The 138,823-nt window shown below is 47.1% G+C and overlaps 2 protein-coding genes and 1 long non-coding RNA gene across 4 annotated transcripts; all 3 read left to right on the top strand.

Annotated features, from left to right (window-relative positions):
* Positions 1 to 16,420: 16,420 nt before the first annotated feature.
* Positions 16,421 to 49,235, top strand: LOC114814739. Its single transcript, XR_003762495.2, has 4 exons — positions 16,421 to 16,522; positions 33,491 to 33,725; positions 38,787 to 38,905; positions 48,932 to 49,235. It is a non-coding gene; the product is annotated as an uncharacterized LOC114814739 (long non-coding RNA).
* A 1,314-nt stretch (positions 49,236 to 50,549) lies between these two features.
* On the top strand, positions 50,550 to 61,211 carry CAV2 (caveolin 2). The gene is made up of 3 exons (XM_029074064.2): positions 50,550 to 50,840; positions 52,312 to 52,499; positions 59,267 to 61,211. The coding sequence occupies exons 1-3, from the start codon at positions 50,628 to 50,630 to the stop codon at positions 59,415 to 59,417; spliced, it is 552 nt and encodes a 183-aa protein (XP_028929897.1). The 5' UTR covers positions 50,550 to 50,627; the 3' UTR covers positions 59,418 to 61,211.
* Positions 61,212 to 76,253: 15,042 nt separating this feature from the next.
* CAV1 (caveolin 1) lies at positions 76,254 to 114,492 on the top strand. 2 transcript variants are annotated; one of them, NM_001242731.1, is given in 3 exon segments: positions 76,254 to 76,429; positions 77,487 to 77,651; positions 112,227 to 114,491. In NM_001242731.1, coding segments are annotated over 3 exon segments (537 nt in total). In that variant the 5' UTR covers positions 76,254 to 76,399; the 3' UTR covers positions 112,569 to 114,491.
* The last annotated feature ends 24,331 nt before the right edge of the window (positions 114,493 to 138,823 follow it).

Here is a 138,823-nt window from a genome sequence, read left to right on the forward strand (position 1 = left end):
GTTTGCAACATTTAGTGCTGTTTTATATACATATTCAATCAGTTGTAGTGAAAAGGGATTTCCTTTTCTAGCTGGAGTCTTCCTAATCTTAATGTTTCCCAGCAAGCCTAATGTAACAGGATAAGCCACTGTGAGGAGACAGAGTCGTCTAGTGGAAATTGCAGAAGCCTGGGAAGCAGGAGACCTGGGTCTTAGTCCCAACTCTGGCACTAACCTCATGTGGGTTTCTTAACTTCTCCGGGCCACAGTTTCCTCATCCGTAAAATGGAGATAATGATGTTTGTTTCTTCCTCTCAGCTCTCACTCCTCGTCTGAGTGCTTTGGAAAAATGAAAGGGCTCTGCAAACTTATGGTTGTGTATTATCCTTTGAGTTACAGAAGTGAAACAGAATACTCAGTCACGCCATTAGTGGCTTGGCCTCCCTTGTGCCAAGCACTCAGTAACAGAGCTGTTTCCTTCCCTCGTTTTTCATTGACTGCAGTGCACACAAGGCCAGACTTCGTCTTGGCAGCCCAGAGGCAACAAGACACTGCCCTGAGAGGTAAGCTCACTGCAGGCAGGGAATGTGTCTGCCAACTCTGTTGTATTTTGCTCTCCCAAATGTTTAGTACAGTCCAGCTTAGTCCCCTCTGCACACAGTGAGCATGCAATAAATACCACCGATAACCATGATTATGAGAATTTGTTCCAATCCTGTTGAGGAATAAAAGATATTGCAGCAGTTCATTGCTTTTCCCCCATCATAGACTGCAAACTCCTTGTGGGCAGGAATCGTGTCTACCGACATTACTGTACTGTGCTCTTCCAAGCACTTAGTAAGAGCTCTGTATACTATAAATGCTCAATAAAGAAGCAGCATGGCCTAGTGTCTAGAGCATGGGCAAGTGAGTTAGAAGGACTTGAGTTCTAATCCTGGCTCCACCACTTGCCTGCTGTGTGATCTTGGGCAAATCACTCAACCTCTCTGTGCCTCAGTTACCTCATCTTTAAAATGGAGATGCGTGTGAGCCCCATGTACGAAAGGGACTTTGCCTAACCTGATTAATTTGTACCTACCCCAGTGCTTAGAACACTGCTTGACACATAATCACCACTTAACAAGTACAATAATAATAATATATATGTTCTCAGTTACCAATTTTGACTGCTCTAGTTACAAATATTTTAAAGTTCATCTTCCCTTTTAAAGTCTAAGCTCCCTCTGGACAGGGTACATGCCACTTCTGAACTTTCCAAGTGGCATTCAATAAATGCTGTTGCTTTTGCTACTACTATTAATAATGATGACATTAGTTATTAATAACAATAATAATAATTATGGTACTGTACTAAGCTCTGGAGTGGATACAAGTAAATCTGGTTGGACACAGTCCCTGTCCCACGTGGGGCTCACAGTCTCAATCCCTATTTTACAGATGAGGTCACTGAGTTACAGAGAAGTTATTAATAATAATAGTAATATGCTATTTGTTGAGTACTTACCATGTACCAAGCACTGTTCTAAGCACTGGGGTTGATACAAGGTAATCAGCTTGTCCCACGTGGGTCTCACAGTCTTAATCCCCATTTTACAGATGGGGTAACTGAAGCACAGAGAAGTTAATAATGATAATGTTGGCATTTGTTAAGCGCTTACTATGTGCAGAGCACTGTTCTAAGCACTGGGGTAGATACAGGGGAATCGGGTTGTCCCACGTGAGGCTCACAGTCTTAGTCCCCATTTTACAGATGAGGCAATGGAGGCACAGAGCAGTTAAGTGACTTGCCCACAGTCACACAGCTGACAAGTGTCAGATAGGGATTCGAACCCATAACCTCTGATTCCCAACCCCGTGCTCTTTCCACTGAGCCACACTGCTTCAATAATGTTGGTATTTGTTAAGCGTATACTATGTGCAGAGCACTGTTCTAAGCGCTGGGAGAGATACAGGATAATCAGGTAAGTGACTTGCCCAAGGTCACACAGCAGACAAATGGCAGAGGCTTACTATATGTCAAGCATTGCTCTAAGAGCTGGGGTAGATGTAAGATAATCAGGTTGGACACGGTCCCAGTCCCACATGAGGCTCACAGTCTTAATCCCCATTTTACAGTTGAGCTGAAGCACCGAGAAGTGAAGATAAGTGTCCAAGGTCACACAGCCGACAAGTGGCGAAGCCGGTATGAGAATCCAGATCCTCTGACTCCCAGCTCCATGGTCTATCCACTAGGCTGCTACTAATACAACTCCTACTACTCTAAGATCTACTTTGAACCAAAGAGCCATTTAAACAGCTCAGAGAGATATAAACCATGGAAAGGGAAAATTGTTCCATGGAGCAAGAACTAAGGGAAAGGGTCACAGCTGAAACAGAAACCTCTGGTCAGTTTCAAATAACAGGGAAATCAATAGCAATGCAGGACTACCAAAACAGGACCCCAGAGCAGAAAAGTTTTCTCTGGAAGATGCTGCTGAATTCAATTTTAGGGGCATCCGACTCCTGAAAGTTTGGTCGGCTAGGAGAGATGTAGTGAAGAGCTGCAGAATGGGGATAAAGAACTGATTTATGGGGAAAGATTAATGAGCTATGCGGAACTTGGCCTAAGAACTTAGGGAGGAATACAATTGTATAAACTATTTGCAGCCATGCGAATACCAAGGAAAGAAAGGATAGTTTAGAGTGGTTTGGGGAGTAGGCTGACCCTAGAATACAGGCAAAAAAGAAGGGAAAAGGATATTAAAAAAGATCAAAGCAAAATAAAATTTCTTGTTTTGTTTTGTTCTTGGCCCCAAAAAAGCCAAGAGATGTGGTGGGAAATCATAGCCTGTGGCACAGGTAGAATTTATTCCCGAAGATTCTGATACTTTCTGACCCCAAGAGTTGGCAGGGGACTATATATGTTTAGTGGAGCAGAAATGGCTCATTTCTTTTGTCAAGATGGATTCTCCCGTGGATCCAGAGCACTGGTCTGGTCAAAGTAGCCTCCTCAGGCATGGGTCCCCAGAAGCAGGACATCAACCTAGATTAGGTGACCCTGGCATAAATTAAGCCCCCCACCCTAGAGCTACTTCCCTCATGCAGAACAGAGATTGGAAACAACACTGCACAAAGCCTTGCCCAGTGGTAAAGCCCTTACCAATCCTCCCCATCATAGTCTGGGCAACATTCCTCATCCCTCATCATTTTCTGAACAACTGAGATGAACAACATCATTTTCTGAGACTGGCTGCCACTCATATAATCTGTTTACTTTGGTATTTAGATTTCTCCTTTACAGGATATGTTTTATCTCAGTAGATTTACTAGGAATCCTCCACCCCCTAAAAAGACGACTTATGATCCCCCACAAATTCAGATAATCAGAGTAAGCCTGAGGGTTTTTTTTTTAAAGCTTTCTGTTCCCTGAACACAGACTGGTCCAGGAACTTTGTCATTTGTGAACAAGGTGATCTATTTACCATATCTTTTACACACCAGAGCTACAGTCTCAGCTGACACACCTCAACTGCACACATCTGCGGGATTTATTTCTCTGCTTTGATTATACAAACCAAATTCATGTTCATAAAGGAAACATGCCTTAAGAGCCTAAAATGTATCCTATTAAAGGTACAAATATTTCAGTATTTAATCTGTGTTTTTCTCTAACTTTTCAAAATTGATCGTTTTAGAATATAATCCCAACTTGATTATTCTCACTGACTGAATCCACAGAGGAGCCACCTGAACCTTAGAGAGTTCACTAATGTGACTGGGTGTACACGTGACAAGGAGCAGACTGGGAATCCCTTCTTTCCACAGGCTTGTTCTCCCTTCTGCTTCATGTATGCACTTGCATCTGTGAACTTTGGTCACTTGATATTCGCCCTGCCCATAACCCCACAGAATGTATGTATATTTTAAATGATATATCATAAATTATTTAATCATATTGATGTCTATCTCCCCCTCTATACTGTCAGCTCACTATAGACAGGGAACATGTCTGCTAATTCTGTTTTATTGTACTTTCATAAGTGCCTTGTACAGCGCTCTGCATGTAGTAAGCACTCAATAGACACCATTGATTGACTGATACAGCAGCAGCTGAGGAGACCCCAGACTGCCATTTGATATCAGGAGGAGGGCTGATCTCCTTGAGCAGGGGATTTGGGAAGGTATTATTGAAAATTTGGGAACTTCATGAGCAGAGATTTTGGGAAGATTGGGAAGAGGCTTCCTGAAGATAGGGAAGTTCATGAGCAGAGATTTTGGGAAGATTGGGAAGAGGCTTCCTGAAGATAGGGAAGCTCATGAGCAGAGACCTGGGGAAGATCACAAGGAGGCTACTGGAAGATGGAGAAGTCAGTGAACAGAGACTTGGGGAAGACTGGGAAGATTAAGACCAGGATTTGAAAATGACGACAGGATCTGCAAGTGCAGAAGGGGGCCATGTTTCCATGCTCAAATGCGGAATGGAAAGTCAGGGGCACCCACCTGCAAGGAGAGCCTCTCACCATCTATGGTGCCATCTTCGAACGTGTAAGACAGCTACATAATAATAAAAATAATAATGATAGCATTTATTAAGTCTTCCCGGGTGCCCAAACACTAGGCTAAGCGCTGAGATAGATACGAGATAACCATAACAGGCCTAATTCCTGTCCTACGTGAGTCTTACAGCCCGAGAAGGAGGGAGAGCAGGTATTTTTATCCCCACTTTATGGGTGAAGAAACTGAGGCCTGGAGAGGTGAAGTGACTGGCCCAAGGTCATACTGCAGGCCACCGGAGTCAGAACTAAAACCAGCTGAGTCCCCTGACTTCTAGTCCTGTACTCTTTCCCACTAGACCATGTGACATACATTACACACACCCCTTAACAGTGGCTAGATCAAGATCATGTCTCTCAGTGACCCTGAGGAAGGTTTTCTCCTCAGAACGAGTAGGAAAAGAAAACATGGGAACAAAAAAGCTTGAGCTGAAAAGAAATGCCTTAGGGTCTGAGAGAAGGAGTGGAAGCAAGACCCCAGCAGGGCAGAATGTTTGGAGATCAACATGTTTCCCTGGCTTTTCCCCTCAGACCTCCCTGCTTTCAGTAACTTTCATTGAGTGCCAACGTTCACAGCCAAAAGGTCATACTCAGTACAGGGAATCCTCTTCAAGTGCTCGCAAGCAAAGCCCACCTCGTCACAATTGGAAAAGGGATCTATGGGGAGTTTCTGCTCGTGGCAAGTACTCTCACAGCAAACTACTCCAGGATGTCATATTTGGAAAGTAATTCATCTCTCTGACTTATTGAATTCTAAATCAACAAACAAAACACTCCCCTGAACAAAATCACTGAATTCAAAGGAGACACACCCTTCCTGGAACAACCTCGATTTCAGAGTAGGAGGCTCTGAAAATCCATGACCAAAACAACCATCAGATGAATCTGAGGAAAAAAAACTAATGTTCACCTGCTTTGGAATTCTTTTACTTTTGAGAAATTGTCTCCATAGAAGCAACACCCCAAGGCAGTGAGGACACAATGGTCTAAACTGAACTACTTGATATGTGTCAAAATGTCCGTAGCCTAAAATGTCTGGAAGCCAGTCTATAAGGTCAAGGAAAATCTGTTGGTAGCTCAGTGACATAGGCTAATTTCTGCCTTTCACTTGGCAATTGAGGAGAAGTGTGGCCTAGTGGAAAGAGCAGCGGCCTGGGAGCCAGAGGACCTGGGTTCTAATCCCAGATCTACCACTTGTCTGCTGTGTGACCTTGGACAAGTCACTTAACTTCTCTGTGCCTTGTTTTGTCATCCATAAAATGGATATTCAATATCTGTTATTCAACATCTTGGACTGTTAGCCCCATGTGTAACAGAGACTGTGTCTGGCCTGATTAACTTGTACCTACCCCAGCACTTAAAACAGTGCTTGACACCTAATAAGCATTTAACAAATATAATAATTACTATTATTGGTTTTTGGTATGAAGTAGAGTTGGCTACCAGCAGAGATTGGATCAACGTAGCCCGTGGATGAGGGAAGGGAAGGTTGTAGGGAGAGGTATCAGTTGTGTTAGGCAAAGGTGATTAAGGGGGGTGGGTGGGGTCGCTGAAATATGTTCAACCCCTTCCGGAGGGATGCAGCTGTATCTGACACCAGCTTCCAGGCCCACTATCCTCTTTGATTTCACTGAAGAACTTGTCACCGGAGAGGTACCGAGGAAGAGGAGAGCTGGGGGAATGGAAAGGAGAGAACAAACAAGCAAGACTGGCCCCTGTCTTCCTTTTGTTCTGAATCCTTACCCAGTTTATTCCTCCGCCGATAATGATAATGGTGATTATTAGTAATTACGGTACTTAAAATTGTGGTATCTATTCAGCACTGACTATGTGCCAGGCACTGTACTCAGCTCTGGGGTGGATACAAGCAAATCGGATTAGACACATTCGTTGTCCCATGTAGGGCTCACAGTCTCAATCCCCATTTTACAGATGAGGTAACCGAGGCACGAAGAAGTGAAGATATTTGCCCAAGGTCACACAGCAGACAAGTGGCAGAGCCGCGATTAGAACCTGTGACCTTCTAATTCCCAGGCCTGTGCTCTATCCACTACACACAAGCATTTCCACTACACACAAGCATTTACTATGTGCAAAACACTATTCTAAGCTGGGATAGATGCAAGTTAATCAGGTTGGACACAGTCCCTGCCCCATTTGGGGCTCACAGCCTAGGTAGGAGGGGGGTCTGAAGCCTGAAATCTGATGCCTGAACACTTAAACCAGCAGTCTAATTTCTAATGAACATACTCAAATTACTTTTGACTCCAGAAGAGTGACTTTGCAAGACTATATTACCAGCAGGAAGGTAAGTCCTCCTGAGCAATGACCCTCGGGTTTATTCCTTCCTGGTAGTGTTGGCCTTCTCGCACTGAATTATGGTTTGGGTCTTGATTATTTTTCCATCTGCGACATGTTCCAAGGTTTGCTTACTTTGATTTTGCCCTTGTGGTGTACAGAGACAGGGGCCAAGCCTCTGTTTACGGGCCTCTTCTTTGACCTAAGGACCGTCTCTTGCTGGCTCAGGGCCCTGCTCTTTCAGGATATCTATTCTGAAGATCTCAGGGATCAGTAGAAACGTTTTAAAGGCCTCCGCACACCCCAAGATGCTCCAGGGATACTCACGGCTTACTATGTTCCAGGCACTGTACTAAGCCCTGGGGTAGATACAAGCTGATCAGGTTGGACACAGTCCTTGCACCACTTGGAGCTCGCAGTATTAATCCCCATTTTGCAGATGAGGGAACTGAGGCACAAAGAAGTGAAGTGACTTACCCAAGTTCACACAGCAGACATGTGGCAGAGGTGGGATTCTGACTCCCAGGCCCATGGTCTATCCACTAGCAACATTGCTTCTCCTGTCATTTTGAAAGTGGGCAAATAATAGTATTTATTGAGTGTTCATTATGTACAGTGCACTGCAGTAGAGGGAGAGGTTGTTCCAGGCCAGAAGGACTATGCGGACAAGGGGTCAGTGACAAAATGGAGATTGGTTGGCGGTACAGCGAGGAGTAGGTTGGTGTTAGAGGAGTGAAACGTGCAGCAAATAATCTCAAATGTTTTGAATTCCTCTCTGACCTTCCACAAATGTGGAAGAAATTAATTTCAGAGACAACCCCTTTGCTGTACACAGCACACATAGACTTATTACATCTGCTCATTGTTGTTAAATTTCTTCTGGCCCATTTTGTACCCAGGATCCCCGTGAAGAAGTGAAAGCTCATTTCTTTCCTCTTCCATGGCAGATAGGTGTGATTCGTTGCCAGAAGTCTTGGGAGAAGATGCTACAGCCTCGAGCGCTGATGGGCAGGTTGATTTCCTCTGGCAGGTTGTGCCAACATGTCTCCACTTGCTAAGACAGGTTAGGACTCTGGGATAAGAAGGTAGGCTCCCAAGTAAACCAGGGAGGGTGACTCGTTCAAATCCAGAGCCCACAAGCTGATCCTAAAGACTGTTTCTCCCTTTCTGCCCTTTCCCTTCCGGCAGTTTTGATGTGGATGGCTTTGGCTGGGCTGGGGAATGGGGGGAGAAGTATCCAGCAGGAAGCAGATCAACCAGACTTCCTAAGGATCCGACCCTAATTATTGCTACCCCCTCAGGACAGGCTTGTGTTCATGCTTGCAGGAAGCTCAGCTTTTCCCAGATGGGGCTGGAACAAAAGAGAAAAGGACTACTTTGCTAGAGCAGGGGAGTAGCCAGGACCAGCGGAGGATGGGAACAGGGTGGGGATGGGGTTGAGGAGGGGACATGGTGAGAGTGGGGGTTTCCCTGAGTGGCCCCAACTTGGCACCAAGCCACTCTAAGAAGGGCCGCAACAGAGGGTAGGTGTGGCTGCCTCTCTTTCCAAGAGCATTCTTAGGGTGCTTTCTCTGGGACGGGACATTCCTCTATATTCCCTCAGCATCTCAACATGCCATTCCTCAATCTCCTCAGTCGTAATCATTCAGTGATATTTATTGAGGGCTTACTGGGTGCAGAGCACTGTACTAAGTGCATAACACTCGATTAAGTGCCTCCCCAGAAGCACTTTCTGTCTACTTGTTATTGATTTATTTAAGCTGCACAGCTCACAGGAAACATGCCCTGCAGGTTTTCCAGCATTGACTTGCTCACTCATCTTGCCCACTTTAACTGTGCCCCATCCTTTCTGTCCCAGAAGTTTATAACCTTGGGGTTATTTTGACTCCTCCCGGTTTTTCAATTCCCACTTTCCATCTGCCTCTAAATCCAGCCATTTATTTCCTTCACAAACATTTCCCAGGTCACTTCACCAGTCATTCATTCATTCATTAATTTAGTCAAAGATGTGCAGAGCGCTGTACTAAGCGTTTGGGAGTGTGCACTATAATAATAAATAGATACATTCCCTGCTCCCAGTGAGCACTTTCACCCCAGGGGGTGAATTCTGCATCTCTTGTTAAGTACTTACTATGTGCCAAGCACTGTCCTAGGCACCAGGGTAGATACAAGATCATTAGGTCCCACAGTCTAAGTAGGAAAGAGAATAAGTAATGAACCCCCATTTTGCAGTTGAGAAAACTGAGGCACAGAGAAATGAAACCACTTGCCCAAGGTCATGTGGCAGAGCCAACATTAGAACCCAGATCTTCTGACTCCCAGGCTCGTGGTCTATCTGCTGGGCCATGCTACTGCTCTGTTGCATGGTTGGCGTGCTGCAGATGAGAACCATTTGCTTTTCTTCCTCTGATGAAGTCTTGCCTGTCAGAGAGAATATTCTGGTCTTCTAAAAGAAATGAGTAGTTGGTGAGACTCAAAGCCTTCTCCGTAGACCATCTGCTGGCAGCAAGCCTCGCTTAAACATCCAGAAAACTCCACTTCTGCCACAGAAATGGGCAGTCAGCCGGCAGATTAAGTCTTAACCCCAGTCCCCGTAAAAGGATCGAGAGCCAAAACTAAGGCATGACCTCCCCACCTTCCGTTATCCCGCGACTAATTAATTCCTTTCCTGTCCAGAAATGTCAGGAGCTGTTTGCAGGGGTGAGGAAGCGGGATGCCAGGATTTTGGGAATCAAGGCTGCAAGGGGATGTGGCTGGAGCACAAAGTGGGGAGTCCACAGGGGTGAGCTTTCATCGACACTAGGCCGCAAGCTGCTGCAGGACTTGGAACGGTAGCCACTTCTGCAGGTGGGGGCTCCAGTTTCCCTCTGAAACCAGGGGAGGTGGGGGGGCTGTGTCTGTCAGGAGGCAGAACTCTGCTGGCATCAGACCCAGCTTCCTCAATCTATCCACTCAAAGCACTCGGCACAGCACAGGGATGGGCATTTCGTCAGCACTTAGCCATGGACAGCTGGGAGACGGCAGCAGCAGGCTGACCAATTTGGCGTTAGATTTGGAGAAGCTCTCACACAACTGAGACTTAATCATCATCATCATCATCATCATAACAATGATGGTATTTGTAAAGCACTTATTATGTGTCAAGCGAAAGTGCTGGGGTAAATCCTAGCTAATCAGATTGGACACAGTCCCTGTCTCACATGGGGCTCACAGGCTTAATCCCCATTTTACAGATGAGTGAACTGAGACAGAGAGAAATGAAGGGACTTGACCAAGGTCATATAGCAGACAAACAGAGGAGCCAGGGTTAGAATCCAGGTCCTTCTGACTCCCAGCTCTGGGATCTATCCACTACATCATGCTGCTTCCCATGATCTTCTGAAAGATCATGATCCCTAATTAGAGAAAAGAAAATAGCACCACGCACTGTGAGTAGCAGAGGGAACCATGCGTAACAAATGCAACAGTGCCATAAACTGGGAGCAATAACTGCAACAGAGCAGTGACAAATGCAATTGCATCATGCACAGTGAATAGCAAAAGCAATATCAATCAGTCGGTAAATCAGTGGTATTTATTGAGCGCTCACTGTATGCAGGACACTATCCTAAGTGCTTGGGAGAGTACAGCACAACATTATAATGGACACACTTCCTGCCCACATTGAACATACAGCCATCTCTACCTGCCCATGATGAAGAAGGGAATACCAGTCTCATAGCAATTTTTATTGTAGTATTTGTCAAGTGCTTACTGTGTGTCAAGAAATGTATTAAACACTGGGGTAGATATGAGGTAATCAGGTTGGATACAGCCCCTGCCCCATATAGGCCTCACTTTATTATCCACCACACACAGATACACCCCAAGGATATTCATCCATTCATTCATTCGATTGTACTTATTGAGAGTTTACTGTATGCAAAGCGCTGTACTAAGCGCTTGGGCAAGTATAATATAACAATAAACATACACATTCCCTGCCCACAACGAGCTCACAGTCTTGAAAGTGCTCACAGTCAAGCAGGACATCTGGGTTGATGTCTCCCAGAACCCCACACCCCAACAAAGCCCATTCCCATTTGCCTCAACTCTATGTGGTGGAGATTGAGGTGCAGCTCCACCACAGTCCCATCCCTACATCTCCTTCTGGAGAAGGAGAAGGACGCTCAGCCAACTCCCAGCCTCCCTCTAGACTGTAAGCTAATTATGGGTAAGGAAGGTGTCCACTAATTCTGTTGTACTCTCCCGAGTGTTTAATACAGTGCACTGTACATAGTATGGGCTCAGTGAATACCACTGATTGCCCAGTGCTACCTAACCTTGCTGCTTTGCTACTCCAACCCAGCCCACACACTAAACTCCTCTAATACCAACCTTCTCACTGTACCTCAGTCTCACCGCCGACCTCTCGTCCTTGTCCTGCCTCTGGCCTGGGGCTCCCTCCCTCTTCATATCTGACAGGTGATCAATCTCCATATCTTCCAAGCATTATTAAAGGCACATCTCCTCCAAGCGGCCTTTCCTGACTAAACCCTCATTTCCTCTTTTCCCACTCCCTCTGTGTCTCCCTGATTTGCTCCCTTTATTCACCCCCCCCTCACCCCCACCACTCAGTCCCAAAGCACTTATGTACATATCTGTAATTTCTTTATTTATAGTAATGTCCATTTCCCCCTCATTGTGGGCAGGGAATGTGTCTACCAATTATGTTGCACTGTACTCTCCCAGTGCATATAGTAAACATATAGTAAGTGCTCAATAAATATAATTGATTGTGCCTGCATATAGATAACAGAGTATCAGTGAAGGAATAATGAAGCTGCCTTGATTTTAAAGATCTGAAACATCTAACTGTCCTTAACAGACAGCAGCTGTAAACGTCAGACACAAACCTGTAAAATAAGTGGATGAAACTGCATTTTGAATTTTTTCCCATGGGGTCCTCATTTCTCCTGATTCCCGACCCTCGGATTATTTGATCCAGATGAGGAGGGGAGAAGAGGAACAGAAAAGAAAACCCGGAGAAGTCAGCAACAGAGCTTAAGGTCGGGTGAGGGCTGGAACGTTGATGGTTAGAAATCGTCAGAGGGAGAGCCGCTGGCTTCTGAAGCCTAGGTGAGGGAGGGAAGGAAGGGCAAATGTCTTTTTCCACAAACACTCCTACACCAGGAATTTGTGTGACTAAGAAATGGGGCAGGATGGGAAAATTTGACGCCAGCCAGAAAGCAGTGATTAATGTCCCTGAAATCCTCCTGTGTTTGATTCCCACCTGGTTCCTGCTCCACACTCCTCTGTTAAAAATAATAATTGGGATATTTGTTCAGCTCCTATCATGTGCCAAGCACTGTGCAAAGTGCTGGGGTAGATACAGTACAATCAGATCAGGCACAGTCCCTATCCCACAGAGGGCTCGCAATCTAAGTAGGAAGGAGAACGGGGTTTGAATCCCCATTTTACAGATGAGGAAACTGAGGCACAGAGAAGTTGAGTCACTTACACAAGGTTACACAGCAGGCATGAGGAGGAGCCAGCATTAGAACTCATGTCCTCTGACTCCCTGGCCCAGGGTCTTTCCAGAGCTGCTTCTCTGGTTGAATTGGAAGGACTTGTGGCCTAGTGAGCGCTATAATTTCTCTGGCTCCTAGGGCCCTTCTCACCTGTTGTCAGGTGTCTAGAGTCCAGGGGAAGGCCCCATGACTGTCCTGTCTAGAGTACTGAACAACCCACCCTCCCCCACCCCTCACAGCCCAGAGTGAAAAGGTTCTAAAGGTTTGGACCAAGGATGCCCCTACTGGGTAGGGGAGAATCCCAAAAATTTTTACCTGTTCCTTCCTGGCTGCAAGGGATTAACTTATGATCCATTATTCTTTCCCTTTGTGTCATTTTCTCTTCCATCTCCCATCCTGTCATTCATTCAGTCAGTCAGGTATTATTCATTCTTTCATTCATTATGGATTCATTTATTATGAATTCATTTATTATTTGTTCATTGTTCATTTATTCATTACTCATTCACTCATCATTCATTCATTCAGCCATATTGACAAAGAACCTGCTGGGTTACAGAACACTGTACTCAGCGTGGCTCAGTGGAAAGAGCACGGGCTTTGGAGTCAGAGGGCATGGGTTCAAATCCCGGCTCTGCCACATGTCAGCTGTGTGACTGTGGGCAAGTCATTTAACTTCTCAGTGCCTCAGTTACCTCATCTGTAAAATGGGGATGAAGACTGTGAGCCCCACGTGGGACAACCTGATTCCCCTGTGTCTACCCCAGCGCTTAGAGCAGTGCTCTGCACATAGTAAGCGCTTAACAAATACCAACGTTATTATTACATTATGTACTGGCCGCCTACCAAATGCAAGCCACTGTGCTGTGTGCTTGGGAAAGAGCGCGATGAAACTCAAAGATGCAGACCCTGCATCTATAGTGTAGAAATAATGAATCAATCAGTGATATTCATTGAGCATCTGCTGAGTGTGAAGCATTTGGGAAAGTACAGCAGAAACGAGATAGATGTTCCCTGCACTCAGTGAGCTCACAATCCAATGGGAGAATTTGACAGGCAAAAATAATTTACAAATATTGTGTATAGAAGAAGATAACAGGAAATAGTGTAAGTCTAGATAAAATAAGTAATTGGATATCGCTGTGGGTAAGGAACATGTCTACCGGTTCTGTTATATTGTACTCTCCCAAGAGCTTGGTAGTGTTCTGCATGCTGTAAGCACTCAATACAAAAGATTGATTGATAGATTGAGAACCTAAATGAAAATAAACGTGTTTATATCAGTGCTGAGAAGAGAAATAAAATAAAATGGGTAAAGCTGAAGGTAACTATTCGTTTGACACACCTAGGGTGTTGTAGATTATTGGGAGGGAAGCTTCTGGAAGATGGTGGGATATGGATCTTATGGTGTGGATACGGAGGTGAACATTTCAGGTTGAAGGAGCAGCACCTAAGTAGAGAGGACCCAGTCCTTGTCCCCAGCTATGTTATAACCTATTTTCTAGACGAGGGAATTGAGGTACAGAGAGGTTGACCCACAGGGATAAGCATTCCGTTTCATTCCCAACTATGTATCCTTTACAAATGTTTAGGCTAGTGTTCTACACTCAATCGATTAATCAATGGCATTTATTGATCACTTAATATGTGCAGAACACAGTACTAAGCACCTGGGAGAGTACGATACACAGAATTAGCAGACACATGTCCTGCCCTGAGCAAGCTTGCAGCCTATAGAGGAATATTTAGCACTTACATGGTAAACGCTTAATAATTACTATTAATACCGCTTGCCCAAGGTGACGCAGAGATAAATGGTGGAGCTGGGACTAGAACCCAGGTCTCCTGAAACCCAGTCACAGGCTATTTCCACTAGACCTCCGTGACTGAATTGGAGATCCAGCAGAGCAGCCACCACTGTGGTCCTGGACAGCAACAGTTCTTCAGACCACGAGTCTTTCCCTTCCAGAGTCAGTAGCATCATAGCTGGTAGCCACAGGCTACCGGGAGCTCACTGTTAAACTCAAATTGTGAACTGATATGCCATTAATCACTCATTCAGTGGTATTTAGGGAAGCAGCATGGCATAGTGGATAGAGCACGGGTCTGGGAGTCAGAAGGTCATGGGTTCTATTCCCAGATCCGCCACATGTCTGCTATGTGATCTCGGGCAAGTCCCTTAACTTTTCTGTGCCTCGGTTACCTCATCTGTAAAAAAAAAGTAGGGATTAAGAGTGTGAGCCCAATGTGGGATTGGGACTATGTCCAACCTCATTAACTTGTACTACCCCAGTGCTTAGAACAGTGCTTGGCACATAGTAAGTGCTTAACAAGAACCACCATTATTATTATTATTATTTATTGATTGCTTACTGTGTACTGAGCACTGTACTAAGCACTTTGGAAAGTATTCATTCATTCAATTGTATCCCCTGAGTGCTTACTGCGTGCAAAGCACTGAACTAATTGCTTGAGAGAATACAATATAACAGTAGAAAGTACCATACAACAGGGTTGGTAGATGTGACCCTCAGTGAGTTTACAATCTAGTGGAAGGCAACCTGAATCACGTCCATCCTTGGGAAGTTTTTCAGGTAGTAAATCATCAGAATGGAGTCTTCATTCAGAATGGAATTGAAGAACACCTAGCTGGCACTGAATAAATATCAAAAGTCACCAACATAGGGCAAACCCCCAGGCTGGAGAAAAATCTGCAGAGGGAGAGAAGCAGCATGGAGTAGTTGATGGAGCACTTGCCTGAGTAAGGTCATAAATTCTAATGGAGGCTCTGCATTGGACAAGTCACTTCTCCATGCCTCAATTCCCTCATCCATAAAACTGGGATTGGGAGGGTGAACCCCACGTGGGACAGGGATTGCGTCCAAACCAATTTCCGTGCATCCACTGCAGTGTTTAGTACAGTAACTGGCCCACAGTAGGCTCTTAACAAATACCCTTATAATTATTAGGGAGGGAGGTTTTTAAGAGTCCCTGGAGCCCAGCTGACACCATCAGCTCTCAGTAGTTCAGACCCTCCAACTCGACAGCCTGGCACCATCATAATAGAGGCATTTTAACCTCCACCCCCTACTCCAGCTAAACAAGAACTTGCGAGTTGATTGCTCTGGGACTTTTCTGTAGGATACCGACTCACTGCCCCCAAAACGTGGCCTCCTGAGATTCCCGGGCCGGCCCCGGTGACACCAAGATGAGGTATGCCTATTCCCTTTGGCACACGTGGGCTTCCAGGCCACACAGCTGAGAGGGAATCCCAGGCTGGATCCAGGGCTTTGGGGGGGGGGCGGTTTAAAGGTATTTGTTTAGCACTTACTAGGTGCCAGGAACTGTTCTAAGTGCTGTAGTAGATACAAGGTAATCAGGTTGGACACAGTCCCTATCCCTCATGGGGCTCAAAGTCTTAATCCCCATTTTACATATGAGGTAACTGAGGCACAGAGAAGTGAAGTGACTTGCCTAAGGTCACACAGCAGACATGTGGCATAGGCGGAATTAGAACACAAGTCTTTCTGACTCACAGGCCCATGTTTTAACCACTAAGCCACACTCCTACTCAGGGAGGTCAACTGAGCTCATAGAATGGGCAAGTGAGAGGCCCTCTGCGATGAGATGGCAAGTCCAGAGGCACTGAGATGAACTCTATTGCTGATCCACTCACCTTAATGGTACAAAAGCCTCCATTAATTGATCTTCCAACCTGACCCCCAACGTGCTCCATTTTAGTCATCCTGAGATTGCTTTCTGTCTTTCATTCTTTTCCCCTTATCGCTTAGACACACCTTAAAAATCAGGACGATTCAGGAAAACAGATATTTAAGGGTAAAAGGCACAGGAAGTGCATTCACAGGCAGCTGTTAATTCATTTTTAAAAGACCAGGATAGGAACTGGGATCTCTCCAGGAGAGAGATGGTCAAACTCTTATTTACTCACCCATTCTGACTCTGGAGAAAGAAGCCATTCTTATCTGGAAAAGGAAGCCAGCTTTTTTTTTTTTGCAGAAGGAATGTGTTCTTTTCTATAACTCTTCTGGCTGATTTAGAAAAGGCACTGAGGAAATCCAGTGCTCAGCCAGAGGCTGAGTTGAAGCTGGAGAGTTGAGGCCGTTCTCTAGATTGTTTCAGATTTGGAAAATCTCTTGCCTGAAACAGCCGGGCAAGGAAAGGAAAGGGGCATTTTTGGTCCAGGTAAGTGACTCAATCCTTTCCTTCTCTTCCTTGATGTAGATAAGAGAGATGCTAACATCAAAATGGGATTGGAGACTGGGGAGGTCAGAATGAACATAGGGATAATCCTGTTGTCCCTGAAAGATCATGAAATGCCCCTCCACTCCATCTCCAGGCCTGTATCTTTCCCTATTATCAATCTCCCCTCCCCAAACAATCAAATCAATTCTATTTATTGAGTGCTTACTGTGTGCAGAGCACTGTGCTATATGCTTGGGAGAGTACAAAATAACTGGCAGACATATTCCCTGCCCATAACCTATTGTGTTCCTTCTGGGAAACATCCTTCACTATTTTCCTAAGCTACTGTCCCCTCTCTAGGGCCACAAAAGCAGCTGTTTCCTTGTTCTCATTTCAACAATATTAGCATAACCCCTCCCCTCCCCCCCATACTCCCACACCCACCTTCACTCCTGGGACAGAGGGAAGGTGTTCATAGTCTCCAGAACACAAAAAACATAGGATGTCTAAAAAGGATCTTCAGGAAACAAAAGTGAAATTTTTAATTATTGAAAGGAGAGCTACATCTTTTAATAGTCAATGGGACATAGCTTTGTGGCCCCAGAATAGTAAACTGCTCGCCAAAGCTTTCGGGAGACTATGGCCTGTGACTCTGTTCATTGCGGCACTTCAGTTGATGTAACCAACGCAATCTGTCTATCAAGTAGTGTGAGTGGAACCTTGTCCTCAAGGTTATACAGGGTGCTGTATAAGAATTAAAAAGACACTTTGTCTTTACAAAGTCACCGTTAACAGACCCCAAACCCAAAATAATGTCGTTGGCAAAATTCCATCAAGGACTGACAAATATCCATGAAGATTTTTTTCCAAGGCTATTGTGTGTGAGCAACACAAACACTTGGAAATGCATCAGAGACTGAACAATGTGTTAACCAGCTGCTGGCCTAATGCATCCCATGAGGTAATTAACTATACCCAAGGTGCCATTAGACACGTGGTGAACCACGTAGTAAATCACTCTATGCTCCTTGTGGAGATAAAAAACAGACCCAGATGACAGTATAGCAAAGACTAAAATTTTAGAGATAAATATGTTGCTCATTAATTAATCATTCAAATACCATACAAAGTATAGTGTATGCATATACTATATATACTACGGACACTGTTTTATAATGTATAGTACTATGGTATGCGCATACTATATTGTATGTTATATTCTGTTCTACATAGTATAGTGTGTGTGTACTTTGTATACATAATGTTTATAGTGTATTTGGTATATGACACAAATACACTGTATGTTAAATATGCTATATATAATTATATATGATATTCATTCATCCAGTCGTATTAATTGAGTACTTACTATGTGCAGAGCAGTGTACTAAGCACTTGGAAAGTACAAATCGGCAACAGAGACAATCCCTACCCAACAATGGACTTACAGTCTAGAAGGGGAAGACAGACAAAAAATAAAGCAAGTAGACAGGCATCAGTACCATCATAGTAGATAAATAGAATCATAGATATCTACACAACATCGATAAACTAGAGTAATCAATATGTACAAATATACACAAGTGCTGTGGGGAGGGGAAGAGGATAGAGCGGAGGGAGGGAGTAGGAGCAATGGGGAGGGGAGGAGGAGCAGAGGGGCAGAGGGAAAGGGAGGGCTCAATCTGGAGAGGCCTCCTGGAGGAGATGAGCCCTCAGTAGGGCTTTGAAGAGGGGAAGAGAGTTAGTTTGGCGGATGTGAGGAGGGAGGGCATTCCAGATCAGAGGTAGGACGAGGGCCGGCGGTCGATGGCGCAATAGGTGAGAACAAGACACAGTGAGCAGGTGAGCGGCAGAGGCGGTGGAGTGGACAGAGTGGGCCGTAGATGGAGAGAAGGGAGGTGAGGTAGGAGGGGGCAAGGTGATGGAAAGCTTTGAAGCCAGTAGTGAAGATATGAAATGAGTAGTCTTTGTAATGACTATATTATATATGCTACATACCATAAATGCATTCTTAATGTAGTATTCATGTAGATTCTCAGAGCTTTGTCCAGAGTAAACCCTAAATCAATTAATTGTACAAATATGCATCTGTGTTATTTGTTTCATTTGTTTCATTCAAAAATCAAGATCACCTATGTGTACATATAAGATGATCAGATAAAATAATGGAGAGGTTTTATTCCTAAAACCAGTGTGACTGAAAAAAAAATGCAGGACCAATGACAAAGTTTTGTAGCATTAAAATATTTGTCCCATTCAGGGCCTGTCCCCGTTTTCCTGTATACCTCCTTTCATTTGAATCTTACAGAGGCTTCACTCTAGGAGAGCAGCCCCTACCCTGCTTACTGCCCACTAGGCCCATCAGTCCCCTGCAGTGGCCTCCCAGCAGCAGCTCACTGCTACATCGCACTGTGTTTACCATGTGTTTACATCATTCTTTTTGCTTCCTGGCTTTGCATGCTCTTCTCTCCAGTTCCCCTTACAGCAGCTGCTTAGGAATCCTGCTGTCATCTATTCTCCTCACACGTCCTACACAGCAGAGCTGTAACTGCTGTGATCATTGCCTTTGTCCTGGGTTGCTGACTGGGTTCCAGAACTTGTTGTTGGGAATCCTGTTTGATGTTGGGTATTTGATGTTGAGTCTGATTCATAAGTGATTGCTGATGGAACAGCTCCGGGATCTGGGTGTGTGTTTTGGGACCTTTTTTTATGCCAAGGCAGAGATGTTTTTAGAGGTCCACAAGCTAGTCCCCAGAGACATAGCTGCCATCCTCCTGTTGACTGTCCAACTTTACCCTTCCAGGCTTCATGGGAGTCATGGGAATCATTTGGACAGTCCTTTTCCTAAGGGCTGATTACTGGGGCTCTAGGAAATGTGAATTCCCACTCCCCACTATGGTAGCACCTCTTCAAAGCTCATGAGTTCCCCACACCTAGATTACATTGGCACCATGAGTTATGAACAGATACTCAATAGTTGCTTAAAGAATCATCAGTCAAGCAGTCAATGGTACTGAGCACTTACTGTGTGCAAAGCACTGTACTAAGAGCTTGGGGGAGTAAATGTAACAGAGTTGGTAGCGATTTCCTCCGCTCACAAGGAGCTTACAGTAAAGAGAGCTTACATCAACACGCATTGCACTGGTAGTCTTCCTCCTAAAAGCCACTGTTCAGTTCCGTTTTATGGCGAGTCCTTTAACTAGGTTCCTGAGACAAGCCAGGTAAGCTTTCTCCCCAGTACTTATTCTTGTTCCTCTCCCACTACAACTCAGCCCATAAACTTTACTCCTCACATGCCACCTTTTTAGGGTATTTGTTAAACATTTACTATGTGTCAAACACTGTTCTAAGCACTGGGGTAGATAGAAGTTATTTAAGTTGAACAGTCTTTGACCCGCACCGGGTTCACAGTTTCACTCTCATCTCTCCTACTATTAAAACTCATTACTCATACCCTCTCTCCTGCTTGAAACTCCTATTCCCTTCATAATAATGTTGGTATTTGTTAAGCGCTTACTATGTGCAGAGCACTGTTCTAAGCCCTGGGGTAGACACAGGGGAATCAGGTTGTCCCACGTGGGGCTCACAGTCTTAATCCCCATTTTACAGATGAGGTAACTGAGGCACCGAGAAGTGAAGTGACTTGCCCACGGTCACACAGCTGACAAGTGGCAGAGCTGGGATTCGAACTCATGATCTCTGACTCCAAAGCCCGGGTTCTTTCCACTGAGCCACGCTGCTTCTCCCAGAAGCAGAAGCATATCCCAGAAGCATATCCAGAAGACCACCACTCTCCCCACTTTCAAACTCATACTCAAATCACATCTCCAGGATGCCTTCCCTGATTAATCTCTCTGCTTTTTTTGTCCCCACTGCCACATCATCTATACATTTAATAATAATAATAGTAATAATAATAATAATTGTGGCATTTGTTAAGCACTTGCTGTGTGTCAGGCACTGTCCTAAGTGCTGGAATTGTTACAAGTAAATCAGGTTGGACACAGTCCCTGTCTCACTTGGGGCTCACAGTCTCAATCCCCACTTTACAGATGAGGTAACTGAGGCCCAGAGAAGTGAAGCGACTTGCCTAAGGTCACACAGCAGACAAATGGTGAAGCTGGAATTAGAACCCGTGACCTCTGACTCCCAGGCCTGCGCTCTATCCTCTAAGCTATGTTGCTTCTCTACTATGCCATGCTGTTTGAATCCTCAGCCCCTAAGCACATGACTTTAAGCTGATAGACCACAGGCTTGGGAGTCAGAAGGACCTGGGTTCTAATCCCAGTCCCACCACAAGTCTGCTGTGTGACTTTGGATGAGTCACTTCACTTCGCTGGGCCTCAATTACTTCATCTGTAAAATGGCAATTAAGAATGTGAGCCCCATGGGGGGGAACATAAACTGTGTCCAACCTAATTAGCTTATACCTACTCCAGTTCTTAGAACAGTGCTTGGCACAAAGTAAGCACTTAATAAGTACAATAATTATTATTATTACCTGTAATTAATTTTAGTGTCTGACTTGCCTACTAGATTTCAAACTCCTAGAGGGCAGGTCAGATCTACTAACTCTAGTATCCTCTCCCAAGCACTTAGAATAGCGCTCTGCCAAGACTAAGCACGCAAGAGATAGGATTGATTGATGGATTGATTGGTGTTAGATGACCCTGCTGCTGCTTCAAGGACAATTCCAGGCTGCCTTCTGGAATAGCAAAATGTGCACTGGCTTAATTTTCCAGTAGTGCTTATAGAGTGTGCTGAGCCATCCACACCCTCTTAATTAATCAGTAATATTTACTGAATACTCAGTGTGTGCAGGGGCCTGGATTCCGCACTTGGGAGAGTACAATGGAAGTAAAACACATGATCCCTTCCCTCAGTGACTGGTGAAGGCAAGGATGTAGTCTGACCAGCAGACTTCCAACCTCCTCAAGTGCTTAGTACCCCCAAGTGCTTAGTACTGTGCTCTGCATTCAGTAAGCGCTCAGTAAATACGATTAAATGAATACCTCTGAATGTGCTACATGCCTTTTTCTAACAGCACACGCTCCTGTGTCTCTATCCACTTCACTCATCACCTATGCATTTGAATCCTCAGTCCCCAAAAATTTAGGTACAGGTATTTAAACTCCATTGTTTCCCCCTACCTGTAATTTATTTTAGAGTCTGTCTTCCCCCACTAGATTGTAAACTCCTGGAGGGCAGGGATTAGGTCTGCTAACTCTATTGTTAGCAATAGAGTTACAAATACTTGAGTTCTTCATGACTACCTGGTCGCTGAGAATATTAATGGGTTTAAGTCCATTGTGGCATGGTGGTAGAGTGACAAGGAAATTGATATATTATGGATACTAATGTCTGCTTTGCTCAATCCATCAGTGATATTCAATGAATGTCTACTGAGCATTCTAAACCCTCGGTACTTAGGTGAGTACAACAGACTCCTTCAGTTATGACAACAAAGTTGGAACTTGTCTACACTGCACTTACGTGTGCACTTAAGTACTCTGCACTGCATTTATTAGTGCTCAGCAAATACTCTTGATTGATTGATTGATTTCAAAGATAGAAGATAACCTTAGCTTTCCCCTCAGCCTTCATCATCAACTCCCTATACCTCAGGATCTTGGGGTTTTAGTCAGTGTCTCCCTATGATTTTTGTCTACATGTGGCTATTCATTGCATATCAGTGATGAAAATCATGTCCCGTTGCCCTGCCAATCAGCCTGTCCCACCCATACATACATGTGCCCATATACACACACATGCACACACAAACAGGGCTACCTAAGACAAATACTCTAGTAATAGCAGCAGTAGCATTTATTGAAGGTCCGCTCAGTACTTGACATGGTTCTAAGCCCTTGGAAAGTATAGAATAATAAAGTGACACATTCCCTACCCACAAAGAGTTTGCACTCTAACAGGGAAGGCAAACGAAAAAGCATTACAATTAGAGAGTTTAAAGATTAAAGGATAAAACAGATACATATATTTATATTTATGTGAGTGCTAAAGAGGGCATAAATAAGTTAATAAGTGCTAGAGTTGGCTGAAGGGATGATATGGCTCAGGGTACTGGGAAAGCGATTGGAAAAGGCTTTATTGGAGGAGGTGGGATTTTAGGAAGGATTCGATTCTGCATTTCACCCAATTGTCCGCATGTGTTCAGATTCCCTGCTTGATGATTCAAACCTGTAGATTTGACTTGGCCAAGCTTCCTCACAAACGGTGTAGTTGCATTATTACAATTCCTTTCAATCATCCTTTGTTTGGTGAGCCGCAGTCAGATGAGAAAGGGTGTCACAGGACTTTGAAAACAATCTGCCTCTTATAAAATAATTTGTACCCTAGATAAAATGCTTCCACTAAGCATCCATAGGCTATGTCTTCCTGGAAAGTCAAAGGACTTACTGTATTCGTGTCATTTGAATAATCTAGTTCTCTCAATATCATAACTAAATTTCCATGAGACTATAATATCCCTGTCACCATGACAACTTAGAATCCTAACAGATGACTGTAAGGGAAGAATAAGAGAACAATAAGCTGTGAGGAATAGTTTAGCTAATGAGCACCAGAAAGCATGCACCTCCCCTCCTTCACAGGAAGCGAGTAGAAAGAGAGGAAGTGGGAGATCACCACTGAAGGAAATTCCTCCACGTCCACTCTGGCATGCCTGGTGCTGTGCAATTCATGGTTGGGTGTAGAGCACTGACCGAGAGGGAAATGGATTTAATCCTCAGTCTCTTTGTACCTGGACCATCTACCTCAGTTAAACTCCCCCATAAGTAGGTTCCAGATCAAAATACCTACCCCTAAACAAATGTTTTCTCTTCCTTGGGGTGGTAAGTAGAAAAAAATGCCACTACCTCCAGATGGAGCTTTTTTACTGTATTCCATAAGACCTGCCCCTCCATGGGTGAAGTCAACACTAAATACCCTAAGCCAAACCCCCCTTTAGACTCAAGTATTGCAGATCAACAATAGAATGCTGATGCTGGAACTCTATTTATTTTAAAAAGAAAGGAGAGGAAAAATCAGTCTGGGGTTTACAGGTCCTCTAGACCAACAGTGGGTAATTCTTTGGGCTAGAGGACTTCTAATGAGTTTAGGTAAAGTGATCTGGGCCACAGATATCAAATATTTCATGTGTATAATACCAGCAATAACAGAGTTGTGCGTTTACTGTATAAAGAACACTCCAGGTCATTTCCATGTAAATGCCTACACATAGACATTTTGGTTAGCATGCATGTGGTGTTCTCATGGGCAGCGATGATATTATGAAGGTTTCTGCTTTTGCTGGACAGAGAAAGTCAGTGGTGAGACTGCCAGAAGCCCCCTTGTTAGAAACATGGTATTGTTATTATGGGTGTATTTATTGAGCACTTATGTTGGACTGATAGCTGGGGTAAATGCAAGACAGTCAATTTAGGGAACAATCTCTTTTTAACAAGGTAGAGAACAGCTTAAAAACCAGAAAATAACTAATAATTACGGTTTTTGTTAAGCATTTACTGTGTGCCAGGCACTGTACTAACTGCTGGAGTGGGTACAAGCAAACTGGATTGGACACAGTCCTTGACTTACAAGGGGCTCACAGTCTCAATCCCCATTTTACAGATGAGGTAACTGTGGCACAGAGAAGTTTCACTTGCTCAAGGTCACACAGCAGAGAAGTGGCAGATCCTGGATTAGAATCCATGACCTTCCGACTCCCAGGCCCATGCCCTATCCACTACTCCATGCTGTTTCTCTGTAATACTATGGTTACATCCTAGGTAAAGTTGGAAGAAATGAATGAAGAATATTGGGAAAAAATATGAGTCATTTTTACCTTGTATTTATTACTTCTAATTTAACCTAACATTCTCTGACCTAAGAACTCTTCTACAGCATTAACCCCAATTTGGAATCGATGGCAGGAAGCTTGCCGACATCATTTACATCTGTGTGTATATGCTGCTTAGGTCTGCTATTGTTTGTAACACAGCAAACACAGCAATAACAGAACTGTACCACCAAGTAAACAGGAATGTGTGTTTATGTTGAATTGAGTAACTTGTTCCAAGGGATACTTTGGATTGGGCCTGAAACTTTGGCTCCCCATAGAGCTCAGAAGCAAAAGGAAAGTACATTACGTCCTATCTTATCCTGCAGGACGTGTGATGATATCAAAAAGCAACAGCACGCCAGCAATGTGATAAACAATAAATGAGAAGGGGAAATGGAATCCCACAACCTCCATTTTGGGAGGTTTGAAGGATAGGAAGGAAAGGCTTGGGATTTTTTTTTTCCAACAAGAACCACGTTTCTTCTTACTAAACTTCAAAAGTATCTTCATGGGCTTCCATTGTCCATTTCGAGGACTTTCAAATTCAATAAAGTATTTCTCCTTTGCTTTTCTTTAAAAGGGCATTCGTATGCTAAAAGCCAGAAACAAAAGGTTCTTTGTATATTGAATGATTGGGAACCACTGTGTTTAATTAGTTAGCCATGGCTTCCTTGTGGGAGTCTGTGGCTTCTGTGTCCCAGTACCTCTCTGACAGTAACTGGAAGCTGGGGAGGGGAGGGAGAGGTCTCAGAGATGAGGGAGAAAGTTGAGGCAGGGTCTTCTCCTGTCTACACAGACAAAAGAAGATGTAGTGTGGAAGCAGCTATTCCGATCGACCCCTGAAGGGAGAGAAGACACTCTTCTTACTCTGACATGGCAGAGCCCATCCCACAAAACACCCTCTGAGATTTTCAGGGCACTTGCCTCAGAAAATCGGTGCTTCTGCAGGAAATCTAAACCTCTATGGACACTCAGGTCAGTGAGAGCTCTGAGGTGTCTGCTTCACATGCCACAGAGTTAATTAGTAATTTACGTGGGAATGATGGCCTCCTAGCTTAGCTCTGTTTGCTATCATTGTTTCCTCTAGTGGAGTGTGAGGCGTTGGACCATATGTGTGGCTCCTCCATCTGCAAGTCTCTCTCCCTGACAAGCTTAAAATAAACATCAGATGGGCATTTTTAAATATGTTTGCCTCATGGAGCATTTCTTTAAAATAACTTTGTGAAACTGATCCTGCTAAATGTGCAACATCTTGTTGTTAGACAAAATAATCAGAAGAAAAGTATTTTTCTGACCGAAATCAGATGCTCATTTATAACATTCTATCCTTCCAATAGTTGCATTTCCCTACCAGAAAACTTTGTGAGAGGAAGGATGAGATGGGGAGGGGGGCACTTATACACTGTCTAGGACTCTGTGGGTACAAGAAGAAGCAGAGAAGTAGAAGAAGCAGGAAGGCACAGGGAGAACTAAGTCAGAGTCACCTTTATGGATGCAAGAGAGAGAAAGAGATACAGTGTTGCTTTCTAATAATGTTGGTATTTGCTAAGCGCTTACTATGTGCAGAGCACTATTCTAAGCGCTGGGGTAGACACAGGGGAATCAGGTTGTCCCACGTGGGGCTCACAGTCTTAATCCCCATTTTACAGATGAGGTAACTGAGGCACAGAGAAGTTAAGTAACTTGCCCACAGTCACACAGCTGACAAGTGGCTTTCTAGACTTCTTCCCTGAGGGCCTCCTTTTTCAGGCCTGGTAATGATGCACCTTTCCCTGCACAGGAATAATAACAATAATAATGATAATGATGATGGTATTTGTTAAGTGCTTACTATGTACCCAGCACTATTTTAAGCACTGGGGTAGATACAAGATAATCAGGTTGGACACAGTCCCTGTTCCACGTGGGACTCACAGTCTCAATCCCCATTTTACAGATGAGGTGATGAGGCACAGAGAAGTAAATTGCCTTGCCCCAGGTCACACAGAAGACAAGTGAAGGAACCAGGATTAGAACCCATAACCCAGGAATGAATTGCTTTAGCTTCAGCTGAGACCTCTGGGCCCTAATTATAATTGTGAGCCCCCAAAACAGTGTTTGACACATAGTAAGCCCTTAAGGCACACCATAATTAATAAATTAGTTAATTAAAAGTAACAGCATTTTTTTAAAAAACCGGTATTTGTGAAGTGCTTACTGTGTTCCAGGCATTGTACTAAGTGATGGTAGATTTGAGACAATCAGATTGGACACAGTCCTGTCCCACAGGGAGCTCACAGTCCTTAATCCTCAATTTGCAATTGAGGTAACTGAGGCACAGAGAAGTTAAGTGACTTGCCCAAGATCACATAGCAGAGAAGTGACAGAGCTGGGATTAGCCCTCTGACTCCCAGGCCTGTGTTTTATCCACTAGGCCATGCTGCTTCTCCAGAGGTCTGAGCTGAAAAGACACTGTCACTTCATTCCACATGGCTTTGTATATCTGACTTGCACCTGGATCATGGTACACTCAATTGTACTTATTGAGGTCCTATTGTGTCCAGAACACTGTACTAATCATTTGGAAAACTATAATAGAATTAGAAGACATGAACTCCGCCCTCTTGGGGCCTCCAGTCTAGCTGAGGAGACAGACACAAAACAAATTACAGATAGGTGACTTGCCCAAGGTCACACAGCAGACAAGTGGCAGAGCTGGGATTAGAACCTTCTGACTTCCAGGCCTGTGCTCTATCCACTGCACCATGTTGCTTCCCTATTCCCAAGTGCTTACTACAGTGCTTTGCACATAGTAAGCACTCAATAAATACAAATGACTGACTAGTGGTAGTGGCCGTCACAGTAGTAGGGGTAATATTATTTATTCTGCACTTACTTTGTGAAGAGAACTGAACTAAACTCTGGGAAAAAGTATACACTTGGGAATTAGATATATACAGAAGTGATACTGGTGTTTGTGAGTATTTAAGGGAAGACAGAGGTGGAGTGAAGGGCTGAAGGGAGGTGAGAGGTCAAGGCTAAAAAGATGGACTTGGGTACTCGAAGCCATGGTAGCAGATGAGCTCTCCACGGAAATGAGTGTAGATTGAGGAGAGACGGAGACCCAAATCAGAGATGCAGCATGGTCTAGTGGGCGTGGGCCTGGGTTCTAATCCCACTCTGTCACTTATCTGCTGTCTGAACCTTGGGCATGCCACTTAACTTCTCTGTATCTCTGTTTTCTCATCTGTGAAATGGGGATTCGATACCTGTCCTTAACAAATACTACAGTGATTATTATTAAGCCATACCCACAGAGGGAGTGGGAGGCAGAAGAGGAGCCAGAGAGAGACTAAGAAGTGTCCAAAGAGTCAAGACGACGAGCTTTTCGATACAACCCACAGCAGTTATATATACCGGGTTTTACACAGTGTATGTACACAATGCCTGGTATATTCCTCTTCCCTCCCATTAAAAGACAAGACTGCTTACTGTGAGATTTTGTCAGTGTGCAGGGGCACGGCTGATAAGACCAATGTGTGACTGGCAATTCTTATGGCATAAACTAGTGATTCCCCGTTCCTATGCTGTCCATTTGTTACCCCCTATGGCTGATATTGTTTTCCTTTCTCTCTCTTTGAGTCAGGCTCTTCCCAAAGCCTATGTTCCAAGACCGTCACGATATGCTCTACCCAAAGTGTATCTAATGAATGGATCACGGGCCTGGGAGTCAAAAGGACCTGGAATCTAGTCCTGGCTCTGCCACGTGTCTGCTGTGTAACCTTGGGCAAGTCACTTGACTTCTCTGTGACTCGCTTACCTCATGTGTTAAATGAGGATTAAGAATGTGAGCCTTTGTGAGACAGGGATCATGTCCTACCTGATAACCCAGTACCTACCCCCCAGCACATAGTACAGTGCCTGGTACATACTAAGCACTTAACAGGTACCATAAAAAAATAGAGGCAGGGACTGGGGGCTCATCACCCCCTGCAACTGTGAGAAATGGAGTTTAAGGCCTTGGGCAGCCAGGAGAGCGATCACCTAGTTCCTAGTTCCAATTCTATTGTATTGTATTCTCCCAAGTGCTTCATACAGTGCTTTGCACAGAGCAAACACTCAATAATAATAATAACTATGGTGGTTGTTAAGTATTTACTATGTACCAACCCCTGTACTGAGTGCTGGGCTGGATACAAGACAATCAGATTGGACATAATTCCTGTTCCTCACAGGGTTCACAGTCTAAGGAGCAGAAAGAACAGTTGCTGAATCCTCATTTTATAGATAGGAAACTGAAGTACAGAGAAGGTAAGTGACTGGCCCAAGGTCACAAAGCAGGCAAGTGGCAGGGCGGGAATTAGAATACAGGTCCTCTGGCTTCCAGTCCTGAGGTCTGACTAATAATAATAATAATAATAATAATGATAAATGATTGTGGCATTTGTTAAGTACTTACTATGTACTAGCACTGTTCTAAGTGCTGGGGTAGATCCAAGGTAATTGGGTTGGAAACAATCCCTGTCCCACATGGGGCTCACAATCTTAATCCCCATTTTACAGATGAAGTAACTGAGGCATGGAGAAGTGAAGTGACTTGCCCAGGGTAACACAGTAGATAAGTGGAGGAGCCTGGGTTGGAATCCAGGTCCTCTGACTCCCAGGCCCGTGCTTTATCCACTAGGCCAAGCTGCTTCCCAAAATACCAATATCAATAAATATCACTGATTAATTTATGGATCAAAACAACACACTGAAGGTCCAAAGAACATGTGTTGGAAATAATAATTGTGGCATTCGTTAAGTGCTTACTAGGTGCCAAGCACTGTTCTAAGAGCTGGGGTAGTTATAAGGTAATCAGATTGGTTACAGTCTGTGTACCTCATGGGCTCATAATCCTGATCCCCATTTTACAGTTGAGGTAACTGAGTCACAGAGAAATTGTGTCTTGCCCAAAGTCGCAAGCAGACATGTGGCAGAGCCATGTTCTCTGACTCCTAGGCCCGTGCTCCTTCCACTAGGCAATGCTGCATCCAGCTGAGTAGGTGGTGGAGCTCCTGGGCTCAGCAAGCAGCAGTGCGATTCCCAACAAAGTGTCCTTGACATATAATAAATAAACTGGCTGTATCTTTCTCATCAGAACAGGCGTTCCAGTGCCAATACCGACTTCAGACTTGGAAAACGTCCACAACAAAGGCCACGGTCTGAGTGGTTCACTCTAGATATGGTACCTGGCTAGATCTTGCCCAGCCTGCAGAGTCGAGTGCAAGTCCTTGGCCTGGCCTTGAGTGTGGGGTGAGCCTGGGGACACAGTTGGTCATCTGCAGGTATTCACCAGTGGTCCACAGCAGGGCAGGAACCGAGTCTTCTCCAGCGGAACTCGGAAATGCGACTGTAATATTTGAACAAACATCCAAGGAGATAGTGCTGCCGCTGCTCTCAATCAGAGGAGAAATCCTGGAGAAATCCAGCATTTCTGTAGACCTCCTGGGAACTGAAATTGTCTGCAAAACACGACCAGTTAAAATGCACAGGTCCCCAACTCACAAATGGACATTTTGTCATACTTGAACTTACTGATGAGAAGCAGCATGGCCTAGTGGATAGAGCACGGGCCTAGGAGCCAGAAGGACCTGGGTTCCAATCCTGGCTCCGCCACTTGTCTGCTGTGTGACTTCTCGATGCCTCAGTTACCTCAACCGTAAAAGAGGGATTAAGACTGTGAACCCCACATGCGTCAGGGACTTCTTCTAACCTGATAACCTTTTGTCTAACCCAGTGCTTAGAATAGTGTTTGGCACATAGTAAGCACTTAACAAAATGTCATCATTATTATTAGACTCTGAGCCCCAAGTGAGACGGATATTGTATCTAATTCCCACCTGTGCATTCTCACACAGTATTTGGTACAGTGCTGGGCACAGAGTAAAAGCTTAATAAATTCTATTACTACTACTAATGCAGGGCCTGTGTCCAACCTGATTATCTTGTCTATATCCCAGACAAATTCCATTCCACAATAATAATAATGATTGCTATTATTATTATATAAGCAACCTGTTGCAACTAGAAGTATTGCCCAGGACTGAAAGGCAGAATTGATCCTGAAGGGAATTAGAAAAGAACTGAGGTTGAATTTGGGGAGAGGGGGTGAGTGAGTTCTCCCGCACTCTGTCTCAATCCCAGGAATCTGGCCTATTGGCAGCCCCTGCTGCTGCTGCTGTGGTCATTCATTCATTCATTCATTCAATCGTATTTATTGAGCACTTACTGTGTGCAGAGCACTGTACTAAGGACTTGGAAAGTATAATTCGGAAACAGAGACAATCCCTACCCAACAACTGGCTCCCAGTCTAGGAGGGAGACAGAAAACAAAACAAAACAAGTACAGAGCCGATGGTTCTATCCCATCCTCTCTCCTGCTGCCAACACAGCTGGAGTCTGCCATGAGGGTCTGGAGGGATGGGATGAGAAATCGCCCAAATGCCGCCTGTCAATCAACCAGACGTGCTCATGGGGAAGGACCATATGGAGCTTAACGAGAAGAAACGTTGCCGCCGGCTGAGCAGAACTCTCCATGCAAGCATCAGACTGGTTTCCGACTCGATAAGAACTTTCAAAAATCATCCCTTGCCCCATACAAACCAGGCCACTGGCCAAACAATTCATCCAGTAACTCCTCTAAACTGTAAGTTCTTTGAGGGCAGGGATCATACTCTCCCAAGTGCTTAATAGGATGTTCTGCACACAGTAAGAGCTGAATAAATACCATCGACTCATTGTTAACTGCCGCCTCCCCTCCATACCACGGAGGGTCGTTGTTACCGACTGGCTCCATGGATGCGCTGGCTGCGATTTAACCTGATGACACCCCAACCTGTCAGCCACACTGGCCCCTACCCAGGAAGTGATCCTGGGTCTTCTCTGAGCCAACGAGGAGACACCATCCCAACCCGCTTTCCTCCAAGCTGGAGGGAAAGAGAACAGCACCTGTAGCATGAGGCTTCCACAAACCCTAACAAAGACTGGTGGCTGCTGTAATGGTCTCTGTGGCTATTGGTCTGCCTTGGACTCTGAGCCCTGAGGAGCCTGAATTTCTTCTCCACTAGTCATAGCACCCTGCTGATTTTTGTTTTTATTTTGTGAATTTGTTCTTGTCTTTTATGATGTTTTAGTGTTTTACTGTGTCATTTCGCCTGATGTGATTATCTCTAGTCTCTTCTTACCTTATAGCCTTAGTTCATAAGCCCCTTGAAGGACAGGAACTGGCTCTAATTCCTTTCTGTGGATTCTTTTTTAGGGTTTAGTACAGTGCTCAGCACATAGTAAGTGCTTAGTAAATGCTATTACTACTGCTGCCACCCAGATATTCAAATATGTCCAGTTTGGCCAATGATTCCCTTCTGAGCTCCTGAAGTCACTTCTGTAGCCTTGCTGTCTATCCACAATAAAGCCATTCATTAACAAGGCTAAACGAGGTCATAAAAGTGGGTTTGTCTCTGCGGGCCAAGAGAATTCATTAATGTCTGTGGAAAAATCCTCAAGCCCTGCTCTGGAAGGGGTTAAACTTGTCTAGATTGTTACAAGCGTTTTAACACACTTTCAAAGATTCAGGTTGTCATTGCTGTTACTTCCTTAGGATAGAAATAGACCATTCTTTTTAAAGTGAGAAGTCAGTGTGGTCTAGCTGGGAAGAGCTCAGGAAATCACTGCTGTGTGACCTTGGGCAACTCACTGACGTTCAAGGGGACTCAGTTTCCTCATCTGTAAAATGGGGATTAATAGCTGTTCTTCTTCCCCCTTAGTGAGTCTGCTTTGGTCAGGGACTGAATCCAATCTGATTATTTTGTACCTACCTTAGTCCTTAGTTCAGTGCTTGGCACATAGTAAGTACTTAATAAATGACACAGTTATTATCAGAATTTCAGGCTCCTCATCCCTCAGAGTCCAAAGCACACCAACAGAATTATTAAAGTTTTGTAGATTGACTGATAAATGAAGTTAATTTCCATTTGAAATACCACATGATCTTGTCAAACGCAACCAGGCTTCGGGCATATCTATACTATTCAATCAGTGGTATTTATTGAGCGCTTACTATGTGCAGAGCAATGTACTAAGCACTGGGAGAGTTCAATACAACAGAAGTAGGGGACACAATCCCTGCTCACATCGAGTTTACAGTCTAGAGGGATTGCCCAGAGAGGACCTAGATTTTCAATCTTAGAGCATTCATTACCCTAAAACCATTTGTAGATAAATTAGGAGTAGTAACATTTATTTAGGTCCCACTTGGTGTAGCAAGAGGCTAGAGGCTTGGGAAATACAGAATAGTAAAGTCACACACTCCCTGACTGCAGGAAAGTTGTATTCTAATAGGAGAAGCAAGCCCAAGTGTTGTTTTGGTCATGTCACCTGACTGTGTTGAACGTGCATAGCCAGGAGGTTAAGCAATCTTGGAGAAGAGCAGGAACCTTGGTTGTTGAAAGAACTTGTGATTTTCATCAGATTGATCTTGTCCCATGTAAGTAAAGAAATCTCTGAACAGTTTGAAATATTAGCTGTTTTTTCACCACTGGGCAATCCTACCTCTCCATTTAGCAACCGAATCAATGGCAACCTTACCAAGGAAAACCTTTCTCCCACACAATCAAAGCTGACATCCTAGGGAAAATTACTGTTGGTGCCTCTGGGTTGAAATTAATCTTTTCCCTGACCCTAAGCTGCTGCAGTCTAGCTTCAAAGAATCTGTGCCAACATATTCTCTGTCTCTCTTGGAATCTCTTTGTAACACATTAATAATAATAATAATAATAATAATAATATTTGTTAAGCACTTACTAAGATCCAATCACTGTACTAAGCACTGGGGTAGATACTAGATAATCAGGTTCCACAGGGCCCTTATGGTCTAAGTAGGCACGAGAAGAGGAATCCCCATTTTGCAGATGAGGGAATTGAGACACAGAGAAATTAAGTTGCTTGCCCAGGGTCATGCAGCAAACCAGTGGTGAAGCTGGGACTAGAAGCCAGGTCTCCCGTCTCCCAGGCCTGTGCTTGTTTCACTAGGCCATGCTGTTTCCCGAGAGAGTGCACTGCCGGTCCTGCTCTCTCCTGCTGGACAAATGTGTTTTTTTCCTCACTCACAGGTATGACGCATTTCTTTTGAACATACCTGGTTGAAAATGAGATAGTAAACACCCACCTGGACTGGGTGGGGCTTCTGTGGCACCTTCACTGAGAAACCATTACCTCGAGGGATGATTTGGAAAGAAAACATCACTGTTTCCCGGAAGGCCTGTGCTGGCTTGTCACGACCAGTTGTGGATAGTCACTCCCGACAAAAACCCGCCTGTGTTCTAAAGCCTCGGCCTTCCTACAGCAGTAAGTATGAAACCGTTGCTGCCTCGGTGCTTGCTCTTTGAAATAAGTCTGTGGTTTCAGAATAATTGTTCTTTGTTTAGGAAGATGGGTTTGAGGAAACAGATGCATTGGTCACCATCCATATTTCTTCAAAGGTTCAGAATTCACCTCTGCCAAGAGCATCAGTCACACTTGCAGCAACATCAAAGGTGGCACAGAGTGACGAGGCCATTCCGGAACTGTGGGTCACATCTTTCCGATTGAAACCACTTTCCAAGTTGTGCAGATTAAAACGTCCAACCCCTAGCAACCAAATCCTCAGCACCCCTCACTGTCAGTTGTGTAAAGGGCCTGAGCCCCTTGTGCCTTAAACCAAGAAGTCACGGGATTGCTCACGGCCTGCTGCTGAAAGATGAGAGAGAGGTTGCAAAAAGACGACATTCTCTGGGGAGCTAATCAATCGACCTACCACTTGTATTTACTGAGCACTTACTGTGTGCAGAGCACTGTACAGTACAGTATAACAGAGTTGGTACCTGCCCACAAGGAGCTTACAGTCTAGAGGGAGGATCATACAGTCTAGAGGTTATAAACAGCTATGAGGTTACTTAAGGCTTGAAGGTATCCCCATGCAGCTCCTTCCTTCTCAATCCCTTTTGCAGACTCCTCTTCTACCTCTCACCACCTAGTGTGGGTGCCCCTCAAGAATCTTTTCTGAGTCCCCTTCACTTTTCACTACCCTCCCTTTTGGAGAGCCCATCTACTCTCATGGCTTCGTCTCCTACCCCTATGGAGTGACTCCTAAAACTACCTCTTTAGCCCCAACCTGCCATCTATCATCTATTTGAACCACCTCCTAGGGGTCAACACCCCTGGACACTCCGATTCGCTCTGGAAAGTCTTGCATCTATCAATTAATCAGTGGTGTTTATTGAGCACCACCTGTGTACAGAGCACTGTATGTACTAAGTACTGGGAGAGTACCTGAAAATAGAGTTGGAAGAAATATTCTCTGCCCCCAAGAATCTTACAGTCTAGACGATAAGGAGGTGATTGACAACCTAAGTATCCAGTGAATTAGCCCAAAACCATTGCAAGGCCTCCAGCCCCCATTTCTGAGAACTCATGGAGGCTTGAGGGAATGCCTGCAGAACAGGAAAGAGTGGTTTTATTTTTAAAATGGAAAAGGAAAAGTATATACTTGAAAGCTTAAACAATGTGGAACACCATTGCAAAATCAATGCTCAAACTCTCTGAAGGGAATTATGTAGTAGGGAGATATTTTAACGACAACTCAGTCAACCAATAATTCGGTAATATTTACTAGGAAGCAGCATGGCCTAGTGGAGAGAGCACAGATCTGGTAGTCAGAGGACCTGGTTCCTAATCCTGGTTTTGCCACTTATCTTCTGTGTGACACTGGGCAAGTCCCTTAATGTCTCAGATCCTCGGTTTCCTCATCTGTAAAAGAGGTCATCAAAGTCTGTTCTTCCTCCTAATTAAGACTGTGAACCCCATGTGGGACAGGAACTATATCCACCCTAATTATCTTGTATTTACCTCAGGGCTTAGGGCGGTACTTGGCACATAGTAAGTGTTTAACAATCCTTGTCTTATGCTGTTGAGTTGTTTCCAAACCATAGTGACTTCGTGGACACATCTCTCCCAGAATGCCCCACCTCCATCTGCAATCATTCTGGTAATGTATCCATAGAGTTTTCATGATAAAAGTATAGAAGTGTTTCACCATTGCCTTCTTCCAAACAGTAAACTTGAGTCTCCACCCTCGACTCTCTCCCATGCCACCGCTGCCCAGCACAGGTGAGTTTTGACTTGTAACAGAATGCCTTCCACTCTCTAGGAATGGGATGGGTAGGAATGGAATGGGTAAGCCTATGCGCGACTCTCCCTCCTATAGCCAAGACTGATAGAGTACTGGAAACTCTCCAGGTGTGATCCTGAGAGGGGATTTAACAAGTACCACAATTATAATTATTATTGAGTACCTACTGAGCTCCAGCCACACTGAGAGTACTGTAAAATTAGTAGAGCTGATCCCTGCCCTCAAGGAACTTACAGTGGGACAGCGATGATGATGATGATGGTATTTGTTAAGCACTTACTGTGTTCAGCACTGTTCTAAACGCTGGCGTAGATACAAAAAAATCAGGTTAGATACAGTCCCTGTCCCAGATGGGACTCACAGTCTTAATCCACATTTTACAGGGGAGGTAACTGAGGCACAGAGAGGGGCCATACAACTATTATTCTCATCAATTCTTTCGACAGGTTCTCGGTCTTGAAGTCTTCTGGTCTTGGAGTTTCCAATGAGAAACTCCACCATCATCACTGGGTTCCCCAAATACCATTTCCCACATAATCCAAATCGCAAGAAGGCACACAATTAAATGAATTCTATGTCAAACAACAGTGAGCAGCCTAGAAGGAAAAGAATAGGATAAGGGAAAAGCCCTAAATAGATAGATGTGGGATGGGTCAAATATTCACATTTGGCAGGACCCAGGAAAAGACGTAGTGCTGTCTGCAAAAGTACATATGGCAGTGACCTGAGAAGATTGCAATCCTCCCGCTTTGGCTTCACATGCTTCTGGATGGGCAAAAATACAGAGAGAAGCAGCATATTTTAGTGGAAAAATCAAGGACCTGAGAGTCAGAGGACCTGGGTTCTAATCCCGGCTCTACCACTTGCCAGCTTCGTGACTTTAGGCAAGTCACTTAACTTCTCTGTGCCTCAGGTACTTCATGGGTCAAATGAGGATTAGGATTATGAGCTCTAGGTGGGACAGGGAATGTGTCCAGCCCGATTAGGTTGTTTTTAGCCTAGTTCTTAGTACAGTGCCTGGCAAATAGTAAACACTTAACAGTACCGTTTAAAAAAAAAACAACCTGAGAATTCTTCAGCAGAGTTGGCTATCGCAGGGGCTTTTGGGATTTAAGGCCCAGGCCCCAGGCTCAAGATTGGCCTATAGGGCTTCCGCAGCAGGGTGGCTCAGTGGGATGAGGACGGACCTGGGAGTCACTGGACCTGTGTTCTAATCCTAGCTCCATCACCTGCCTGCTGTATCATCTTGAGCAAGTCACTTAACTACTTTATGCCTCAGTTTCCTCATCTGTAAAATGGAGATTCAACACCTGTTCTCCCTCCCTTAGGAGCCCCATTTTGCAAAGAGACTGTGCCTGACCCACTTATCTGCCCCAACATTTACTAATTATCATCATTATTATTACTAATAATAATGATAATAATGGTATACCAGGCACTGTTCTAGGTGTTGGGGTGGATACACGTTAATCAGGTTAGACACAGTCCCTGTCCCTCATGGGGCTCTCAGATTTAATCCCCATTTTACAGATAAGATAACTGAGGTACAAAGAAGTTAAGTGACTTTCCGAAGGTCATCCAGCAGACAAGTGGCAGAGCCAGGATGAGAACCTGGGTCCTTCTGACTCCAGACCCGTGCTGTATCCACTAGGCCATGCCGCTTCCCCTGTGGTAGTATTAAGCCCCATCCAGCCACTGTTACTTCCTGACTCTAAGCAAATCCCACTAAAACACTGCCCTGAGGGGCACCACTAACAAAAAGCCTTCCTCTGCCACTTCCTCCTCCTCCTAGCATGGTCTATTGCCAGCACTGCCAACTCCCACCCCCTTGTTGCCTCTGTGGGCATCTCCCAATTTCCTGCTGCAGTCACAGTCGACAGGCTGGACCGGGGCTGCGGTCACTAAGAGATCACCAACCGCTGCTGCCACGGCTGCTGCAAAATCTTGTCCCCTACTACCGTGGCCACAGCCAGTCAGTCATTCGGTCAGTCAATCGTATTTATTGAGAGCTTATCACGTGCAGAGCACTGGACTAAGCGCTTGGGAGAGTACCGTACAATATAATGGGCACATTCCCTGCCCACAATGACTTTACATGTGCTTGGGAGAGTACAACAGAATAGACACAGTTCCTGTCTTCACCTTCTTATAAAATATCTATCAGTGAATCATATTTATTGAGCACTTACTTTGTGCAAAGCATAGTCCAAAATGCTCATATATATGTACATATGTACATAGATACACATCACTTTCTTATACTGACACATATATGCATGTGTATATTATAAGAATCAGGCAGATTGGTTAGATAATACAACAATCCTTTGGCCCATTTTTGTTTCTCAGAACCTCCATCTTTATTTGAAAGTCCCAAAAATATAAAACCGTGAGTGATACCAGACCCACAATCCTTCCATTCCGGACTACCAGAATGCTTGGAGGAACTGAGTAATGGTGACACTTCTTAATCCCTGCCCTCATAGCTAGGGATTGACTGTCTCCCAGCCCTAACTTTTTCTCTCTAGGAAAGCTGGACTATACGCAGAATACAGGGAAGTCTGAGTGCCATTTTCACTGGGGAGAAATAGAATAATCATTCTATTTTGGGACCAAACATTTGGCTATTTGTGATCTCCTCCTTCAGAAAATACTTTGTGTACAAAGTAAGACTCTTCGCATCTAAGACATTCGAGTGGCCATGCCCTTTAAAGCAGCATTCTGCAAAATCTTTCATTTCCAAATAAAGTCATATCCATTTTTTTCTGTCCTGCTCTCTTTTACTCCAAAAGCTTCTTTCCAGAGCACTTGTTTATCAGAAAGGCCACAAGAATCATTGCTTCTTTGAATATTTTCTCATAAGAAAATTCTCAAACCTAACAGTAGTGAGAAAGAAGGAAAACTTCATTTTCAGTACGATTTGCATGATTAATTTGGTGTACACTGTCAAAGATGAGAAAGGGGTAGGGTGCACATTTCAAATGATAAATCTTCTCCACTGGAATACAATTCAGTGATCATAAAGGAGTAAAACAACGCGGCCTCCTTCCGTGCATTTTGTTCAGCAATGTTTGCTGGCTGAGCCCAAGTGGGAGCATATAATGTGAGTAGAGATGTTAGGAAAATGTTTGCAAATTTCCATGAAAAGGCTGGTTGTTTCTAGCTGGGGTTAACACTCTGGGAATGTTCTGAATGTGCTAAAGGATTTTGCTCTTTCTTTTTTTTTTTTTTTTGTTAAGATAATGCCAGCGAGCTCAAAGTTTGCCTTGAGAGTAAGATGTTTATCAGATTGTATAACTGCCTATGAATGACCTCACTCAGACCCTCAGGAATGCCAATGGCCCTGTTTATAATCCAGGTATGTACTGTGGCCTATTCCTACTCACTTACCTTAGGGTTCGACCCCCTCTTCATTCCAAACCCAGGACGCTAGCTGAGGCCAGCAAGAGTTCATTCCATAAAAGGATCCCCAAATTACCATGATTCATTACATCCAAGTTAGGCGGGCTTCCCCAGGGCCTTAATTCACTCCCAGAGAAGAGCTACTGCATAGGGAGAAGCACGCAGATTGTGTAGGCACTCCCAGAATGCAACAGACCAATGTGCTTGTGAACAAACTCCCTGGAAACTTGACTCTTTTCCAGATATTCATTGCTGGGAAAAAAAATAACCCTAAAACCCCCTTTGCTTAAACCTTGGCAACTCCTCAGCCTCTCCATCTGCTTAATTTTGATTCCTTTTTCCCTACCTAACACCTGGCCCTCCCAAATAATGAAGATAACCAGAGTTCAGTTGGTTGTGTTGCGCTGACTTCCTAAATAAGGGACATTTAATGAATAATGATGGTATCTGTTAAGCACTTACTCTGTGTTCTAAGCTCTGAGGTAGGTACGAGATCATCATGAGTCAGAGGACCTGGGTTCTAACCTTGGCTCAGCAACTTGTCTGCTGCGTGACATTGGACAAGTCATTTTTCTTTTGTGTGCTTAATCTATAAAATGGGGATAATGACTCTGAACCCTATGTGAGACAGGAACTATGTCCAATCTGATTTCCTTGTATCTACCTCAGTCCTTAGTATGGTGGCGGGCACTTAGCGGCTAAGAAATACCATTTTAAAATAATCCCACGCATTCCCTGTCCCATATGGGGCTCAGAGTCTGAGAGAGAAGGGGTATTAAATTGCCATATGACAGATAAAGAAATTGGGAGAGAAAGAAGATAAGTGACTTGCCCAAGATTACACAGAAGGCAAGTGACAGAGCAGGAATTAGAACTCAGTTCCCCTGACTTCCAGGTCCCTGCTCTTTCCACTATGCCACTGATCAGCTGGACACCACAATGGCTTTATAGCCCTTGAACGTAATTTTGAACGTGATGACGCTTTGTTACTATACTGTTTTTTGTACTCTGCCAAATCCCACTCTGGGCTTCTTAATGATGATGAAGGTATTTATGACCTGCTTACTAAGTGCCAGTGTGCTGTTCTAATCCTGTTGGTAACATTATTCTGGAGGTAGATGCAAGATTTGATTTGATTTTCTATCTCTTGGTAGATCTGTAACATTGATGGACAGTGAACAGCTTTAAGTTCTTAACCTTATGCAGAAGGTATATTTTCTCTGAGGTGTTTGTGAGCTCAGTGTGGGCAGGAATGAGTCTACCAACTCTGTTGTACTGTACTCTCCCAAGAACTTAGTACAGTGCTCTGCACACAGAAAGTGCTTGATAAATACCATTGATTTAGTGACTGGTGAATAATGATATTTGTTAAGCACTTACTATGTGCCAAAGACTGCAATAAGTTCTGGGGGATATACAAGATAATCAGACTAGACATTCATTCATTCAATCATATTCATTGAGCGCTTACTACGTGCACAGCACTAGTCCCACATGGGGCTCATGACCTAACTAGGAGGAGAACAAGTTTTAAATACTCATTTGACAAATGAGGTAACTGAGGCACGGGGAAGTTAAATGACTTGCCCAAGGTCACACAGCGGACAAGTGGTGGAGCCAAGACTAAAATCCAGGGCCTTTGATTCCCAGGGCTGTGATTTTCTACTAGACCACTCTGCTAACAAAACCAAACCCCAAAAAACCCTCTTTCATGACTGTAGACAATCAACCTTAAGAAAAACTTGCTGTCACTTTGTGGCTAATTTTTCTACCGGACAGCAGGAAGCTTCCCATTTCAGCACCACGTTGAACCTGCTTATCTAAATTAAATTGTGGACACAAAGAGTTAAACTCATTTCGTGTTCTGGAAAGATAAAATATCAAAGTGCTGCATATATGCCTCTTATTTACGTGTCCAAGTCCTGCTGAAATCAATGGATCCCTCCAAAGATTAAACAGGAACATCCTTCTCTTATGGAAAACAAGATAAAATGAATCTAATATCAAGATTTACACATTGTTATGAGTCAGGCTGGAAGGGGCTACCCCTGTCAGCGTTACTGTGGAGATAGACGATTTATTTGTGCCAGTTCCTATCTGATTAGGACCAATAGAATAGGTCGCACCCTTGCCAAGGTCACCCAGAACGTGACCCAGAAATTAACAGCATGTCGCCAGATATTTCTTTCACTTAATTTAGCTATTTTATGTGGAAGGAGGTGCGTTGGCACGTGACGCTGCCGCTCGAAGCTGGCGCAGATTTCAGTGGCTCCAGTCACAACAAGCTACTGTATCTTAACATTCAATTACACATTTCAAAGTGCCCCGATCCAAAGTCTCGTTCCACACAGAACGTGGATGGAAAAAATAGGGTTGGGAAGGAATGAAGGAACAGAGGTTCTATTAAATTAAACACAAGAGCTATTCTTCCCATGGGGAAATGGTTTTTTGAATAGATTCATCAACAGGCTTGGGTATCCGAGTAGTTCCGGCTGTCGGGAGAACAGCCTCATCTTGAAACTTTCTCTTAGAAGCAAACTCCAGAAATGAACAATGGTTCGTCAGAACTGCCTTAGGCTTGGGCTGATCATACAAGTAGGCCGGATTTGTGTGGGCCATCCTCGAAAAGCTGGCAAAAATAGACCGGAGCCCCGGAATTGGGACTGCCTTGGTTCAACTGGTCAGCTGACCTTAGTTCCACGCCAATGGCTCTTGCTCTGTAAAATGGGGATTAAGACTGTGAGCCTCACGTGGGCCAATCTGATTACCCTGTATCTACCCCAGCGCTTAGAACAGTGCTTTGCACAGAGTAAGCGCTTAACAAACACCAATATTATTAAACGAGGGGGCTGCCACATTCAGGCTAGAGTGTGCTCAGTCCACACTCACTCCCCATGGCATTCTGGGGTTTGTAGTGTGGATGCCCCAAAGGACCTGGGTGCTTGTATACATTCCCTTCCTTCCTCCTCCTCCACTCAAACTCATGGAGAGGGAAAGGGAAGATACCCAAGATCCAGGACGGTGCCCCGATATACTGGTTTTTCTAACAAAGATGATATGTCCTGCTTCTTTTCCCATTTACCTCAGCCAGTGAGGATAATCCAAGGGAAGTTAAACATCTGAAAGTAGGTACCCCTATCCCACGGTAAATATAACCTTCCAACGCCCATGCTCACCTTGAACGGCACAGGACCAAAAAGGTGCCCCATGATATTTCCCTTGGTACAGTGTGCATGGCTTAGTGAATAGAGCATGGATTTGGGAGTCAGAAGGTCATGGGTTCTAATCTCAGCTCCACCACCTGTCTGCTTTATGACCTTGGGCAAGTCACTTTGCTTCCCTTTGCCTCAGTTACCTCATCTGTTAAATGGAGATTGAGACTGTGAGCCCCATATGGGACAGGGACTGTGTCTAACCCAATTTATGTGTGTCCACCCAGCCCTTAGTACAGTGCTTGGTATATAGTAAGTGCTTAAGAAATACCGCAGTTACAGTGTGCAAGACACACACTCACTGATACAATCTCATCATTAGCAGCACTGCCTTCACACTGAAGAAAAATTCTGGATTCTGCTGATCCATAGACGGTAATGTTCAGCGGTACTCATTAAGCGCTTGCAATAAGAAGCAGTGAGACCTAGTGGAAAGAGCATGGGTCTGGGAGACAGAAGGGCCTGGGTTCTAATCCTGGCTCTGCCACTTGTCTGCTGTGTGACCCTGGACAAATTCATTCATTCAATCTTATTTATTGAGCATTTACTATGTTTAGAGCACTGTATTAAGCATTTGGGAGAGTACAGTACAACAATCAACAAACACATTCCCTGCCCACTTTACTTCTCTGTGCCTCAGTTTTCTCATCTCTAAAATGGGGTTGACTGTGAGCCTCATGTGCTATGTGGACTGTGATCAACCTGATTAGCTTGAATCACTGATTAGTATCTGCCTGGAACATACTGAGTGCTTAACCAATGTCATAAAAGAAAAAAATCCCCTTGGACTATGTTGATTTTTTTTTTCCAAAGCCAAGAATGGACAGAATGTCTATTTTTTCAATTTCCTGCTTTGTGCCCTTCCATGCCAAACAAGTTGTAAAAAGTCAGAGCTGCCTTCCTGAGTGGCCCGAAACGTGGAGCCAGGAGGCCCTGTCAGGAAAGGGTCAGCGTGCCCTATCTTTAGGCAAAAGCCAAAAGCACTTAACAAATACCATTAAAAAAAAAACAGCAAAAGTTACTCTGCTCTCCTGAGCTGTTGAGATCTCTGAGACTGAATCCCATAAGGAAGAGTGCATTTCAGTGGTCTTCTCTGCACTTGGAAGAGGTGACGTCCTGAAGAGAAGATGCTAATTTTCAGAGTATTTGAAGAAACGTAATCACATGGGGGCCCAGCTCATTCCAGGGTGGGACGTGTTGATATAAATGTGTCTATGGCATTGATATTCATTTCCAAATACGTTACAATGGGGCTGGTGACCTTTCCCATGGGCTAGAAAATGGTGGGGTGTGGACTTCCTGCCACCTGCCAGTGAGAAAGAATGACACAGGCAGAGCAAGGGCAATCTAGAAATACTTTCGGATAGCAAGGAATTCCACCAAATGATAATATAGAGATTTGGAGATGTGCCGCAGGTAAGCATCATCATCGTCATCATCATTATTATTATTATTAATAATAATAACGTTGGTATTTGTTAAGAACTTACTATGTGCACAGCACTGTTCTAAGCACTGGGGTAGATACAGGGTCATCAGGTTGTCCCACGTGAGGCTCACAGTTAATCCCCATTTTACAGATGAGGGAACTGAGGCCCAGAGAAGTGAAGTGACTTACCCACAATCACACAGCTGACAAGTGGCAGACCGGGGATTCGAACCCATGACCTCTGACTCCCAAGCCCGGGCTCTTTCCACTAAGCCACGCTGCTTCTCAACGTTGTTATTTGTTAAGCGCTTACTATGGGCCAAGCATCGTTCTAAGCAGTGGGGGAAGATACAAGGTAATCAGTTTGTCCCAGGGGGGGCTTACAGTCTTAATCCCCATTTTACAGATGGGGTAACTGAGGCACAGAGAAGTTAAGTGGCTTCCCTAAGGTCCCGCAGCTGGCAAGTGGCGGAGCTGGGATTAGAACCCACGACCTCTGACTCCCAAGCCCGTGCTCTTTCCACCGAGCCATGCTGCTATTATAATTATTATATATGCAAAGTGCTTGCTGTGTATCAAGCACTGTTCTAAGTGCTGATTCAGGACCTTCTATGTGTAAAATAGACATATGGAACCGATTCTCTAATCCTTGATTCGGTCTCTTTTTTTTTTTTGAGGCTACTGACCCCTCTTTAATGACCTGTCTATTGTGACAGAGTTCTACATCAGCTCCCCCCACCAGATCATAAATTCCTCCAAGGGCAGGTTTCACTCCTTCTACTTTACTTTCAATGTACTTTTCCAAGGACCTCATCATGTGCTCAGCAACACTGTAGCTCCCAACACAGTGCTCAGCACCAACTAAATACCACTGAATGAAGGAATTGGCAGTCGTCCCAATGGGGCCAGACCAAGAAGTCATGAATTATCATGTCTGATTGTTACTATGGTATTTGTTGAGCACTTACTATGTGTCAAGTAACTGTTCTAAGCTCTTGAGTAGATGTAGGTCAATCAGGACAGACATAGTTCTTGTTCTTCATGGGGGTCACAGTCTAAGTAGGAGGGAGAACTGGCACTGAATCCCCATTTTACAGTTGGGGAAACCGAGGCCCAGAGAAGCGAAGTGAGTTGCCCAAGATCACACAGCAGGGAAGTGGGGGAGCCAGGATTGAAACCTAGATCCTCTGATTTCCAGACCTGTGTTCTTTCCACTAGGGCACACTTCTGGTCTCTAAGATCCCCTTTTGACCCCGATGGGAGTTAACCAGTCGGAAGAAAGGGGTGAGCACAATCCCAAAATGGTCTTCCAGAATGAATAAGGCCAGGAATGCTGGGACACCTTCCTGCTAGGCCCTTACTTGCCACTCTGATCCAGGCCCGCCAAGCAGAGGAATGGGCAATTGCCCAGAGACATCAATTTTCAGATGCCTCCAATCAGGAAAATGTCAGGTATAGGATCATCAGAACTGAGAGGTCATGGCCTAGATGGAGGCAATTTCTGGAGCAAAACTTCTGCCCCAACAAGTAGTTCAGCTTATTAACTCTCCCCACCTCCACCCCGCCCATCAGAAGCCGAGCTGTGAGCCCAAATCAGGATAATCCCCTGAATTTGTATGGCGTTTTTCGTTTTTCCAAAGCGCTTTCACATCACGGATTTCATTTGATCCTCATAAGAGCCCTGGGAGGGAAGGAGAGACAGGTATTATTAACTCCATTTTTCAGGTGTGGAAGCCAAGGTCAAGCGACTCGCCCACAGTCACACAGCAGGTCAGTGGCACAACTGGCATTAGAACCCAGATCCTCATTCTCTTTCCCAACTGCTTCCTTTGGTGCAGTCCCAATGCCTCAGTCACCACTCTCCCCTTCTGGAGCTCTATTCTAGCAATAATAATTGCAGTATGTTTTTAAGTGCTTACTATGTCCCAAACACTGTATTAAACATAGGGGTAGGTACAAGATAATCAGGTGAGACACAGTTCCTGTCCCACATAGGGCTCACAGTTCCCCTTTTACAGATATCCTCTCTTCTGTTTTCCTCCTGTTCCCCTCCTTGGGATTCACTTTTGCGTGCTTCCTCCACTCTGCATCCTCTTTCATCACCAGGGAAGCAACACAGCCTCATGGAAAGAGCAAGGACCGAGGAGTCAGACAACCTGAGTTCTATCCCCAGTTCTGCCACTTTGCTGTGGGACCTAGGGTAAGTTACTTAACTGCTCTGTGCCTCAGTTTCCTCATCTGTAAAATGGAGATCAAATAATAATTATGGTATTTGTTAAGCACTTACTATGTGCCAAGCACTGCTCTAAGCTCTGGAGTAGATACAAGGTAATCAGGTTATCCCACGTGGGACTCACAGCCTTAATCCCCATTTTACAGAAGAGGTAACTGAGGCACAGAGAAGTGAAGTGACTTGCCCAAGGTCACACAGCAGATAAGTGGTGGAGCGGGGATTAAAACCTATCTCCTCTGACTCCCAATTTCGTGCTCTTGCCAGGAGACCATAGTGTCTTCATATTCTCTCCTACTTAGATTGTGAGCCCAGCATAAGACAGAGACTGTGTCCAACCTGATTATCTTGTATCTACCTCAGTCCTTAGTAGAGTGCTTGGCACACAGTAAGCACTTAACAAGTACTGTAATAAATAAAGATGTTGCTTTCAAGCAGCAGGCTCTAGTGGTAAGAGGATGCTCCTGGGTGTCAGAGGACAGGTGTTCTAATACCAGCTCCAACACTTGCCTCCTTTGTGACTTTGATCAAGTTACTTAACTTCTCTGTGACTCGGTTCCCTCATCTGTGAAATGGGGATTCAATACCTGTCATTCATTTATTCAATCGAATTTATGGAGCTCTTACTGTATGCAGTGCGCTTGGAAAGTACAGTTCCTCTCTCCTACTTAGACTGCGAGCCCTATGTGGGACCTGATTAATTTATATCTACCCCCAGGGTTTAGTATAGGGCTTGACACACAGTGAGTGCTTATTCATTCAATCATATTTATTGAGTGCTTACTGTGTGCAGAGCACTGAACTAAGCACTTCGAAAGTACAATTCAGCAATAGAGACAATCCCTAGTTTACAATCTAGACTGTGGGGGAGACAGACATCAAAACAAGTAAACAGGCATCAATGTAAATCAATAGAATTGAAGATACGTATACATCAAATCAAGTAAACAGGCATCAGTATAAATAGAATTATAGATGAGTACATATACACAAGTGCTGTGGGGCAGGGAGGGGGGATAGCCCGAGTCGGAGCAACGCGAAGGGGAGGGGAAGGAAAAGGAGGTGGCTTAGTCTGGGAAAGCCTCTTGGAGGAGGTGAGCCTTCAGTCGGGCTTTGAAGGGGGAAATGTGATTGTTTGGCGGATTTGAGAAAGGAGGGAGTTCCAGGCCAGAGGTAGGACGTGGGCCGGGGGTCAACGGCAGAACAGGTGAGAACGAGGCACAGTGAGAGAGCCCCAGAGGAGTGGAGTGTGCGGGCTGGGATGTAGAAGGAGAGAAGGGAAGTGAGGTACGAAAGGGCAAGGTGATGGAGAGCTTTGAAGCCACCAATAGTAAGGAGTTTTTGCCTGATACAGAGGTTGATAGGAGAAAGATAGGAGGGGGAAAAAAACAGTGAAGATTTTTGAGGAGGTGGATGATGACCATATATTTGTACTTGGCTAACGCTGGTGAGATGGCTTGACCAGGGAAGGAAGAATTAATCCAGGAAGAGGATTGTTTTTAGGATTGTTTGATGGGGGCTCCTGGGAGGGAGGGGTTTGGTTTTGTGGAGCTGAAGAGTGATGGTGTTTCAAGCGGAAGAAAGGGTGTTGCAATGGGTATGAAGTGGGAAAGTCGTGAGAGAGACAATTGGAATGTTTTCCCTTTCTCTCCCTTCTGTTTCGCCACCATTTCCAACTGTGTTCTTTTGATGCCTCCTAGCTCCGCCCAGCCAAGCTGCATATTGGGGCCCTGGACCCAGAAGGAGGAGCCCCCCCCCCCACGCATCCCTGACAGTGGAGGGACAGGGCACCGGGGACAGAGCGACCACACAATCCAGCAGCCCATGGGGAAATCCTAGATTGGCAGGTGCACTGCACGCTGCACATAGCGGTCAGTCTGTCAGTCATTTGTATTTATTGACGGCTTACTGTGTGCAGAGCACTGTACTAAGCACTTGGGAAAGTACAATAGAACAAAATAAAGACACATTCCCTGCCCAAAATGAGCTTACTGTTTACAGGCTTTCCTGTTGACCCTCAGACCTCTCCCTCCGGTTCTCTGCCGGAGGCCAGGACGTTGTCATTGGTAAGGATCGGGGCAGGGGTTTAGGCTATACCCCAGAGAAGCACTACGGACTAGTGAGAAGGGTCTGGGCCTGGGAGTCGGGACTTGGCTTCTAATTCCAGCCCTGCCACCTGCCCTCTATGTGACCTCAGGCAAGTCACTTAACTTCTTGGTACTTCAGTTTCCTCACTGTCTCCCTCCTAGTTAGGTGGTGAGCCCCATGTGGGACCAGGTACTATGTCCAATTTGATTAAGTTGCATCTACCCTGGTGCTTAGAACAGTGTTTGAAACTTAGCAAGCACTTAAAAAATGCCATAAAGAAGAAGACTCTGGGGCTTGGATTCCAATACAGACTGTGCCTCTGGCCTGCTATGTGACCTAGGGCAAATAATAATAATGTTGGTATTTATTAAGCGCTTACTATGTGCAGAGCACTGTTCTAAGCGCTGGGGTATACAGAGTAATCAGGTCGGCCCACATGAGGCTCAGAGTTAATCCCCATTTTACAGATGAGGTAACTGAGGCCCAGAGAAGTGAAGTGACTCGCCCACAGTCACAGAGCTGCCAAGTGGCAGAGTCGGGATATGAACCCATGACCTCTGACTCCCAAGCCCAGGCTCTTTCCACTGAGCCACGCTAATCATTTCATTTCTCCGTGCTTCGGTTTCCTCATCTGTAAATTGGGGATTAGGTACCTGTTCTCCCTCCCCTTAAGCTGTGAGCCCATGTGAGACAGAGACTGTGTCTGCTTTTCTCGTATCTTACCCTTTTGCTCCAAATAGGGCTTAGGACATAGTAGGGGCTTAACAAGTACCATTATTATCATTAGCTTCCCAGCCTGGGCCTCTCCCACTATTTGACTTACTCTGACCTGGACTGGTTTGTGCAGAGCTTCAACCCGAACATAACCCCTGTCCCACGCCTGGGGTTCAGCACCCCAAAATTGCCTCTGGGGTCTGGGTGTGAATAGGAAATTCTCCGGTGAGGGGATGCCAAAGGGGCAGGGGTCATTCTGGCACAGGGAAAATTTGCCTTTGCCTTGTGTTTCTACTGTTTCCCTTAAAGGTGGAGGAGAAGCTGAAGCCCCCAATCTGGGGAGCAGACCCCGGAGCACCTGAAGAGGAAATCCTGCCTGTCCCGTTCCCGTGGAGGGGGGCGGATGACCCAGAAATAAAGACCTCTTCCATGGGGTTGTTTATCCACCTCGGGAGCTAGGAATGTTACCCCTACCCAACCCGCCTGCAGCTCCCCAAGCCCTTGGGCCCCGGGATCTGGGGGCGATGGGTGGGAAAAGGGATGGGGAGCATCTTCCCTGCCTCCAGTCCTTGGATGCCAAGAGTCCTAGACCAGGGTTGGGGGAAGGGCAGCCCGGGTCGCAGGGGTGGGTGGAGTGGAGGGAGGTCGCAGAGGTGAAGCGAAGACACTTTTCCCCCTTCTCTCCATCCATCTTCCGGTCGGCTTCTGCGGTCCGTCCCGTAGCTGTCCGTCGACCTGCCCCGCCGGCGGTCCACCTACCCACCCGTCTGTGGGTCCGCTCTGCTGGCCTTTATGTCTGTCTGCCTCTCAATTCAAGTTCGAGTCAGTGGCATTGAGAGCTTACCGTGTGCAGAGTGCTCGGGGGAGTAGAGAAGCGGCGTGGCTCAGTGGGAGGAGCCTGGGCTTGGGAGTCCGAGGTCATGGGTTCGAATCCCAGCTCCGCCACTTGTCAGCTGTGCGACTGTGGGCAAGTCACTGAACTTCTCTGGGCCTCAGTTCCCTCATCTGTAAAATGGGGATTAAGACTGTGAGTCTCACGCGGGACAACCTGATGACCCTGTATCTACCCCAGGGCTTAGAACAGTGTTCTGCACACAGTAAGCGCTTAACAAATACCGACATTATTATCATCATTACATCCAATCGGACTGGCCAGTCTGACCGCTCGTTCTCCTAGCCGCCTGCCCATCTATCAGTTTGTGACTCCGTCTTTCTGTCCGTCTGGTGATTCTGTCTGTCTGTCCATGTGTCTGTCCGTCCGTCCTTCTGCGATTCCGTCTGTCTCCGCTCCTTTGCGTCCATCTGCCGCCTCGTAATAATGTCGGTATTTGTTAAGCACTTACTATGTGCAGAGCACTGTTCTAAGCGCTGGGGTAGATACAGGGAAATCAGGGTGTCCCACGTGGGGCTCACAGTCTTCGTCCCCATTTGACAGATGAGGGAACTGAGCCACAGAGAAGTTAGGTGACTTGCCCACGGTCACACAGCTGACAGGTCTGTCCCGTCGGGGTGTCGGCCTGTCCGTCGATGATTTCTGTCTGTGCGTCGGCCCGTCTGTCTGTCTGTCCGCGGGTCTGCCCGTCCGTCCGTCCGTCCGTCCCTCTGCGATTCCGTCCGTCTCCCCTTCTTTGCGTCCGTCTGTCGGTCGGCCTGCCTCCTCGTCTGTCCCGTCGGGGCGTCCGCCTGTCCGTCGATGGTCCTGTCTGTCTGTCCGCGGGTCGGTCCTTCTGGGACTGCGCCCGTCCGTCTGTGGGTCCCGTCTCGTCTCTTCATCCGTCCGGCCGTCGGTGGGCGATTCGATCCGTGTCCCCGGAGACCGGGGGGCCGGGGCGGGGCCGGGCGCGCCCAGCGGGAAGGAGGAGGCGGCGGCCGGAGGAGGAGGGAGGAGGGAGGAGGGAGGAGGGAGGAGGGAGGACAGCGGCCGCGGCCCGGGACTGAGCGGAGCCGGGACCGAGCGGGGCCCAGCCGAGCCGTGTCCGGAGCCGCGGCCCGAAAAGGCGGCCCGATGGGGCTGCAGACGGAGCGTGCGGGCAGCGGGGGCTTCCTGAGCCAGCAGGAGCAGCAGCAGCAGCAGCAGGAGCAGGAGGAGGAGGAGGAGGAAGCGTGCGGCCGGGCCCGCGGGCCCGCACTCCTGGCCCCCCCGGCCCGGCCCGGCCCCGAGCGGGGACCCCGGCCCGCCTCCCCGCGGGACCCCCGAGGCCTCAACGCACACCTGCAGGTGGGCCCCGGCGGGGGGCGGCCACCCCACCGCACCGGACCACCCTTCTGCGCCCGGGGGCGGGGGCGGGGGCGGGGGGAAACGGGCCCGGGAGGCCCGGACCGCTTTGCGGCTCCCAGAGCCCCGGCCGGACACCAAAGACTCCTCGGGGGCTGGGGGCAACAAGCTGGGGGGCGGGGGGCAAAAGGAGGGGCCGGACCAGGCCCGGCTGCGCCCACCGGCGTTCCCTCCCTTGAGCCTGTGTGCCTTTCGGTGTCCGTCTATCTATATCTATCTATCTATCTATCTATCTATCTATCTATCTATCTATCTATCTATCTATCTATCTATCTATCTATCTATCTATCTATTCTATCTAGGAGCATGCAGGTGGCCCTCCCTAATGCATGAGTAGATCAGTGTGCCTGTGTGCATTTGTGTATGTATATACTGTAAGCCCGTCAGTGGGCAGGGACTGTCTCTATCTGTTGCCCATTTGTACATTCTCCAAGCGCCTAGTTCAGTGCTCTGCTCATAGTAAGCGCGCAATAAATGCTATCGAATGAATGTATGTGGCCCTCTCTAATGCGTGAGTAGATCAGTGTGTGTGTGTGCATATATATATATATATATATAAAATCTCTCTTTTTGCATGTATGTGGCCCTCTGTGATGCATGAGTGGACCAGTGTGTGTGTGTGTGTGTGCATATGTGTGTGTCAGCTGTGTGACTGTGGGCAAGTCACTTAACTTCTCTATGCCTCAGTTACCTCATCTGTAAAATGGGAATTAACTGTGAGCCTCACGTAGGACAACCCGATTACCCTGTATCTACCCCAGCGCTTAGAACAGTGCTCTGCACGTAGTAAATGCTTAGCAAATGCCAACATTATTATTATTATATATATACACACATATATGTATATATATATATATATATCTTTTTGCAGGTATGTGGTAATGCATGAGTGGATCAGTGTGTGTGAGCATATGTGTGCGTGTATATATATATATCTATATCTTTTTGCATGTATGTGGCCCTCTGTAATGTATGATTGGATCCGTGTGTGGGTGCATATGTGTGTGTATGTATACATGTATGCACATATCTTTTTGCATGTACGTGGCCCTCTGTGAGCGGATCAGTGTCTGTATGCCTAGGTGTATATACATATCTTTGTCCGTGTATGCGGCCCCTTGTAATGTATGAGCGGCTCAGTGAGGTGTGGGTGGGGGTGCCCGTGTGTCTGGGTGTGTGCGGTCCCGGCTTGCCCACCCTCCCCACCCCAACCCCAAAGTGTAAAAGCGAAAGGTCTCTAACATTTTCTCCCCGTGCCTGTGTGTGTCCGTGTGTGCGTCTCCGGACGTATCCCTATCTGTGGACATCTCCGTACGTGAACGTGTATCCGTGTGACTTCCTACGTGCATCTACGCGTGTCTGACCATGTTCGTGTGTCCCGGTGTCTCCCTGTCTGGCCCTTGCTCCCCTCTAGCTGGGGTTCGAGGACGTGATAGCGGAGCCCCCGTCGGCCCACACCTTCGACTCCATCTGGATCTTCAGCCATGCCTTCTTCGAGCTCAGCAAGTACATAATCTACAAGCTCCTGACCGTGGTGCTGGCCATCCCTCTGGCCTTTGTGGCCGGGCTCGTCTTCGCCACCCTCAGCTGCCTGCACATCTGGTGAGACCCCTCACTGCCCTCGCTAAGACATTCAGGTTGGGAAAGGAAAGGAAGTACACTGAGGCTACTCTAGTTCCGCCCCAGAGACCTGACCGTGCCATGAGAGTTAAAGGGATGTGAGGGGTTGAAGTTTGTGTCCACTACCCAACCGTGACTTGGGCCCAGGTCTGACTCCTCTTTTAGCCTTTTACCCCACCTTTGCCCCAACCCACGTTAGGCAAGCCATCTTGAATCCAATGTTTGGCACTCCTTGGGTGTCCCTCCCACCTCGGGCAGTTAGTCCCCACGAAGACCAACCTCTGACACAAGCCACAGTGACTTATGAAGCAACGTGGCGTAGTGGAAAGAGACGGGCTTGGGAGTCAGAGGTCCAGGGCCCTAATCCCGGCTCCGCCGCTTGTCAGCTGTGTGACCTTGGGAAAGTCACTTAACTTCTCTGTGCCTCAGTTACCTCATCTGTAAAATGGGGATGAAGACTGTGAGCCCTACCTGGGACCATCTGATTACCTTGTATCTACCCCAGCACTTAGAACAGTGCTTGGCACATGATGAGCACTTAACAAATACCAAAATTGTTATTATCATTATCATTATTATTATTATTAAGGGGCAGGAGAATGACATCAGGGTTCTGGTTGGAATTAACTTCCACAACAGTCATGCAGAGAGCAGAGAAAGCTCCCAATTTTAAGTTCAGCCTTTATTCCCAGGTCCTTGAGGCTCCTATAGGGTCCCTGGGCAGGCTTTGCCAGTCTAAAGGATGGTTCGAGGGTCTGAAAACTGAAAAGCACCTTCTCTTTCTTTTTGCTGTTCCTTTTCCAGCGTCACTCTCCGTCCCTTCCTCCCCTCCGTAAATACGACCCCGCCCATGGGCGGTCGGTATGGGACAGGTCACCCTTCCCTGAAGGTCATACTGTTCCAGCCTGTTCTCTGTCCCTCACTGGTCATTCCACCAAAGGTCAGGAGAATGCAGCGGTACCCCCCCGCCCACCACCACCATTTCTGACTCTGATGTGTGACCACAGTGAAGAGAATGGGCCAAGGTCACACCAATAAATCTGAGGTGGATCCAGAAAAAGGATTCCCTCCCTAAGCTTGTTTAATGAAGAATTCTCATTCCTCTTCAAAAAGAGCAGCATACTGTCTGGGTTGGTTGTCCCAAAGTTGTTTTTCGCAACTGCGGTTCTTCTCCCCAAATATCCGGTGGCAGAGCCCATAGAGGGCATCTGTGCTCATGCACCCCCCAGTGAGGCCACCAGTGTTGCCCAGGACTGGGAAAAAAATGTATCCACTTTCACTTCGGTTCCAAGTTCCAAATTCCAACCCAACCCAGTTTCCAGGAAGAGGCTACTTTGTACCAACTGGACGGTGTAAGAAACCGGGCCAGTCCCAGCCGTCAGTTTCCTGGGTTGTCCATGGAGAAATCTGGATAGGGAGACCACCTGCTGTTCCCCAGGCAAAACATCCTTATGTCAGGCGGCATTCGAACATAGATTCCTGCTGATGTAAAGTCTCAGATCCGAGGAAAGAAAAGCCAGCCTCGTAGGTGGTACCCTTTGGGAGAGATCAGTCAATCAGTCGACGGTATTTATTGAGCACTCGCTGGGTCTAGAGCACTGTGTACGAGGCGCTAGGGAGAATACAATATAACAGAGTTGGTAGACGCTGTTCCCTGCCCACAACGAGCTTACAGTCTGGAGAGATGGTCAAAGAACGCCTTCAGAGCCAGTTTGCTTCTTTGCTTCTTGCCCACTCTTCGGTAAGCTCAGTGGTTCTCTCTTTTTCGGTTTCTGAGCAAAACCAATAGCCATAGGTAAAAAGTGCTCAGACCAACTCTTCCCCTCTCCCCCATTCTCACCAGACAATTATGTATGAATTAAGGGGAGCCCTCAAATTGAAAGGGAAAAGTATTCTTTTGATTTTGGGTTGATGGGTGTTCCCAATGCAACATTTTAAATGCAACAGAATTGCCGTTGGACCAGGTCAGGAGTTGAACTCAAATTCTAGTCTCCTTTGAAAAATTCCTCCTATTCTATGTCAGTAACCCTTCCACCTGGCTAAGACTCAGCCTGTCAGTGCCTCTAGGCACAGCTGACTGAAGGCTGAATCTAAAAACCCAACAGCCAGCAGCCATTGATACAAAGATAGCCCTCCTTTTCATAAAGAACGCAGGATCCATTCAGTCTTCAGGGGTGAAAAGTAGCTCACTTAGGCAGCTAGAGTCAAAGTTTTTATTCATGGTATTTGTTAAGCACCAGTTCTGTGACAGGTACTGTACTAAGCGCAGGGGTAGATGCAAGCTAATCAGGTTGGACATAGCCCATATTGCACATGGGGCTCACAGATTTAATCCCCATTTTGCAGATGAGGTAACTGAGGCAGAGAGAAGTGAAATGACTTGCCCAAGGTCACACAGCAACAAGTCGTGAAGTCAGAATTAGAACCCAGGTCTTTCTGACTCCCAGGTTTGTGCTCTTTCCGCTAGGCCATGCTCCTTCCCCAACTTGGGGAATTTGGGGACCAAGGCCTGAAAAGCCAGGCCTGCATGGAATCCCCTTCCAACTGGGGACTTTTTAGTCTTTCTTTCTGAAGCTGTGCCAGTTGTGGAAGCTGATCAGCCTGACATCCATGCTTAGGTGGTTCAATATGCCGATGCTCTCGTGAAATAATCGTCCAGCGAATTAAATCCAGCACCAGTCAGGAATTTGAATTCCAGCAATGAGTCAGAAATGAATGTGCTGCATTTAGTTTCCTGCCTTCAGCTGCCTGCCTCTGAAAAGTGGATCACGTAGCCCAGAGTCCCCTGTAAAACTCATCGGGTGCTTAGAGTGCCCTTGGCAAATAGAAAGCTCTCGCGACGTTGTCAATATCAGGCCTTTCTATTTGTCTTTGATGATAGGCTAGTTTTAAATAAAGCGGTTATTAGTGGGGTGATGCTTCTCCTAGCAAAAGGGAAAGTATTTCAGTATTTCTTCCTATTAGTCATCCTTTGCTCTTTAGCCCCATAAAATGTATTATTTAACTTCAGCCTATTTTACAAATTACCGGCATCTGGGTCATCAATATTTAAGGGTCCCATGCATCTGTCATCAGGCAGCTATAATTGCCAGGAAGGAGGGAGTGAGTGGAAGCCTTTCGAAATTTGCTTAAAGGGGAGTGTACCCTTGGCTGGAGTGGGTTCCTCTTTCGTGAATCACCAACCGGGGGATAGGGCACCTGTCGGACGGGAGGCCCAGAGGCAGGATTCAGGGCTGAGGGAAGTCGCTGTCCGCAGGAGGGAGGACAAGATGGGCTGGAAGGGAAGAGGTATTCATCAGGGTGAGCTTCCAGGCTGACACTGGGAAGATGATCCCCCCCCCGCCCCCGGCCAGGTTCCAGGAGGGTGGGTGGGACCCTGGAACCAGAGCGCAGGTCGGGAATGCTCGGCGGCAGAAACCGTTTCGATGGTCAGCGGCTGAGCTGGAATCTGTCCCCGTGGCCCCTACCAGCTGAGCAGAATTCCAAGCTGGGCAGCCATAGAGAGAGTGCAGCCCGAGTCACCTCACCTCCGTGAGCTGAAACCCCCAATTCTAGGGGACCTTCAAAAGGCCTGTGGGAGGGTCAGTTTCTAATAATAATAATAATAATGCTGGTATTTGTTAAGCACTATGTGCCAAGCACTGTTCTAAGCGCTGGGGTAGATACAAAGTAATTAGGTTGTCTCACGTAGGGCTCACAGCCTTCATCCCCATTTTACAGATGAGGTTACTGAGGTACAGAGAAGTTAAATGACTTGCCCAAAGTCACACAGCAGACAAGTGGCAGAGACAGGATTAGAACCCATGACCTCTGACTCCCAAGCCCATGCTCTTTCCACTAAGCCACACTGCTTCCTATAGTATTTGTTAAGCACTTCCTATGTCCCAGGCACTGTACTAAATGCTGGGGTAGATACGAGATATCCTCCTGGGCCTCAGAGTCTTAATCCCCATTTTACAGATGAGGTAACTAAGGCACAGAGAAGTGAAGAGTGAGGCACACAGAAATGAAGTGATTTGCCCAAAGTCATCCAGCAGACAAGTGGAGGAGCTGGGATTAGAACCCAAGTCCTTCTGACATCCACGGGGCTCAGTTTCCTGAGAGGGAGAGTAATCTCCAAGCTCAGTTGGCCAAATGTGGACAGTGAATTTGATTGTTGAGATACAAACCACCTTCTTGACCTAAACGTCTCCTTCGAGGGCCACCAGTTGGACCCCGCCATAGTTTCTGCTTCGGTGGCAGTGAAGGGCATCGGGGATCTGACTCAGAAAGAAGTTTGTGGGTGACATCTCTGGCACAGTAATTAGCAATCTGAACAGCTCCTGGGTGTTTAACGAGCATGAATCTATGGTTTGGGAAGCCCGTTGGGGAGTAGCCTTCCCTGTTGGCATGGCACCGATTAGGAAACCAGAAGGAGAGAGAGTACTTGGCGGCGAGCCACAAAGATTGCAGAAGGAGATCGGAGAGCAGAGCTTGCCAAATACCGACCCAGAGGTGGCGAGTCAGTGGGATCAACGGGGCTCAGGGCCTCTGGGTCATTCCAGCTGCGGGGTTGAAGCCACTGTTTTCTGACGAAGACCGGAGAACTTCTGAGTGGGCCCGGAGAGATCCTGATTAGACTCTCTGACACTGTTTGCCTGGCCCTATCAAACCCCTACTTGCTACCTGCAAAAAAACCTCTCTGGTTTTGCCATCTGATTTCAAAATTCCAATTATGCCACGACTGTAATTAACCCTCAGATATTTAGAATGGATCAAATGTTTCCCAGACTGAATTCAGGCCTGCAGATGATCCATTTAAATAATATGATAAAATTTTAATAGAATTCAAAAAGAGAGCCACAGAATCCCCGTGGACGGCATCGACCCGGCCTGCCAGCTGGACGTGATCAGCAGACCCAATTCTGCCCAAGTTGGTCATCCTTCACCTGCCCTCCCTTCCCCACAAACCCCACTTGAATAAGTCATATTGTGCCCAGTCCAAAGATTGTAGAGCTCCAGCTTTTAGCTGTAGCGCGGTCTCCGCCTCATTCATGGTTGTCCTGCCAGGGAGCTCGGAACTATTGTTCTGCTTCAGGGTGGCACTTTAGCAGCAAGCGAAGTAAGATGAGCATTAGTAAGAGGATTAGAAAGTAGGCCAGGGTTAGGGCGATAATTCTGTTTCCCAGAACATTAAGAGATAATAATGATTGACATGTTTGAAGCTTCTAGGGTGCCTTCAGTTCTTTGTAGTTCACAAGCCCATTGGAATCCTCCATTCCCGTAGCTCCTCTCCAAGCAGGTCAGTGTAACTGGTCTCATTTTAGATGTGGACTAATGTATACTGTGACATTCTACTGTAGAACACATCAGAAGAGCTAGGTATTCTCTTTACACGATGGATGCAAAATGGTCAGATTGAAGCAGTGTGGCCTAGTGGAAGGAGCACGGACTTGAGAGTCAGAGGACCTGGGTTCTAAACCCTACTCCACTGCTTATTGCTGTGTGACATGGGGCAAATCACTTCTTTATATTTCAGTTTCCTCATCTGTGAAACCCTCTGAATGAGACTGCGAGCCCTTTGTGGGATAGGGACTGTGTCCACCCTGTATCTACCCCAGCGCTTAGTACAGTACTTAACAGATACCATAATAATACTCATTCTTATTATTACTTGTCACCACACTCCCAGGCCTCGAAAGAATCCTACCCTTAGCAACATCCTCTTCAAAAACCATCAGCTAGCTATCTGGACATATCCTGTAAAGCATCACCCTGCATGCCACTTATTGATAAGTCTTGGATTTTGTTCCAGCTTTTACTTTCTCTATCCTAATCTATAACCAAAGTGTAAAACTAGGAAACACACGTCTGCGGGAAAGAATCACTCATCCTATTGGCCTGCCGTGGTCCCTGCTCCTTATGGAAGAAACAATCCTGAAATTGTAGCAGGGGAAAAAGAGGAGAGATTTTAGTAGGATTGGTCCAGCTGAGATCACAGTAGAGCTATATAAACTCTCCTCATATCAAACCACAAGGGACCCCGGAATCTGGTTTGTTATTCTGAAAGTACTTAGAACTGAAATATAAAGTATATATATATATATACACAGGCATATATATTATTAATAATTGTGGCTTTTGTTAAACACTTACTATGTGCCAAGCTCTGTACTAAACACTGGTGTGGATACAAGGTAATCAGCTTGGACACAGTCCCTATGCCCCATGGGGCTCACAGTCGTATGAGGGCGAATCCCCAATTTACAGGTTGGGACCCTGAGTCTCAGAGAAGTTAAGGGACTTGCCCAAGGTCACACTGCAGGCAAGTGGCTAAACCGGGAATAGAAGCAAGGTCCTCCGACTCCAAGGCCCAGGCTCTTTTGGCCGCTTTTCTTTTAGCTACTTAAATTTAGACTATGTGCTCTTAGCCAAGGGAGATTTTTCTTTAGTCCTAGATTGTACTCCCCAAATAATTTAATAACAGGATTAGAAAGAAATCATTCACCCTGGGGCAAGTTTTCCATCTTCTAAACTGTAAACTCATCATAGGCAGGAAACGTGACTACCAACTCGGTTGTATTGTACTCTCCCAAGCACTCAGAACAGTGCTCCTCATCCAGCAAGCATTCAGTCAACACTGTGGACGATGGTAAAAAATACTATCGATGATGGTGATAAATGGCGTCCAGGGCCAATCGGCAGACATCTCTCCGTCCACGTCCGATGACCGTGGTGGAAAGTTGATGAGCTCTCTTTGTCCACCCTAGGATCGTGATGCCTTTCGTAAAGACCTGCCTCATGGTCCTGCCTTCCGTGCAGGCGGTGTGGAAGAGCGGGACCAGTGTCCTGGTGGCCCCGCTGTGTCAGAGCTTCGGCAAGATCTTCTCCTCGGTCCGGCTGAGACTGGGCCCCAGTTGAAGGGCCCGGACCGACCGGCTGACCAGTCAGCTACGACAACTCTCCGTAGCAGCCGTGACCGAGGGGTTCCACTGGCCATTCCTCAGACCTGCTCCTCCGAAGAGGGACTTTTTAAGTGGGAAATTTTATCTGGGACTTCTTCAATAACTTTCTTTCAGGGCAACAACTTACCAGTCGCTCACCTGTATTTCTCCTAGCACCCCACCCCATTTTAGATCGGGGTTCACTTCAGATTTCCAGACTGAGGATGACCTGTTCATAAAACACCCCAGCAAATAGACCAAAGCAGTCCATGGTTTAAATGCTATGTGATGAGGAAGTGTTTCGGGGAGGGATTTTTCAGACGACCGTGGCCGTGATGTGAACAACTTCTGTTAGACATTCAGCCGTCCTTGCACAAGATATCTGGAGCCTTATTGTTTACTGCCTGCTTTTACTGTTAAAACACTTGTTGCTAAGTAAGGTGGTGGTGAAGGTTGCCAAAGTGAATAAACGCTTCCACACCAATCTGAAACAGAGTCCTTCAAATATGGTATTGCCCGATGCCAGAGCTTCAGAGTTCATCTGCCAGCCTTTTTTAATCAAAAGCTCCCCCAGTGAATATTTTCTGTGGCTTTCTCGGTTTTTCTGAAAGGAATTCGAGTGTGTCAGCGACCCCGCGGCCCTGTTACACTGAACTTGGTGGGCAGGGTACAGCAGAAAGTGAAAATCAGAGGTGAGAGATTGATCTGCCTTGATTCTACAAATCTGTTAAACATTTAACAGATTTAAATTTAACGGATTTAAATTCAAACAGATTTAAAGCAACAAAACATTTGATGATGTAGTTTTATATCTCAATCTGATAAAAGAGATCAGAAACTTTTTTCCTACAGACTGTGCCCCCAGAAGAGTCCGTTTATTCCCAGCCTCAGTGTAATATTTAAAATGACGTGTACCCCAATCACCCTTTGACAACCGGGACTCATTCTCCCTTACTTTCAGGAGTCCAACAGGCTTTGAACATTCCTCAGCCTTCTTCCCCTTACAGTGGAATGACTTGGATAGGTGCTATTTTATACTTCCTCTTCTACTGAGCTGTCATTGAAGCTCCATTGCACTAGCTAGTCGCGCAGTTTTAATGGTGATTTGAGAACGCCAAGGTATCAGACGGTGATGTTGACAGGCCACTACCTTACATATTGCTTTTTTGAAGAATCTGATGAACGGCTGTAGATTGTTTTCTCTCTATTTCAGAATGTCCTTTTGTGGACAGATTTCTCTTTCCCTCTGTGAGCTATGCAATTGAAATTATACGCTACGGTGTGGGATGTTTTCTTCTTAGAGCTATGCTCTATTCCAAAGCAACAGGAGCATATTTAAGGGTCTCAAAATTGTCAGGAAATACTTAGAGTTCTAAATGAGGACATTCAACGGTGGTGACAGTGAAAATATTAGCTTTAGTCCTATGATGATATTTAACTTATTAGAGTATTTTCCCAATCCTTCAGAGAGAGGTTTGGCAAGTTCAAAAGTGAGATGTCTTTTTTTCTGTAATCCTCACAGCAGGGTATTTGTTATTGAACCACATTGTGGCACACTGACTAACAGAGGCTAATTAGCAAACAAAATTGCCTTAATTAACTATTTTCCTAATAAAATGAATAGCTTCCAAAGCTTGTTTTGGTTGGGATTATTTTGTTAAATGCTGTACTGTCTAAATGGAAATTTTGTGTTATGTATGTCAGGTGGTTTCCCCTGCCAACAGCCTGCTCTTGACTTCCGAGCCTATAATAAACAGAAAAACCTCAGAAATGTTTCTGGGTAATTTTGTGTGGTATCAATAACTACTGTTCTAAAACAGTTTATTGGTTTCATGTTAATCTTGAATAACCTGTCAGCGTTTCACTGGACAAACTGCATTTTAGTTTTGTTTTGGAATATTTATGGGAGAATAGAAGATTAGAAATTTACCACCATCATCCTCACACCGTTATTAACATCGGCTATGGACCCAGCACTGTATGGCTCCTGGGATAGAAAACAAAAGTAGGAGAAACGGTTTCTACTCCTTTGGTCCATGGTCAGCCATGCTAAAAACTTCATCTAGCCTGTAAATTCCTTGAGGTCAGGTTGTGTCTAGTAGTAGAGTAGTAGTAATAATATTTATTAAGCACTTACTATATGCAGAGCATTCATTCATTCAATAGTATTTATTGAGCACTTATTATGTGCAGAGCACTATACTAAGCACTTGGAATGTACAAATCGGTAACAGATACAGTCCCTGCCCTTTGACGGGCCTACAGTCTAATCGGGGGAGACGGACAGACAAGAACAATAGCAATAAATAGAATCGAGGGGATGAACATCTCATAAAAACAATAGCAAATAAATGGAATCAAGGCGATGTACATCTCATTAACAAAAGAAATAGGATAATGAAAATATATACAGTTGAGCGGATGAGTACAGTGCTGAGGGGATGGGAAGGGAGAGGGGGAGGAGCAGAGGGAAATGGGGGGAAAAGAGGGTTTAGCTGCGGAGAGGTGAAGGGGGTGGGTAGAGGGAGTAGAGGGAAAAGGGGAGCTCAGTCTGGGAAGGCCTCTTGGAGGAGGTGAGCACTGCCCTAAGCCACGGAAGAGAATACAGAGGTGCGAGTCAGACATGGTCCTTGTCCCTTGGAAGGACCCCCCAGTCTAAGAGTATAAGTGGGGAGAAGGGACTGGAGTCAGACAGAATGGGAATGATGAAACAGTAAAACACAATAGAGTCAGATACACACACAAAAAAAAATTAGAAGTCGATAGTATCTACCAACTCTATTACGTTGTACTCTTTCGATCACTTAGTGGTGTTCTCTACCCGCAATAAATGTTTAATAAATACCATTGATTGATTGGTTCATTAAGTAAATGTATCCCTGGGCAAGAATGGAGGGGGGATAAGCTGAAGTGGACAATAACTAGACCAGCCTGCAGCCTGTTCAACAAGAATTTCCTCTGGATTCTTGCTCTTGTTAGTGACTGGATTTGATCTCATTAGAGGACTTTAAACTCATTGTGGGCAGGGACCATGTTTATCAAGTCTACTGGATTGTACACTCTCAGGCATTTACTACAGTGCTCTGCACACAGTAAGTACTTAATAATGACCATTTTCATGGTATTTATTAAGTGCTTACTACACATCACGCACTGTTATAAGCACTGAGATAGATACATGTTAATCAGGCCAGACACAGTCCCTGTCTCACATGGGGCTCTTAGCCAAGTAGTGGGGAGAACAACTGATTGAATGATGGATCGATTGATTGATTCCTGGAGACTCCCTACATTTTTAGATTAAAGTAGGTAGAAAACAGACATTGGAACCGGAACAGGAAGGGGCTGGGCCAGAGGCAAATCTTTGTCATGAGCAGTATTAATTGAGGCCCTAATATGTACAGAGTGCTTGGTCAGAGCGTTGTATTGGGTGCTTACTGTATTTAATCGATTGATCAATGATATTAATTCAGTGCTCACGGAATGCAGAGTACCATAGTAAGTGCTTGGGAGAGTAAAAAACAAAAGAGTATGGACAATCCCTCTTCCTAAGAAATACCACAGTAGGTTCTTAAGAGCGTACAACAGAAATGTAAGATGACACAGTTCCTGCCCTTGAGGAAGGCTACAGTCCTCAAGAAAGACAACTTAGAGCAGGCATACAGAGGGAGAGAAACCGTGATCTTTGTTAAGTGCTTAATATATACCAGGCACTGTACTAGGCGCTGGGGTGGTTACAAGCAAAATGGGTTGTACACAGTTTCTGTCCCACGTGGGGCTCACAGCCTTCTTCACCATTTTGCAGATAAGGAAACTGAGGCACAGAGAGGTTAAGTCACTTGCCCAAGGCCACCCAACAGACAAGTGACAGAGCAGGGATTAGAATCCAGGTAAGTGCTCAATAAATACAATTGAATGAATGAATGAATGGACCCCGATCCTTCCGACTCCCAGACCCATACTCTATCCACTAGGCCATGCTGCCAGCAAAACATATATATGATTGAAAACAACAAAAAATGAAGAGAAGTATGAACTTGCATACACTCGAGCCCAGGAGTGGCTAACGGAGAGTCTTGAAGCCAGGAGTCTGGAGTTTCTAATTGATGGAGAGAGAAATTGGAGATTTGTGAGTAAGAGAGTGGAGTGCTCTTTTCAGTTCAGCACACACCACAGTGTGCCGAGTAGCAATAAGCACGATCCAAGCAACGATCATTACAGGTGACAAATCCTGCATAGAGAGAGTCCTGAGTTTTCTCAAGTTACAGACTGACTGGTAGAAATTCAAGGAGCAGAGAGGATTTTAGTTTTAAATGAAAGGTATTACCCTTATAGGGATTTCTTCAATTCAGGGGTAAGAAACCATGCCCTTTTGCCTAAATTTGGGGTTTCTTTGGAGTCCTGGGAAACCTGGGGAGAGCCTAGGTGGAACTGGCAGACTTGGGTGTTTTTTTTCTTTTAACTGGTACTTGCTAAGTGCTTACTAAATGTCAAGAACCGTACTAAGTGCTTGGGTAGATACGAGATAATCAGACCAGGCACAGTCCCCATCCTACATGGGGCTCATAGTCTAAGTAGGCGGGAGTAAGATTTATTGCCCATTTTACGGTGAGGCAACAGAGGCACCGAGAAGTTAAGTGACTTACCCAGGGTCACCCAAAAGTCCGAAGCAGGAGCCAGGATTAGAACTCAGGTGGTCTAACTCCCGGGCCTTTTCACTAGGCAATCCTGCAGACAGATGTAGGGAGTAAAGTCCCACAGCTTCCGTGTTAGCATGGAAACTCGGTCCAAAAGTCTGTCTATCAGAGAGCGGTTGCTAGGTGATCCAAGTAGCCTCTGACGATGGGTGAATGGAGGGGCCACAAGTTGAGGGAGGATGGCAGGAGACGAGGGGGACTAATTTCAGCCTCCTCTGGCATCTCCTTCTTGGCCCACTGAGGGTTTGCAGGCTAGTCCCTCCTCCCGGCAACTTCCCACCCCCGCGCTCGGACCTGAAATTCAGCCCGAACTTGACCGTCGCAGGAGGATCTTGATCTCAGAAGAAGGCCATGCAGCAGTCACTAGAGAAACCAGATGGTTGCCTTGAATCAATTGGCTCCGTGAAGTAGGGAAATCCTCTCCCTGTATGGCCCCCACAGGAACCCGTGCACCATCGCTCAGACCGGGGCCGCTGGGGCCACTGAAGCCATTCTGTCACCATTATAGGAAAGGGGAGGGGCGGGGAGGGGCCAGAAAGGAAAAGACTCATCTATCCAGGGGGAGGCGGGGGAGAGGTGGGAGGAAAACATCACCATTGCCAACCACATATATTTCTCTGAACCAGCAATGGGTGAGGAAGGGGGGTAAGGGTGTGGGCTTCAGGCCTTTTTGGAGGAGACCAGCTAAAAGCACTATTCCTCAGAGTCGAGGGGCGGGGGCCAGTAAACAGAGCAAGGGCCCTGGGTCAGTTCTCATCATCTACAGAGCAGAGCAGAGTCTGAATCATAATAACCATTATGGTGTTTGTTAAACTCTAACTATCAGGCCGGATGCAGTCCCTGTCCTACGGTTGTTGGCAGAGAATGTATCTGTTTATTGTTATGTTGTACTTTACCAAGTGTTTAGTGCAGTGCTTTGCACAAAGTAAGTGCTTGATAAATAAAATTGACTGAATGAATGAATGGGGTCCACAATCTATATGAGAGAGCAGGATTTAATCCCCATTTTACAGATGAGGAAACTGAAGCATAGAGAAGTTAAGTAACTTGACCAAGGTCCCGCAGTTGACAAGTGGCAGAGCTGAAATTAGAATCCGGTTCTTCTGACCCCCGGGCCCACGGTCTTTCCATTAGGCCACCCTGCACCGTGGAAAGGTTGATGATTCCCTCACTACAGCCTTGTAAGAATAGAGGCAGTCATCATCAGAAGTGCATCTGTCCCTGTCTTTGCCAAGACTCAGCTCTGGCCCCTCTGTGCTTGATTGTTCAAAGCCCCTCCTCCTCTAATCATAGTCAAGAGACTATTAAACACCTCCAATGTTCCAAGCATTGTGCCAAGTCCTAAGGTAGAAACGAAGAAATGAGACCAGATACAGTCGCTGATTCATGTATGACTTACAGTCTAAGGGGAAAAGAGAACGGATATTCTGTCATTTTACAGATGAGGAAACTGAGGAACAGAGAGGTTATGTGACTTGCCCAAGGTCACACAGCACAGCCATGAGCCAGTTGGAAATAGCCCCTCTGGCTGCTCACTCCCATGCTCTGGAATTCCTGAAAAGCCATTCCACTGCCTCTTCCTCAGGCTCAGAAGGAGGAAGTGCTGCAAACCGTGTTGAATTGTTGGGAAAGAATTGTGGGGAAGCACCTGGAGAATCCGATCCCAGGCCTCCCCCGCATTCCATATTGAGGACTGGGTGCTCCGGGAACTCCTTCTCCATAAACTCCAGGCTTTCCCTTGGACATTAATCCCTGGGGTGGGGCTTTCCCCTGCGTAAATCCTGACTCTTTGTTTTTGATCCAGGGGCCAGTCCCGGGAGTTGACACTGAACTGTGGATAAGATGCTCACTGAAAGCAGGCCAGGTCTACCTGCATCCCATCTAAAGCTGTCTTTTCCCTCTGGCCTGGGTAGAAGTAGGAGAGGTAGTAGAAATAGCAGTAGTGATAGCCGCAGCAGGAGTAGTAATAATAGTATATTTTAGAGCCCAGTGGGTGCAGAGGCACTAAATTAAGTGTTTGGAGAGTACAAAACAAGGAAAGGAATATTCCCTGTCCACAGAGAGCTTGCACTGTAATGGCGGAGACAAATATAAACTTATTACTGTAACAGAAATAAATAAATAAATACATAAATACATAAATAAATAAATAAATAAATAAATAAATAAATGCACAGTTGAATAAAACATCGGAACATAAATGCTAAGGATGTGGATGAGGATGAGTAAGTACACGATTGCTAGAGATGGCTGGTGGGTTTCTATGACCGGGGGTGGTCCAAGCAGTACAGGGGAGGAGGAGGACGAGAAAGTGGAATCTGGGAGGGGGCCTGGGAGGAGCTGCCTCCATCAGGTGGGCAGAGCCCTAAATAGACCCACACATAACTTATGGGAGATCGTTGTGTCCCATTTAGGCTAAGTACGGTGTTCTTTAATCACTAAAGTACAAGAGACTTCCTGATGCCGGAATAGTCGGGTTCACATTTGATTTTGAGTTCTTTTCTTTTCATTCTCTTCTTTCTCTTCACCTTCATCCTCCTTAAACCACAATAGTAGGCAAGAACTTCAAGCCCAACACGTATTTTAGCTGTGTCACCTAGTGGAAAGAGTGTGGGCCTGGGAATCAGAGGACCTGGGTTCTAAGTCTGGCTCTGCCAATTATCTGCTGTGTGACCTTGGGCAACTCACTTGGCTTCTCTGGGCCTCAGTTTCCTAATCTGTAAAATGGCGATTAAATACCTGTCCTCCCTCCTACTTAGATTGAGAGCCTCATGTGGGACAGGGACTGAATCTAACCTGATTAACTTGAATCTATTCCAGTGCTTAGAACACTTCTTGACTCATAGTGCTTAAAAGTATAATAACAATAATAATACTATAATTTTACATTATAGTATTATTATTATTATTATTACAACTAAGAGCCTGGCCTGACCCCAGCTCCACCCGAGAAAGCATTTGAGGCAGGAAGAAGAGGCGGCTTCTTCTGCAGCCACCCTGTTCACCCTCCAGCCCAACAGAAAAGGCAAGAAAAACTCACCTCCAGAGTGAAAGAGAGAGGGTCTCTCCAGTCAGCAGAAGTCACCTCTCAGCCTCCTGCCTCCCACAAAAAGCAATGATTCTCCAACATGTGCATCTTTTCCTGGGCTTCAGGGTGAGGTTCTCCTCACTGATAATAATAATAATAATTGGGTATTTGTTAAGCGCTTACTATGTGTCAAGCACTGTTCTAAGCACTGGGTAGATACAAGGTAAACAGGTTGTCACACGTGGGGCTCACAGTTTTAATCCCCGTTTTCCAGACGAGGTCACTGAGGCACAGAGAAGTTAAGTGACTTGCCGAAAGTCACACAACTGACAAGTGGTGGGGTCGGGATTAGAACCCACGACCTCTGCCTCCCAAGCCCGTGCTCTTTCTACTGAGCCACGCTGCTTCTCTGACCATGGGAATATTCGGTCAGCGAATGAAGGTTTAGCTGGAACCAGTGCATCTGCAGAGAGTGATGTCTCAGACAATTCTGTATTGTTGCATAAATTATCCCTGCCTTGTCATTCGAAGACTCCTATCTAACCGTCACCGCCGAACTCGAGTCCCCACCACAGGGGAGGTGTCAAACAAGTGAGCAGAAGGCAGCAGGGTACCAGGCTGGAGAAAACTTTGCAAACTTTCCTCTCCCTGGCCCAGATAAGGCCTGACTAAGATGAGTAGATAAGGGTGGCTTGGGGCCCAGAGCATAAGCAGAACATTGCAAGTCTGGGCAAGAGGAGAACAGGAAAGAAAGCAGAGTCTTTGAAGGCCAAGGTAATTGTGAGTCAACGTGGGGAAGAGAAGATTGAGGAAAACAGGTATGGGTTGCTTAGGCAACTCACGAGTATTTTAACCTGGCCCTCTTTTCATTTCCACTGAGGGGAAGGCAAAAGCAAGCGGAATTAAATTGAAGCAGGAGGGATTTAGGCTAAAATCAGTGAGGAGTTTCTTCGCCCTCATTAAGGGGGTGAACATGGTCATGCTCTATGTTGGACGTATGAATGGGTCATCAGTGCTGATGATCATCTACAGCAATAGGATGGAGAGAAATCTCCCAGGACTTTGGACAGAGTGATTTTCGGGAGCAGGAGGAGGGGTCCCTCGCGGGCCCGTGGTTTTATGCTTCTGTGGTGTTGAATGGGTCTCTGGAGCTGTCACTTCCCTGGGTGGCACACCTCATTATCTAAAATGATAGACTCAGTAGGGAAAAGTCACTAAATAATCATGCAATGCAAAGGCTTTCATAATAATAATAATGTTGGTATTTGTTAAGCGCTTACTATGTGCAGAGCACTGTTCTAAGCGCTGGGGTAGACACGGGGGAATCAGGTGGTCCCACGTGGGGCTCACAGTCTTAATCCCCATTTTACAGATGAGGTAACTGAGGCGCAGAGAAGTTGAGTGACTTGCCCACAGTCACACAGCTGACAAGTGGCCGAGCTGGGATTCGAACCCATGACCTCTGACTCCAAAGCCCGTGCTCTTTCCACCGAGCCACGCTGCTTCTCCAGCACAGCAGGCGAGGTTTCAACCTCAAACATCTGCCTGGGCCATTTTCTGGAGCTGGCCTATGAAACACCCATCTGGTTCTTTCCGAAGTCAGCCGATGACGTGGGGTTTCCTGCTGCCAGGAACCTCCTCTTTCCCCACAAGTGGCCAATGGGAGACCAGCAGATAGGGCTAGACCATCCTCCCAGGCAAGACCGATGCTCTGGCTGCTTGCCTCTTCGAAATTCTCCAGCTCCTGTTCCAAGAAAGCCTCTGAGTTTTGAAGAAGGGAAGAGCTGCCAGTTCCCAGCAAGCCTTTTGGCTAATTTTGCATGTGGGGTTCCCTCCGCTGGGTGTTGTCTACCATTTGTGGCCAAGCCTGCCAGTGCTTAATAGCAGGGTTTCCCCGTGTGCTGTGCTATACGGTAGCTGGCGTCTGGCTTTACAGCCGATATGTGTGTGTTTTCCCCCCCACTCTGACTCCGCTCTATTGTTTCTCATGAATGGATTGAAATTTTCCTCCCTTTACAATTTTCCAGTCTTTGGGATAAGGGCTCAGTGGAATAATAATAATCTTGATTCATTCCTTGCTTGGCGGTTGCTGGGATCTCCAAGAGCACGAATCATTCTCATCTTCCCCAGTCTCTTCCTCAATTAGGTGTGCCATTAGATTGTAAATAAATCAATCCATCAATCATTGGTATTTCCTGAGTGCTCACTGTGCCCAGAGCACTGTACTAAGCGCTTGGGAAAGTACGGTATAACAGAGTTGGTGGACACATTCCCTGCCCACAAGGAATTTAACTCCCTGAGGGCAAGGATTGTGTCTTTGACTTACTCCCTGACACCTGAACATAGTAAGCGTTCTGTCATAGTAAGCGTAGTGGGCACCAAGAACAATCCTCTGCACATAAAAAAAAAATCTCTTCCAGGATGCCTTTCCAGTCTGAGCCCGCATTTCCCTTTAGTCTCTCTCCCTTCTGCATCGTCTATATACTTGGATCCTTGTCCTTCAGCATTTGATATTCACCCCAACCTCAGTCCCACAGCACTTATGTACATGCCCATAATTTATTTTAATGACTGTCTCTCCCTCTGGCCTGTAAGCTCCTGGTGGGCAGGGAACGTGTCTTCTAACTCTGTTGTACTGTATTCTCCCAAACACTTAGTACAGTGCTCTTAGTACAGTGCACAATAAGCACTCAGTAATGTGACTGATTGATTGAGCGACAGTATAGGGTTAGGCATTCAGGAAAGTATGTGCTATAAAAGTTCTAAAGCTGTTTTCGCTACTAATGCTGCTCCAAATAATGATGAGGAAGATGATGGGGAGGAGGAGAAAGGAGGTGGATGATGATGATGATGATGATGATGATGGAGTCAGTAGCTTTCCCAAGTTATAATTCAGGCCCCATTCTCCTGCAGTCAGGCAGTTAGGCTCCTGGGCCAGGTTGAAGAATCCTCTTCTCCCTCTGACATCACTTAAGCCTCATCCTCAGCCACCCGTAAGGTCGGGGCAGAAGCCAATACCTTTCCAAAGCATCACCTGTGAAGGGAGGGTTCTTGCCTTAATCGACCCATCAGTCAATCAATCCCTTCGTTTTTATTGAATTTACTGGGTGCAGAATACTGGACCTAGCCTTTAAGGAGATCTGATGAATAACCATTTCGGCGAGATTTAAAGCTAGATTGTAAGGTCCTTAAGGGCAGGGATCTTGTCTAGCAGCTCTACTGAGCTATACTCTCCGGGGTGCATAGTACAGCACTCTGTATAGAGTAAATGTTCAGTCAATACCACCGATGGATTGATTGCCTGGGAGCCCTACTGTCTACTTCTTGCCAAGAGTTACCAAGCGAATCCCCACCCCAACCAGAACCGGTGATAAGACACCTTTGTCTAGGAAGCCCACTATTACATGAAATCGAAATCTGCCTGACCTGCCAGTGAACAACTGGCTGAAACCGGTTCCACTGTTGGCATTTCAGAAGCGTGGCATTTCAATTGCAGGAATAATCAACAGGGCTTGTGAGGTAACTAGTTCACCTTGCTTAAAACAGGCCCCAGTATGGGTTTATCGTTTATCGAAAGGCCCAAAGGGAAAGAAAGCCTCCCACCCAAATATATAATGGCTCAGCTTTGACCCAAAGGAAGATGAGCTGTTTATAGTAAAAGGTCACTCTTGCTGAAGCCCTCTTCCCCAAAATATCTGTAATTATTGGAGAAAAACACCAAGGTCAAGTCTACCTTGAATAAAGGCGTCTAGTGTCCATTACTTCATTAATTGGGCCTCCTCTCTCTCTCGCTCTTTCTCTTTCCAAAATAACATTATCAGTTTCATTATTTCTAATCTGGGAACTCAGTCCCACTGCACTCATAACTGAGTTGTCTTCCCTCAGAGCGTGGTTTAACATTGCTAGGTGAGAGATCGATGTAATATGTTAGGTGAGAGATACTTCAGCGGCTTATAATGTGTGCATCCACCGTGTCGCTAAAGCTTTGATGGGGTACATCCAAGTGAGCCCTGTCCAAATCTCCTCCAAAAAGACTTCCCTGATTAATCTTTCATTTCTGTGCCCTATCCCCACTCCAAATGTCACCAACTAAGCAATTTGGTACTCCCACCTCCATACCACTTACACTCATATCTTTATATTCTATTGCTTCTCCATACTTTAAATGAATTTTAATATTTGTCACCGCCCTCTAGATTGTCAAGTCCAGATCTTTCCTAAATTCTTAGTACAGTGCTCTGCACACAATAGGTGCTCAACAAATAATTTAGAATGATTGGTTGGCTGAGTAATCTCAAGGCCCAAAGTATGAGTTAAGCCAAACACCTTCCAAATTAAGCCACAGGATGCTGGATAGATAGATGTTGTCTGGGGACCTCAGAATCTTTCCCTCTTCAATAATAGTAGTAGTAGTAGTACACTAGTAGTAGCAGTAGTAGTGTTATTAAGTAGTAAGCGCTTAGTACAGTGTTCTGCACACAGTAAGCGCTCAATAAATAGATTGAATGAATGAAAGGATAGTAGACTCTAAGCTCATTCATTCAATAGTATTTATTGAGCGCTTACTATGTGCAGAGCACTGTACTAAGCGCTTGGAATGAACAAGTCGGCAACAGATAGAGACAGTCCCTGCCGTTTGACGGGCTTACGGTCTAATCGGGGGAGACTGAGAGACAAGAACAATGGCAATAAATAGAGTCAAGGGGAAGAACATCTCGTAAAAACAATGGCAACTAAATAGAATCGAGGCGATGTACATTTCATTAAGCTCATTGAGGACAAGGAGCGAGTCTACCAACTCTCTTAAATTGCACTCTCCCGGTCACTTAGAACAGTGCTCTGCACACAGTAACGCTCAATAAATGCCACTGATTGATTGACTGATTGCTCACTGTAGCACCACCTCCATGCTTATCTACCTACAACCCATCTGAGCCCATCTGAAAATAACCCCTAAAAGACTCTACGATTTTAAGCACTTCCTCATCCACATATCTATCTTTCCATTCTTTTCTTCCTCCGATCTGTAATTATTTTTGTAATCTGTAATTTTGTCTTCCCCAGTAGATCTAACGCACATGAAAGCAGGGATCCTGCCTACTAACCTTATGGTACAAGCCTAAGTGCTTAGTACAATGCTCTGCACACAGTAAGTACTCAATAAATATGATTGATCAATTGATTGAGAAACTAGTGGGTAGAGCATGGACCTCCGTGTCAGAAGCATCCGAGTTCTAATTCTGCCTCTGCCACTTGTGTGACCTTGGACAAGTCACTTAGCTTCTCTGTTCCTCAGTTTCCTCATCTGTAAAATGGCAATTAAGACTTTGAGCCCTATGTAGGGCACGGATCGTGTCCAATCTGATGAGTTTGTATCTACCGCAGTAGTTAGTACAGTGCCTGGCACATAGTTAGCGCAACGCATAACCGTTAAAAAACAGTGAGGATAAAATGGGGCACTCTGGGAACTTGAACTTGGAATGAAGTGAATGGAACTGGCTCTATGACCTAAGGAAAAGGTCAATAATAATAATTACTGTCATGGTCCTTGTTGAGCACTTACTATGTGCCAAGCACTGTTCTAAGCTCTGGAGTAGATTCAAGTAAATCCGATTGGACATAGTCCCCTTCCCACATGGGGCTCACACTTTTAATCCACATTTTACAGATGAGTTAACGGAGGCCCATGAGAAGTTAAGTGAGTTGCCCAAGATCACCCGGCGGACATGTGGCAGAGCCGAGATTAGAACCCAGGTCCTTCTGACTCCCAGGTCCACACTCTATCCATTAAGCCCCGGTACTTTTAAAAAACGAAGTGAGAGCTACCTGATACCCATAGCCTTGAGAGTCCATTATTCTACCCTCAATAGCCTATCCCTTAAATTCATTCTGGTTGCTCACCATAGCGAACACTAATCGAGGAAGGAGATTTGGCTGGGGAGTTACTGAAGTAGAAATAGTAATAACCTTTAATGGTGGGGTGCAATGTGCTGGGTGCATTGGGAATGGGAGCCACGAGACCTAGGTTCTAGCCTCGGCTCTACCATTTGCAAGGTGCGTGACCTTGGGTGAGTCAATTAACTTCTCTGTGCCTCAATTTCTTCATCTGTAAAATGGGTACAAAATACCTGCTCTCCCTCTCTCATGTCCCGTGAACCCCGTGTGGGAGGACTGAGACCGATGGTGTAGCTATCCCAGGGCTTAGCGCAGTGCCTTGCACATAATAAGCACTTGAGAAATAGCATCGTTATTAGCACTGCGATTATGATTTTGATGGTTCGGGCTTTCGTAATGAAAAAGATCACTGAGCCTTTAGCTGGTTCCAGGAACTACTGCCAAAATTACTTTCCGGGGATTTGTTACTCTTGAGAAGGCAACGGTAAATTTTAACGCACATTCAGTTTACTGAATCTTTTGTGCCTTCTTCCACCACCAGCAGAGCCTACCTACTTGGCAATTGTCAGCCCTTCTCGGAGCCTTTCCTAGGGATGAAGCTCTGATCTGGCATCTCCACCTCAAGAGTCATAAGAGTGGATATCTGGGAAAGGAAAATTCTTCCAGCCTCAGGTATCGGACTATTCCTCTCCAAACTCCCTTTCGAGCTTGAGGTCGCCGTGATGATCTCTCAAAGCAGTCAGGTTCAGAATTTTTGATTCTCACTGCACGAGGGCGGGATTCCTGCAATCGCTGCCCCATTTATGTTCTTGTTCAGACAAGCTAGTCACTCACTCACAGTTTTTCCTCTCATTAGAATTCATTCGGCATTGACGGCACGCGCATCACTATCGTTAGGATTTTCCGTGCGAGGGAGGGGAAGCGAGAAGGGAATTCTCTCCCCTGGGAGAATCTCCTCCAGGATTTTTGAGCTCCCATACTACAAATCCCAGAATGCTGTGGGGCCTAAACAGAACATCCTTTATGCTCCATCTTTTAAGTGGCCAGAGAGTATCACTCAATCAATCCATCATTTGTATTTACTGAGTGATTGCTGGGTGCCATTTGGCCAGGGAGAATACATTATAACTTGTTTGGTAGACATATTCCCTGGCCACCACGAGTTTACAGTCTAGAAGGGAGGCAGACATTACTATTAATACACGCACCAATTATGAGTATCGATCAGTGGCATTTATTGGGTGTTTACTATTTGCGGAGCACTGTACTAAGTTCTTGGAAGAGTACGGTACAGTGGAGTTAACAGACATGTTCCCTATCCGCTATGATCTTACAGTCTAGCGGGGGAGCCAGGCATCCCTATAAATAAATCATTTATAATATTTAATTTAAAGATAGGGGTGTAAGTGCTGTGGCGTTGTGGGTGGGGCAAATGCCAAATGGCCAAAGGTCGTAGATCCAAGTGTGTGTACATCCAGGAGATAGGCACTTCAGTGCTTTGAGGCTGAAAGAAAGGTGAATAAAGGGTGCAAATCAAAGTGTAAGGGCGAAAATTTAGATGGGAGTGGGAGAAAAGGAAATGAGGGCTTAGTAGGGGAAGGCCTGTTGGAGTAGATGTGGTTTTATTAAGGCTTTGAAGGCGTGGAGAGTGATCGTCAGTGTTGCCCTCAGGTGTAGCGAGCATGTACTGGGAGAGAGAGCGGCTAGAGTGGGTGGGATCGTCTTTTCCGAATTGACCGAATTGACCTATAAAAATCCGGGCCCGGCCGAACTAATCCGCGCTAACTGATGTGCCTAACTAATGGGCCCGCCCGGAAAGTCGGGTTCCTTCGTTGGAGGACGGGGGAAGGTGCATTCCAGGCTCTTCGTGACTGTTTAATAACTGAGAATGCTCATCTCCGCACCTGGATTACACCCAGGGTAAATGGCCTCAGCCTTTCCCCAGAGGCTGGGACTCCAGGGATGTGAGGCCGTGTTTCGAGCCACATGGGTGTGTGATGATGACGATGACGTTTGTTAAGCACTTACCATGCGCTAGGCACTGTACTAAGCGCTGGGGTGGACGCAAGCAAAGCGAGTTGGACGCAGTCCTTGTCTCTGGTGGACTCCCAGTCTCAGACCCCGTTTTAAAGATGAGGTAACTGAGGCCTAGAGAAGTGAAGTGACTTGCCTAAGGTGACAAGCGCGGACAAGTGGCAGAGCTGGGATGAGAACCCATGACCTTCTGACTCCTAGGCCCGTGGTCCAGCCACTACTCCATACCCGGTTCATTCGTCTATTCATTCATTCAATTGCATTTACCGTGAGCTTAATGTGTGCAAAGCATTGTACTAAGCGCTCGGGAGAGTGCGATATAACAAGAGACACATTCCTGCCCAGAGCGAGCTCACAATCTAGTGGGGTCCCGTCCCCACCCCCACCCCCTCCTATTTTATCTTCTCCCTTGAGAAGTCCAGCACTCGCTGCACGCAGTGTCCACGGGTGAAAGATCCTTCCCCTCTTCCCGCTAGGCTAGGAGAGTCGGGACCGGTGGATGAGCCCCAGCTCGGCAGCAGCCCCGGCATCGACTAACTTGAGCAAAAGACCCCTCCTTGAAGGGCTAAGTCCCCCACGGGCATCCGCGCGGGCCCTTCCTCGGGAGATGCAATAATAATAATGGTACTCGTTAAGCCCTTATTACGTGCCACGCACTGCCCTAAGCGCTGGGGTGGATAGAAGCAAATCGGGATGGTCACAGTCCCCGCCTCACATGGGGCTCACCGTCTCAGTTCCCATTTTACAGATGCGGTATCTGAGGCCCAGAGAAGCCGAATGACTTGCCTCAGGTCACGCAGCAGACAAGCGGCGGAGGCAGGCAGGATTCGAACCGGTGACCTTCTGACTCCCAGCCCCTCGCTCTTATCCACTAGGGCATTCCGCCTCTCGGGAAGGGACCAAGGCTGCGGTTTGGGGCGCTCGGTGCGGCGGCAGGACTGGCCCGGGGACCCTCCCCCAACCCCAGCTCGGATGTTATTATGAATAATATTATTATGATATATAATTATCGTGAATTAATAATAATGACGATGTTGTTGTGATTATTACATGTCCCGAGGAAGAGACCTTGCGGATGATGCGGCCCTCCCGCCCCTTCCCTTCTTCCCGCCCCCTCCCCGCTCCCGGACAAGCTCATCCCTTTCCCGCCCCTTCCCCATCCCTCCCACCCCCCCGGGTCCTCCCCCGGCTCCTCCCCCACCCCGGGCGGGGGGGGGGGTCCCCTCCCCCCGACCCCGCCCGGCCCTTCCTCCCTCCGCCCCTTAAAGGGGAGCGCGGCCGGCGGGCGGCTCTCGGCGGGGCAGCATGTCTGGGGGCAAGTACGTAGACGCGGAGGTAGGACGGCATCTTCGCTCGCTCCCTTCCTTTCTTCCCTCCTCCCGTCCCCCCCTTTCCCTCCTCTTATCCCTGCCCGGTGCCCCCCTGCCCGGGCACCGAGGGTAGCATAGCGCTGCGCTATGAGTGAGCCCCCCCCCCCCCCCAGGACCGGACCGGACCGTCCCCCGGACCGACCGTGGCCGGTCCTGTCCTGAGCGTCCCGGGTTGGGAGGGGAGCCGGGCTGTCGGCAGAGCGGGACGGGCTGGGCACACACAATATTTCCAGCACCTCCTGTCCACCTCTGCACATGTGTGCAAACATCTATGGACCCTCCGCACACCTGCATCCAATCCTGCACCCATCGGCACATGCCTACTCCTTCTCGCATGTATTAAGCATGCACTCCCAATACCCTACACACACAGGCACACCCGAGTGAGGGGTCCCCTCCCCCCTCCAAACACCCGTGGGGCGAACCTGGGTGGGACGGGGCGAATTTCATTCCGGGTGACCCTCTCCCTTTTCCCCCCCCCCCCCCCCCATCCATCCCACCGCCCCAACTTTTCCCTTTTCTACCCCTTCCCCGAGTGGGCACAGCCTCGGCTGGGGGCAGGGGGTTGCAGCAGCGAAGGAAAGAGGGTAGGGCCCGTGGGGGCCGAGGGTCCGCAGGTGGAGGGCGGAGGGTCCCGCAGGTGGTGGGAATAAGGGCGGGGCCGGGGGGAGTCTGCTGGCGAGGGGAGGAGAGCCGGGGCTGGGGTCCGGAATGGGAAAGGGGAGACTATCGGGGGAGAGGGGACGGGGGATGGAGCGTGGCTCAGGTTTGCCCCCCTCCCTCTGTGGGACTCGGGCGGGGCGGGCGCTGGGCGCCTGGTACAGAGGGGGAGGGTGCAGCCTTCCCCCTCCTCCTCCTCCTCCTCCTCCCTCTGGCTCGGGTTAAAAACCACCCGCCTGGTCGTGGCTGCGCCCTCGCCCCTCCAGCTGGACCCCCTGGGTCCGTCCCGCCTGCCCCTCCCCTGCCCCGCCCCGCCCCGCCCCCCGGGCTGACCCGGCCGCTCTCCCCTGCCCCCCCGCCAGGGGCTGCTCTACTCCGTGCCCAGCCGGGACCAGGGCAACATCTACAAGCCGCACAACAAGACCATGGCAGACGACCTGCCCGAGAAGCAGCTGTATGACGCGCACACCAAGGAGATCGACCTGGTCAACCGGGACCCCAAGCACCTCAACGACGATGTGGTCAAGGTCGGTCCCGGAGGGGGAGAAGCGGGGAAGGGGAGGGGGTCCCCCCCGGCTGCAGAAGCCCCCTGGGGCAGGGTCAAGTGGGGGCGTCGCCCCGGCACGAGCCCCGACTTCTTCCTTTGGGACGTGCGTGGGTGGGGTCCTCCCTAGGGATACCCCCACCGTAGGACACCCCGTCCTGCCAGAGAATGTCCCGAGGAGCAGGCGGACGATGCCTCGTTGCCCAAATGCACCCCCCCCCCCCCACATCAAGCAGTCGGAGTGGAAAAACAGATCCGTCCCCATCCTGAAATGGCCCCTTGAGGACACTGAAAATACTTAGAATCCACAGGGGAGAAGTGGGGCTCAGTAGGAGAGAAGCCTCAACTCTCAGGAGAAAGCTCTCCGTCCAGAGCGTGTCTCCCTGCAAGTAAAGCAATATGGTCCAGTGAAGCCCTCAGGTTTTCAGGGTGTGGCTGAGTCTCCTGGGTCCCTTCGGACTGATGTGAACCCCCGAACGCGGATAGCACCTTCCGTCAACCCCACGGCCGCAAGGGGAAGAGGACTTTTCCCCGTTTTTAGACTCTAACTGGTAAACCGGAGTTCAATCCAGGTCAAGTAGATAGTGGCCAGCTTGGCTCTCCTCCGTCAGCCCCGTTTGATTTTTGCCGGCTTTGAGCACACCTTGGACAGACTGACTCGGGGAACGCGTCTGGCCGGGTGAGTCTGAGTTGGGAAATCGTGGACCCTGCCCATCTTTGGCAGAAGACTTGCTTCCTGGGGCCGGGAGAGCGGATGGGATCCTCAACCCTTTCGGGAATTGGAGGAGGTGGCTCTGCCGATGGCCAGAGAGGGTTAAACCGGATTCAAATCAAACCGGGTTTTAGCCCGATCCAGTCTGTGAGGGCCGGGTATTGCAGTCTTGCATTTGATTTCTAGCTTTTAAAGGACACAGACTTTCTTCTGGCCCTTCATCGATCAGTCGGCTGTATTTTGAGCACTTATAAGTGATATTTGAATCTGTTGTTCTGAAGGTGAGTGGGGCTCTTAAAGGATTGTCCTTGCCTGGTGGGGGATGGCCTGTTGACTTCCTCACCCCTGCCTCCCCTCCCCACCCCCAGGTAACTTGGAGAAGAAAGTTGGCGCATGGCTAAAGCTACTGACAGAGCAGGTTCCCAGGGAAAGAAAATATTTTGGTTCTTTGCATTTAGCTTTAGCAAAGAAAGTGTCGGCAGTCGGAAAATTCTGAGTGGAGGCGTCACGGGCCAGTTGGTGGGGTGGGGAGAGGGGTCCTCTCTGTGCTCCGGGGCATTAGTAGTGGTTGGGGAATGAGTCACGGCTCCCAGCCCGGCAGTGTGAAATTTGGGCCTCCCCACCAGCGTGACTAAATAGCAAAAGAGACCAAACCCACATGGAAAAAGAGCACGGCAGAAGTTTACCCGACACATGCAGGAGGCAAGGGATAGGAATTCTCCAACTGAAGCCATGAAAAGGAAGGCAGAATTGGTACCCGCCCCCCTCATCATTCTCGAAACTATGCACCAACGAAATAGGCAGGACCCCCTCCGATTCCCACCCCTCCGAGGAAAATCCACCTGGAAAACTTTTTGCAACACTCATTTAACCCCATAATCTGCCCCCTCCTGTTACAGATGACTTGGGAGAATGTGGAGAGGATGCAGGATTGAGATCCAAGGGGACAGCTGAATAAAGGTGGATTTATCATGAAATCGGGCCTTACTGCAACTTTAAAGCTGAATTTCTCCAAACGCTAGCACCTCCCCTTCTTCTCCTCACTGATTCCCTCTCACCCTACCACCCCCACCCTTTTTCACCAAGTTAGTTTTAGAATCCTGCAACCTTGGAGAGTTAAACACCAGGTCTACCATAGGGCTGTAAAAACTCACACTTCTGTCATTTGGAAACTGGGGTCAAGTAAATCAACTGTGAAAGATAAACTATTCAACAGGGAAAAAGGAATCTGCTCTGTAAGCAAGCCTCTGAAAGGCCATAGTGTTGCCTGCATTCAAAAAACTCCCATATCAAAGTTTTAAAAATAACCCTCACTGGTGAGAGGCAGAGGAAGTGCAGCCTGGGTAGAAAATGTGAAGAGCAGCACAGTTATTGTCTCTGTTCAGGGTGTCCTTTCCATCAGATAATTGAGCTTGATGGGATGCCTGGGGAAAAGATGAGAGCCAATGAGCAGAGGACTTGTGCAGCCAGATTCTGAGCAACTTGGAGCTTTAAGAACTGTAGGTTACCTGGGGAGATCCCAGGAGCACCTGTACTTGATTTTGCCGACTGCTTTTCTCAGTGAGCACATGTTCTTTTATTAAAAAAAAACCAACCAAAAACCCAAAACTCTAATTTGCAACTTGTGATATTTCAACTGATTAATCTATTTGAGTGCTTACCTTGGAGTAGTATAATAGAATTTGTAAACCTGATGCCTGTCCTCTAATGATAATAATAACTGCGGTATTTCCTAAGCACTGACTATGTGCCAAGCACTCTACTAACCCCTGGGTTAGATACAAGATGATAATTAGGTCAGTCACAGTCTCTGACCCACACTATGCTCAGTCTGAGGGAGAGGGTGAGTAGGTGTTTATTCTCCAATTTACAGAGGAGGAAATGGAGGTACAGAGAAGTGACTTCCCCAGGGTCACTCAGCAGGCAAGTGATGGAGCCGGGATCAGAACCCAGGTCCTCTGACTTCCAACCTGGTTTTCTTTCCACTAAGCCACGCTGCTTTTCAGAATCTAGCTAGAGAGATATTTGAGGTCCGATTGATTCCAATCAAGGATATTCAGAGATAATTTTCCATTTTTTCTGTATTCAGGGCAACCATGTGGGAATTTTTTCATTACACCCGTGAACATGACTTGAGATGGTAAGCTCGTTATGGGCAGGGAAGGTGTCTACTAATTACGTTGTATTGTACACCCCCAAGTGCTTAGTACGGTGCTCTGCACCTAATAAATGCTAAATAAATACGATTGTTTGGTTGAGTCAATGAGCTCTTTTTTTTTTTTATCTTTTCATACCTTCACGCTGCAAAGATTAGATTTGGTCTGAAGAAAACTGTTCCAAGCTTGGGGGGAATCTTATGTTTTTTATTCTCTTGAAATTGTATTAGACTGAAACTTTCCCAGTTTAAGAAACACATTTAAAACCCTTCTTAAAAATGGAAAGTTTGACATTGTGGAGTTCATTAAAATGAGGGATGGCTATATATTTTTTTAATTTGTAATTGCCTGAACCAAGAAGGTGGCTTGAATTACTGCACACATCTGTCCCAAGTTAAATTCACTTCCATCCCCCTTTGTATTTCAACTGACTTAATCTACTCATTTGAAACTTTCTTTTAAATATCGCTGTCGTTCGCGTACATCGAATGTAACTTTTTTTTAACTTACTAGATTCTGACTTCGACATGATGGAATTGTTCCTTGCATCAGCATAGTCTGTAGGGGCAGGAGGTCATTAAAACCCACATTGTAGAAGTATTTTAAGGATTATCTGCATTTTTCTTTGGGGCAAATTTTAAGGAAAGAGACTAATTGATTTTCTCCACGTCACCAGCAGAGACATTTTGTCAGTTAGGATTAGCCCGCCCAGAGCAGTCTGAATATTTTCTTATGTGCTTGCATGTGACATGAGGTTTTACTTTAATAGATGCCTTTCTTCAATTAAGCCGAGTGTTCTATCACTCCTAAAACCCAGATGAAATAAGGGAATGAACGATTCCAAAGACTGATCAGAGCTCGTGTAAAACTATTCTCACGCACTCAAGCTGCGAAGAAATGTCTGCCTCCTGTTCCTGGGGAAGTGCTTCACTAGGTTGGCCATCTGAAAGCCTTTCTGAGGGATTCATAGCAGATGCCGGTCCTCTAATGGCTTTACAGGCTTGGTCTCAGTTGGTGCGTTTTCGGCATCTGAAATCACTCAAGTTTCTGGGGCTTTCACTCCTCTTCATCACCTAATAGTATTCAGCTTGAATGAACAAGCATTTGACCACACTCTAAGTTGAAGGTAGGGATTGTGCTTACCTACTTTACGGCAGTCTCCCAAGTGTTGAACTCAAGACTCTGCACACAGTAAGTGCTCAATAAATACTGTTGAGTTGATCGGCCACAGAAATTACTCCAAAGCCCCGGGGTTTCTCTGCATCTTGCTCTTCTTGTTTTAGGCAGAGCTGAAATGCTGTTTATCCTATGTGTTTTAGATTTTTGCCTGTTGAACTCCACAGATAACTCTTTTTAACCCGTTACTGTTGCCCCTTTCTTCCCCTGTCTGCCTCACCTTAACTCTCCCCCCTTGTCTCTTTACCCGATATCTCGTTGGCTACCTCAGCCCTTGGGACCTGCCTCCACGCAGAGAGTGACCTGAAATGCAGCTCTCTCTGGGATGACATCCTCTTTTTTGTCTTTGTTTTGGTTTTATGGTATTTGTTAAGCACTTAATATGTGCCAGGGACTGTACTAAATGCTGGGGTAGAAGCAAGATATGCAGTCCCTGTCCTACATGGTAACTGAGGCGCAGAGAAGTGAGGTGACTTGTCCAGGGTCACACAGATGAGTGGTGGAGCCAGGATTAGAACACAGGTCCTCTGACTCCCAAGCCTGTGCCCAATCCAGTAGGCTACGGTGCTTCTCTGGTTGTTCAGGATCTCAGCTTCCTAAATCTAGCCAGGGATTGCCTCTTGTTGCTGAATTGTACTTTCCAACTGCTCAGTACAGTGCTCTGCACGCAGTAAGTGCTCAATAAATACGATTGAATGAAAAAAGGAATCTAGTTGGACTCTCCCGACCCTTTTGAGTCACAAAGGTGGTTCATAGCCTTGCATCAGTAGAAGGATGTGAAGGTGTTGTGGTTAAGCCTCCTCGACAGGGATTCTGCAGCCCTAGGAGCAGAGGAAACACAGCTATTCTTTTTAAAAGAGTGAAAATGCATGAACAGCTGGAGCCCTTGCTTCTCAGCTGTTCATAGCTCAGCTGCTGGAAGGCCCAGTGGACTCTGACTCCAACTGTTTGAATGCCCTCCCCACCCAGCCCACCCAATAAGAGATCCATTTCTATTCAGAGGACTCTGATTCTCAGTCCATCTCCATCTAATTGTGGGAGCCCAGATTTCCTAAGCATCAGCATTAATAGTATTATTTATGGGGGAGGTCTGCTGTTGGCAGAGTACTGTATTGGATGCCCTCTGCTCTCTCTGCCCCTTCCTGGCTTGTTTATTCGGTGTGCCCCAGCAGAAGCTGTCGCTCACACCGCTTGGAGTTCCCTCCCTTCCGTTGGAGCTGCTCATGTTTATTGACCCTTGGCAAAGCTGCGTAGAATGGCTTGGTGCTGCCACGATGGACATAAATCAGTCCGGGGCAACTTGTGATAGCCTTAGGGCAGGCAGTGAGCTGGCAAGGGGCTGTTTCTTTTAATCAATCAGTTGTATTTATTGAGCACTTACTATGTGCAGAGCACTGTACTAAGAGCTTGGGAAAGTACAATACAACAGAATTAGCAGACATGTCCTTGTGGGCGGGTGGTCCGTAGCATCTGAACGCCATAGCTTAGCGGGCTTAGTGTACACAGGGTCAAACGATTTGTGACCTTTCTTATTATTTTTATTGCCAGTGGGAGGTAGGTGACAGATTCTGCTTATCTCTATTTTAAAGTTGGGTCAACTCAACTCTGTCCACTTGGTGACTGCTCCATGCTCAGTGAGGAGATGGAATTTGTCATCCATCCCTCTGCCAAACCAAACTTGCAGATAAGCACAATTCTACCTACCTACACTTCTTTTAAACATGCCTAACATTCTCCCTCACGAGGAGCAGTAAGTAAAGTCAGAATTCTTTCCCACTTCCCTGGAAAAGTCACTGTGGGTGGAGTTGAGGTCTGTCAAGGGTCCTTGTGCTCAGGACGGCCACCAGGATGAGGGGTATGTGGCTCAAGTGAAACAGGCTGGTGGAATGATGGCAGAACAAGAAATGTTCCCTTAACCCTCTGTGTTGATCAGAGCTGGATGATGTTAGTTCATCCAGAAATAAGAATCTGAGTGGAGGGTCTTTGGTCAGTTATGTTCATATACCCAGGAGAGCATAACCCATTCAGAATGATATGGAAAAAACTGTCTTAATCCCAAACTGGATCCCAAGCCCTCCATTCTATCAGTAGGATTTTACTTCCCAGTATTGCCTTTTGCCACCATCGTCATAATTCTCAGTATTCACTGATCAGCTATTCCTTGAAGAGCAGTGAACTGAGCTCCTCCTAGGTGTAGAGCAATTGTAGTAGACAACTGGGAGTAAACAATACAAATGAGGCATAGTATCTGCCTTCAAGGAGCTTACTATCAATAGGGTAATAAGACCAAGTTTATATAATTACAAATGGAACAAAAGAGAAAATAACAAATACTATTATTAAGCACCTACTATGTGCCAAGTGCTGTTCTAAGCACTGGGGTAGATTCAAGGGAAGCAGCTTGTCCCACATGGGGCTCACAGTCTTAATCCTCATTTTACAGATGAGGTAACTACAACAGATAACAACAAGCACAAAAAGGAATAAGTGGAATGAATGTAAGTGTGTCGTGGGCAGGGATAGTGTCTAACAATTCTGTTGTACTTTCTCCACTCTCAGTAAAGCTCATCAGTTGATAAATGTGAGTGCTAAGGGTATTTAAATCAAGTATCTGCAAAATCTTAATTGTGACAAGTTGGATCAGAAACAACAGTTTTGACCTTTTCATTCAATAGTATTTATTGAGTGCTTACTATGTGCAGAGCACTGTACTAAGCGCTTGGAATGAACAAGTCGGCAACAGATAGAGACAGTCCCTGCCGTTTGACGGGCTTACAGTCTAATCGGGGGAGACGGACAGACAAGAACAATGGCAATAAATAGAGTCAAGGGGAAGAACATCTCGTAAAAACAATGGCAACTAAATAGAATCAAGACCTTTTCAGTCCCCAGACCTACCCTTGCCTCCATCATTCTGTCTATACCCAGAGCTTAGTACAGTGCCTGGAACACGGGAAGCCCTTACCAAATCCCACATTATTATTATCAGTAGTAGCAGTATCCAGAGGCCAGGCAAACTGGCTGTAGGGAAAGGGGGCAAAAGGAACCTTCCAAGACCCTCAGGCCACGGCGTCAATCAAGGAAACACCAAGAGGGGCCACTGAGGCCATTGCAAACTCAGTCAAAAAGTTCTTGACTTAATTTGGCTCAATAACTGGGGAGTCAGGCGATCTGTATAAACCAGGTAAAGACTCTCCATCGCACATTTTTGCATGGAATTCAGGGCGACAGATTATGCACCGTTAAGAAGCGCTTGAGTTGGGAGTCTTGTGTACCAAGGGGCAACTGCTCTGCCTATGAAAATTAAGCCAGTGTTAATCAGAAATCAGTAGGTCAGAAATCATTACTGCCCTCTTTCTTGTATAAGTGGCTGGTGGCTTCTTCACTGTATCTATAAGTAATGTTTGCTCGTTGGCCGGGAAAGCGCTGAAGGTCATAAACTGTGCCTGTGAAGCAAAGGGTCTTTTACCTAATTTTAGTTTTCAACACTCTTGTGACCCTTGTGCTTTTTGGCTTAATTCTATGTTCTGCAGCTTAAGAGTTATATTCTCCAAATAACAAAACTCCTGTGCATCGACATCCTAAGAATGATTCATAGCTATTTTTTCACAGTTGCATATTTTCCTGTGTAACAGCACCAGCAGCCAAGTTTTAACTTTTTTTTGTCCTGATGGAAAAAGTATCATAATTCTATCATCATTTAGAAGACTACTAATATAGCCAGTGAGACCTAGCAATGATTTCTGTAAATGGATCATTTCAGCAAATGAATCAGTTTGGGGATAAAATTACCTCCTCCAATCTGGTGTGGATAATTTCCATTTGTTTTCGATGATCACTTCTGAGGGTGAGCTGAACCAAGATCCTTAGGACAACTGTATGCCCAAGGTTTGGGTACTTGGACATTCAGGGAAGAACTGCATTTTTTCCCAGTGGTTTGGTTGATGGTCAAGATTGTACAAAACAACTACGTAACCTTTTCGATCAACTCATTATGCAGATGAAATAGAGTCCACTTCCAGGATTGAATGGATGCTTCTCAGAAAAATCCAAGGGCACATCAGAATTAGAACCAGTCCTCAAAGGGTATGTCCTGAGCCTTGATTCCAACTAATACCTTAATTCTTTGGTGATGAGTTTTTAGTTATTAAAATGTCCACCAAATGGGCATTTGCATGTTTAGCCCCTACTGGCCTCTCTGATTGGGAAAGTGTTTTGTGTAACTCTGTCACTGAATGCTGAGCAGGCTTTATTGCGGCATCCCCCAAGTGGAATGCAGTGCCCGGGCCTGGAGAGAGTTGACCAGAATTCTGACTACCACTTATGTACTTCAGTCTGTGACCTTTGGGCATTTGATACTAGTCCCACTCCCCCCAGCACTCATGTACATACCTTTAAATAATATATTAAAAATGATTTATTCATAATAATGCCTGTCTCCCCCTCTAGACTGTAAGCTCGTTATGGGCAGGGATCGTGTCTACTAACTGTTGTATTGTACTCTCCTAAGCACTTAATACAGTGCTCTGCACATAGTGCTCAATTTATATAATTAATGATGATTGATGATCTCTGGAGGGTAGAAGGGAACAGGATGAGGGCAGAGCCTAGAGGGAGTGAGCCCAAAAGAGAGAGTGGCCAGAGGGAAACAGGTGGGATGGAACGAGACAGGGGAAGGGGAAAGGAGTTAGGTGGAGGTGGAAAGGAAGGAGAGAGTGTTCATTCACTTTCTGCGGCCCTTCCAAGTTGACCCAAACAGCAGCGCCTTTAGCCCCGGACAGGTCAGTTGGGCTGGAACAACTTCTTCCTTCGCTTCTGCTTGAGGGAGAGCGGTGGAGTATGCAGAGAGGGTTACAGGTATTGGACTGCCGCAGTGGCCGTGTACACTGAGCTGATGGAGGCAGCCTCACTTCCTAAGCCTATGGGATTCCTCCCGCAAAGCATCTTCGCCAGCTCCTCCCTCTCCACTGATGGCCCTGCTTCTCCCTCAGTGAATCATTTGTATTTATTGAGCACTTTCTGTGTGCAGAGCACTGTCCTAAGCTCTTGGGACAGTACAATATAGCAGCTGGTAGACACACTCCTCCCTGTGCCACCCTTCCCATTAGCCAAGGTGGAGACACCTTTCATGATGATATTGGTATTTGTTAAGCGCTTACTATGTGCAGAGCACTGTTTTAAGCACTGGGGTAGATACAGGGTAATCAGGTTGCCTCCCGTGGGGCTTAGTCTTCATCCCCATTTTCCAGATGAGGTCTCTGAGGCCCAGAGAAGTGAAGTGACTTGCCCACAGTCACATAGCTGACAAGTGGCGGAGCCAGGATTCAAACCCACGACCCCTGACTCCCAGGCCCGGGCTCTTTCCACTGAGCCACGCTACTTCTCTCCCACCATCTGATTTTAAAGAGCCAATAGCCACGGTACAAGTTTGACTTTCTATACTCTGAAAAAAGCAAAAGAATCTGTATGAGGTGTCAGGAAAGGGCTTTAAATTTCAGGGGCATCCTGCCAAAGTCGGGATAGCTGGCCCACTCAGCCTATAGTTTTGTGTCCACTCTTCTTTCCTCCCTGTGGAATACCTGGCAGCAGTCAGCCTTTCAAAGGATTCACGTTGAGGTTGCCATCAATACTTCCCTGAAAGACGAAACCTCTTCAATTTCTTTCCCCACAAGAGAGAACCCTGAGGATGCAGCCTAGTTCATGAGAGGAGAATTTACGCTCTAACATTTCTTTTAATGGGGTGAGTTCCCAACAGGAAAGCTTAGCATACCAAGTACCACAGAAAGCGGAATCTCGCGGCTACCTTTCTGGCTCTGACTTTTGCTATAAGGAATAGCCCAATCCTTGGAGGGTGAATTATGTCTTTTGGAGGACCGTGAAAGAATCTGCTCCCTAGATTCACCCCACTGTGGTTATCCCAGGAAATCAGAGCAGAGATCATGCCCTTGGAGACTGTGCAATCAAGCAATAGTGGTTTTTGAGCATTCGCTCTATGCAGACCTCTATATTAAGTGCTTGGGAGAGTACAGTGACGTTAGTAGACACTGTCACTATCCTTAAGGAGTTTGCAATCTAGCAAGGAAAGCAGATAATAAAATAACCGGTACCAGTTATTACCGGTAGGAAGCAACAGAGTTTTAAAGGTACATATGTCAGTGATGAGTGGGCTGAGTACCTAAAGGCATAGGTGGCAAGGACTCTAATCCATAGGTGAGGAGGGAAATAGAGTGAGGAGGTGAGAGATGAGTCAGGGAAGGCCTCCCGGAGTAGATGCGATTTGAGTAGGAAGGACTGTGCCAAAGAATTCCAGCTCCCCAAGGCAAATCTAGAAAGCAAAGAAGTGCTGAAGCCTTGTAGCTCAGTGGAAAGAGCACAGTAATAGGAATCAGATGACCTGGGTTCTAAATCTGACTCCACCATTTAATAATAATAATAATAATAATGTTGGTATTTGTTAAGCGCTTACTATGTGCCGAGCACTGTTCTAAGCGCTGGGGTAGACATAGGGGAATCAGGTTGTCCCACGTGGGGCTCACAGTCTTAATCCCCATTTTACAGATGAGGTAACTGAGGCACAGAGAAGTTAAGTGACTTGCCCACAGTCACACAGCCGACAAGTGGCAGAGCCGGGATTCGAACTCATGAGCCCTGACTCCAAAGTCCGTGCTCTTTCCACTGAGCCACGCTGCTTCTCCTGTGTAACCTTGGGAAAGCCAGTTGACTTCTCCGAACCTTAGTTTTCTCATCTGTAAAATAAGGATTAAAATGTATGTTTTCCTCCACCTTAAAGTGTGAGCTCCATGTGGGACAGAGACTGTCTCAGATCTGGTTTTACTATATCTACCTTAGCACTTTGCACAGTTTTTAGCAAATGTTATTGTTGTTACCCAGAGTAGAAGCTAAGCAGGAGTGGGGAATTACTGAAAAGATGTAAGGGTGAGATTATATTTATTTTCCCTTTTTTGTTGTTTAAAAATGAGTGGATTCACCCTTGAAAGTTGAGTGAAGAATGCAATTCCCATGTCTCTATACTAAAGCTTTGGAAATGCATGTGCTCCTCTCCTGGGGGTTGAGTGCACATAGGTATCTCTTTATGGGGTTAATTAGGGTATTTGTTAAATGCTTCCTACGTGCCATGCCCTGACCTAAATTCAGGGGTTGTTACAAAATAATCCATTCAGATCCAGTACCCAGCCCACTAAGGGTTTATAAACTTGAGCAGGAGTCAATGAACACATAAGACAGTAAGAATAATGATAATTGTGGTGTTTGTTCAGCACTTACTATGTGCCAAGCTCTGTTCCAGGCATTGGAATAAATACAAGATAATTAGATTGGACACAATGCCTGTCCCATACGGGACTCACAGTCTTAGAAAGAGAGAGAACAGGTATCGAGTCCTCATTTTACAGTTGAGGAAACTGAGGTGGAGAGAAGGAAAGTGACTTGACTAAGGTCACCCAGCAGGCAGGTGGGCAGACAATGGTCTATTTCCACTAGATCATATTGAACAAGAAATTATTAATTCAATAGTCCAAAATAACACTGTTGATTGATTACATGGGTAAGACAGTCGTAAGTCCCCTCACCACTTCCAGAAACTATCCTCACTTTCAAACACCAGCAGTCTTGGTAATAAATGTTCAGTCTTCATGCCTGCAGGGATTAATGCATCAATCAGTGGCATTTATTGGGCACTTACTGTGTGCAGAGCACTGGACTAAATGCTTAGGAGAATAAAATCCAACAGAATTAGACACATTCCCTACCCTTAATGAATTTACAGCACTTAACTATGTGTCAGACACTGTATCAAGCACTTGGGTTGATGCAAGTTATTCAAATTGGACATGTCCCACATGGAGCTCACAGTTTTAATCCCCATTTTAAAGATAAGGAACTGAGGCAGAAGTGACTCGTCTAAGGTCACCCAGCAGGCAAGTGGCAGAGCTGGGATTAGAATCCAGATCCTCTGACTCCCAGGCCCGAGTTCTTTCAACTAGGCCACAGACAGACCCCCTGCAGACCCCAGAATTTTGAGGGTGTGGGATGCTGGAAAGGAATTCATGCTTATATTTGCATATTCATATTCCTGTTTGAAGATGAAAGCGACTGGTGGTGAGAACCCATCTCTGCATATAGGGGTGGCAGGAAAGGTGGAAGTGTAACTGACAATCCCTTAATAATAATAAATAATAATTATGGTATTTGTTAAATACTATGTGCCAGGCACTGTACGAAGCGCTGGGGTGGATACAAGCAAAATCGAGTTGGACACAGTTCCTGTCCCGCAAGGTGCTCCCAGTCTTCATCCCCATTTTACAGATGAAGTAACTGAGGCACAAAGAAGTGAAGTGATTTGCCTAAGGCCACACAGCAGACAAGTGGCAGAAATGGTATTGGAACCCATGACCTTCTAACACTACACCATGCTGCTCCCCTTCCAAATTGTGTTCCCAGGTCTGTCTCTCTTTGATGCTTTCTCAGTATCCTGATCAGGGGAAATTAACAAAGTCTTTGCTCATGAAGCCTTTCCCCGGTCCCCTGTGACCACCCTGTCAGGGTGGTCTACGCTGGGCTGGTCTTCCATCTTCTGCTTTGTCGCGTTGCTTGAGACTGACTGGGCTTTACCCATCTTCCTCTAGATTGTGAGTTCGTGAGCAAGGAATGTGTCAGCCAACTCTGTTGTATTGCTCTGCAAATAGTAAGTGTTCAGTAAATACCATTGATTGACTTGACATCATTTGCTCTGCCTGCCCAGCTTGTATGGTCTGCCCATTCAGTTCACTGTGCACTGGCTGCTTGGATACCCTTAGCTCATCCATTCTTTTAACACCATCTGCCCTGGAAAGCTGTGTTGCTGGAAGCTTGGGCTCTGTGGGCGTGAGCTGGCGACATTACAGCACCTCATTGTTGGTAACTTTGCCCTGGCATTTGAGGTTGATCGTGATTGGTAAATCATGTTGGAAATATGGCAGCACCAGTAGCTAAGTGGAAAGGGTCCCCATTTGAGCTGAAAACAGAGCTATCTGAGGTCCACGTGTGACACTAAAGCTCTGTCTGATTAAGAAAACGAGACAGGCTGATCATGTGGCGGCGTCCACCAGGGTTCACTGAATGAGCCCCTCTCTCAACAGTTTTATTCCAGCACAAGTCAGGGGACCAGTGTGTGGAGCAGTCTTGGTCATACCGAGCAGGAAAACAGCCCAGCCAAACTGGTCAACTCATTGTGCATTAGCTCCCCCAGCTGCTCTTGTTCAGTGGAAAAGCTTGGATGTCCATGACTGGGCTGGCGCATCCGGGCCACTTTTGGTTTAGGGCCCAAAGTATTCTGGGATTTGTAGCTTTCATAACACCTAATGGTATTGGAGGGGTAGGAGTTCATCGGTTTGATACAGACCCACCCCTGAGCTCTGAATAAATGGGGCCTCTAGGGATCCAGACCCTACCCCTATGAGACACCCCCCATACCCCCGGGAGAGGGCCCCAGACCAATTTGGTTTACCTGGAACCACCCAGGCCTCACAACCTGAACTCTCACCCTGAGGTTGCTGGGATAACCCTCTTGTGCCACTCACTGTATCTGGACACTTTTTTTAAAAAAATGGTATTAAGCCCTTACTATGTGTTGGAAACTATCCTAAACTCTGGTTTAGAGACAAGCTAATTAGGTTGGACACAGTCCATGTCCCATGTGGGTTCACATTCAGTCCTCATTTTACAGAAGAGGTGACTGAGCCATGGAGAAGTGACTTCCCCAAGGTCACACAGCACAGAGCTGTAACTTAAATCCAGGTCCTGCCAACTCTCAGGCCCATGCTCTATCCACTAAACCACCTCCCTCAAGCCTGCCAACAACCTGTCCCAGCCCCATGCTCACCGATGGAAGGTGCCTGGGGCACACTAACAGGCAGTCCCAGATCACCAAGGGACTTCACGAAAGGCCCGTGACCTCCAGGCCTCAGTTTCCTCCTCAATGAAATGGGGAGAACAATGTTGGCATCCTTCCCACTGAGGTCTTTCTGTTGACTGGTTTCACAAAAAAAAGTGCTTTGAAAGTACAAAGTGCAGTCAACTGAACTATTAATGTGTTAGCTTGGGAAACCTGAAATAGTAGAGTTTTCCACGAACCATTGTTTGGGGTAGGGGGAAATGGGTTGAACTTTTTTTTTCTTAAAGGAAATCTGCACAAGCAAATCTACCATGGAAACACCCAGGGAATTAACTGGTAGAACAGATTTGCACCTGCACAGAATGTAACACTTCCTGCTTTTCACAGGAACTGCCCCAATCTTTCAAGTGAGAAACGCCTCTTGTTTTCACTATTGTAACCTGCAAAGATGTCCCAAGTTGACCGTTGTTTTCTGATCAGAGGAAGCATACTTTCCCTAAGGGGCAATTTTTGATCTCTGTTAAACCAGTGTGAATTAGCAGGTTAACTAAGGGAGGCCCTTCATGACACTGGAGAAAGGCGTAGAAATCATTTTTAATGTAGGTTTTCAAGTGTGTATGGTAGGGAGAGGGAGAATGTATTACTCTGCCCTATGGCAATTTGAATGTGAAATGAGATCAAGTTACAGTCAAAACCTAACCTATAGGTTTATTTAATTGTTTTCCAAATCCCAGGAAAATACTTGAGATCTGAAATCCCATCTCCAAGAAAAGCCTTACCAAAATGGAGTGACTGCAGTTAAGGTAGCCTAGTGGAAAGAGCACGGGCCTGGGGGTCAGAAAATCTAGGTTCTAATCTCACTCTCCGCCTAGACTGTGAGGTTGTTCTGAACAACGTATGTATCTGTTGTACTCTCCCAAGCACTTACTACAGTGCTTTGTGTACAGGAAGCGCTCAATACGTATGACTTTGGCCAAGTCACTTAACTTCTCGGTGCCTCAGTTCCCTCATCTGTAAAATGGGGATTAAGACTGTGAGCCCCACGTGGGACAACCTGATTCCCCTGTGTCTACCCCAGCGCTTAGAACAGTGCTCGGCACATAGTAAGCGCTTAACAAATACCAACATTATTATTAATACGTATGATTGAATGACTGAATGAATGAACTCTGCCAATTGCTTGCTGTGTGACCTTGGGTAAGTGCATTAACTCTGGTGCCTCAGTTTCTTCAACTGCAACGAAGGGCTTACATACCCATTCTCCTGCGTACTTAAACTGTGAACCCCATGCAAGATATGGACTGTGTCCAACTCAATTAGCTTGAACCTATCCCAGCGCACATAGTAAGCACTTTACACATAGCATTAAAAAAAGCCTGCTGTCGCAAGGGTGTGTCTAACATTCTGGGCAGAACAGGATGCTTCAGATGAGGACCTGGGATTGGGAAGAAATACAGGATGAACTGCATCTCTTAAGGTGAAAAACATTGAGATGTGGTTCATCCATCTCTCCTCAGAAAATTGCTGACTTTGGGTGCTGGAAACTGTGTTAATCTCAAAGAATGTGGGCTGAGGGGGAAGCACAGAGAGAAGCACATAACAAGGATTTGAATCAAAGGGCCTTCTGATGGAAGTCTGTCCTGGGAGGAGTATAAACGCACAGTCCAGAGACCGGAGAGAGGGTCCACCTGTCAATACCCAGCGGAGAAACTGAATGTTGAGTTCCAGGATTTCCTCTCCAGCCCTCTGCAGTTTGATTAGGTGTTCCCTGACACAAATACCAAGAGAAAGGAACAGACCCTCCAGTGCCTTTCCCAAAGCCCACTAATTGCTCCAAGGACTCGCTAAAGGATATGGTATGAGATGTTTTTTCAACGATGTCATTACTCTGGTCATCCGTGGCACGACTTGGATTGGCTCAGCAGGACAAGACATAGAGCACGATTGGATTTTGCCAGTAATTATTTGGGTTGGAGGCCTGAAGGCTTTCTCCCATTCTGATCCCCTGGGGCCCAGGGGCCATGGTTTGGGAGTTGACTAGCCTTCATTGGCTACCCCTGCTGCTCATCCACTGACTAATCCTGCAATCTGGGCAAGTCACTTCACATCCCATTTCTCTCCATTGGATGCTGAATCTGATTGTTCTGGTTAACACTTGGAGAGCCATTGGAGGGAGGAAGGGATAAGGGATATTTCAGGGGGATGAGGTCTCTAACCCATTTTTCTGCCCTCTTTCCCTGTCAGGCTGGCCCCCTAAAAAATATAAGGGATGCCTCAATAGTGATGGAGTGTACTAGCAAAAATATTGCACAAACAGAGGAAATACTCTGATTTATTTATGGGCCCCTTAGAGGCTCAAAGGAATCCTGGATTGGAATCAGCCACAGGGCCAGAATTACAGGTGTCCCACGTTGAACTGAGAGAGAACACACATAAACCCCCTGAGCCCAATTCTTTCCTTTCTACCTGCCCCCTTAGGGGACAACAGGTTCATCAAAGGGTTAAATGTTCCCCTGCATCAAAACCCCCAGGCCTCAAGCAACACCATTCCTAGATCAGACCCACATCCAGTCTGGGTCAGGATCGCCTCCGACAGGAGCATCAAAATCAGTCAATCAACTTATGGTATTTATTGAGTGCTTACTCTGTGAAGAGCATGGTGCTAAATGCTTAGGAGAGTACAATGCAACACGGTTGGTGACACATTTCCTGTCACAAAGAGCACACTTTGACCTTGGGGGAGTCACTTAACTTCCCTGCTTCAGTTACCGCATCTATAAAATGGAGATTAACACTGTGAGCCCCATATGGGACATGGGCTGTGATGAAACTGATTAGCTTGTATCTACCCCAGCGCTTAGTATAGTGCCTGGCACACCATAAGTGCTTAACAGATTCCATAAAAAATAAGCTTACAGTCTAGAGGGGGAGTCAGAGGAATTGTGTGATGGTTGCCTTCCTGTCTCATGGGGGCCTCACAGCCTAAATAGGAAGGAGAATAGCAGCATGGCCTAATGGAAAGAGCAGAGGCGTAGGAGTCAGAGGACCTGGATTCTAATTCCTGCTCTGCCACTTGTCTATGTGAACTTGGACAAGTCACTTTAACTTCTCCGTGCGTGTTACCTCATCTTAAAATGGCGATTAAGACTGTAAGCCCCATGTGGGCTATGGACTGTGTCCAACCCAAGTAGCTTGTATCTACCTCAGTGCTTAGTGAAGTGCCTAGCACATAATAAGTGCTTAAATACCATTTAAAAAGTCCCATTCCACCTCCAAACCTCTGCTAAACAATCCCTCCTGAATTTCCCCAGTGGACTCTGGACTCTCCAATCCTCTAGACTATAAGCTGGTAATAGGCAGAGAATGAGTCTGGTTTTTGTTATATTGCATTCTCCCAAGCACTTAGTACAGTGTTCTGCACAGAGTAAGCACTCAATAAATAGGACCGAATGACTGACTGATTCCAACACCCACCCAGCACTGATGAACAATATTAGAACATCAATCTCTGAGCCGCGCAGCCTTGGGTCAGCCCCTCGATTCACCCAGACCAGACGCCAGTCTGTCAGTGAAACTGGCAACTGTGTGATGATTTTCCCTGTATAAAACTATGCCCAGCTCCTGGCCCCAACAGCAGAGAGCGGAGGGGGCATTCGGGAATTATGGAAAAGGGTGAGAGTCACTGAGAACTCTAGTCAGGTGCCAATCTAGATCTGGCCCACCAGTTCAGCCTTTGCAGAAATGTGCCGTCAGACCCGACCAATGCCCGGAGAAAGGGTGATGGAGACGGGCTGTTGGAGACTAGATGATGGAGAAAGGCTGGGAGCAGGTCGGGGGAGATGAGAGACTTTCCGAGGAAGGCAGGGTCTACTGTCCTGCTAGATTATGGAAGGAGGAAATAGACATTGTTAGGGATGGGTCATGGAACTTCTAACTCTCCTCTCTGTATCCCTCACGTTCCCTCTAGTGGCAGTATTAATAATTGATATTTATTGAGTTCTGACCAAGTTCACACACTGTACTAAGGGTTCGGAAAAGTGTAACAAAAGCAGAGAATATTCCCTGCCCTCAGGCTGCTTACGGTCTAACAGGGGAGGCAGACATACAAAAGAGAGACAAAAAAAATGTGAGCATAGGAAGAACAAGGATCAGATTGGGAGTCGGGTGACCTATGGGCCCAGGAGTTAGAGGACCTGGATTCTAATGCGCCTCTGCCACTTGCCTGCTGTGGTCTTGTGGAAGACAGGTAACTTCTCGGTGCCTTAGTTTCCTCAACTGTAAAATGGAGATTCAGTGCTTAGACTTTGAGACCTATGTGAGACAGGGACTATTCCTGATCCAATTACCTTGTATCTGCCCCAGCACTTAGAGCAGTGCTTGACACATAGCAAGTGCTTAAAAATACCAAAAAAAAAGAGTAGAGAAAATGTGTCAGATTGACTATCACAATAAGTAATTGTATATGCAATTGAATATACAAAGGTACATGAGAGCTAAGGATGAGTAGAAATACATAGCTGCTAGGGGTAGATGTTGGATTAATATATCTTGGGGTGGTAGAAAATAATCAGGAAAGACTTCCTGGAGGAGGCAGTATTTTAGGAGGACTAGTGGCCCAACAAAGACTGCACATCCAGGAACCTGCAGCTTGTACCTGCTACTTTTTTTTTTTTTGCTTCCACACTTCCCCAAGGCCCAAATTCCCAACATTCACCTCTGGGTGAAGGAGTCCCAGGCAGACACTTGGTGGGGTTGTGATCCAGAGCAGAGAGGAGTTGGGTGGAGCAAACCAGCAGGTCCAGAGGGTGATTCTGCCTTTCTCAGGCCCATTTCCAGGAGCTGGCAGTTTCTCCCCACCAGCCCAGCAAGGGGCGGCTTCAGTAACCTTAACTCTGCCCTCCCTCCGTCCTTTCCCATTGAACTTCTCCTTCCCAGCTCCTGATCCCAACAGCTGATCGTGAAGGTGGCATCTGGGCGTAGTGAAAGAGGGTGGGAGCCATCGGGAGCACCGATCAGGTGCCATCCTAGACCTGGACCCCCAGTGCAGCCTTTGCAGAAATGTCAACAGCTCGGACCGACGTCCAGGGTGAGGCTAGCTAATGGAGAAAGACGAGGGGAGTGGGAGATGGCAAACTTTGCCCACTTGGGAGGGCAGTGTCTACCACCCTCCTACGTTGTGGGGAGAAGGAAAGAGTCAAAGCCAGAACAGTGGTGACGGGAGAGGGCTCACCTATATCCTATTTCCAGCGGGTCCTCTCCTCAGAACAGCCCCATTCCTGGGGGTAAAGGAACCAGATTGGGAGTGTGATGATGGCTGGGCATTACAAGCTTCTCGGGGGCAGGGGTTTTTTCTAATGGTGTGACCTAGTGAAAGGAGCACAGGTCTGGGAGTCAGAGGACATTCACAAGTCCTTGGACAAGTCACTTCATTTCTCTGGGCCTCAGTTACATCATCTGTATAATGGGGATTAAGACTGTGAATCCTATGTGGGACAGGGACTGTGGCCAACCCGACTACCTTGTATCTATCTCAATGCTTAGAATAGTGCTTGGCAGATAGTAAGCACCCAATAAATACCAATGATTACTTGATCGATTGATTGAGGGATTGTGGCTCCTTGTGGTCACCAGACAGTCTCTGGATCACCTATCCCTTGGGAAGGGGCCATGGTACAGGCACCAGGCTGGCTGAATTTATGTGTTTGTGTTCATGTTAGGGAGTGCAGGAGAAGATGATGGATGAGATAATAATGATAATATTCATTAAGTGCTTACTCTGTGTCAGACACTGTTCAAAGGTATATAGAGTTAATCAGTTCGGACATAGTCCCTGTCCTACACGGAGCTCACAGTCTTACTCTCCATTTTACAGATGAGGGAACTGAGGCACAGAGAAGTCAAGCGACTTGCCTAAGGTCACACAACAGACCAGTGGAAGAGCGGCGATTAGAACCTAGGTCCTCTGATTCCCAGGCCCATGCTCTATCCACTAGGCCATGCTGCTTCTCCATTAATTCATTCATTCAATCCTATTTATTGAGCACTTACTCTATGTAGAGCAGTGTACTAAGTGCTTGGGAGAGTACAGTACAACAATAAACAGACACATTCCCTGCCCACAGTGAGTTTACAGTCTAGTCCAAAGCCCAAGGAAGACAGATGATGAGGAGCTTGAGGTCTTTCCTTCCTGGGATACAGGGGTGCAGCTATGGGTTGGGCACAGTGAGACAACAATGGGGCTTCCGAATCTGGCCCACATGATGTCCTGCAGTCATCAATCCTGGGCTGGTGGCGTTGTTAACGGTGCTGGGTGCGATGGAACTTCTCTGTGAGGCTTGGGTACCTGGGTTCAGATGGGATTCTCCCATCTCAGAAGGAGAAGCTATGAGAAGCAGCATGGCCTAGTGGATAGAGCTTGGGCCTAGGAGTCAGAAGGAGATGAGTTCTAGTTCCAGCTCTGCTGCATTCCTGCTGCGTCACTTTGGGCAAGTCACTTCACTTCTCTGGGCTTCAGTTACCTCAACTGAAAATTGGTGATTAAGACGTGAGCCCCCTTTGGGACTGTGTCCAGCTGGTTAAGTTGTATCTACCCCAGCACTTAGAGCAATGCCTGGCACATAGAACGTGCTTAATAAGTACCATTAATATAACTGTGAGGGCCCGAACTGGATTCAAGAAAACCCGGCTAGGCTCGGGAGGCAGGAAGAGAACAGAAGGTCAGAGGGGGCGCTAAGCTCCATATGACACAGTCTCACAGGAAGCCAGTAATGGAGCACTTGCTATCAGATGAAAATAGCCCCATGGCTTTCATTCCAGCACCCCAGGGGTTCCCAGAAGGAAAGCCAGTGTGAAGCTTTGGCGCGATAACAGCAGTGGGATATATAGCCCATCCTCCCCCCAAAACCATAAGTGTCACATATCAGGCATTTCAAGAGGGATGTAGGAGCTCCTCAGTAATGAGGTGAGGTGTGAACAAATCCCATTCAGAAAAGTTAACTGGCATCGGCAGGGCATTTGGTTCTGTAAAGGAGAAAGCAGCGTAGTCTAGTGGAAAGAGCAAGGGACAGTGAGCCAAGAGACCTAGGTTCTCATCCCAGATGTGCCACCTGCCTACTGTGTGACCCTGGGCAACTCACTTATCATCTGTGCCTCAGTTTCCTCATCTGTAAAATGGGAATTAACTGTTCGTTCTCCCTCCCCTTTAGTCTATGAGTCTCATGCAGGACAAGGACTGTGACTGATCTGAAGTGTTCTTCCCTAGTGCCTAACACAGTGCTTGGCACTTGCTAATCATTTAGTGGATACTGCACTTTTTTGAATTACTATTAATAAAGGAAGGCTGTGCTGAAATCTAACCCTCTAGGTGCTGGACTTGGAGATGGTTACGAACGCAAAGATTCCAAGGCCTGCTTCTTTCCTAAGAGGGCAGACCAAAGGAAATGTGCTCGGTTTACAGAGAGAAAAATTTAGGTGAGATCTGGGGTAGAACTTCCTGATTGTTCACACGATAGAACCCAGGTCCTCCATCCTTGGCAGTCAACCAATCAGTGGTATTTATTGAGCTCTTACTATGTGCAGGGCACTCTACTAAGCACTTGGGAGAGTACAATGTAACAGAATTAGCAGATAAAATCCCTGCCCATAACGAGCTTACAGTCTAGCGTGGAAAATCAGTTGACAGTTGGATAAAACTCAGCCCTGGATCCTGGGGAATTCAGGTGGACCAGACTGGGTGATGTCCGGATTTTCCTTCCAGAACCCAAGATTCTCGGTCCTTACATAATGCGGCCATTGACCTTGCTGCCTGGCCATAGTCTCGATGATGTGAATGGTGAGGTAGGCGCTCCCTGCCCTTCGCTAAAAACACTGGATTGGTTTGGTACAGAGAGAAACTCCCCTCAAAATGCCTACTTGAGATTGCCCAGAGCACACATCTGAGGAGCAGAAGGAAGAAGAGAAGAAGCGTGGCCTAGTGGAAAGAGCACGGGTGTGGGAGTCAGAAGGACCTGGGTTCTAATCCTGGCTCCCTCACTTGTCTGCTTTGTGACCTTGGGCAAGTCGTTTCACTTCTGGGTGCTTCAGTTACCTCATCTGTAAAATGGGGATTAAGACTGTGAACCCCATGTGGGTTCATTACCCCTTGTCTACCCTAGTGCTTAGAACAGTGCCTGGTAGATAGTAAGCACTTAACGAATACCATTTAAAAAAAAAGACTGCCAAATGCAGCCATTGTGCCAAGCGAAAGGTCAACACGCCCGCTCCCTCCTCCGCCAGCCCCTGTCGGGAGCCGGCTCAGGATGGACACAGGGACAGCCGTGTGGCTGGGTTGCGGGGGCCGACGAAGCTTTGGAGCTGTGGAGGTGGGAGTTACCAGCTCTCTGGGGCTCCTGGCTGGGAAAGATTTCACCCCTGGCCTCTAGAGGGAAGGGGAAGGGGGCGGGGGGGTGTCTCGTCCTCTGGCTAACAGGCCAGGGAGGACTGAATGTTCCCGTTGGAAAATGCCAATTCCCACTGGCCCGCTCCCCACCCAGCCCTGGGATTTCAGACCGCTCTGGCCAGGGTGGCGTTAGAAGACGAGGTTCCAACCCTGGAGCCCTGCCCAGGCTGGCCTGGATGCCTGGATGCCTGGGTTCCGCCCTGCCTGGGGCCAGTCTTGGGCTTCAAGCCTGGATTGGGGTGGTCTTTGTGCTCTCTTTCCCACCCCTCCCCCCACCTCGGTGGAGCCTCCTTGGACCCTCAAGGTCATAACCAGAGACTCGGTAGACTCCCGCCCAGGGCAGCCATCCTGTGCTGGGCGGTGGCCCAGAGGAAGGAAGGTCCTTGTAGCTTCCCCTATTCCCCGGCCTGGCGTGGGTTGAGGTGGGTAAGAGGTGGCGGCGGCCGTCGTGGGGACTCCTTACCCCCTCCCCTCCCCACAGGCAGGGCGGGCCTGGAAGTTGAAATATGAGCCCGGATTTGATCAGGGAGGGCTGCCTGCTGCTGGGGACATGGCTCTCAGCTCCCTTCCAGGCATGGCCCTCTGGGGAGGAACCAGCCTGCAGTCCTCCTTGAATGTCCAATCCAGGGAATGTGTGTTCTGCTTTCAGATGGGAGAATCTGGCACCTAGCAGCCTAACACACACACACAGCCATTCCCTCCCTCCCCTCCCCCAACACACAGAACACACACACACACTCACACCCTTTCCCTCCCACTGCCCACAAATCATTGTTCCCTGCCCCGGAGTTCTCCCCCAGGTCCGGTCCTGGATGGCACTGCATGTAGCTGCAGCTAAACACTGCTGCCAGTGAGCCTGCAGACTTCCTTCCCGCTCTGATTCCTTGCCCAAATGTGGCTCCGGTGATGCGGCCCGCCCACCACCCTCTTGCCGCTCCCCCTCTGTCTCCAGCAGCTGCTTCCCAACATGGAGCAGAGAGTCTGCCTCCCAGCCACGCCCCACCTCGGACCCTTTGGGCTTGGGTCGGGGGGGTGGATCCAGTTGAAACTTGGGGAGAGACGGGACCCTGAGCATCCTCCGACACTAGACAGCCGCCCCTTGTCCAGTGCCTTGGCTGGGCTGGGCTTCTTGGGGTCCTGGCCCCCAGCCTTCCACAGCCATCAGACCCAGTGCTCAATCACAGCAACAGAGCTGTTGCCTCAGCGAGGAGGCTCAAAGTCAGATGCTATTCTCCTGCTCGAAAATGGGGGCTCACCTGTGGCCTGTCTTCATGCCTCCCCTCTTCTTTCCTCTGGGCCACGAGCTAAGTTCTGGAAAGGAACATGGCAACGTTTGGTCTGGTCCCACCTGCTTGCTCATCTTTATGCCTTTCCTTGCTGAGGGCACTACCATTTCTGAGGCCCACCTCAAAGCAAGAGAGCTTGTCCCAGCCTGACTAGTGGGGGCCGGGGTCGCCAAACAGCTATGGGGATCCAGGGACCCCTTCAACCTAGCCCAGGGTCCACAGGAACGGTACTCAGCTGCCACAGGTGTGTGTGCGTGTTTAGAGTTTGGGGGAATCATGCTCTGGGCAAGGCCTAGCATTCCCAACTGGGTCTTCGAGAGTGGGGGGGCTTCCCTCTGGCGAATCATAATAATAAGTGGTATTTACTAAGTGCTTATTGTACGTTAAGCACTGTGATAGAAATTATTAAGGCATTTGTGAGCACTGTTCTAAACACTGAAGTAGATAAAATCCAATCAGATCAGACACGGTCCCTGTCCCACACAGGTATCACAGTCAAGGGGAGAGGAAAAACAGGTATTCAACCCCAATTTTATGGATAAGGAAACTGAGCCCTGATCACCCAGAATGTTAGTAGTGGAGTTGAAATTCAAATCCAGACCTCCTGACTTTTAGCCTGTGCTTTTCCCCGAGGCCACAGTGCTTCTCCAGCTGGCCTCCACGGTTTCCAAACCTGACAGATTCCCATCCCCCCTTCTCACCCCCACCACTCCCACCTTGCTCCTGGATTTGCCTCTGCGTGGCCCTTGGCCATCCCGGCCTACTCCCGTTTTCTACCTTTAATCGTCATAGCCCTCAATTCACCTCCTTCCAGGAAATCAATCACTAAGTATTGATTGAATGCTGACTGGTGCAGATGTTTAGTCCTGTGGCTCGGAAGAGGGCAGTCAAGTAAGAGACAACCGTCCAGCCCTCAAGAAGCTCAATGCTAGCATGCCACGAGTGGGGGGCGGGAGAGGAGAGCTTGTGAATAGGGACTGTAAAAATGGACAGTTGTTCTGGAGAGGAGAGTGGGAAGGGGCATGTAAATTCCTGATGTGAGACTGCCCCTTGCCCATCCCCTCCCCCGCCTTCCCTCTACTACCCACAGGCCTTTGGTGCTTGGAAAAATGGCAGTCTCTTTGGGAAACTCTCAAGGCAGAGAGCTTGGCTTTTTAGGGAATTTAATAGGGCTCCTAGCACAGGATGTCCACGTTAGGATATGATCGATGGTGTTCTGAAGGGGAGTTGGGCTTGCTTTCCATTTGCCTGAATCTTTCAAGGGGAGATCTTGGTCACGTTCTGTCCCCATGCTTTGCTGAGCTCCAACCTGTCAAAAGAGGAGATCTGTTTTCTTAAATGGATATTACATGAATGAAATCAAAACAAAGGAGGTTAAAGAAAACTCTTGGATGGTGAAGGAAGAGGAAAATCCAAGGGCGGAGCCCAGAAGAAAAGACCCTCCAGACAGGAAACGGGCGGTCTTTAGGGAACAGAAACAGGGAGTGTTTCAAAGACTCAACTCAAACAACTGACTCCTCTAACCAGTCCTTGGCCTACAAAGGGGAAAGACATCTCTTTGTCTTCGTCCCCCGCCCAAAATGAAAGCGCTTTTATTTTCCTCCATGTGGTAAGTGTTCATGATTCTTTCATGACCCAGCCTGCAGGTTTGTAAAATAAGCAATTTCCCCATGGCGATTTTGGCTGAAGAGAAGGCATGCTCCAGATATGTCTTTCCTCGGTGCCCAGCTCACAGAGTGGTGGAAGCTCTCCAGATGAAAGGAGGCTGGAAAATGCTGAGTTTCCTCTAGAATATTTTTATTTATTTTTTTAAGTGCTTACTATGTGCTGGGCACTATACTAAACACTGGGGTGGAAACCAGCAAATTGGGTTAGACAAAGTCCCACAAGGGACTCACATCTTAATCCCCATTTTACCGATTTTACATTTACTCTATGACAAGTGCTGTTCTAAGCTCTGGGTAGATCCAAGATATTCAGTTAGGTCACAGTCCCAATCCCACATGGGACTCAAAGTCTAAGGCTGGGGAGAACAGGCATTGAATTCCTGTTTTACAGATGAGGAAACTGAGGTACAGGGAATTTGAAGTGGATTGCCCAAGGTCAAACAGCAGATAAGTGATAGAGCCAGAATTAGAACCTTGGTCCTCTGACTCTCAGGCCTGTGCTCTGTTCAGTAGGCCATGTTGCTTCTCTAGTGGATATGTAAGAAAACTGGATGAGAGAAAAAGCTGAAGGGGCAGACAAGCAAGTCAGGAGGGCCAAACAAAAGATGTACAGCAGGGAAGCAGTGTGGAATGGTAGAAAGAACACAGGCCTTAGAGTCAGAAAGACCTGGGTTCTATTCCTGATTCTGCGGCTTGTCTGCTGCATGACCTTGGGCAAGTCACTTCACTTCTCTGTGCCTCAGTTCTGTAAAGTGTAAAGTCCTGTTAAGTGGGGATTGTGAGCCCCACTTGGGTCATGGACTATGTTCAACCTGATTAGCTTGTATCTACCCCAGTACTTAGTACAGTGCCTGGTATATAGTAAGTGCTTAACAAGTGCCCTAAAAGCAAAAATGCAAAGGCAAAGGTGGTTGGGGGGTGGGGAGGCAGGAGGGTCCCAGCTATGTCTGTGGGATCTTTGCCTCTCATCTGAGCCACCCAGCCCTCAGCACGGAGTAGGGAGCGAGCTCAGCAGACTCCCGTGGGCTTGCCCCACTGAGTGAATGATTTTGAAAATACAGAACCAGTAGAAAAAGATCCCAAACCCCCTTGCAGTTGAGCTCAATTGGTTGTCCCCGGGCACTCTTCAACCGACCGTTGACACTAACGAAAGGGCCTTTCACCACTGCCTTCCCAGCTAAGCAGCTGCCGAGGCCAGCTGTCCGGAGAGGTGGGGTCTGTTAGCCAGATCAAAACCCTGTATGCATGCATGCATATGTCTCGTGGGTGTGTGTATGTTTGCATGTGTGTATGTGTGCGCATGTGAGTGAGATTAGCCAGACTAAAACCGTATGTGGGTTCAACTGATGCGTATGAGTGCTAATAGCTGGATTGAAACCATTTGGGTGTGTGTATATATATGGGTATGCTCTGAACTACATTGAAATCAGGTGTATTTGCACTTGTGTATATGTGCTTGGGAGTATACCTCTATAGGGTCTATCTTCAGGATTGAAACTCCATATCCCAATATGCATAGTACAGTAAGTAATCAATCCATTGATTGAGTTTCATCTTCATCTTAAATAATTCCCTATCCTTGAGCCTTTCTTTATTGCCACAATTAATCATATTTATTGAGCGCTTATTCTAGACAGAGTACTGTACTAAGCACTTGAGAGAGGATGATATTACAGAGTTGGTATATCTGTTCCCAGTGTACAACGAACTTTCATTCTAGAGCCCCAATTTCCAACTCTCGACCCGTCTCCCCTGATCTCCTGTGGACCCTCTTCAGCCCTCTGCACCTACTCCCCCCATCTGCCAACAGACTGCCGTGCAAACTCAGAAATTCAGAGTTCTCTGGATCAGCTGGGCTTTAGAGGATGATCCTGGATCCCCAGAAGCCCCACTGCTTATAAGGAGCCAAGGTTGCAAGGTGATGCTGAACTCTAGTCAGGGCAAGACTTATTCCAAGTGGAACTGCAAGGGTAAACTTTACTCCTGCCTTTCTCTGCTTCTCATAATCACCTTGTAATCCTTCTAGCTGTGCTCCTTTCTCTGGAAAAAAACTACAAACTGGGACTGTCTCTCTTTCGAACTCCATGGAGAGGTTGCCTCTTGCCTCCCTCCCTAAGACACATCATTGCTCGTGACTTTACCAAGCCTCCTCATCCCAGTGCCTCTGTTCCGTACCTTTGGGTGGGGAGACAGTGAATTGATCGATCATATTTATTGAGCACTTTCTGTATGCAGAGTACTGTAATAAGCTCTTGGGAGAGGACAGTATAACAGAGTTGGTAGAAATGTTCCCTGCCCACAACAAGCTAAGTCACCCTGCGGTCATTCCTTTGGTGGGGAAGAGTGTTCCTGGTGGTGGTGGACAGAAACCAGTCATTGACTCAGTAGCAGGAATGCCTCTTCCTCTGTAACACAGTCCATAAACTAAGGGATGCAAACTCATCTTCAGTGGACCCATCGTGTTTATTGAGCACTTACTGTGTGCAGAGCATTTTACTAAGCGCTTGGGAGCATACAGTAGAATAGAGTTGGTAGACACATTCCCTTCCCAAAAGAAGTTTACAGTCTAGGGGAGACAGACATTAATATAAATGAATGAATTGTGAATACATGCATATGTGCTGTGGGGCTGAGGATGGGGTGAATAAAGGGTGCAAACCCAAGTACAAGGGCGATGGAGAAGAGAATGGGAGAAGAGGAATGGAGGAGATGTGCTTTTAATAAGACTTTGAAGGTGGGGAGAGGGATCGTCTGTTGGATATGAAGAGGGAGGGAGTTCCAGGCCAGGGGCAGGATGAGGGCAAAAGGTCAGTGGTGAGATGGCATAGTGGATAGAGTAGGGCTCTGGGAGTCAGAAGGTCATGGGTTCTGATCCCAGTTCCACCACTTGTCTGCTGTGTGACCTTGGGCAAGTTACGTCACTTCTCTGGGCCTCAGTTACCTCATTTGTATAATGGGGATTGAGACTGGGAGGCCCACATGGGATAGGGACTGTGTCCAACCCTATTTACTTGCATCCACCTCTGTGCTTATGTAGCATGCCTGGCACATAATGAGCACTTAACAAATACCACAATTGTTATAGATGAGATCAAGGTACAGTGAGTAGGTTGGCAAATATAGCCTTTAGTCCCTCAAACAGACCACCGGTCCCACCTCCTATTAGAAGGCAGGCTTCCCCATCCTAACAGAAAGCCCTCAGGATTGCCAAGAAAATCCCAGCCATCCTGGAAGTTTCCTTCCTGGAAATTCCTTCTTTAGAAATGAAATATCCGGACTGTGATAGAATAATAAATGGGGCCCTCTTTTTTGTGTTTCTCTCGTGCCCATATGAACCATTTAGAAATAATGTCTTCAGATGTGTTTAACCAGACCCAGTCTCCTGAGACTGACCAGACTGACCAAACGTTATCCAAACACAGTGTGACAGATCTCTTTCCTTGACGCACACAGCTAGATTTCAGTTAAGTTGTGGTTCCAGCTCTGCAGTCTCAAGAGCCAATATGTTACGTGAAGGCATTTGATGTCTCTCATAAAAAATCGAGCAACATCAACTGTTGACTCTTAATAAAGCATCCATGAAGACTGAGGAATGTCAGCAGGGTTCATGCATTCCTTTGATCTCACAGGACTGCAGAATCATTCCTGCCAGGGAAACAATCTGTTCCATAGATTATAGCACAGAAAATCAGAAGGAATTCCACTAAAATATCCTCACTCATTGTTGGAAATGATTCCCGGGCTCTGACTCATGCCTGTGAGATGGGTTTGCCAGTATGCAGTTAACCCTGAATGTCCACTGGATCTTGGAAAAGAAATATTTTCTTCCTTCGCCATAGACATCTTTCTCAGGACTCCAGTCCTGCAACACTGTCAGGGTGGGTCCTACCAGAGATTCTGCATACAATAGACACCCAGTACAGTGCTTGGCACATACTAGATATGCTCAGTGAAGTTCTCTGCACACACTAGACACCAGACACAGTGCTTTGCATACAGCAAACACTCAGCACAGTGCTCTGCACACACTAGACATCCACTGGAAGGGCCCATGATGCAAGGCAGAGAGAAGAAATCCCCGATAGTGGTTGTCGGGATTAGGGATGTGTGTCAAACTGTAAGCCCACTGTGGGCAGGGAATGTGTTTATTGTTGTTTCGCACTCCCAAACACTTAGTACAGTGCTTTTGCCGCTCCTCTGCCGCCCACCTCCTCACCATCCCCCGTTCTCCTATCCTGCCGTCGACCCCTGGGTCACGTCCTCCAGAGGTCCTGGAATGCCCTTCCTCCTCACCTCCGCCAAACTAATTCTCTTCCCCTCTTCAAAACCCTACTTAAAGCTCACCTCCTCCAAGAGGCCTTCCCAAACTGAGCTCCCCTTTTCCCTCTGCTCCCTCTGCTCCCCCTTTACCCCCCCTTCACCTCTCCTCAGCTAAGCCCTCTTTTCCCCCCTTTCCCTCTGCTTCTCCCCCTCTCCCTTCCCCTCCCCTCAGCACTGTACTCGTCCACTCAACTGTATGTATTTTCATTACCCTATTCATTTTGTTAATGAGATGTACATCACCTTGATTCTATTTACTGCTACTGTTTTTGTCTGTCTCCCCCGATTAGACTGTAAGCCCGTCAAAGAGCAGGGACTGTCTCTATCTGTTACCGATTTGTACCTTCTAATCGCTTAGTACAGTGCTCTGCACATAGTAAGCGCTCAATAAATACTATTGAATGAATGAATGAATAACAGGATGCAGAGAGGGCAGGAGTGGGGAGAGGGGAATCTCTGTATCTTTTTCCAGCTAGGGGCACCTAGGCAACCAAGATGTTTGCGTGGAAAGGCAATTCTCTAGATGGTAAGCTCATTGTGAGTAGGCAACGTATCTGCCATTTGATCAATCGATGGTGTTTATTGAGTGCTTACTTTGTGCAGAGCACTGCATTAAGCACTTGGGAGAGTATATTATAACAGTATAACAGACACATTTCCTGCCCACAATTAGTTTATAGTCTCAACTCTGTTATAGTGTACTCTTCCAAACAGTACAGTAAGCACTCAGCAAACACAGTAAGTGCTTGATAAATGCCATTGATTGGGGAGGGAACATATCTACCAACATAGTTATAAGGTAATCTCCCAAAGTCTCAGTACAGTGCTCTAGGCACAATAAATGCTCAATAAGTACAATTGATTCATTCATCCTTTGGCTTAAGGGCCAATTTTCATCCTTAGTATCACCTCACATATCCTCCTTCTAACCTACCTTTGAAGTCCAGTCTCTGAAGTCAACATGAGGAAGAGAGAAATGGCCAGGGAGGGGAAGTCAAGATAGAAAGTGAGCCAGTCATCCTTGCGGGGATGCTGAAGGAAATTATGTGACCTATGGCTATAGGCCTGAGAATCAGGAAGTTAGAGTTCTAATTTCAGCTTTTCTTCATCTTTCCATGGGGCCTTGGCCTTAGTTTCTGTTTCTGACAAATGGAAGGTAGCACCATTCAGGTGGGCCTCAGACCTGACACAAAAACTGGCCTAGTGTACAGCCCAGACACATACAAAAGTGGCTATAGCAATCAACGAATCCACAATCAATGAAAGGTATTTATTCACTACCATCCATGCTTGGGAAAAGTCAATAAAACAGTGTAATAAAGCAGGTGTTGAGATCTTCCCTAACTAGGCCCTTGTCTGTATGTATTCATTTATATTTATATTTGCCTTCCCCTTTACACAGTAAACTCACTATGGGCAGGGAACGTGTCTACTAACTCTGTCATATCATACTCTCCCAAGCAAGCACAATAGGTGCTCAGTAAATACAATTGATTGATTGACGTAGATGCGATCCCTGCCCACAAGGTGCTTTCAGTCTGTCCCCTTTCTCCCCACTGCACCGCTGCGTGAAAGTATCTGAATGTTCTGAAGGAAAATTTTCTCTTTGGGAATAAGCAGAGTAGGCTTTTGGTGAGGCTCATCTTCCTAAAGAACTGTCCATCACACTCAACTGTGTCCAGTGGTCACGTGTTGCCCCGGCCTATTTGTCACCTCACTTGATATCACTGTGGGGCTGATTCCGACTCGGGGCTCCCTTTGAAGTCAGGGGAAATGCATTAAGTGGCTCTGAGAAGCAAAGCGGAGATCTGACGGGACCCACCCAGAATCTCTCCCGAGAGATCTATTTTTAGGCCAGTTTAGAAACTACCCACAGTGGTGTTCTTGGGGGCCCCTGGCCAAGCACAGCGTCTGAGGCACTAAAATGATATCTATGATATAAACAAGTGTATAGACAGCTGTCTGTCCTTCTGTTCTGAAGGTGAATTACTCTTAGTGGCATTCTATCAGAGGCAGGGGTGGTGGTTGAGACTATGTGGGCATAGAAAGGAGCCCCCTGCTGCTATCCATGGTGCCCAGAACCATTTTCATCTCCTTATTGGTGCCCCAAGTTCCCAGAGCCCTGCCCTAATGTATCCCAAAACACATTTCAAGAAAGCAAATCTAAAGAAAAATGGCCTGGTACTTCTCCCTGCACAAATGCCCTCTAGAAACTTTTAATTGAATTCTAACTTTTGAGTCACCTGCCACAGACTTTCCTTCGGTAGTGAAAATTCTTCATTTATTGATGTGGGAGGGGATGTTCATCTGAAATAGTAAATCTGTGCCAGGCATTTATTAAGCACTTTTTATCTGTTAAGCACTGGGGTGGTAGATAGAAGGTTATGAGATGGAACAGAAAAACAACCAGGGCTGGTAACTTGATGAATTTAAAGATGCTGATAGACAGAAGGAAGAGAAAAGCAGACACTCTGATTTTGCCAAACCCGGAAAGAGTCGTGTTCTGTTTTTATTTGAAAATATCATCGTGGTTAGTTGATATTTGAGATGGCAACATCTCCACTGTCTGACACTGAGGCAGCCCGAGGACACACAGGATCCTTTGGGGCTGGGATGCCTCATCCCTGGGGCCTGTGCATCCCCATCTCACTAGACTGTAAGCTCCTTAAGGACAGGAATCGGGTCTGCCAACTCTGTTGTATCGTACACTCCCAAGCACTTAGTCCCGTGCTTTGCATACAGTATGAACTTAATAAATGCTAATGATTGACCAATTTTTTTCAATGGCATGTTGTAACTTCTCACTATATGTGCCAGGCACATTACTAAGGGCCAGGGTAGATACAAGCTAATGAGATTGTCCCACATGGGACTCACTGTCTTAATCCCCATTTTATAGATGAGGCACCAGACAAGCAGTGGAGCGAGGATTAGAACCCAGGTCCTTCTGATTCCCAGGCCCGTGCTCTATCCACTAGACCACACTGCTTCCCTAATTGACAATCAATCAATTCTCTGATTAATTGATTGATTTCCTTGCCCTAGGTGGGGTGTGGAAGAGGAGGATAGCATAGACCCTACCCAAATTCAAGAAGCTTCCCCCATCAGCATTCCGGTGCCTGTCCTCAGTCTCTGCTCTTCTCTGCATGGAGAACAAACCACCAGGGCTTAGACTGGAGAAATCCCCATGGTGGTGCGCAGCTTAGAGAGAGAGTTTGGAGCTTATACTACTAATAATAATAACTGTGGTATTTGTTAAGCTCTTACTATGTGCCAAGCACTGTCTGAGTGCTGTTGTAGTTAGAAGATAATTGGAAAGGTTACAGTTACCATCCTACAAGGGGCTTTCACAGTGTAAGGAGGGTGGAGAGCAGGTATTGAATCCTCATTTTTCTGATGAGGTAATTGAGGGACAGGAAGTTAAGTGACTTGCCCAAGATCACACAACAGACAAGAAACAGACCTGGAATTAGAATCATGTCCCTTGACTCTCATCTTAGCCCTGCTCTCTTTCCACTAGGCCTCCCTGCTTCTCCCACAGAGACTGGAGTTTATGGAGCACCCATTGCTCACTCCAGAGCCGAGGAAAGGCCTGAATGATAATAATAATAATAATAATAATGGTATTTGTTAAGTGTGTACTATGTGCCGAGCACTGTTCTAAGCGCTGGGGTAGATATAAGGTAATCAGGTTGTCCCACAGGCTCAGTCTTATTCTCCATTTTACAGATAACTGAGGCACAGATAATGTTGGGTTTTTTTTGTTAAGCGCTTACTATGGGCAGAGCACTGTTCTAAGCACTGGGTAGGCACAGGGGAATCAGGTTGTCCCACTTGGGGCTCACAGTCTTAATCCCCATTTTACAGATGAGGTAACTGAGGCACAGAGAAGTTAAGTGACTTGCCCACAGTCACACAGCTGACAAGTGGCAGAACCAGAATTTGAACCCATGACCTCTGACTCCAAAGCCCGTGCTCTTTCCACTGAGCCACACTAATGGCTTGCCCAAGGTCAAACAGCAGACAAGTGGCAGAACTGGGATTAGAACCACGTTCTCTGACTCCCAAACCTATGTTATTGCCACTGAGCCAGGCTGCTTCTGACCAGAATCTTCAGGTGTTTGCCGAATGTCTTTTCACCCACCAGTGATCCTTGCTGCTGGGTCATGGGGGAGACCATTGGAGAAGCACAGCGGGCCTACGGGATAGAACCCGGACCTGGAAGTCAGAAGGATCTAGATTCTAATACTGGCTCTTCCACCTGTCCGTTGTGTGACCTTGGGCAAGTCACTTACCTCCTCTGTGCCTCAGTTACCTCATCTGTAAAATGGGGATTAAGACTATGAAACAGGGACTGTATCCAACCTGATTATCTTGTGTCTACTCCAGCCTCTAGTACATTACCTGACACATAGTGAGTACTTAGCAAATACCATTAAAAAACAAAACAAAATCAAAAATAAAAGTTAAGGCTGTAGAGGGGAAAAGTTAGGATCTTGGGTGGCCCAACACTAGCTGTGAACGTAGGCCCTGAGAACGGCAGCCACCGCCCAGTTCTTCTTCGGATCCTACAATCCCAAGGTGGATGCATCAGGAGGCTGCCCCGGGGTGGGGCTGACCCAAGAGGGAGCCAAGTCCAGTGCTCTGTGCACACAATCTCTGCAACCAGATGCCGATAACGCTGATGTTCCGGGGTTCTTAGGGCCCAAGTGGTGCAGATGTCCGCCTGCTCTCCTGGCTTTCTCCCAGGCTAGGGTTTCAGAAGGGAGCCACTCCCTATCTGAAGCCCCAGGAGTTCCAAACGTCCCAAAGAGTTGGTGGAATGAGTTGACCTCTCCCCCTTGCCAGCAATGAGTTGACCTCTCCCCCTTGCCAGCCTAACCGCCCTCGTCATTCCTCTCTCCCTCTCCAGATCGACTTCGAAGACGTGATTGCCGAGCCCGAGGGCACACACAGCTTTGACGGGATCTGGAAGGCCAGCTTCACCACCTTCACCGTGACAAAATACTGGTTTTACCGCTTGCTCTCGGCCCTCTTGGGCATCCCCTTGGCCCTCCTCTGGGGCATCTACTTTGCCATCCTCTCCTTCCTGCACATCTGGGCCGTGGTGCCCTGCATCCGGAGCTACCTGATAGAGATCCAGTGCATCAGCCGCGTCTACTCCATCTGCATCCACACCTTCTGCGACCCACTCTTCGAGGCCATCGGCAAGGTGTTCAGCAACATCCGAGCCACGGTCCAGAAAGAAATATGAGTGATGGTCCTGCCAGCTTTAGCATCTCCCTCTCCTCCCCTTGATCTAGGCCCCCGCCTCAGGCCTCTCGTGGCCTCTTCCAGCCCAGAACAAAGAAATCACCAGCTCGGATTCCGTCGTTGCTATCTGTGTCCCCGGCCTGCTCCCGGATTCCCCTTGGCCCGTTCCCGGAAGTCGGGCTCACCTATCGGCCCCGTTGGCCATAGTCCCACTTCCCTTTTGGGCCAGGGTGGACTGTTTGGAGGGTCACTTCCGGTAGGGTGCCCCGGCACCAGGTGAGTGGCTTTTCATTCCACCGATGAGCTGCCACCACAGGAAGCCTAGGGCTCAGGGGTGGGAGGGTGTGGGTAGACTGGCCCTGCCCCATTGTCTTGGCCGTGGGCAGCCGGTAGGTGTTGGCTTCCGAGGCCCAAGCGGAGTGCCTGATGTCCATTAACTAACCTCCTCCGTTCACTCAACCCCTCAGCCTGCTAAATCCTGGCACTTCCCCCCTCTGCCCCACACCAAAGTCAGGTGTTCCCCTTCAGGGCCCCTCCCGCCCTCCCTCCAGAAGGCTGGATGACCATTCGTCAGCCCCTTCCGACAGGGAACAAGGCCTCTGGAAGGATCCTGGGAGAAAATCCCAAGGCCTTGTTACTGGGCGTCAATCGTGATCCTGAGGCTCCAGGCTGGAGGGACCAGAACTGGGCTTTGGCCACGTCAGCCTTCCCTGGAGAAAACGTTCCTCCCAAAGGTGTGTGGGTTTACCCCAGGAGGGAATTGGGATGTCTTCCGGAGAAGACAACCACCTGAGCCATCAGTGAGAGAAGCCAGCACTGACAGTGACAGCATAGGACCGTTAGTTAGCCACTGCGTTCCTGGGTCGGGCCCATGGGCCATCCAGCCCAGCTCTCCATTTCCCTGACGATGAGGCGCTTAGGGGAACTGGGGCAGTTCACCTTTCCTGCACCTCTACCCTCATGGTGGGGCCGGACCATCTGACAGCTGCCCCCCTCAACTCTCCTGCCCTCTCCCACTCATCATTCTTAACTTTCCTTATTTCAGCCAAGGGAGATCAGCCTGCAATTAACTCCCGGGCTATCTGCGAGTCATCCAAACTAACCCATCGGGGAGAGGTTTCTAAACACAAGCTGGTGCCCTGTACTGGCAGCCGATCCCCGAGTGTTCCCAGAGGTGGTGGGGTGGGCCCGGGAATAGTTGGGAAAACGCGACCTTGGTCATCTGTTGCCGAGCCCTTGACCAGGGAGAGTGTTGCCCAGTGCTCAGACACCGCTGTGTGCCCTCGAGTAGTTGTCAGCCTCTTGCAGAAGCTTCCAGAAAGCAGGGAGCTAAGCCATTTTGCTGGCCTAAGTTCAGCTTCTCCTGAACCCAAACTGAGGAATTTTGCCCCTGAACCTGAGCTGTACAAAAAGCCGCCTAGTCCAGCCGATAGTTCGACTTCCCCTCGTTGACCCCTCTCCCTTCTGCATGTCCCGGGCTTTGTCTCTCTTGTCTTTGCCAGGGCAGCCTGCTCCCTGAGAGCAGCTTCCCTCCCCTTAGCTCCTACCAACCTATTAAATAACAGTTAAGACAGACACTGGCATGGAAATCATTTTACTTTTTTACTGTGTACATAACAGAAAATGTACTATTTTCGATATTTTTCAGAGTAAAAACACATCATGTCAAGAATGTAAACGTAAAATAGCTTTATCTTCCTCTGAGGAAAGTAACTTTGGAATCACCCTGGTGATCCCACAGGTAAACTGTGCATCCTGAGCAATGTCTGTTCACTTAGAAATATAGACCCTAATCCCCACCACGGATTGCCAATCCAGGGCATTTACAGCCATAGTGTACGCTTACTGATATATTTGACACTTTTTTTTTATTCTGCATGTACTGTAAATGCTGCAATTCTGCACAATAAAAATGTTTAACAGTAGTTCTAGGTCAGGAGCCTGAATTATTACTATTTTTGTTATTTATTATAGTCCACTCAGGAGAACTCTAATTCCCACTCCGCACCCAGAAGTGAGATCACGCAGGGTGAGTAAGAGGGCCCTGCTGATTCCAGATACTTCAGCCCACTAATGCAGCAATTCCGGAGTGAAACGTGGGATCCAAATGGGGTAGGTTTTCCCCATCGAAGTGAATGGTCCAGCAGCCGGATGCGGCATTTTCCCCCAAGTTTGCCATAGTCGGGGGCCCAGCGATAGACACTTGACTGGCAACACTCGCTCACATCGAAGCGGTCAGTGGACCTTAGATGGAGTTGTTACTTAGCACTTAGTACAACACTGTAGCCACAGTAAGTGCTCAACAAATACCACTGATTGATTTGTCGATTCCCCACGGGTTTATTGTTGCAGCTTCCGTGATCAAGGATGGGAGGGAACCCGGGTGGGCAGGAAGGGGTTCACCCAGAACCATGTGTGGAGAATTCCAGTCTATCATCCGTGAGGTGGTGGTACAATCTCCTGGTGTGTAGTGCCAGTGATGCCCACGCAGGGGTGAGAAAAATAGCAGCATTTGCAAATTGTCCTCAGCATGCAGACTCGTGGATACCACAAAACTTCTGCTTTTTAAAAATGGGGTTTTTTTAGTGTTTACTATGTACCAGGCGCTGTACTAAGCACTGGGGTAGATACAAGCTAATCAGGTCCCTGTCCAACATGGGACTCACAGTCTTAATCCCCATTTTACACGAGGTAATTGAGGCACAGAGAAGTGGAGTCTTCATTCACTGAAATGAAGTGAGAACTATGTGCAGAGCACTGTACTAAGTGCTTGGGAGAATACAGTATAACAATACAAAAGACAAATTCCCTGCCCACAACAAGCTTACTGCCCAAGGTCCCACACTAGACAAGTAACGAGCTGGGATTAGAAAGCAGATGCTTCTGACTCCCAGAGCCATGGTCTATCCACTAGGCCATGTTACTTCTCCGTCTGAGCTAAAATAGCAGTCCTAATAGTAGTAGTAGTAATAAGAGGGTTTATTAAGCATTTCTGTGTTCAGGGTAAACCCTACCCCTTCAGGTGCTCTCACTCGAAGAATGAGGTGGGGAAGGATTTGGACCCAGGCAAAATAGGAAAGATGAAATAATAATAGTGCACAGTAACATAAAAGATCAAGTTCCAAGTCCACCAAGTCCCGTGGCAAAGAGGACCCCAGGTGGTCAATAATAATAATAATAATGTTGCTATTTGTTAAGCGCTTACTATGTGCCGAGCACTGTTCTAAGCGCTGGGGTAGACACAGGGGAATCAGGTTGTCCCACGTGGGGCTCACAGTCTTAATCCCCATTTTACAGATGAGGGAACTGAGGCACAGAGAAGTTAAGTCAAGAGCCCAGGCACAATCCAAGTTTCCCACATTTCTAAAATGTGCCGAGGCTCCTGTTGCTGCTGTCGCTGCTTAAATCCCTGGGGACCGGCAGGCACAAGGCGTGAGGAAGGAGCGGCCCTGAGGTGGCGCAGTAGGAAGGAGGCAGGGGCTACTGGCAGTTTGGCTCTGCAGTTCGGTAGGAAAAAGCTAAGGGGGACACTGTGACAGCTAAGGCTCCCTGCATGATTTCCCAAGATTCCCTCACCAGCTGTCCGTTCAACATGGATTTGGGGGAGGCAGAGTGGGTGGGCCCTGGGCCTTCTTCTGAGCCTGGCTAGGTGGGAGGGATAAGAGAGCATGTGGGAGTGGGGCAGGAATCATCTCGAGTTGTCCCACTACTTTGACATGGTGAAGAATGTGGCCCCTGTCACCCTCCTGGGGAGTAGGCCCAATTTCTCCCAAGGCCTCCCCGTGGAGACCAAGGCTGGAGAGTCGGGTGGCTATTCCTCCACTTTCATGCTGGACTGCCCAGTTTTCAAGTGGCCTGTGCCCAGTCTGGTATCGACCCAGCATCTTATGCCTCCTTGGCTTGAAACATCCCGTCGCCCTCTGCCTTGGCTCCTGTCCCTGAGTCCCACGGCTAGGAAGCAGCACCCTGGGGAAGGGGACGCCAATATCGTCACGTGTCTTTTACGTTACATAGCTAAGTAACCCACACAACGCATATCTGTTCCTTCGAAGAAGGCAAAGGTGTGTCTGGTACTTTCAAGTGTTGTCAGTGGCCACCCTTTTGGGGAGAACAAGGAACGGAGGGGTAGAAATGGGGAGAGAGAGATGGAAAGACAAGGAAGTTGTGAAGAAATCAGAGGGGCTGGAGATGACAAAAGAGACAAGAAGGGAAGAGATGGGGGTTGGGTCTCTGCACTCGTGAATAATTCTGTTCACCCAAGAGCACAGAGCATCTGTGGTTGGCATGGAAATTGGTCAATCCTGGCATGGAACATCCAGTCAGCTATTCCAATGGAGCCCAAGGGGTCTGTAACATTCATAACTTGTTCAACCCCTGCCCGGAGTCTGAAACCACAGGAACACTGGGACTCCCAGTGTCCTGCTTCTGATTGAGCAGGGGACAGGGAGGCTAGGAGGCTTCAGGCCACACACATGACCAGATTTGTAGCCCTGGCCCACGGGACTCTGATAAAGGCCAAGTGCACCAGCGCTCTGCAGCTCATGGGTCAATGGAAGACTGAGGCCAGGAAAACATTTGTTTCCCATTCTGCTCCTGTCAGAATCTGAGCTGCCACCAGCCTTCAATGTGTAACGTGTGATTTTTGGAGGCTAAGTGCTAAGAGGGCAAGTTTTTACAGCCTGGTACCAACATTTTCAAATGCACTCATTTGCCCCTGGAATGGTTATATATCCAGGTCTGGTTTGGGCTTGCAGAAATATCAACTCTTGGACAGACATTTAGGGGAAAAACGTGAGTCATACTTCGAGGTCACCTTTCTGGGCTGAACAGAGGGGGAGATTGCCTTTGCTCACAAATCCTGCTAGAGTCAAAGTGGACACATGAGAGAAAGATAGAGACACATCTCCGCCCCTGTCCTCTCCCCCTCCCTTCAGGCTCGCATCTCCTCCCGCCTCCAGGACGTCTCCTCCTGGATGTCGGCCCGCCACCTAAAACTCAACATGAGCAAGACTGAGCTCCTCATCTTCCCTCCCAAACCCGGTCCTCTCCCAGACTTCTCTATCACCGTGGATGGCACGACCATCCCTCCCGTCTCTCGGGCCCGCGATCTCGGTGTCATCCTTGACTCGTCTCTCTCGTTCACCCCACACATCCTATCCGTTACCGAGACCTGCCGGTTTCACCTTTACGATATCGCCAAGATCCGCCCTTTCCTCTCCACCCAGACGGCTACCTTACTGCTACGGGCTCTCGTTATATCCCGGCTAGACTACTGTGTCAGCCTTCTCTCTGACCTCCCTTCCTCCTCTCTCGCCCCGCTCCAGTCTATTCTTCACTCCGCTGCCCGGCTCATCTTCCTACAGAAACGATCTGGGCATGTCACTCCCCTTCTTAAACAACTCCAGTGGTTGCCTATCTATCAACCTCCGCTCCAAACAAAAACTCCTCACTCTAGGCTTCAAGGCCCCTTCCTACCTCTCCTCCCTTCTCTCTTTCTACCGCCCACCCCGCACGCTCCGCTCCTCCGCAGCCCACCTCCTCGCCGTCCCTCGGTCTCGCCTATCCCGCCGTTGACCCCCGGGCCACGTCCTCCCGCGGTCCTGGAACGCCCTCCCTCCTCACCTCCGCCAAACTGATTCTCTTCCCCTCTTCAAAACCCTACTTAAAACTCACCTCCTCCAAGAGGCCTTCCCAGACTGAGCTCCTCTTCCCCTCTACTCCCTCTACCACCCCCCTTCACCTCTCCGCAGCTAAACCCTCTTTTCCCCCTTTCCCTCTGCTCCTCCCCCTCTCCCTTCCCATCCCCTCAGCACTGTCCTCGTCCGCTCAACTGTATATATTTCCATTACCCTATTTATTTTGTTAATGAATTGTACATTGCCTTGATTCTATTTAGTTGCCATTGTTTTTACGAGATGTTCTTCCCCTTGACTCTATTTATTGCCATCGTTCTTGTCTGTCCGTCTCCCCCGATTAGACTGTAAGCCCGTCAAACGGCAGGGACTGTCTCTATCTGTTGCCGACTTGTTCATTCCAAGCGCTTAGTACAGTGCTCTGCACATAGTAAGCGCTCAATAAATACTATTGAATGAATGAATGAATAGCTTGTCAGAGGATGAACTCGGTGGTTTCCTTCACCCTGAGGGCCCTCCGACCTGCTCTGTGCCTTCAGTTGCCGTAGCTCTCCTGCCCACCCTACCCATCTCCTGTCCCTAGGGGAGTCATTGGGACAATTTTAACCAGACAGTCCTGCCTGGTTCCAGGTAATCTGCCTGTCCCCTGCCAACACTGATATAGCACCAGACAGCTTCATGTCCAGTATTTTTTTTCTGAGTTCTCTGTCTCCTTCTATCTCAGTTCTTCACAGTCAAATCCCAGGTCTTGGAAGTGAGGCCTGTGTTTCCAGGAACCTGGCGGGGGAATGCAGTGGCTTTAGGAGCAAGGGAGGGAATCAAGAGTCTAGCAAGGGGCATGCTCTAAGTTGCACAGATTGCTACAGAGAGGTTTTTTTGGGTGGCCTTATGACATAATCGATCAATCAATCAACGGCATTTATTGAGCGCTAACTCTGTGCAGAACTCTGTACTAAGTACTTGGGAGAGTGCATTATGACAGAATTAGATGACCTACACAGAGTGGGTCTGTTTCTTCTGGGTTAGCAAAGGGAGTCTGGTATTTTCGAGGGCCAGCTAGCCTCATCCTATCTGCCCTCGTGGTGCCTCTGCCAGGCCTGACCCTCATGCTCCTAACACCAGAGTCCTTTGTGATGGCTCCCTGGTGACATGGAGCCCCTCTCATCCGGCCTCTCACCAAGCCCTGCTCGCCACACACCAGCCATCCCCTTTTGTCCCACTCCGCCAGCCTTAGCCTTGTTCCAGACCCTGCTTGCGTTGTGCTCGGATTCCCACCATGGTCCTCTTCTCGGGCTCCCAGCTCCGGTTCAGGCCCCAGACAGTCCATTCTGCACACAGAGAATGGATGGATGGAGTCACCATCTTGGATTTCAGGCTAGGCGCCCATTCCTGCACATGTTAAATTGAAGAAAAGATGGCACTAGGGAACTTGCCCCTAAGGTGACCAGATTTCTGGCCTCTGGGGCAAGATGGAAACAAGTATGCCAGGGAGTCAGTCTTAGATGGTGGGGACATGGCAGGGGGAGGGCGGGTGAAAGGGAGAGGGACAGAAAGATATGGGAGGGGTAGAGAGAGAGCGAAAGGGGAGAGCAAGGGAAAGAAGTGGAAAGAGCATTAACCTGGGAGTCAGAAAACTTGGGTTCTAATCCTGGCTTCAGCTGTGAAAGCATAAATCCAACTGTGCCCCAAAAACCCAAGCAAGGCCAAGGTTGTTTTTCTTTAATTTGTTTGTTTTTATGGTATTTGTTAAGCACTTATTATGACAGGAATTGTTCGAAGCACTGGGGTAGATACAAACTAATCAGGTTGGATACAGTCCGTGTCCTAAATGGAGCTCACAGTCTTAATCCCCATTTTACAGATGAGGCCCAGAGTAGTGACTGGCCCAAGGTTACACACCAGACAAGTGGTAAAGCCAGGACCACCACCCAGGTCCTTCTGACTTCTAGGCCTGTGTTCTATCCACTAGGCCTTGCTGCTTCTCAGTTCAGACTCAGGGGTGACTTAGTGCTGGTTTTGAAGTCAGGTGAGGCAGTGAATGGAACATGGGGCCATCAGGGGCAATCATGTGCTTAGTAAAGTGCTCTGCGCATACTAAGTGCTCACTAAATACCCCGGAATGATTGATTGAGAGGGCTGGGTATGGTGCATAGGGGAGGGAGTAGAGAAGGAAAATCGGAATGAGATGAGAGCATAGTCAAGAATGATTTTCAGAGGAGATAGGATGTTAGCAGGACTTTGAAGGTAAGGAGAGTGGTGGTCTTTGGATATGAAGTGGGAGGGAGTTCCAGACAAGAGGGAGTGAGGGTGTAAGCAAGGGGTCAAAAGTGGGTGAGGCAAGTAGACTGGCATTAGAGGAGTGAAGTGTGTGAGCTGGGTTGTAGCAGTTTCACATGTACTACCTCATTTATCCTTAAAACATCTCTGGGAAATGTGGAGAGGAAGAAATATTCTCCCTTTTGATTGCATGGGGAAACTGAGACCCATCCAAGGCCCAAATAAAACCAGGGCAGAGCCAGGAGTCCCGCCTCTGACCCCGCCAGAGATCCTGAGACCAGACGGCTCCATGGAGGCTCCTCGACCATGTTCCAGAGAACAGTTCCAGGGTAACACATGATGGAAATGCAGCCACGTGGGCTTAGCCGGGGCCGCCCAAGGCCACAGCATAAACAAGTACACACACATTGGATGGACTCCTGACTCTCCGCTCTCACGCTTTATCCGCTGGACAACGCCCTCACTGTATAGCCTCACTAAGGTGGCTTTTCATCCAGTTTTACCACAGACAGTACAGTTGTCCACCGGCCAGTCTCCTGACTACCACGTCAGTCGGTCAATCAGTGGCAATTATTGAGGACTTACTGTGTGCAGAGCACTGTACTGAGCGCTTGGGAGAGAACAATACCATAGAGTCGGGAGACATTCCCTGCCCACAATGAGCTTACAGTCTAGGGGGCCTACAGTCTACAGTCTTCCATAGTACCGGACACAGACTGCCTCTATCTGTTACCGATCTGTACATTCCAAGCGCTTAGTACAGTGCTCTGCACACAGTAAGTGCTCACTAAATACGATTAAATGAACAAATGAACAGAGTCGTCAGGCATGTTCCCTGCCCACGATATAAATTCACTCAATAGTATTTATTGAGCGCTTACTATGTGCAGAGCACTGTACTAAGCACTTGGAAGGTACAATTCGTCAACAAATGGAGACAATCCCTATCTAACAACGGGCTCACAGTCTAGAAGCGGAGAGACAGACAACAAAACGAAACAAGTAGACAGGCATCAATAATGTCAATATATATAAATAGAATTATAGATATATACACGTCATTAGTAAAATAAATAGAATAATAAATATGTACATATACATAAGTGCTGTGGGGCAGAGAGGCGGGTAGAGAAGAGGGAGAGAGTAGGGGTAATGAGGAGGCGAGGAAGAGCAGAAGAAAAAGGGGGGTCAATCTGGGGAGGCCTTCTGGAGGTGGTAAGCTTTCAGTAGGACTTTGAAGAGGGGAAGTGTGCTAGTTTGGCAGATGTGAGGAGGGAGGGCCTTTCAGGGCAGAGGTAGGACATAGGCCAGTGGTCGATGGTGGGACAGGCGAGGACGAGGCATAGTGAGGAGGTTAGCAGCAGAGGAGCAGAGTGTGCATGCTGGAATGTAGAAGGAGAGAAGGGAGGTGAAGTAAGAGGAGGTAAGGTGATGGGGAGCTTTGAAGACAATAGTGAAGAGTTTTTGCTTGATACTCTGTTATATCTTATTCTCCCAAGCCCTTAATAGAGTGCTCTGCACACAGTAAGTGCTCAATAAATTCCATTGATGATTTATGCACAGCGCATTTCCTCTCAACTCCGAGTCTCTCATGGCAGCAGATCCTTCTGCCTAGTTCTGGTGTTTGGAAACACCAGGCCCTAGGGGAGCACAGGCCTGGAAGTCGGAAGACTTGGGTTCTAATCCCAGCTCTGCCAAATGTCTGCTGTGTGACCTTGGACAAGTCAGTTAACTTACCGGTGCCTCCGTTTCCTTTTCTGTAAAATGGGGATTCAATACCTGTTCTTCCTCCTACTTAGACAGCGAGTTCCACAGTGGACAAGGACTGAGTGCCCAATCTGATTATCTTGTATCTACCCTGGCACTTAGTACAGTGCTTAAAAACACCACTGTTATTATTCTTATTTTTGGCCTCAGCCCCTCAAGGTGCAGGTACCTGGGAATGGGGGAGGGGACTGCGGGTGAGGGTCAAGACTCCAATCGGGAAAGAGCACTTGAGAGGAGGAGGGCAGCCTAGTGGAAAGAGCGCTGGACAGGGAGTCAAGAGGCCTAGGTTCTATTCGCAACTCTGCCATTTGCCTGCTGTATGATTTTGGTCATCGACCCTATGCTAATAATAATTATGGTATTTGTTAAGTGATTATTGTGTGCCAAGCACTGAAGTAGATAGAAGATAATCAGGTCCTAAATGGAACTCACAGTCTAAGTAGAAGGGAGACCAGGTATTGAATCCCCATTTTGCCGATGAGGGAACAGAGGTACAGAGAAGTTAAGTGACTTGCTCAAGGTCACACAGCAGGTAAGGGACCAAGATGGGATTAGAACCCAGGTCTTCTGAATCCTAGGTCCTTGATCTTTCCACTAGGCCATGCTGCTTCCCTTTGGATTGTAAATGGATCCTGCTCATGAAAAGTAAGTACTTGGTGAAATTCATTCCCCTTACCCACCTGCTCACTCCATGAACTCCATGTCCCGGTGGACACGTATAGGCTATAAGGGGCTGGACAGGACGCCGTCACTAGAACGGACTCCTTCATATTAAATGCTGGGTCCTGAAAACTCAGGGCCAACAAAGCTCACCCATTGTACTTGACAGATTTCATGTGTGCACATAGTTGACTACCAGTACAGTGCTTTGCAGATAGTAGACGGCGCTGTGCTCTGTTCACAGCAGACTCCAGGCACGGTATATGCGTACTACAGTACTCTGCTCCGCACACCGTAGGTGCTCAGCAGAGTGTTCCATTGCTCACACACAGTAGGTGGCCAATTCAGTGCTCTACTCTGCACACAGGTTCCATAAGCATTGCTCATGATGTTCTCTCTGCCCTGCCCACACCCACACCACTCAGCCCCCCCCGCCTCACTCATGCCATCCGTTCATTCATTCAATTGTTTTTATTGAGCGTTTACTGTGCGCAAAGCACTGTACTAAGCGCTTGGGAGAGTACAATTCAACAAAAGACACATTCCCTGTCCACAACGAGTGGAGAAGCAGCGTGGCTCAGTGCAAAGAACACGGGCTTGGGAGTCAGAGGTCATGGGTTCTAATCCCGGCTCCGCCACTTGTCAGCTGGGTGACTTTGGGCAAGTCACTTCACTTCTCTGTGCCTCAGTTACCTCATCTGTAAAATGGGGATTAAGACTGTGAGCCCCATATGGGATAACCTGATTAACTTGTATCCCCTCCAGCGCTTAGAACAGTGCTTGGCACATAGGAAGCGCTTAACAAATGCCATTATTATTATTGTTAGAGAACGAGTTTACAGATCCCAAAATCTGCCCCAGGAGGCCCAGCCTAGCTTCGAGGTCCCGTCCCCACAGACAGTCCCAACAGACCCCGGCCCTCTCCGGCCCTGCCCATGTCCATGTGGCCCTCAAGGGCTCTGGGAACTTGTTCCTGTTCCGGCCCGGCCTAGCCCAGCCCTGCCTTGCCTCGAGGTGCCAGATTCTCTGAACAGCTCGAAGAGGCCTGAGCTGGGGAAAGGGTGGGGCAGCTTGAAGTGCTTCATGCCTCAGCCTAATGAGTAACGGGGCAGGCCTGGGAGTCCGGCCCCGGGGGCTATATTTAGTTCCCTCATCTCCACCTCCCCAAGCCCAGCTCCATGCCGCCAGCTCGCTGGGGCTTGCGAAGCTGAACATCTCCCTCCCCAGAGCCCAGCACTGACTCACACGTAAAAAGGAATTGCGAGAACAATAAGGCCCAGGGGAACACCGGGTTTTAATAAGTGGAACATTCCTGCAGGCTGAGTCAAAATGGGGGGGTCCGGAGAAGATTTCCAGCCAACCTCTCCCGGAACCAGGGCCTGCCAGATGGCAGAGCTACCACCGGCCCCCAAAGCCTAGCTCACCATTCCTAACGGGCTGCAGGATTCCTACCAGGGGGCTTGAGCAGGGGGTGAAGGCCGCAAATAATAATAATGTTGGTATTCGTTAAGCGCTTACTATGTGCAGAGCACTGTTCTAAGCGCTGAGGTAGATGCAAGGTAATCGGGTTGTCCCACGTGAGGCTCACAGTCTTAATCCCCATTTTACCGATGAGATAACTGAGGCCCAGAGAAGTGAAGTGACTTGCCCACAGTCACACAGCTGACAAGCGGCAGAGCTGGGATTCGAACCCATGACCTCTGACTCCCAAGCCCAGGCTCTTTCCACCGAGCCATGCCGAAATAGCTACAGATCTATCCTGGCACCTCCTTCAGGGCCCCCAGACCAGTCTGTCGGGCCCCTGGGACCCCAAGGGACTGGCTTCAGTTTACAGCTCCAAGCTGTGCAGCTGCTGCCAAACCGTGGAGAGACTGGTTGGAGTTGGTCCTCGGGGACCCGGGGCTGGAGAGATGCCAAGAGCCAGCCTGGGATGGCACTTCTCTTCATCTCAGCCTGGGGAGAGCTAGGAGGGGGCCGCCCATCCGGGGGCCAGTAAATTGTCGGGGCTATGGCGGGGCCACAGCCCAGCCCCGAAAGGAATGCCTCCGCCAACGCAATTTCCTTCTATGCCCCTGGTTCCCATAACCTAGCCAATCCATAATAATAATAATAATAATGATAATAATAATAATTGTGGTATTTGTTGAGCACTCGCTATGTGCCAGGTACTATACTAAACGCTAAAATTTCATTCAATCGTATTTCTTGAGCACTTACTATGTGCAGAGCACTGTCTAAGCACTTGGTACAAAGTGTGGCTCAGTGGAAAGGCTTTGGAGTCAGAAGTCATGGGTTCGAATCCCGGCTCGGCCACTTGTCAGCTGTGTGACTGTGGGCGAGTCACTTAACTTCTCTGGGCCTCAGTTCTCTCATCTGTAAAATGGGGATTAAGACTGTGAGCCCCACGTGGGACAACCTGATTCCCCCGTGTCTACCCCAGCGCTTAGAACAGTGCTCTGCGCATAGTCAGCGCTTAACAAATACCAACATTATTATTATTAATTCAGCAACAGATAGAGACAATCCCTGCCCAACAACGGGCTCACCGTCAGGTTGGACACAGTCCCTGTCCCTCGCGGGGCTTACAGTCTCCATCCCCATTTTTACAGAGGAGGAAACCGAGGCCCAGAGAAGTTAAGTGACTTAGCCAAGGTCACGCAGCAGACAAGTGGCAGAGCCCAGAACGAAACCTGGTTTTCAAATCCTGGAGTGTAAACTCCTCTAGGACAGGGGGTCTACCTATGGCATTGCACTCTTCCGAAAGCTTAGCACAGTCCTCGACACACAGTAACCACTTAATGAATACTATTGTTTGGTTGAGTAAAAGTCTGGGAAAGGAGCTGGCCCCGTGTTCTCAGTGCCGTTCCCTAAGAGTTCCAACCGGGAAACGCGGGTAATTGAGCAGGAAATTTCACCCCTCTGTGGGTGAATTCTCGGGCAGAGGCTGCCATCTATTGGAAGTTACCGAAAGAATTAACGGACGCAAATCAGATAGCTCTCGGATCTAAAAAAATACCACATAATAGGCGAAACCTGGGATGGGTTTGGAAGAAAGAGAATGTTTACTGTTCTTATTTCAGTATGGTAGGGGGAGAGGGGGGTGAACACCTGAACAATTCGTGTGGAAGTTGTGTTTGTGAAGGACAACATACGTGGCTTAGTGGAAAGAGCACCAGATTAAGGGTCAGGAGATGAGGTTCTTAAAGTCACCGTTACTCCACCACTATAATAATGTTGGGATTTGTTAAGCGCTTACTATGTGCAGAGCGCTGTTCTAAGCGCTGCGGTAGATAGAAGGTAATCAGGTTGTCCCACGTGAGGCTTACAGTTAATCCCCATTTTACAGATGAGGTAACTGAGGCACAGAGAAGTGAAGTGACCACTAGCCTGGGGGATGACTTTGGGCAAGCCACTTAGCATCTCTCAATTTCAGCTTCCTCATCTGTAAAATGTATCTGACTGTGTCGTCTATACACCAGTGCTCGGCATATAATAACAATGGTAATAATAATAATGGCTATAATAATAACATTTGTAAATGCCAGGGACACATATTAATTAATTGGTGTTATTGACTGAGCATTTACTGTGTGCAGAGCACTGTACTAAGTGCTTGGGAATGTATAATATAATAAAGTTGGTAGATGTGATCCCTGCCCACAAGGAATTTACAGTCTACAGAGGGAGACAGACATTAAAATAAATTACAGATAGAGGAAATAGTAGAGTATAAGGATATTTACGTAAATACTTTGGAGCTGGAGTAAAAAGTGCTTAAAGGGTACACTTCTAAGTGCATAGTTGACAGTGAGAGGAGGGTGGATTAGGGAAATGAGTGCTTAAACAAGGAAGGCCTCTTGAAGGTGGTGTGCTGCAAATACATACACACACATAATTCATTCAATAGTATTTATTGAGTGCTTACTATGTGCAGAGCACTGTACTAAGCTCTTGGAATGTACATAATATATCACTATAGACTGTAAACTCCTCATGGGCAGGGATTGTGCCTACCAACTCTAGGAGCAGTGTGGCCTAGTGGAAATAGTACAGGCCTTGGAGTCAGAGGACCCGAGTTCTAAACCCAGCTCTGCCACAGTGTCTGCTGTGTAGCCTTGGGCAAGTCACTTAACTTCTCTGTGCCTCGGTTACCTCATCTGTAAAATGGGGAGTAAGATTGGGAGCCCCACGTGAAATATGGACTGTGTCCACCCTGATTAGTTTGTACGTACCTCAACACTTGGTACAAGTGCCTGCCAACAGAGCAAATGCTTAACAAATATCCTAAAAAATATCTGTTGTATTTTCCCAAGTTCTTAGTATGGTACTCTGCACCCAGTACATACTCAATAAATACCATTTATTGATTGATTTTATATAGTTGTCTTTAGGGGTTTAGGGAACATGTCTGCCAACTCTGTTAAACTGTACTTTAACAGAAGAAGCAGTGTGGCTCACTGGAAAGAGCACGGGCTTTGGAGTCAGAGGTCATGGGTTCGAACCCCGGCTCTGCCACTTGTCAGCTGTATGACTTTGGGCAAATCACTTAACTTCTCGGTGCCTCAGTTACCTCATCTGTAAAATGGGGATTAAGACTGTGAGCCCCACGTGGGATAACCTGATTCCCGTGTCTACCCCAGTGCTTAGAACAGTGCTCGGCACATAGTAAGCGCTTAACAAATACCAACATATACTTTTCCCAGGACTTAGTACAGTGCTCTGCACACAGTAAGCACTCAGTAAATATGATTGATTGTTTAGAGGTTTGCTGCTGGTGGTGGGATTTTTATTCATTCATTCATTCATCAAATCAATCATATTTACTGAGCACTTACTTTGTGCACAGCATTGTACTAAGGGCTTATCTCTTATCTCTACGATCAATTGTCTTTGCCTCACCCTGAGCTCATATAGATCGACCCTTCCAGCACTGTTATGTTGTAACTTGCTCTGCCCCTCTCCCCTTCCCATCCTCTCCATCGTGTCCATTCTACAGCTGATTGGAATGGGGAAAAGTGATAGCCAGAAGTAGGCAGAGCCTCTCTCAGGGCTATGCCTTTGGTAGCAATGGTTTCTAATCAGTGAACCACTAGACTGTAAGCTCTTTGTGAGTAGGGATCACCTCTACCAACTCTGTGCTGGACTTTCCCAGTTGCTTAGCACGATAACAATAATAATAAAAATGATGAAGCTATTTGTTAAACGCTTACTATACGTCAAGCACTGTTCTAAGCACTGGGGTAGATACAACCTAATCAGGTTAGACACAATCTCTGTCCCGCATAGGGTTCACAGTGCTAATTTCATTTTACAGATGAGGTAACTAAGGCACAGAAAAGTGAAATGACTTGCCCAGGTCACACACCAGATGAGTATTCATTCATTCATTCAATAGTATTTAGTGAGCGCTTACTATGTGCAGACCACTGTACTAAGCGCTTGGAATGAACAAGTCGGCAACAGATAGAGACAGTCCCTGCCGTTTGACGGGGGAGACGGACAGACAAGAACAATGGCAATAAATAGAGTCAAGGGGAAGAACATCTCGTAAAAACAATGGCAGCTAAATAGAATCAAGGCGATGTACATTTCATTAACAAAATTAACAAAATAAATAGGGTAATGAAAATATATATAGTTGAGCGGACGAGTACAGTGCTGAGGGGATGGCAAGGGAGAGGGGGAGGAGCAGAGGGAAATGGGGGGAAAAGAGGGTTAAGCTGTGGAGAGGTGAAGGGGGAGTGGTAGAGGGAGTAGAGGGAGAAGGGGAGCTCAGTCTGGGAAGGCCTCTTGGAGGAGGTGAGTTTTAAGTAGGGTTTTGAAGAGGGGAAGAGAGTCAGTTTGGCGGAGGTGAGGAGGGAGGGCATTCCAGGACCGCGGGAGGACGTGGCCCGGGGGTCGACGGCGGGATAGGAGAGACCGAGGGACGGTGAGGAGGTGGGCGGCGGAGGAGCGGAGTGTGTGGGGTGGGCGGCAGAAAGAGAGAAGGGAGGAGAGGTAGGAAGCGGCAAGGTGATGTAGAGCCTTGAAGCCTAGAGTGAGGAGTTTTTGTTTGGAGCGGAGGTTGATAGGCAACCACTGGAGATGTTTAAGAAGGGGAGTGACATGCCCAGATCGTTTCTGCAGGAAGATGAGCCGGGCAGCGGAGTAAAGAATAGACTGGAGCGGGGCGAGAGAGGAGGAAGGGAGATCAGAGAGAAGGCTGACACAGTAGTCTAGCCGGGATATAACGAGAGCCCGTAGCAGTAAGGTAACCGTTTGGGTGGAGAGGAAAGGGCGGATCTTGCGATATTGTAAAGGTGAAACCGGCAGGTCTCAGTAATGGATAGGATGTGTGGGGTGAATGAGAGAGACGAGTCAAGGATGACACCGAGATTGCGGGCCCGAGAGACGGGAGGGATGGTTGTGCCTTCCACGGTGATAGGGAAGTCTGGGAGAGGATCGGGTTTGGGAGGGAAGATGAGGAGCTCAGTCTTGCTCATGTTGAGTTTTAGGTGGCGGGCCAACATCCAGGTGGAGACATCCCGGAGGCAGGAGGAGATACGAGCCTGAAGGGAGGGGGAGAGGACAGGGGCAGAGATGTAGATCTGCGTGTCATCTGCGTAGAGATGGTAGTCAAAGCCGTGAGAGCGAATGAGTTCACCGAGGGAGTGAGTGTAAATGGAGAACAGAAGAGGGCCGAGAACTGACCCTTGAGGAACTCCAACAGTTAAAGGATGGGAGGGGGAGGAGGCGCCAGCCAAGGAGACCGAGAATGACCGGCCAGAGAGGTAAGAGGAGAACCGGGAGAGGATGAAGTCCGTGAAGCCAAGGTGAGATAAGGTATGGAGGAGGAGGGGATGGTCGACAGTGTCAAAGGCAGCAGAGAGGTCGAGGAGGATTAGAATGGAGTAGGAGCCATTGGATTTGGCAAGAAGGAGGTCATGGGTGACCTTAGAGAGAGCAGTCTCGGTAGAGTGGAGGGGACGGAAGCCAGATTGGAGGGGGTCCAAGAGAGAATGGGAGTTAAGGAATTCTAAGCAGCGATTGTAGACGATTCGTTCTAGGATTTTGGAAAGGAAGGGTAGAGATAGGGCGATAACTGGAGGGGGAAGTGGGGTCAAGAGCGGGTTTTTTTAGGATGGGGGAGATGTGGGCATGTTTGAAGGCAGAGGGGAAGGAGCCATTGGAGATTGAGTGGTTAAAAATAGAAGTTAAGGAAAGGAGGAGGGCAGGGGCGATGGTTTTAATAAGGTGAGAGGGGGATTAGAACCCATGACCGTCCTGGGCCCATGCTCTTTCCACTAGGTAACGCTGCTTCTCATGCAATGCCCCGCACCAAGAAACACTCAAAAAGAAACCTCAGAAGGTTGGTTTGGGAGTTTCGCCGAGTGGAAAGTCTCAGGAGAAATCCTGGAAATATCTGGCCGGGCAGTTCAATCCCCATTTTACAGAGAAGGAAACTGAGGCACAGAGAAGTTAAGTGACTTATCCAAGGTCACACAGCAGACAGGTGGCAGAGTCCGGAACAAACCCTGGTTTCCAAATCCTTGGTCAAGCGTGGAGTATAACAAGGATAGGGATTGGGTCTACCTATGGCATTGCATTCTGGCATTATCTGTCATCTATTTTAGTGTCTCTCTCCCAGTTAAGTTGTAAGCTCCTTGAAGGTAGGGATCTACTGTTCTTTCACATGTTCTTAGTTCAGTGCTCTTCCCAGAATAAATGCTCAATAAATAGTATTAGCTGATTTATAGATTGCTTGATTACCTGAGGCTCTGCTTCACAGTTTTCTTTAAAGTGTTTTTTTTCTACCCTATTTATGGTTTCTTCATTTCATCTCACCATACAGAAATAGCCTAGGTGTCCTGCTGACTGCCAATTTTTCCCCACATGTTTGTTTGTTTGTTTTATGGTACTTGTTCAGCACTTACTATATGTTAAACACTGTTCTAAGTGCTGGGATAGGTACAAGTTAATTAGGTTGGGCACAGTTCCTGTTCCGTATGGGGGCTCATAGTCTTTAGTAGGAGGGAGAACAGGGGTTCAATCCCCATTTTGCAGTTTAGGAAACTGAGGCACAGAGAAGTTAAGTGACTTGCCCATGGTCACACAGCAAGCAATTGGCAGGGCTGGAATTAGAACCCAGGTCCTCTGACTCCCAGGCCCATGTTTTTCCACTAAGCCATGCTGTTTCCCTTCTCCAGAGAAGGTATGAAATGCTTCCATCCTGGTAGGCTGTCCCGGAATTCAGCTTCTTGATGTTAAGTATAGAACACAGGTGGGGCTGATGGAGCCATTGGAGAAGTCAGACATGGCGTCTGTGGCGGGTTGGGACTCACAGTCATCAAAACATGACATTAGGTCTGTGGATTTTCCATGTGCACTGATTCAGGGAGGCAGTGTGGCCTAATGGAAATGAGACCTCAGTTCTAACCCTAGCTCTGTCACTTGTGTGACCTTGGGCAGATCCTGCAAGCTCTCTGAACTTCAGTTTCGTCACCTGGAAACTGGGGATGTTAGCCATCCTCTCTACCTAAGAGTGTTGAGCATCCACCCTGTGCAGTGCACCATATTGTACAAAGCACCTGGGAAGTACAAAACTGAAAAGTGGTATGATCCTTCCCCAAAAGGCGACAGACAAGAATATTTACAAATACAGTAATCAACACAAACAATGGGGAAGACAGACGAAAATATTTACGCATAGAGTAATCAAAATAAATAATTGAATGCACAGTGAACTAACAGACACAAAAGTGCAGAGGATGGAGATAAATAAGGGAGTAAGTGCTAGGGATGGCCGTGGATTCATAAGACAAGGACCGCTGGCAACTAATTGGGATAGGCATGCTGGGGGAAGGGAGATCTTAGAAGGATATTCAGTACGGGGTAGCTGGGGTCTGTCAAATTTCAAGGAGGAAGTAGTTAATCAGTAGATGGTATTTATGGAGCACTAACTCTGTGCTGAACACTGCACAGTTCTTTGAAAAATAATATTTGTTAAGCACTTACTATGAGCCAGGCACTGTACTAAGCAGTGGGGTAAATGCAAGCTAATCAGGTGGGACTCATCATCTTAATCCCGGTTTTATAGATGAAGTTACCGAGGCCCAGAGAAGGTGAGTGACTTGCCTAAGGTCACACAGTAGGCAGAACCAGGATTAGAATCAAGATCCTCTGATTCTCAGGCCTGTGCTCTTTCCACTGGGCCACACTGCTTCTCTGTGCTTGAGAGAGTACAATACAGCTGATAGGCCTCATCCCTACCCTCAAGGAGCTTTTGGTCTAAGTGGACTTCCAAACCAGAAAATTACTTCTGTGAGGAAGCAGGACTGAATTGGAGCTTACTATCTTAAGTGTGCCACTACTGTAGTTGGCACATAGTAAGTGCTTCAAAAATTCCATGATTAATTCAGATAATAATAATGATGACATTTGTTAAGCGCTTACTATGTGCAAAGCACTGTTCTAAGCACTGGAGAGGATACAAGGTAATCAGGTAGTCCCAAGTGGGGCTCACAGTCTCACTCCCCATTTTACAGATGAGGTAACTGAGGCACAGAGAAGTTGTGACTTGCCCAAAGTCACACAGCAGACAAGCAGCTGAGCCTGGATTTGAACCCATGACCTCTGACTCCCAAGCCCATGCTCTTTCCACTGAGCCACGCTGCTTCTCTACCATGGTGGCTTCACACTCTATCGGATTCAGTTTTCTGTCTCCTCCTGGGCTTAAATCACTGTGTTCAGAGCACACCTAGGTAGCAGAATTTGGTGGTTACAATCAACTGTGTCACTAATTAAATTTCTTGCCTGCGAATAGGGTTTTCCAGGTGGCAAATAGCACATAGCCTCAATCTTCTTCACATGAACTGCCAGTCCACAACACCGCTGATTCTGCCAAGTGAAATCTAATCATCCCCGTGTCTTGCGTGTGCATTTCCAGAGCAGAGTGACCAATGAAATCAGTAAGGCTGAGGAATTTCTGTTTCCACAGGGATGTTTGTGGATGTTTGTGGAAAACTCACTTTTGGAGAGCAGCCGGGCCATCTCTGACCCCCGGGAGAGGAGTCGGAGCTGGGCTCTGATTGGGTCATCAGAGCGTCGTGAGAGCGTCGCGTTGGGGAACCGTAGCGGTTGAAGGGTTTGAGTTGTAAAGTACCTCCATGAGTCCATTAAAATGGACTCTACTAGAAATGGGAGGCACAAGTGGGGAATTGGAATGTCTTCCTGCAAAGCATTGAAATAATGTGGAAAGTTAGGGAGAGGGGCTGGCTCAGATGGAGAAGAAAAGCCTTTAATTGTAAGCCGTGTAATTCACTTCTCATCCATAATGCATTAGGCCTTCATACAGCTCAAACCCTGAGAGGCTTAAGGTCTGTCAGCCTGCAGGGGTGGGGGGAGCCAGGATGAGAGGCAACAGGAGAGAAGTCCCAGCCGTGATGGAGGCAACAGGAAGAGGCGACTGGACAGAGCTGGTGAGGGGAGGGTGGTGGAAGAGATTCAGAGGGCACAAGAGAAACTTGGGTAAAAAGCCTGACCTGGTCAGGCTAACCCCAGTATCCCCAAAACTTTGCCCCGACCTCTCCTCAGCCTTTCCAGCCTTTCCTTTTCGGGGGGAATAAAAGGCCGATATGGATTCATTCATTCAATCGTATTTATTGAGCATTTACTGTGTGTGGCGCACTGTACTAAGCGCTTGAGAGAGTACAATGCAACAGTATAACAGACACATTCCCTGCCTACAACGAGCTTACAGTCTAGAGTCAGAAACTCTGGTCACCCAGGCAAGAATACCCGCTCACCAACCCACAGTTCTCTCATGTTCCAGAATACAGCAGAATGAGCAGGCACTGTAGAGTAGGTTCAGTGCAGAAAAGCTGAGATTTTGGAGAGTTTTAACTCTTTTTTGACTCTTTTGGGGTCAAAGAAGCATCATGGCATAGTGGATAGAGCATGGGCCTGGGAATCGTGAGGTCATGGGTTCTAATTTCAACTCTGCCTCTTGTCTGCTGGGTGACCTTGGGCAAGTCACTTAACTTCTCTGTGCCTCAGTTACCTCATCTGTAAAATGGGGATTAAGACTGCGAGCTTCATGTGGGACAATCTGATTACCCTGTATCTACTTCAGTGCTTAGAACAGTGCTCTGCACATAGTAAGCGCTTAACAAATACCAACATTATTATTGTCACTTCACTTCTCTGGGACTCAGTTACTTCATCTGTAAAATGGGGATTGAGACTGTGAGCATCATGGGGGACAGAAATGGTGTCTAACCTGATTTACTTGTATCCTCTCCAGTGCTTAGTACAGTGTCTGGCACATGGTAAACACCTAATAAATACAATAATATCATTATTATTACTGCTAGACCTGGGGTGCTGAGTGAAGGCTTGTAATGGCCAGAGTCATTGAAACAGCTGCAGAAACTGAAGAGATGACCTGGAGAGATGCAGGATTCCAGTTTGGAGGGATCACCAGACTTCCAAGAAGTAAATATCCCCCAGGGCAGCCCAGCATAGAGGATAAATAAAATCAAGTCAGGGAACGTGGAGCTCTCGGGTGAAAGGTGCCGTGGAAATTCCCACTTTCAGAACTCTGGTCCCAAGTTCTGGAGGAGAGAGGGACCAGATGATAATTCGTTGCTCTCTTCTCTTCCCAAGTGTCTTTTACAATGCACATTGCATCAAGTGAGTGCTCAAATGCCACTACTACTGATTCATCCTAGTCCTCCAGGGGCTAGGTGAGGGGTCCAGCTGGCCCACACCAGAGTGCAGGCTGACCCCACCCCACCCCTGTGCTCAACACCCCTTTCATGTGCCCGGCGATGGACTGTTGCATATTTTGGGGACAGGATTGGGGTGACCAGGCAAAGAGCAGGCTCACCTTTACCTTCTCGACTGGGCACAGCTGAGGAGGAGAAGGTGTGCCCACCCACCTGGCAGGTGCCATCTAGACACCCAGGGAGTTGGAGGGAGGAGATCTAGCACAGATTCCCATCCGTTCATCCCCTTCCTGGGTGGAGATTCTCTCCAGAAAGCAAGTCAGTGCCAAACGCAGGCCTAGCATCAAGCCTGGAATCTTTTGAAGACGTCAGTAAACACACTGGGGAGGGGGATTATGGATTTGATTTTCCAAAGACCTTTACCAATGCACTAGATGTTTGGCCAAACCCTGAAAAGCATATGAGAGTCACTGTTGAGCCAATGGTGAAATCCTTTATCTTTGAGATGGAAACAGAACAGTGTGGAAGTTCTTTGTGGGCAGGGAACGTGTCTATCAAGTCTGTTGCACTGTGCTCTCCCAAGCACTCAATAAATACCAATGATGATGATGGTAGGGCAGGCTCTTGGAGTTCAGAGAGAGACTTCACTTTGGAGAAATATAAGTCGGGGTGAAGTGGAGAAAGCTAAGGCTAAGTCCCTTCACTAGGTGTCTGCCCCTCAGTGAAAACCCATCTTTAGTCTAGCTGTGTTTCATCGGGTGACCTGGGGTGGTAACAAGCGTCATCCTGACAAACAGCCTGGAATGCTGACCCAATATCTGCTCGGGTCAGATATCATGGGCAAGGAAACTGCAGCAAAATCCAGAACTGCAAAACTCATTTTGCCCCAGAAATCATCTGAGTCTTTGGGCTGTGCACACTGTAGCTTTTGGCCAGAAGCTCTGATGAGAGGATTTTACCCAGCCATTGTTACCTCCGGTTGTTTGTCCTGGACGGCGAAGACATCTGCCCTCCACAGTGGAACATTCAGACCTGGACTGGGGGATGTCCAGGTCGGATTCCAGTCTGTGGAAAAACCTAACAGAAATGCGCTTTCCTGCTGGCCCCCAATCACCTGGAAAACACCTTCTCCAACCCTGCTGATGCTGCTGGATCCTTATGGAGGCTCAGATAAGTGTCCCTCTTTCCCTGCGGCATCCATATCGCCCAGACACAAAAATGCAAAACAGTCCAAGGAGGCCCACGGAAGATCTCAAAAATACCCCAGTAACGACAGAGGATTGTAAATTTTAACATGTTTTGTTGTTCTTGTTAAGTTTGTTGTGGGCAGGGAATGTGTCTGTTACATTGTTATATTTTACTCTCCCAAGTGCTTAGTACAGTGCTCTGCACGAAGTAAGCACTCAATAAATACCATTGACTGACTGACTGACTGACTACTAATGGAAACCCTAATTATTCAAGGTCTGGGAATATTCTCAGTGAGAGAGAAAACATTGTATATGGCTCACTTCTCTCAAGATTGTGTTTTTAGTTAAATGGAAACTCTTCTTGTTGTATCTGAAAAGAAAGCCTATTTGATGTGATTGAAGAAGCTGATTGGGTCTTTTGATTCATTTCCTTATTTCTGCCCAACTCAAATTTAAGAATGAGATTTTAGATTTTGTAATTGTTATTATTAGTAGTAATAATAGTAATAGTTTTAGTAGTAGTTTTAATTAAGCACTTACTCTGTGCAGAGGACTGTACTAAGTGCTGGAAAAGAATATCCAGGTGGGAGTTTGGGGTGGTTTTTTTTCTGGAATTTGTTAATCATTTACTATATGCCAAGCACTGTACTGAGCACTAGGATAGATACTGTGGCGCGCCCAAAGCAAGCTGCCTTGTTAATGACCGTTTGTGATCCCGCGAACAAGTACAATAAGGGAGCGACTTTGAGAGGGCAATGTTGGGCTCAACCTGAGACAAGTGATTGCCATCCTGTGGGGGATGGAACATGGAGGGAGGTGTGGCTTTCTCTCCCTGTTCTACCTGGTAATGGGCCTGGACCAATCGATGACTGCCACATAGAGACACAGCTGCCATGCCTAAGGCAGATAAAAGGTGCTCAAATTGGAGGGGTTGTAGATGGAGGCACTTGGAGATAGCATTCGACAGCAGCAGAAGGAGGAAGCAGCAGCAGCAGCAGCAGCAGCAGCAGCAGCAGCAGCAGCAGCAGCAGCAGCAGCAGCAGCAGCAGCAGCAGCAGCAGCAGCAGCAGCAGCACTTGGAAGCAGAAAGAGCAAGCATTGACAGAAAGGGCTCCTTTGACCACAGACTGGTATTAGACCCTTGAGGGAGTGAGTGTGTGTATGTATGTATGTGGCACTCCCTTGCACATTGGTAATGATAATTTAGTAATAAGTTTGGTATTTAAGTGTTTACTATGTGCTGGGCACTATGCTAAGCCCTGGGGTAGATACAAGGTAATCAGGTTGTCCTAGGTGGGCCTCACAGTCTTAATCCCCATTTTACAGATGAGGTAACTGAGGCACCGAGAAGTTAAGTGACTTGTCCAAAGTTACACAGCTTGCAGGTGGTGGAGTGGGAATTAGAACCCATGACCTCTGACTCCTAAGCCTGTGTTCTTTCCACTGAGCCACGCTGCTTCTAAAACTAAGTAAAAGCTTTCTACGTTACCCTTGGGGATCAGAGGTGTGGTTTGAACTCTACTGCATGTTAATGAGGCTCCCCCCCCCATTCAGGAAGGTCCTGGTGGGTACAATCTGGGGGCTCATGACAGATGTGAACTAATCAGGTTGAACACAGTCCATGTCCCACATGGGGCTCACAGTCTTAATCACCATTTTACAGATGAGGGATCTGAGGGACAGAGAAGTTAACTGACTTGCCCAAGGTCACACAGCAGACAAGCGGTTGAGCCAGAGTTAGAACCCAGGCCCTTCTGACTCCCAAGGCCCATGCTCTATCCACTAGGCCAAGCATATAAAGGCAGCTGGAAAGGCTGATAAGTGGCAGAAGTGAAATTAAAACTCAGGTCCTCTGACTCCCAGGCCCGTGCTCTATCCATTACATCACGCTGCTTCTCCCTTCATGGACTCATGGCTATTTGCTCGATTGTACTCTCTCAAGAACTCGGTACATGCTCTGTACACAGCAGCTGCTCAGTATACTACAAGTAATGATGATGGTATTTGTTAGTCACTTACTATGTGACAAGCAATGTTCTAAGTGCTGAGTCGATACAAGGTAATCACTTTGTCCCATGTGGGGCTCACAGTCTTAATCCCCATTTTACAGATGAGGTAACTGAGGCCCAGAGAAGTTAATTGATTTGCCCAAAGTCACACAGCTAATAAGTGGCAGAATGGGGATTAGAATCCACTACCTCTGATTTCCAAGCCCATGCTCCCCCTTTTCCCCACCCTGTTTCTGGGTGAAGAAGGGTTTCCTTGATTCACGTTCACTGAACAGACTAGCTAATATGGAGCAAAGTATTCACCCTCTAGGGGCGGGCCCCTCTGTGGAGCTGGAAGTCAGAAATCTCCTGAAGTCATCATCCCTTCCTGACTGCTGTCCCTCAGGTTCCAGCTTGTATCTGCCCCAGGACTTAGTACAGTGCTTTGCATATAGTAAGGATTCATCAAATGCTATTAAAAAAATGCTCTGCCATGGCTTTTCCAAGGGAATAATGGCCTAGTGAAGCAGCATGGCCCAGTGGAAAGATCATGGGCCTGAGAGTCAGACGCCCTGGGTTCTAATCCTGGCTTTGCCACTTCTCTGCTGTGTGATCTTGGGAAAGTCACATAACTTCTCTGTGCCTCTGTTCCTTCTTCTGAAAAATGGGGATGATCCCCACATAGGACATGGGCTGTTCAACCTGATGATCTTGTTATCTACCCCAGCACTTAGTACAGTGCCTGGCTCATAGTAAGTACTGGTTGAATACCATTTAAAAACCAAAAAATGCTCTGTCTTGATTTTTCTGAGAGAATAAGGGAGCCATCTAATGTATCATAGTCTCTTGGAGGACTGGAAAAATCATTGCTGGGAAAGTGCTTGGAAACTCTGAAGTGCTCCCGGAGCATCAGCAGGAGGATAAGTCTCTGTGGAGCTGCTCACACGAAGCCTGGGAAAGGGCCTGTTTCTCAAGTCGACTGTGGGTCTGCCAGGGATGTCCGGGTGGGGAGGTGAGGAGCCAGTGGAGGCTTCGA

This window comes from Ornithorhynchus anatinus, chromosome 10 (genome assembly GCF_004115215.2).
Source record: "Ornithorhynchus anatinus isolate Pmale09 chromosome 10, mOrnAna1.pri.v4, whole genome shotgun sequence".
In the NCBI taxonomy this organism is placed as follows: Eukaryota; Metazoa; Chordata; class Mammalia; order Monotremata; family Ornithorhynchidae; genus Ornithorhynchus; species Ornithorhynchus anatinus.

Bases quoted from the DNA above. Each gene is read 5' to 3' on its own strand.
- CAV2 (XM_029074064.2), top strand. From the start codon at position 50,628: ATGGGGCTGCAGACGGAGCGTGCGGGCAGCGGGGGCTTCCTGAGCCAG. The intron at 50,841-52,311 runs GTGGGCCCCGGC...GCTCCCCTCTAG, and splicing joins GCCTCAACGCACACCTGCAG to CTGGGGTTCGAGGACGTGAT. The intron at 52,500-59,266 runs GTGAGACCCCTC...TGTCCACCCTAG, and splicing joins CTCAGCTGCCTGCACATCTG to GATCGTGATGCCTTTCGTAA.
- CAV1 (XM_029072652.1), top strand. From the start codon at position 77,550: ATGGCAGACGACCTGCCCGAGAAGCAGCTGTATGACGCGCACACCAAG. The intron at 77,652-112,226 runs GTCGGTCCCGGA...CTCCCTCTCCAG, and splicing joins TCAACGACGATGTGGTCAAG to ATCGACTTCGAAGACGTGAT.